The sequence below is a fragment of the Pseudopodoces humilis genome, chromosome 1 (assembly GCF_049639895.1).
Source record: "Pseudopodoces humilis isolate 2021_Gansu_Grassland_sample_001 chromosome 1, ASM4963989v1, whole genome shotgun sequence".
Taxonomy (NCBI): domain Eukaryota; kingdom Metazoa; phylum Chordata; class Aves; order Passeriformes; family Paridae; genus Pseudopodoces; species Pseudopodoces humilis.
This window is the reverse complement of record NC_142200.1, coordinates 23,408,325-23,552,503: the sequence shown is the minus strand read 5'-3', so window position 1 is coordinate 23,552,503 and position 144,179 is coordinate 23,408,325. Positions and strand designations below refer to the sequence as shown.

Genomic DNA, 144,179 nt, shown 5'->3' with positions numbered 1-144,179 from the left:
CTGAGCAGGTCCAGTGTGCCCAGGCTGTGAACAATTGTCATGTGAAAATTTAGCTGCAATATCCATCAAAATTAGAAAAAAGCAGAACTCTTAATTAAAGTATGCTTTCCATGTAATAAGAGATAGCATCATTATCTGAGAGAGAAATAAGGATATTTAAGGAATAATAATTGATTTATCATAGGAACAAATAAAACTGTAGCTAGTACTGTTGTCAATCATACACATACTCTGAAAATATCATTATGTCTATACTAGAATACATACACGAACTTCTTTTTAATCTGTAGTGACATAGTCTAATTTAATAAACCTTAAATCCATTCTGTACAGTAACAGCTACAAGTCAGTGCAAGCCTGGACTTAGAGTTACATTAATGAAGTTTTTAAAATTCAAAATTTCTTGTGGATATTCCCAATTTTTCACTGATTGGCCATTTTTATTGGAGTGCAGTTGCTGATGGGAATCCAGCAGAAGCTGACAGGGTTTTAGCTTTGGAGTAGACATTTAAATTTTATTGAGTTTCAAGTTTTTATAAAACTAACAAAATTTGTAGAATTTAAACTCCACTTCACTAAAAATCAAAAAAAAAAAAAGGGCTAGATTTTACTCTCTAGTGTCCAAGCAAATTTTCTTAGCCTTCCTGAAGGCATATCTGTTTAAATGATGAGAGGAAGACTCAGATTCCAGGTCCATGAACATGTCAACATTTGCCCTGATTCAGTGACATAGATCCCAGTGTTACTAAATAGGTTAAGAGATGACAGGCATTTGGAAATTATTTTAATTACAGAGGAAACCATATGAAGTTTTAAACTGTCAGGTTTATAATCAGAATTAAAATTCCACATTTCTATAGTCTACATGTTTACTGAAGACGCATGTCTTTGAAATCAATCTAACTCATTTTTGGCAGAAAATATTCATTGGATGATGGTTCCACAAGATGCAATCCAAACATTTAAAACCCCTAAAAATAACCCTTTTCATATTTAGCTTAATTAAGAAATAAACCAGCTGTATGTGTTTGAACCCCCATGGTTCCAAACCTGACACAACTCCACCTAACACAATTTGCCGAATTGAAATTTTGAATGTAAGTTGTTGCTATCTGGTGTGTAATTGTCATAGGTGATGGATTTGTTCCCCTGAATTTACATGGGGGTGGACCTCAAACTTCAGCTCCCCTGTTCTTCAGATCTATCACAGTCTTCCCTTCCTTGAAGCTGCAACTGAACCTCTCAAGGGACATGAAGAATAACTAGAAGGGCTTTATACAGGTATGTTAGCCAGAAAAGAAAGGTCAAAGAAGGTGCACCCCCTGATAAATAACACTAGAAAACTGGTAGCAATAGATGAGGAAGCCTCAGTCTTCTAACACCTCTCAAGTGGATGGACAGCAAAATGGGAACTAGGGAACAAAGTGCTTCCCACTGTACATACAGATCAGGTTCATGACCACCTGAGGAACATGAACAAACATAAGTCTATGAGACCCATGAGAAGCATCCCAGAGCCCTGAGGGAATTGGCTGACCTGTTGCCAAGGCACTCTCTATGATATTTGAAAAGTCATGGCATGCAAGGGAAGTCCCTACTGACTGGAAAAGGGGTAACATTGTACTCCTCTTTCAAAAGGGTTATAAGGAAGTCTGAAAATTACCAACCTGTGTGCCTCACCTCTGTGCCTATGAAGATAACAGGACAGATCCTCCTAGAAGCTGTGATAAGGCACATAGAGAGCAGGGAGGTGATTCGGGACACCCAGCATGGCTGCACCAAGAGCAAGTCCTGTTTGACCAAACTACTGGCCTTCCATTGATGCATTATTTATATCAGTAGACATGGGAAGGGCTACAGTTGTCATTTATCCAGACTTCTGTAAAGCCTTTGACACTGTCCCACAGCATCCCTCTCTAAATTGGAGAGAGACGGATATGATGAGTGGAATGCTAGGTGGGTGAGGAAATGGTTGGACAGTCACATACAAAGGGTAGTGGTCAAACTTCAATGGATATCAGTGATAAATTATGTCTCTTTGGGGCTCATACTGGGAAAAGGGTTAGTTAATACCTTCATTAATTAAATAGAAGGTATCAAGTGCAGCCTTAGCAAATTTGCAGATGACACCATGTGAGTGGTGTGGTTGACACACCTGAGGGAGCGGATGCTGTCCAGGGGGACCTGGACAAGCTCAAGAAGTGGGTCCATGGGAATCTCATGAGGATTGACAAGACCAAGTGCAAAGTGCTGCACCTGGACTGGGGTTTGGGTTGTGGTATCAACACGGGCTGGAGATGAACAGATCCAGAGCAGCCCTGCTGAGAAGGACGGGGGGTGCTGGTGGGTGAGAGGCTGGACATGACCCAGCAATGTGAACTTGCACCTCAGAAAGGCAGTTGTGTCCTGGGCTGCATCCAAAGCAGAATGGGCAGTAGAGTGAGGGACGGGGTTCTGCCCTTCTGCTCTGCTGTCTTGAAACCCCACCTTGGGTACTGCATTGGCCTCTGGAGCCCCCAGCACAGGAACCTCTTGGAGCAAGTCCACAGGAGGCCCCCAAGATGGTCAGAGGGGTGGAACACCTCTCCTATGAGGAAAGCCTGAGAGAATTGGGATTGTCTAGCCTGGAGAAGAGAAGACTTTGAGGTGACCTAATTGTGGCCTTCCAGTACTTGAAGGGAGCCTACTAGAATGATGGACATAAACTTTTTATGAGAGCATGTAGTGACATGACAATGGGGGATGGTTTAAAACTGAAAGAGAGTAGGCTTAGATGACATGTTAGGAAGATTGTTGGGGAGAAATAGTTGAGGAACTGGAAGAGGCTGTCCAGAGAAGTTACAGATGCCCAGTTCAAGGCCAGGTTGGATGGGGCTCTGAGCAACCCAGTCTAGTGGAAGGTGTCCCTGTCCATGGCCATGGGTTGAAACTAGATGATCTCTAAGGGGTCTTCCAACCCAAGGCATTCTGTGTTTCTATGATTCTCCCTCCCTTCCTTTAGACACTGCAGCAACTGCTCTTTTGAATCACTTGTAGGGATGGACCTGCAGGAAGCAGGTCCCCTCAAGTATGTCTAACTTACCCTGCATCTCTCCTCTACGGAACAAAGACAGTTTCAGGCTAGGGCCCATGCAGGTGATTCAGGAAATTTTTTTTTGTGGTAATGCAGTGCACGATCTTCAGGGATGGGGTTCATTATAACTAACTCTGGTTGCTGTCATGACTATGGGGACATAGAGTCAAGACCATGGACTCCACAAAACATTCAAGAAATAGACAGATGGCTTCACTGTAAGACCAGCCAAGTTATAGGAAGCCTCTCCAGTGTTAGCCCCAAATGACTGGCAATGTCCATATTAGTGACCAATCACACCACAAAGGCAGCTCTCTCAAATGCCTTCTGTATAGTACCTCATGCATTCCTATATTTTTCTTTCTTTTGCCTTCAGTAACAAAGGTGGGGAGGGGCGAATCAGGCCCTCAAGTGTAAGAACAAAAGAGCTGGCAAACAAATTGCATGTGCTCTAAGCCTATATGCCAGTCCATAAGCAGCAGGTCACAGATTTATTAAACTTTTTAATATGCAATACCAGAAATATAAGATAGATACCATTTTTCATGTCTTGGCCCATACTGCTATCCTATTATCAATGTACCTTTTCATAGGAGCACTTCAAAATAATCCAACACATTAAGGCAGTTGTCAATGACAGCAGCAGAAGTTTGTCACAACTGGGTGTCACAACTCAAATCTTTGAGTCAATGAGAAGCTAAGGAACTGTGCTTGTTAACTTTTGTACTCACTTTTTTTACTGTTCTCTGAGTTGCTACTATATTTAGAAAAAAAAAGCATGTCTATCTCCATTAGGTTTCTATGCAAATTTTTTGTGAAATCACATTATAAACTCGAGGCCACTGAGTCAAATAATTTATCAAGTCATTACTCAGATGCAGTACCTAATGTTAGCTGCCTTATGATACAATTTGCACTAGAAAAAATAAAAATAACAATGACCTCTATGAGGAACAAGGTGTATTTAACAACCACACAGTATTAATTTATTAAAAAAAACAGCTTTTCTATCAAGATCATGTTAGATTGGAAGACAAGGGAGAACAGCTCCAATTTGTAAAAGTTTTTGGGTTTTTTTAGAGGAGAAACAAATATTTTGACCGTGTTTTTCTGTTTGTTTTAACTGCTTCAGGGGCTTTTCCTATGCATTTTTTTGCAACACTGTTATGGTTCCTGGCAACCATTGATTTTTTTTTTGTGCATGTGTGTGTTTTCTTCAAAGGTAAAATTTACATGGCTGTTTTCATAAAACAACTTTGGTTTACCCTGCACCTTTCCTGCACAAAATTATTCTACCTCTTCAGTGCTGTAGAGCCACAGGACCAATGGAACTCCATAGAACAGGATCACTGCGTGCACAGTAAAAATAGGTATGGCCTTTTTATTGCAGCTTTTTACAGAAGACTTTTTCATCAAACACACAAGTGATTGATTGGAAAAGTTGAGGACTGATCTGCAGTGTGAAACTCCTGTTGGTTTTAACAGGAAAGCAGAATTTCAGAATTTCCTAGGCTTGGTGATAATGGTCCATACCTCACCTTGCAAGTAAAATCTATAGTTTCATTCACAAGGTCTCTTTAATAAGATGCAGCATAGTTCACTGCAGACAGTTGTTGAAGCTCCTCAGTAACTGGATTCAGGAGATCAATCTCCACCCCATTTCAGGGGTGCTGCTCAGGAGAGATCAGGTTCTGAATAAAAAGGGCCATCACAACTTACATGTGTCTCAAAGGCTTTTGGAAATCAGACAGGCTCATCAGCACAGTCCCTGTTCTGTTAAAAAAAGTCAGTGGAAATGGAATGTAAGGAAGGAAATAGAATCCCAAGCCTTATCCCAGGGATGATGTGACCCAACAACAAGAAGCATGGATTTACAAGACAGTATGTCATCTGTAAGACATCCTCAGAATCTTCAGGGTGAAAATCTCTTTGGATACTGTTACTGAACACCACATAAATAAGCATCTTAGAAACTACTTTCCCTCTACCACTTTTACCGCATTTGTCCAGATTAGCTATCTCTACATCACCTAATATGATACCCAGGTGTTTCCTTGTGTCAGTATGGTAGCTGGAATATTCTGAGATGTTTCTATTACCAACTCATAGACATTAATTCATGGGATATGAAATCAGGGCAATCATATATAACAGCCTTATCTTTAGAACAGGTTTCAGCTGAGACCTCACAAGGTCCATATCTGCTCAGCCCTGGGTTGCAGAGTGAGATCCCTGAATTATGACTTTCCCAGTTGTACAGTTCTTACTGCAAGGATTCCATTTGTTGACAGGTGAAAAAGATAGGAATCAGGCTGCCTGGTAGGTTTTTTGTTTCATATTAAATTTCAGTATCTAAATAATACCCAGATACCATGGTGAATAGGAAACTGGTGTAATAAACACAGCATGGAAACTGGAAAAGGAAGCACTGTAGTAATCTAGAATGTTATTACATACCTGAATCCATCTAAAATGGGAACACTAGTAAAAATCATCTAGTATGTCCTCATTAAATGTCTGAAGAAAATCATAAGTGGTTAGCCACAAATTCTCTCAGAAAAAGTCCAAACATAAAAAAACCAAGACATGTACACAATATTCAAAGACTGCTACAGACTTCACAGGCAGGAACTAACGGGGAGCTTCCCCTCCATTCCTTTCATCATCCTCGTGGCTCTCCTTTGGACACTCTCTAATAGTTTAATGTCTATTTTGTGCTGTGGTACCCAAAACTGTCCCCAGCACTGGAGGTGAGGCTGCCCCAGTGCAGGGCAGAGCAGGACAATCCCCTCCCTTGCCTGGCTCGTGCTACTGTGCCTGATGCCCCCAGGACACGCTTGTCCCTCTTGTCTGCCAGGGCACTGCTGGCTCATGTTCAACTTGCCACTGACCAGGACCCCCAGGTCCTTTCTGTGGCGCTGCTCTCCAGCCTCTCATTCCCCAGGCTGTCTGTACATCCAGGGTTGCCCCATCCCAGGTGCAGAACCTGGCACTTACCTTTGTTAAACTTCATATGGTTGGTGAGCCCTCTAACTTGCCTAGGTGTCTCTCCAGGGCCTCTCTGCTTTCAAGGGAGTCAACACCCCTCCCAATTTAGTATCAACAGCAAATCTACTTAGTATGCCTTCAAGTCCTGTATCCAAGTCATTTATAAAGATGTTGAACAGATTTGGCCCTATGAAACCACACAAGTGACCAGTCACCAGCCTGATGTCACTGATGTCATTCATTATAACCCTTTGTGCCCAATGCAGGAGCCAGTTACAGGAATCTCTTGGACTTGTTTGTTACAACTCTGTGATGCTTCCAGTTAATTTCCAGCCACCTGAAGTCCCCCATAAAGGACAACAGCAGTTGACTTGGAGGTGCCCCTTAGTTCCTTAAGAATAATTCATCAGCGTCCTGCCTGAGAGGTCTATAGCAAACTCCAGTGATGACATCGGAATTATTTGTTTGTCCCTTAATCCTTACCCAGAGCTTCTCAAGTGTGCCACTGCCAACTGTGAGCTCCATAGGTTCAATGCCACCCTCCTGCCTTGACTGCTCCATCTATTCAAGCAAGTTGACTTTGCATAATTTTTTTAATTTAAAACTTCAGCTAACTTAAATAACTTATTATAATAAATAAGTTATATTTCATTATAGCACATTAGAGACTTAGAGTAATTCTCAAAATTTGTGTAATACTGATTTTAAGAATATTTGCATCTGTAATTAAATAAGCATATTTAAACCTTATTGCAGTAATAGTATATTGTTAACTTACAAATTGCAAAGATTACTGACATTTATTTCATCCTCCCACATAATATTTGGATGAGTTGAACAAACATTAAAATCCTAGAAACTGTTTCCTATAACTTAACTGTCGTAAAAGCTGCTTAGATACAGACTTGCAAACTTACAAATACTTTTAGTGTAGATAATTTTAAAATATCTCACAGGTTTAGAGCCTAATTTAAACCTTAAAAAAGACATCTGATTCTGGCATTGTATAAACCTGTGTGGAATCTCTGGAGAATGAACCTATGCACTGAGTAACACATGGACTTCCAGAGTTCATAAAGAAGTCATAATTTCTCTACCAAATCATGCCCTAGTGGATTTCAAGATGCTATGGTCAAAATTATAGCATGAACATGGTGCTTGTGTAATGTGTATCTGCATTTAATAAACATCTCCTTCAGACAAATGCATTTGTGCAACACTAAAAGCAGCATGACCAAGAGAGACAATGTGTGCAATCCTGTTAAAGATTTTCTGAAAGGAGAAAGCTTTCAATGGAATGACAATTAGCCCTAAAAAAAAAAAATAATAAAAAGAAGGACAAGTGACTATAAAAATGTAATCAGTCAATCCCCAATTGAGAAATATAAATAGGAGAAAGGCCATTAGCCCGAGAGATGTCCCTCCTCTCTGTGTCCCTCCTGTCTGTGTCTGTGAAGAGGATGTGAGGGAGACACAGGATGTGAGGTAAGGGAAGAGATGCATTGAACAGGCTCACCTCCCTGTGCAAAAGTATAATGTGATACTACACCATCTGTTTCTCAGTCAATAGTAAGACTTCTTGCTCCTCAGTGCCTTGCAACACTGACTTGTAAAATGGACATTTAGTTCCACTTTCATGACTAAAGGAGCAGAAAATAAGAGTACTCAACTATTAAAGGAACAATAGGAGTTGAGGTAATTGATGAACTTGGTAGCTGAATTTCAGATCTTATCATAATCCTTTTCTTGAAGTTTTACCAACCAGCCTAGGTCCCAGTGCTCCAAACAGGAGCCCGTCAGGCTCCAAGCACACCACTGGGGCAAAGGAAGGTAGGTTTGTGTACATGCAACGGAGATCTTGGGTTTCTTTCGCACTTTTGCTGAGCAGGACAGCAGTGCCATATAGGCAGTACGTGGTCTAGCTGGGATAAAGAGGAGGAGGACATCAGGGAGAGAGACATAAGACCCTGGATGGGGTTGTCTCCAAGCCAGGCAAGCAGCTCCCCTGCTCTCCCAGCAGCAGCTTTGCAGGGCATTCCTCTGCAAAAACCTGTTCATTCATTTCTGACTGCTAAGTCTAACCACATTCCCTTCACTGTTTGTAACAGTTTTGTTCCTTTTCTAAATCTTTTCAGGATGTGTAAATGCAATATTTAATATCATGCCTTGTAAAAGCTATGCTCTGAAAATGGGCAGATGTTTCCAAGTAGGTAATGAGTAACATCTTTCTCCAGCTTTCCTGGCAGATGCAGCAGGAAACAAATACATATGCACGCATAGGTTACATTCCTCTCAGAAAAATAATGTTACTGGCAGTTTCTTTTCAGTGGCCAAGCTGGTCAAAGAAAATTATTTTTTCACTGCATTTCATACAATGTAACAGTTGGACTAGATGATCTTAATGGTCTTTTCCAACCTAACTGATCCAAGATTCTATAATTCAGTATCTAATTTTCTCTTTTAATTGTCTGAAACTCAATAACAATCCTAGCAAAAGCAGCTCAAGCCACCACCAGCTTAACGCAATAGCCATTTCAGTCTGAAGAACAGGGAATATAGATACTACTTTTCATACTGTATGTTCTGTAATACAAAGTGTATCAGTCACAGGATGTCATTCCAGTCATACAAATAAACTAACAAATACAAAAGGGGGAAAGAACCTAAAGCATGTTTATTTTTAAGTGCAGAAAAAGAAAAAAAAAAAATCAATAATCTGCCTCACATAAAAATCTAACAGGTATGACCTTTGCTGGGGAAAGGGAGCAGGTGGTCACTGCATGCTCTGTGCACATCATGAGAATAGGCAGCTTTTAAGATGGATAAAACAAAAAGTATCTCAATTGTTTTAATTAAACAATTAAAAACTTTAATTGATCAAATACCACAATAAATGTGCCAAATCTGGCACATCCAAAATCACTTGGAAGATCTTGATGTACACAGTGCTGGCTAAAATCCCCAAATTCCACATATTAACTTTCCTGATTCTTGTCTAGAAATAAGAGGTACACATGGAGATCAAGGGTGCTAAGTGATGCCCACCAGTTTCAGGATCCAAGATTTCCTCACTACATTTTATTATTATATTGACATATTCAGTTCATCCAATTCCACAGTGATTTCTTCTGAATGAAAACTTAGAACTATGGACCAAATATCTTCTCCAATATCTTTCTTCTGCTCAGGAAATTGCAGGGCAGGTCCGATATTCACAGGATTATTACTCAGAATTGTCCATGGAGCTCAGCACACCTTGTGCAGAGTTCAGCCCCTGGGTTATTCCCTTTGGCTACCTGGCTGCTCATGGTTAGGGGTGACACAGGATTGCTTTTGTCACATCATGAGCTATAGTTTCCAGATGTCTGACAAGACTTTACAAATTTAAACCTAAGTGATAGTCACAAAGGCATGCCTAGCACAAGCCTTCACACAAAAAAACCAGCAAGACCAGTGTGGCTGGATCTGACATATTGAAAGTCTGAAAAGCTAAAAAAAACACCAATGTGAGACTACCGAGAATACCATCAATACAGGTTGTAATTGTTTCAGCAGAATAACTATTTATAAACACATCTTGAAGAATCACACATGCCAACAGACAGCATTACTGTCTTTTAGAATACAAACTATGGTTTAATAGGAATAAACTTCTGCATATCCTTTCCCTCTTCCTATAGCGAAGAACTGTTGTTCACTAATGGGTGGCTTTAAAAGCTCTATATAATTGATTCATTCCTTCTATTTTTCAGTGACATTTTTGAGTTATTTCTACAGACTATTCTTGGTTTCCCTCCTACCAACTTCATCCAACACTTGCCTAAGGGGATTCTGCATTTGGAATCGACAATTGCAGAAATCTCTTTAAATTTTAGTTCTCTATCTTTATTTTTGCTCTTTTTTTACATTGTCATAACAGCAGCCTGCATTTTGCTGTAAGAAACCCACTGGGCATGATTTATTTTGTTTCCCAAAGTAGGAAAAAGTTTGAACTTTCAGGAAACTATGCTGAATTTTCGAACAACACCCAAATAACACACAACCTTACTCGCTTGCCATGTCCTTTAGAAGCCCATCAGAACACACATTTCTCAGCAAGACCTGCGGCAGATTTATTAAATACATAGAAGATGTAGCTGGTTTGTGACCACATGCCAGAGGAGATAGGGTCAGTCTTGCATCCCCAGTTGACTTGGCAGGAGGTACCTCTCCATCTTTTGCTCCAGGTCCCACAACAGACACTCTGCACCGGTACATGATTGGTGTTTACCAGTGTTGAGGGGGGTCTAAATTGATTTGTGGGCCTCAAAAATAGTACTGCTTGGATACAGAAATCAAGCTATGATATGCCTCAGGCTATGTCAGTTCTGTACAGCTCATGCTTCACATATGACCATACGAAGAGCACTGTTTTATATGGCAATATTTCAGGCCTTGCACAATTCCAGCCCATAAATTATGCAAAATTAAATATTTTTTTTTTTTTTTAAATCCCTTTAGATCACTATTTCAAGGCTATTTAAATATGAGGTGGGAAAGCTTGCCAATTACTTAACAAAGAAGTTTACAAATAAATAAAAAATAAAAACACTCTGATACATATGTTGCTCTAATCATGATTCACTGGCTCGCATTTCATCACACAAAGAGAAGTAAGGAAATAATTTTATCTATAAACAACAGGCTTTTGAAGAAAGGAAATAATCAAGAACAGATAAGGAATATATTCCAGGGGAAGCCTTAAGACGTGGGCAGCCTTGACTCCTCAGAAGGGAAGGGAGATTTGCTGCGTACCTAAGGTGCAATCCAAGACATCCGACTACATCCCAGCAGGATCACTAAGACTCTGCGTCACCTTGGGAAGCTAAACATCTCCAGTACAACCTTGGCCCTATTAAAATAAACAGGCAGAATTATTCCCATCAGACTCAACATTGCAGAGATTCTACCTTTTGTGCTTCAGCCATCCTGCAGTTTACTGACATCTGTTCCCAGGTGTCACAGGCCCTCCGGAGCACACACAAGCGTGCCAATAAATCTGGTGAGTGACATGATCCCAAATAGCATAAACCACATGGCTGACTTGCTCATCTCAATGGAAATCACAGGTGCCTCTGAAGCAACCTAGAGCATTAATTACTATAGTCCTGTTAAAGTGCCAAGTCTCTATATCTGCAGATAATGACCAAGATGAGCTTGTCATGGTACAACTTGAGACCTTGCACAGGTCAGATGTAAGGTAGGAGGAAATCATTCACTGCAGAGGCAAGCAATCAGAAAGAGATAAGCCTGGTCAGTGTGCTAAGCAGTCTCTTAGGGTAACTGCCTAATTTTGGGGGGGCATCATGTCATATGCTAATTTTAGGGAAGACTTTGAAGCTGCTTCACCAACAGTGATGGAGAGCACTGTTAGCAGAGCAAACAAGAAGGGAAGGATGCATACACCCCATTTGCTTGTAAGGACATATATCAGATCTAATGTTAATCTGCCAAAGCCCAAAACTCATCCAGAAATAATGACAGAGCATTAATACCAGCAAATAAACCTCTCTACAATATTTATTTAGCTCTGACACAGAGGTATCTACACTGATAAACAATCGATATGTTTGAGAACCTGATGTGTTGTTAGCTGTATTCTATTTATATGGAGTCCCTAAGAGAAACACATGAACTTCCAGAGTAGGTTTGAGTGCTTTGGAGGTGACTGTGATTTAAAAGAGACACTAGAAGAATAAAAGAAGACCAGGAAGATAGTGGTTAATTGACCTTTATTGTGCCTTCTGGTTCATTTAGAAATGGAAATTAAATTAACATGATAATTCAGTCCTACTGTGTTAAGACTGCTATAAACCCATTAAATTTTATGGCCACTGATTTAACATTTTTTTCTATTAACTGGGTTTAATTTTCAATATTGTTGTGCAGGTTCTGAAAAGTGGTAGCTTGAAAGAACCTAGGTGGATGAACGACTGTGTAGCTGCTTGATGCCAGTGGCTCAGTTATTGAAAAGCATGAGCCCAGACTCTCACAGGCACACGCTGATTCTGGCACCCACCCTGTGCAAAGCACAGGGAAATACCCAGTAAAATGGGGGCCTCCATCATTCCCAGAGTAAAATTAACCCTGCCTGCCAACCAATACCCTAAATTTAGCATTAAGGAAAGGTCATTCTTTTGAATGACCTTTTGAATCAAATTTGAATTAGAGCTGGTTGGAAACCTTTCAAGAACTTTCATCCTACAAGCTCAGAAGGGGAGATTGAAAACACACACCCACAGCAAGTTTAGGGAAAGCTTTTTCATGTGCACTAAATATCAGGGACAAACTTGGAAATGTAAGGGTAGTCCTCCAAAAGTGTAGTTCAGAAAAAGGTGTTATTAAAAGTTATTCCATGTAGACTTATATGGGTATTTTTTCACACCTTAAGAAGACACTGTGCAATGTGGCCATGTTTTTGACATAACAGTCTTTTTTTGGATGCTGACAGTACTCTTAAAATAATAGTTTTCTTCCAGTGAAGTAAGAGTTGAATGGAAGGAGATTGTAATTTTTATGCTTTTATTTCTGAGTACTATTTATTTCTATATGCTTCTTTGGGGGAGCACAGTGGTTTAGGGAAAAGCCTGACTCATAGCAAGGTCTAATGTGGGAGAAAGGGAGTGAAAGAGAATGGAGAAGGGAAAAAGGGGGAGAAGGGAGGGTAGGATGGGCCTGTATTCCTGAACCATTCAGGTCATCTCAATGTCCCCCTGCAGCACTGCTTACAGGAGACTGAAAAAAGAAACTTTACATCTTAACTTGGTTCACAAGATCTGTGCATGAGCTGATGTGAATTTGGGGACAGGAATGTGGTCCCAAAACTTGTGTGTTTTTCATCAGCATTATGTGAGGGGAGGGGAGGGGAGGGGAGGGGAGGGGAGGGGAGGGGAGGGGAGGGGAGGGGAGGGGAGGGGAGGGGAGGGGAGGGGAGGGGAGGGGAGGGGGGAGGGGGAGGAGAGGGGAGGGGAGGGGAGGGGAGGGGAGGAGAGGGTTTTACACGGTTTATGGCTTTAAATCAAACAATTAACAACAGAATGTGGTTTCTGTTTGTGGTTGCATTCCACCATTGATTGTGGAATTTTAGAGTGACACATTCCCTTGTCCTTGTGTATCCCAATTACTGCTGCAGATGTACATCTGAACACACAGTCAGCTTATAAAGTTCTGTTGTTCACCTGCCTAAAATTAAAGACAAAAAAACAGTCTTTAAAGTGTTTAAGATTTAAAAAAAAATCAAAATAAAAAAAATCAGGAACATAAAGGGAGGGAAAGAAACCACTGAGACAGTATTCTTTTTAAATTTAGTCCAGATTGGTGTTGCCCAAAAGTTGTTCCAAATAGCTGTACTGCTACCTTTGTGATAACAGTTGGTGGCCTCAGTCACATCATCAGCATGGTTTTTTTTCTGCAAGAAGCCTCCCTTTCACTCACAGGAAGGTCACAAGGAGCCTCACCAGGAGAGCAGGACCCTGGGCCACACAACAGCTCCACCAGGCTCTTCCACCCAACAGAGGTGCCCAAGAGAGAAGCTGGAGCTACTCCCTGATGGTAGATTGGGAGTGGATCTTTGGGTATAGGGATGGAGGATGCATGGAGGAATTCAGGTATTTGCATCCTACTCTCTGACAACTCATTCAGAGCCAAAGTCCCATGTTCTTCTGCCATGCAGGCACAGATGGGTGCTCAGACTGTGGTAACCTTCCACTTCCCTGGGCTCTCAGGCACTGTGCTTGGCCACAATGGTTGTCCAATCCATGCCATTACCTAATTTTGTGGGCCTGCAGTCATCACAGGAAGGCATGCAGCAATGTGAATGACTGAAAAGTTAATTAATATTAAAATAGTATCAAGTCATTATTTTAATTAGCTCTTCTTCTGACTGAATTTTTGTTTCAAGCTTGCACAAACAAATTATATTTCGCAAGGGAGCTCTCAAGCAAAAATGTGGCGGTGTACTTCCAGCAAATAACACAGATCAATACTCATCTTTTTCCAGACTCAGATTGATTAATATCCATGACATACTAACTGCAAAATGATCATGGTACAATTAATCCTCCCTGTGCAACAGAAATAACCCATTAACTGAGGCAAAAATACACAGTGTGTCAACACCAAGTAAAAGCTTAGCAAGATGAAAATTGCTGAACTTGGGTTTGAGTCCGACTCTCAAGCCTAAACTAATAACAGATAGCCAAGCAATCTGAACAATCCAATTGCATTGTGTAATCTCAGTGAGCCCAGCACAGTCCTGGGGCTGATTTTAGGGCTGGACTGGCAGCATTTCATCCTCATCGTGCCAAGATTTCCTTGCCTACACCAGGGAGAGACAACTTCCCTGGGAGATCTTTCTGATTCTCAATAAAGGTGTGAGAAACTCACCTTTCCCAAGGACAAACTATTGAGTGTTTGATACGGGTTAAAATATCCTGAAAGTGAAATATTGCCAGTTAAATTAGTTGTGTTGGGGTTATATTGCTGAAGGAAGGAATGTTGCTCTTCAAAGCAAGAGAATATAATAAGACTTTTGACTCCAGGGTCTCCATGCCCTAGCCTGGGAAGGAAGACTGAAAGAAAATCACAGAATCATAGAGTAACAGTGTCATAGAATCAAAAGATTGTAGAATAGTTTGGGTTGGAAGGGACCTCTAAAGGCTCTCTAGGTCAACCCTGCTGCCATGGGCAGGGAAATCTTCAACTAGATCAGGTTGCTCAGAATCCCATCCAACCTGGCCTTCAATGTTCCTGGGGCTGGGGCATCTACCACGTCTTTGGGCAAATTGTACCAGGATTCCATCATCCTCATCACAAAAAGATATAAAAAAATATCTTCCTTATATTTAGTCTGAATCTACCTTTTATAAGTTTAAAACTATTGTATCCTGTCCTATCAAAATCATATCCAGCAGGATAGACACATAAAAGAAAATTATTTTTACATTTTGCCTTCCTCTCTCAGCCAGACCACCTTAGGAAAATGTTGGTATCAGTATCCAGTGAATGATAGGGTGTTTAAGAGAATAAATTCCCCCAAGCATCCAGGCACACTGCCCAGGTCTGGCCCAGCTGCCACAGAGAGGGGCAGCTGCTGCTGCAGAGAGGTCCTGCTTGCTTCAAGAAGCTGGGTGCCCACAGGTGCCCCAATCAAAGAGATGTCATTGTCAGCTACAGACCAACAGGTAAGATTGCTGGACTCATCAATGACACAGATGTTGACAAATTGTAACAATACTACACAGTCTACACATAATGAAGATCATATAATGGCTTGGGTTGGAAAGAACCTTAAAGATTATCTAGTTCCAACCCCCCTGCTGTGGGCAGGAGCACCTTCCACTAAACCAGGTTGCTCAAAGTTCCATCCAGCCTGGCATCCACAGATTATCTAGGTCATCCATTCCAGTGTCTCACCACCCTCACAGTGAATAATTTCTTCCTAATATGTAACCTAAACCTATCCTCTTCCAGTTTAAAGCCAACTCCTTTGTCCTACCACTGCGTGCCCTTCTCAAAAGTCCATCTCCAGCCTTCTTGTAGGTCCTCTTCAAGTAATTGAATGCTGTAAGGTCTCCCTGGAGCCTTCTCTTCTCCTGGCTGAACCCCAGCTCCCCCAACCTGTCTTCACAGGAGAACTGTTTGAGCCCTTGGAGCATCCTTGTGGCCCTCCTCTGGACACACTTTAATGGGTCCACATTCTTCTCCTGTTGGGGCTCCTGTTTCAACACTGCACATGAGGCCTCACAAGGGCAGAGCAGAGGGGCAGAATCCCCTCCCTCACCCTGCTGGCCACCCTGCTTTGGACGCAGCCCAAGATGCCACTGGCTTTCTTTGTTGGGTCATGTCAAGCTTCTTCATTAACCAACACCCCCAAGTCCTTCTGATAATAATACCAGTAAAAAGTTAAAAAGTGGGATATTTTCACAAGGAAATAACAGGGAACAGATGATCACAGTTCAAGCCAGTGTGAATGAGAGTAGAAGTGCTCCCTTTTTTTGCCTGCAACCATCTTAGATTATCCGAGCTACGCTGGGAAGGACAGTGTAACTGTGGCTGACCACAGGATCCATAAGGTCTTGATAGCTGTGATGTCTCTTTTTGCAGCTCTGGCTTGCTCGATGAGGGAAGATACAAAACCTGAAGCTTAAAGACTGAAAGCTCTGAGTTCACACTGTCTGGGAGTTAAGTCCTATGCTGAGAAAGCAAAAGGATCATGGGAACGCTCTCAAGCCTGACATCAGAAGTGTGGTATTCAGCATCCCTCCCAAAACTGACTGCCAAGACTCCTAGTTTCACTCTGGTGGAGGTAGTAATCAATGGCAAAAAAATGGGGAAAGTGTCTGTGTGAGGGAAATATTAATATCTCCAGGTACTGAATTCCATTTTGCAGCTGCTTTCTGAGCCAAACACAATCTCTGCATTAGCATTTTGAACAGAACCACAAGCAAAGAATTGCAAAAACCTGGTGTAACTGTAATATAAGCAGGAAAACTGCTTCCAAACCCATAGAAGTCAGAGGGGATTTCATTCACAGTATTTCTTTTAGAAGATTAAAAGCTATTTTGACCATATTTTAATATGTTTATCAAAGAAAAGATACAAATCCAACAATAACAACCCAAATTTATCACAGATGGAAAATGGGAATCAAAGGATTTTGCATAGAAATCTGTTGAAGTCAGGTTCTGTTTAGACAGTAATTCCTGCAAAGAATCAAACTACTTTCTTCTCCACTTTTAACTTGAATTGAGCTCTAGACGTTGGAAGACATCTGTCCTTGAATATCCAATGCAAACAGAAAACAGTCCTGACTGACTTGAACCACAAATACGTGGTTATTTCAGTACATATCAACAAAAAAAAAACATTGAGGTCAAATAATCCCAAGACTATTTCACCACAGAAAGACTACACAACCAGTTAGACATTTGTAAGAGTGTGTCTGACAAAGTACAGATGCAGTTAAGATGTGAGGTTGAGTGAAAGTCATATTTTATATCAAAATTTATCAATTACTGCCCAGGAGGGTGTGCAAAGGAGCAAGGGGGGCTCCACTTCCACTCATTCAGGAATGGTTGTGATCAGTTAAGCAACAGGGACCTTGCCTTGACATCTTTTAGGCAGTGAAGCAGCAGCTGCATTAACTCAGAGAAATTGTCTGTCTGTCTTCTCAGAAAGAAGTGAGTCTGGTACAGAAAGTAACCATCCTGATCGTACAAACAAGCTAAGGAGCAAGGCCTGGAGGTGAGGGGGCAGGCACTGGCTAACAGGACCTGGGCAGACCCTGTGGCTGATCCCTGGTACCGCACACCACACCAGGGCTCACCCACAGGAGGGCTCTTCCCACACAAACCCCACAGAGGTATCACAGTTTCCCATTTTTCAACTTTACACCAATACTTCATAAAGGTTTTTTGGGAATGCTATCCATTTTTGGCTTTGTGAATATTTTATTTATGCTTAAATCGCTCAAGAGTAATTTCAAGGCAATGAAATAGAAGGAAAGGCTAAAACTCTGTACAAGTGTCCTATCTTGCCAGCACACTCCTCACAGTATCCAGAGGGAAGAAATGCAGAGCCCCACAGAGCCTGGCACTGAGATAAATGTCCTCTGATGGCCAGTGACAGCCCCATCAGGCTCGTTGGCCTGCACTAGCATGCTAGAGAGTCACTAGCACCCATTAGTTCTCCAAGGCATCGCTCACAACAATACTGTTTGAAAAACCTGTATTTTCCACAAAGAGAGAAACAGAGTTTGGCTTCATAATACTGCAAAGAACAGCATACAAGTAGAAAACAGCAAATGGTCCAAGGAACAGAAAGATTTGCAGGCCATCAAGTAGAGCAAGATAAAGTTGCTCAGTCAGAGGCAAAGCCAACAAACTGCCTGGAAGAGTCTGAACAGTCATTCTGGGTGGAGGTGAATACTGCAGCCCCCACTGCTCCAAACTGCTGCTAGGACAGAAAGAAAATATCTTGATGAGGATAATTGAAGTCTGATCCTATGGGGCCCAAGGAACCTCCAACACCACTGTCTTGAAAACAATCTTATGGGAACTCTTCATGTAGCACAAAAAGCAAAGCAAGTGATCACATGTAGATGCAGATCCCAGCTCTTTTCTTCTCTTTATCGATTATCTGCTAATAAGAAATAGGTAGGGAAAGATGTTTTTTAAATTATTTCATTTACAAGGAAACTTAATTTTTTGCCTTCAGCCATCTTCTTTTGTTTCCCAAAGGAGGTACTACAGGTACCCACAACCTAGACATACCACAATTCTGTTTTTTGTTTTCGGAATATCAGAACACATTTAACTGTGAAAATATACCTCACAAGATGAGAAGTCATCAACATTAAGTTTTCCAGTATATAACATGTAGTATATGGTCTATTATCATGTATATACAAGTGGGGATTAATGAGCTAAGCACAGCCTAACTTCTTAGAGAAACCTCCTGTCACTTACAAAGAGGTTGAGATCTTCTCTGGTAACAGGGCTCTGTCACACCTGTGCCTATCTCCCACCTTCCATTGCCCAACTAATGGCCTGTGTTACATTAAATGAAAACTGGCATTTGGATAGGAAACGTGAATATCGAACACTTTCAGAAAGCAAACAATGCAAACAACAGGAGATCATCCTTATTTTCTCACAATCCACCTGGCCAGAGCCTTGCCATGTGTGAGACACAAGGAATCAGACTCCCTGATGACAACTTGGTATCCCAGGAAGATCCAATTTAATGCTAAGCTGATATGAAACATAAATAAGTTAGGCTTGTTCAACAAACTGAAATATTGTAATTTAAAAATAAAAACAACAACTAAGTAGTTTGTTGTTGGTTTTTGTTAATCTATATTTTTTCATTAAAAATAATTTCTGAAAAGTTGCTGAATAAGATACTGGTTTTCTGGGATTTTTTGAGGGTGGAAAAAAAAGAAGAAGGAGAGAGAAAAGAGACATATTGAATATGGGGCTGGAGAGGGAAGTCATGAGAGAAAAGCATTGCTGGGAGCTGACAGATTTGCTGACACCTCTGCTAGCTTGCCAGGTGAATCAGACCACAGAATATTGAATTAGTAAGATTTATGACTGGGAATTTGAGGAAGTTACCTGAGATACAAAAGACATTGTGTGAATGAGATCTCCTGTGTTCTATCGACAGAAGGGTGTAACGAGCCAGGAGCCTGGCTCCCCTGCATTGCCTTTCTGGAGATGCTCTCTTTGACTGACAGCTGAGCTGGAGCCAGTCAGCCACAGGGAAAACAAGGGCAACACACTCCCAGAAGATACACAGCCGTCTTCTGTGTGAAACTTTCTGAAACTTAAGAAGTTGAAAAGGGAGGAGGGGAAGAAGTAAAATAAGTATAAACTTTCCTTCTCCCCTTCCATCATTAAACTGGCATATGTGCGCACACACACGTGCAGAGGAGCCTCAGAGTCATTCAAGCACCTGGGAGGGCTGGAGCAAAGTTCACAGAGTCCACATTTATTTACCCAGCATCTGCTGCAAGAAATACAAGAAAGCTCCATCAGCATCTGGCAACATGAAAAGCTAACAGGCTACTGTTTTCATAGGGGTTTACATAACACCAGAGCACCACATACTACTCCCCTCTCCCTGTGCCAGCCGGAGTGATTGGTGGCTCTAAAAAGCTAACCAAAAATGCCACCTCCCCAGGGCAATCCACAGGCAGCACGAAGGTGCCACAGCTTTCTCTACAGAGCCTTTTCCAAACCCATTTCCTCTGTGGGCAGGTGCCATGCCCAAAGCAGAGCAGGAGACTCCTCTGCCTGTCCCCGCAGCCTCACCAAAGGGAAGAGCACAAGGAGCCCATGGGGCTGTGGCTTCCGTGCCACATCCTGCACTTAGCAATAAGTGGGGCTTGGCTGATAACATACTGTGGGTTTCACCACTCAGAGCAGTTTACAGCAGTGTAATTATTATCTCCATCTTATTGACAGGGTTTTCATTGCTAGCCACAGGGACTGATCAGGGACAAAAAGCTCCATCTTGTTTGCACCAGCACTTGTGCCATCTCTAAAGTTGCAGAGGATACAGCAGGCTCTCTGAGCTCACAACTGCACATGCAGAATGCAGAGGGCTACCTGCTTGCTTTACAATGCAGTCAGGTGCTTCCACAGGTTTATAACCACATAGTTGTATTGAAAGGGTGCATGGGATCTGAAAAGACACTGGACAGCCTGCTGATACCTTTCATTTTAACTTCAACAACCTCTCCTTGCAAATGTGTGTAACTGTAAAACTGTTTTCTCAAACACTCAAGTGTTACAGCTACCAGCTAGAATGCACCTGAATGTTTCATATAAGAATAAAATAAACCAAATTTTCCCTTTGAAATTATATTTCCATTACAGAACCTTTGCAAAAAAAAAAATCTTAGCAGGTATCTGTGAAATTGTCTTTTACAATGTAACATATATAATGACACTTCTTTGTGCAATGGCACTGAGCAAATACTAACAATGCACAGATGTGAATGGTGCTGTGAATGTCAGCGCTGTCCCTTACAAAAAAAACCCACATGAAATACTGTGTCTTCATAAATCTTTTGGGTTTTATGCATTGCTGCCATTGGAAAAACAACAACATATTGAGTGGTGCATTTTGAGACAGAATGAGTTTAGTCAGTCTACCTAACTTAGCTGAACTTCACCGTATGCTGATCTGAAGGCCGGTATCTATCACCCCACTTTACAACATGCATTACTGCCAGCATAACAAGGCAGGCAAAAGGGAGGAAATGTGTTTTAACCACAAAGTGAGAGATGTTTTCCTGATTTATTAATTGTTGTGCTGCATCTAACGTATTTTTCTACAAGAAAAGTCACACGCTCTTCTTTCTTTTTAAAATAAAAAAATTGTTCCATTTTTTCTGTTGTTCCAGGAAGGTGTAAATACATCGTACCCTATTATTTTATGTTTTAAAAAGGTGACCTATACTTTCCATTTCAAATGCGGTTTCTTTAATGAAAATATTGTAATGTCAGTCCATGCAAAGCAAATGCATATTAATATGCGTTTACATCTGTCTCATATTAATATTCATGCCTGAATCCACATCCCTACACAAAGCCAATTTTCTGACCATCTGTGTGATGGCTGGTGGATGCAATGAATAAATTTTATTTGTGAGGGGAGTGATAAATCATGTATCTTCCGTTTTTCACCCACAATCTCTCCTCTTAGGTGCTAAAATGTTTTCATTGTGGTTAAGAATTGTTGAGAAACCAAACTGATTAACCCCTTAGCACATCAAGTAGCTTCATTTGTCTGGTGAAAGTCCTCAAAAATCATGCAAGGCACAATATGGCTGAGAAAGTGGAACTGCAGTTTTATGAGGTTTAATTATTTAAGTTCTTGAATTATTACTGTCTCGGAATCACACTCAGAGTTATAGTAGACACCAATTTTCTCATACTGATGCTGAGGAGTACCTTAGTCTGCAGTTGCAGGGGGCTTATCTTTGGAGTTAAACACTATTCAAAGACCATTGCAACCAGAACTTCAGCAAAAACTGTTTCACATGGCTTTCTTAGTGTTAAGTAACCGGCTGGTTACCAGCCAAAAAAACTGCTAAAGCACCAGCTCTACACCAGCTTCTGAGTTTCCAGAATACAAACTGACTCTGACTTTTTCTGCAAAAAGAAGTTTGCTGCTAAATTCCCAAAGGATAAATTTTGACCTTGGTCACACCAATGTCCACCCAGGGTAACTTTTCTGGTAGTGAGAACAGCTTTTTACCAGAGGGTTATTCTCAGGCAGTTCGTAGTGTAAATGTATGACAACTGCACAAAGCCAAGTGCAATAACACTCAGTTGTAGAGTGTAGATAAAAGAGGAATAGACTCTCAGCTAAGCTTGAGATCCAGGGAGCTGCAAGCCTGGGAAGGTGATTAAAAAGTCATGTCCCAGCCCTCTCTAACCCAGTCCACACTTTTTGGTTGATTGGCTGGTTGGTCTTTTGAACCAGACCCCTAAACACAGACATTTGCTCTTACTCAGAAGAACAAAGTCTCAACAGGCTCAGCCCTGTGTCCTGCCTAAGCACTGCCATAATTTCATAAGACGGTACAAGGGGTGCCATGGCTTCCTCTCCCTTGGGCAAACAGACCACACCTGGCACAGAGCAGCAGCAGCACTGGGTTCATCTCTGAGCACATCAGCCCTGGGTATATACACTGAAAAAATGCTGCAGTAAGTAGTGCCAACACCAGTCACCTTAGGCATGGTTAAAGTGTTTGCTTGAATAGCAAGAGATTTGTATTTTGTCTTTTTCCAGTCTACAGTGCTCAAACCATGGCTGCTATCAGCCCAAGGGAATTCCCTACCCTTCAGGCTGCTAACTAGTCTTTTCTTTTTCTTTTTCTTTTTCTTTTTCTTTTTCTTTTTCTTTTTCTTTTTCTTTTTCTTTTTCTTTTTCTTTTTCTTTTTCTTTTTCTTTTTCTTTTTCTTTTTCTTTTTCTTTTTCTTTTTCTTTTTCTTTTTCTTTTTCTTTTTCTTTTTCCGTTTTCCTTTTCCTTTTCCTTTTTCTTTTTCCTTTTAAATCAGCTCTGCTGAAGGACATATGTGCACATACGAATTTCAAATCAAAACATGTTTTTGCCAGTACTAGAGTAAACTATTTTGTCTTACATTCTGCAGTGAAGTCAGCTAACTGAAGTTATGGTGACACTATTTGGCCTGAGATACAAAATCCTTTCCTTAAGGATGGACTTAGCACATTTTTGTAAATACAGGTTACAGAACCAGCAAAAAGGGGAATTTTTTTTTCTCCTAATGTAGGTCAAATCATGTCAGCAACAAATAACCTACTTCTACCTTGACAATCCAACCGTAGGTAGTTTGAAAATTATTGTGTACTGAACTGGAATGTGAAAGAGGAATTGTGAATGAGCTTCACACTTCATCAGCATAATTGTCAAGAAATTATTTGTAGTTCAAATAAAAACATACAATTGCTAAAAAAAAGAAGCTCAAATGGTACTACAGAAAATAAGTAAGACTGTCAGTCAATCACAATTTCCACGAAATCAGGTTTGTGAGGAAGTGCTGGCTGAAAATGTATTTATGTCTAATATCCTTTTGTCTTAGTAAATGGTGTTCTATCTACAGCACAACATTAAAGGAAAAATGGGCATTTCTAGAGACTGCAAAACCCAGAGGTTTGAATCTTTATTTCTTCATTCCTTTCCATGAGACAAAGACAGGACAAAGAAGGAGGTGGCAACTTTCATCACGACCTTGCCACTCTGGGCCAGTAGTGGCCCTGAAAGATATTGCTGTTCTCATGGGCGTCGAGGGACCTATGAGAAATGAGCTAAATTTCATCAAAGTTCCCAGTGGAAAGCATCTGTATTACAGATACAGCTAGGAACTAATTGGTTTCCATGACTAATGAAATTCATATGGAAATATTGATCAAAACACTCCCCTTAGGTTTCTGTTGAAAGTGTGTAAAATAAAGATATTAATATAAATATGTCTAATATTTTATATCGATTCCAAATAAGTTTAAAGCATAAAAATCTAATGGATAGATGTATATGAGCAACCTGGTCTAGCTAAACATATCCCTGGTCATTGCTGGGATGCTGGACTAGGTGACCTTTAAAGGTCTCTTCCAACCCAAATTATACTATGGTTCTAGGATCTTTTACCCACTTGGTAAAACAAAAAACTTTTCAAAATTGATTCTCTCTTCTCTTATTAGTTTAGTTAATCACTATATCTGCTGAGACACATTTAAAATTTCTTATTCACAAAAACAGCAAGGTAATAAAACTCCTGATGTTCAAAAGGGCTATTCACTTGCCAGAAGATATGAATGTTTATAGATGCTTTATTAGGCTGTGACCTGAATTATTATTGTCACGTTTAAGATTGCAACTGGCCAGCATAAAACCTTTGTGTGCACAAAGGGTGCAGACTGAGCCATCAGAAGGAGCAAAAAAATGAACATGGCTTGCCTAGCTTTCTTTTGCTTCCCGTTTCACATCCTCCACACACTTTAACTAATGGGACGATCAGCCAGAAGTTTTAGAAAGACAGAAATCAATTCTGCAATCAGACGGCTCCCCAAATCAAGCCTAAAGGGGAATTTTCAAAGTCCCTGCAGATCCACTGTAATTGTGCTGAAAATAGATAAAAGCTGCAGAGCTGCCATGGGAAAAGCCCCTGGTACCGACATGCTCCCAGAGATCCCAGGAGTGCTCTCAGTTCCAAATGCCCTCTCTTTAGTTACCCTGCCATTCATTTTCCACAGTCCCCCCACCCAAAAAAAAAGGAAAAAATGGCAGTATCCTTGTATGTTCTAAGCTTCAAAAGACCATTTGTGTCTAAACACCAATAAAAGAATTATTTGCACGTTTCCAGGAATGCCAAAACAGGAGAGGTTTTTGCCCTCATGCTTTGGGCAAAAGGCATATGTACACTGTTATTCCCTCCAGGACCCTCTCAGCAATTCCAGCACCTCTCTGTGAGACTAATTAGAAGAGAAACAGAGAGGAAGCTGGTGTTAGATCAGAAATTCAAGCCTGAGTCAGAGAGCCCAATTTCTTTATTCCCATTCTTAGTGCAAAGATGGGACAGAGCAGGCAGCAAAGCCCTGCTTATACTCCAAACACTGTGTTTGTGTCTCCTTTGGTGCCAAGACTCACAGCAGTGTTCACAGAGGCCACGAGCTGGAGTTCCCACCACAAGGAAAGCCAGCTGGAGAGAGAGCTGGTGGCTGCCAGCTTGGTCAGCATGGTCAAGCAGCACCTCAGACCCTACAGCCCCATGGTCAGTTCCCAGCACTGGACAGTGAGCCCAGGCTGCAGCCACAGAAGAAGGAAAGGAGCATGCAACAGTAAAATAGTTTCTCTCAGACCAATTGCATTTCTTTATAGTCTTCCTCCTCCCCAGTATCCTTGTGGGCTGTTAGAGTCTCCCTGGAGAATGAATTTTAATGTTAAAAAAGCCTATAATGTATGTAATAACTCTTATATATAACTTAATTTATTATATATAACTTAAGTATAACTCTTCCCAGAGGAGCTGCTGCACTTGCAGCACTAATATCCATCCTGAAGGCTGAAATCACTGACAAGCTGAGCTAGGTGCTCTCTTCTGGCATGAGCTCCCTGCCAGCCCAATGCCACTGTCTCCTGTCCAGTGTGATCAGTATCTATGAAGCTGCCCTCGGGACTGAAAAGACAGCTGAGAAGTTCAGAAGTCAGTTAGCTGAGATAAACTGCTAATTTAATGGACTCATTCCAAGTAAACTAAGCCTACTGTGGGAAGGAGATTTTAAAGAGCAACCAGGAATTCCTGGGTTCCCACCAAACTGGTGCTGCATGAGTGAAAGACCGACTGATGGGAGGATAGGTTGAAGGGAAAACTCTCATTGCTTTTCCTAGGTTTTGAATCCAGTCTTTGCTAGGGCTGCACAGGTAGAAATCTGCAATAATTCCTCTGTAAGTCTCCAGTATAGGATGCATTTCTGTAAAATAATGTTTTAACAGCAAATTTTATGGCAAAGAAGTTGGAACACACTACTTCATCTATATTAAAAGTTTTTGTGGAGTCTGAGTATCAACAAACTTCTGCCAGAAAATCTTTTTCAGCAGCAGGATAAAATATCTAGTCAAACTGGGAGAAAGATGCTGGCTCTGCATTTGTAATGGGGATACCAGGAATTGTGCAAAACTCCAGCTTCCAGACCTGCTCTGTCTGACTAAAAAAAACACAAGGACTTAAAAGAGCCTTAGAGCTGAATTTTTCAGAAGGAAATCTCCAGGAATTGAGCATCTCTGCTTGTCTCTCTAAAGATGTTTCAATCTCTATTAAAAAGCTGAATATTCAGAAATGTGAAATGCTCCTTGAACTGATGCAGGAGGCACAGGAGGCTCTCAGCCAGCAACCTGGCACCACACATGGATGAAGGTGAGCTTCTCCCAGGCAGGTATAGTGCCCTAAACACCTTTCACAGCCACAAACATATATCTCTCCTTTCCCAGAAAGAAAAAAACTTGAAAAGTTTTTGTTGCTTCCAGAACAGAACAGAACAGAACAGCAAGCTCCTTTTATCTGCAGAGGTCTTTCAGGCCAAGACAACCAAGCAGCTCACAGGCATGGGTTTCCCTTCTCACATCCTCTCACCTCACCACCTTCTCACCAGGAGATTCTTCCTCTTGGCATCCTTGCATCTTCTCTCCGTCATGCTCTTTTCACTTCTGTGCTTCTCCTTCTTGCTGTTTGATGTTTTCATCAGCTCTAATGCACAGTAGGTGAAGGATGAGCATCACCACCTCCCCTGGGCTGCCACTGGCCAGGCCTGCTGCAGAAAGGAGCCCTCTGGCATCCTGACCCTCTGCTACAGCTCTCTCCACCTCCAAGGGACCAGAGCTGAGCAGCACCCTCATCCACCCTGCCCCAGCTCTTCCCCTCAGCCTTGGCTCACACTGGTCTCTCAGGCAGAGTGTCTCTCCTGTTTATCACATAGGTACAAGGAATATGAAGGAAGAGTGATGTTAAAATGTTGCTGCAAAGTAGAAATCACTGGTGTTACACTAGAACTATTTCCTGAAGACATACCAGCATGCAGGATTGACCTTGTTCTCACTAAGGTAGGCAAATATTAGGTCAGCACTCCTGCTCTAGTTGAACAGTGGTCAGGTAACATACAGGCTGGTGAAATTTTGTAAATAGGCAAAATTTAACTACTAAAAAAGTCATTTTAAATTAAGAAAAGGGTGAAAATTAATAACGCTTGTCTGTCCATGCTCAAGTTTTTAAAAAACACCTCCTCCTCTATCAGAAATTCTGAATTCTTAAAATGGTCATCTTGCCTCAGCCCATTTTTTTCTTCCAAACCATTGCCAATTTTCTTTTCCACCTCCTCACCACAGGGGCTCTGCAAGTGAGGACAGTGTGCCATCAGTCCAGTTTATTTGACTGTCCTTAGTGCTGTCAATTCTGAGAGCAAGCAGAAGCTTTCAGATAGAAAGTGTCACCATCAGAAAATGTAGAAAAACAGTTCACGTAGATAACAGAACTCAAAAGCCTTTCAAAACTGCTTCTTACCTGTAGGGAGATACCAAGCCTTTGTACCTAGCTATGATCTCTGCAAGATTTCCAATTTTTTAAATAAAATATTTCTATTCTTGCTCGAACAAACTCTTCATAATTTCCCAAAAGTGGGAAACACTCAAAGTCCCTCTTTCTATTCCCCAAACCAACTTAGTTATTTTTCCAGATCGTGTAATTTCTCAAAGATGGCAAACACTCAGAGTAAATCTGATCAACTAATTAACCCTTCCCTCTTTCACCAACAGTCACAGTTTCTACAGCATAAAACCCATATTTCTGTCCAGGGAATTTAATTTCACAATGCTGCATTAAATCCATGGAGACAGTTTGGAGAATCATAAACTCTTAAAACTCTAAAACCATTTAAACTCAGTCAGATACAGCCTGGGATGGGGATTCTCAGAGGTAGAGCTCCCTTTAGTTTCACTTACTTGCTGGACCAATGCCCACCTATGAGCCAGCAGAAAACCTAGTTTGTAGTTACTTCATCTCCAGATGATTATCTAAAGAAAGCCCAATCAGCAAAATAAAGCTTAATTTTTAATTCAAAAGCAGAAAGGTTTGCACTTTGAGAAGGGCTGGGTTATTCTTAGGGAGTGTCTGGAAATATAATCTTTATTTTAGATGTTCCTCATATCACTTCACTAGTTGCAAAATTGTACTAGTAAGAATCAGTTCTAGAATAAGAACACTTCATTTTTATTAGTCAGTATAAATGACCTCCTTAGTACCCTGATTCTGACAGATTTGGGGTTTTCAGCTAACAAGCACCAAAACCTGTCTCACTGGCAATGAGCAATGATGTCCTGAATAATCACAGGAACTCATTTATCATTAAAACATCATATCTCAAAATCAGCTGCCATATCACTTGGCATGAAGAAATAATTGTATTATATTTAACCCCCCAATAACTCAGCTACCTAAGTCATTTCCAAATTATACATTCCCTTCTCCTAAGCTTTCATTAGACTGACAAATACCTGTGTCGCTCTGTGAGCTACAAGTTCCTTGGAACAAGCAGTCTTCCTTGCATTGTTACTGCCAGCTGATGGCAGAAGCAGGATGAGTGATTTGTTTGCTTTGTGAGGCTGGCTTTCATTGTCCTGAATTCAACACTAACATCTTGCTAATCCTGCATTTAAATCTACAGACAATAATGCGCCCCTTTTTGGACCTCCTCACTGTAGTATCAAAGGCTTAGAAGGGCTAACAATAATTTCTCCATCTGTAGGGTTCAGAAAAAACTGAGGATTAAAATCTTTGCAGTGGATAGGTTGTAAATTATGTATTTCTCTGGACATTACTATGAGTAATTCTGCTTTACTTGGAGTGCTATGATCCCAAGTCAGAAAAAGATTAAAGGATTAATTTCCTTCTTGATTTATTATTCCATGTTTTGTTCCTTTTTTTCTTATGTTTCTACTCTGTTTATGTACTAAAAATGTTTTATTCATGGATCCTTATATAATTTTCCATGACCGTGGCATAAGACACATTCACATGCCTTGACGTTTCAAATACACATCTCATTTTATAGTTTAGGATTACACAGACCATAATTGCACGGTATTCTTTTATTCTGATGGTATGACACCAAAACAATTATAAGTACAAATTCAAATTTTGCAGCATAATACTCACTTTCATGTTACAACATATCCAGATGGAAGACTGGTTACTCTGTAAGGCCCTTTTTGGGAATGACTTCTGCCCAGAGTTTTTCATTTTTCTATCTTCCATATCTAGAAAGTTAAAAGATAGAAGTGGGAGGGGAGGAGGAGAAAATACTGTAAACCCACATCAAAATTTTCAAGGGACTGTAATACGTCTCATTAGCAACTTTTTCATCACAATGCCAATTTTGATCAACATAAAAGTTATTTGTGCCCAGGTAAGGATTTTCAGTGCAGTTGGAATGGCACAGGATTCTTCTGCAAAGCACTCCTGCAAATGTACAGACCCAGCATACAACAAACCCTCTAATTAGTTCTTGTACAATGTTGCTTTCTATTCCAGTTTGCTGGTAAAGTTAAGGGATGGTGTGTGCTTGTGTTGAATCCATTAAACACTTTGTTCTCATCAGATTCTATGCACATTTCACAGAGGAAAATACATCTGCTCCATCAGTGGTATAAAGTGGGTATTTCCTCAGGGGTGTGTAAAGTGTATATAAATCTCTGCATCTGCCTGAGATTTGCATAGATGCTGGAACACAGGTCACTTGTGCACTTAGTTTTCCCTGTGATCTGGGAGTAATGCTGGTTAGCTCTCAATGCTGCAGTGAGATCACAGGCATTTTTTGTTTACATGTGTAGAGCTTTATTCTGCTGTGCATAAGGCTCTGTGCTGCATTCCTGCTTTTTACATATTTATAATTAAAAGCTTTCTTTGTGTAGTTTTGGTGTTCATGCACTCAATTAGTTTCATGCTTTATGTTAAATTAATAATTCACATATTTTGTCTATCAATGACTCTTAACTAGTCTGTATGTTGAAAATATTTGTCACAGAAAAGCCCCCTTTTGTATAGCCTATTGTCTCACATTAACTCACTTTTTTCTCAAGGAATTCCCCCTGCAGCAATCCCCACTGTAAGCCATTAGCTGTGCACATCTGCCCACTCTAATGACCACTCTAGTGTACACATACCTGACTGCCATCTAATTTAGACATCACCCATAGGACACTAATACTAATGTCTCCTGGGCCAGCTAAGTCCTGGATTATTGACTAGCTACAGTTATCACTTCATTTGGTCTTTGGAGGTGAACCAAGTGCACCTGAGGTCGTAAACAGGTCAAATGATTATACAGCTTGTGAAGGATTCAAGTATTTTTTGTTACCCTAACAAGAACCAAAAATATACTTTCTAATTTGTTTTGACAGGGGATCCAATTGCTCTGCCTTTATGCAATGTCCCCTTTGTGTAGCTATGAAAATGCAGCCAATTAGGCATAAAATTCTTTTTTCCGTATGAGCAGCAAGTTAAACAAATTGGTGCCATTTAAAATTAACATGGAAAAAAGAAAGAAAATTGGTCGCATCAAATATCCAATAATCAATCTTTTATATTATAAAGAAAAGAAAAAGGAAGAAATCAGGGCTGCTAATTCTAATTAAGGTAGCAAATAGGGATGTGATAAACAATGAGGGTTATGATTGCTGCCTATAAATATGTTGTGAGGAGGTAAACACACAGAGAAAAAGGAGCTATTTAAGCTAAAGGAAAATGGTGGCATGAGAACAAATGAGTATAAATTGTTCCTGAACATGTAAGATTGGATTTAGAAAAACATTTTGAGCCATTGGAAGAAAGGGTTCCTGAACAGTCCTCTAATTAATATTAGAGTGGGGAAAAAAATACATAAGTGGGGTAAATTGAAGCTTATTAAATAAATTCTGTAACCTGTTTTCATCTGCGAGCAAGGGACTGCATACAGTAATCAAGGACTTCCAGCCTAAAACTGTTTGTACACTAGGCCAAATTCAGATCTGTTGCAAGAAGCATAGCTCAAGCAATATTTGTACCACTGCACATTTTTATATTGAAAGCAAATCCACTTCTGGCTAGAGAAGGAAGAAACAAACTTCTTCCCAAACCTGACAAATTGGAGTCAATACCGGTTCTGAATTTGGCCCAGTGTGGAAAAGATTCAAATGTTTGTGTTTGTAATCAAAGCTGTTCTTTGAGGGTAAATACTCAAGTAGCAAGTAAATATGGGAGAAGAGAAAATTCTGGGGTTTCTCCTTCTGTGGACACTTACGTGCATGCCAGCCCACAGGAAAGGCTGACACAGTGGGGACCACATTAGAGTGCAGCCTGGATTTTGACAGCTATAGATTTATGAGAGAAGATAAAATATGTGCTTAAGAAACAATTAATTTTTGTACAAAAAAAAATGCAGTTGTTGGACACACAAACAAGTGTGAGTTCTCATTCAAATCAGCAAATCTACTCAAGAGCTGAGTGTGCTTGATCCTAGACATCTCAAATCCCACTGCCTTCAATGTGAGGTTGGCATTTACAAACAATGTTTTTAAATAGATCCATGCCTAGATGCCTGCATTAAAAAACGTGAGTGCATGCTGTATTATAACATTTTGATAACAATGTAAAAAGGTCAAAAAAAAGTAATGTACCAGCTCTTCTGTCTGTTAATTTTTGCTTCAGGAGAAGAAGCAGATATAAGGTTTTCTTCTACCAACTTTCTACAAAAACCTATACTACAGCAAAAAAGGTCAATGCTACAAAATTAGGTGCTTTCCTTTCAAACTGTACTACTTTCACCTAATGTTATCAACTATTATATGGAGCATTGTGTAAAATCCTGGTAAAGGATAGTCATTTATACACATTTCTTTCTTAGGTGTTTTTCATTGCATGAAAAGTCATCAGCAATCTGCCTCTCACCTGCCTTTGACACTGGGTGAAAGTTGGTGACTGCTGAATTATTGTCACGAGAGGGGATGGAGGAGGCAGCTGTTCCTTGGGAGAGATGTAGTGAGACATCCAGGAGCCACTCCAAATGGGAACCTCGCTTGTTCTCATCACACACAGCCAGTATCACAACAAATGGGGAGTGATGAGTCTTTAAAAAAAAACCAAAACAAAAAGAAAGATGAAGAGGAGTAATATTGTTACAAACAGCAGCAGCATCCCCAGAGTACCACTGCAGCTCAGAGAACTGTTGTTCTGGGAATTGCTTTGCTATTAGTACTAAAAATTAAGCAGTCTCACTAGATGCTGCTAACAGTTTTTAAACTGTCAGAGTGTTTCATATACAATATCTCTGTTTCCCAATTCCATTTCCTCATTAAAAAATCCGGGGGAAAAAAAATTACTACATTAATTAGTTCTCCTTCATTTTTTTTTTTCTTCTAATTACACTGGCTCCCCTCCCCTTGCCTGTATACATCAAAAAATGTCACCACCTGCAGGGGAGAGGTTTGTGCAAGCCTTGGCTGAAGGATCAGGACCTGTGTTGGAGCAAGCACTGGTTCATTCTTTCTCCTACACAACGGAGCAGCAAAGTTTGGAACCTGTCCCTTGAGCACAGGAACACTGATTGGGCCCAATGCAATGGTTCATCCCTAACAATTTTGCACTGGTTTTGGCTGGGGTAGAGTTAATTTTCTTAACAGTGGCTGGTGTGGGGCAGTGTTTTGGGTAGGTGATGAAAAGCATTGACAACACAGGGATGTTTTAGCTGTGGCAGAGTGGGGCTTACACAGAGGCAGGGCCTTTTCTGCTTCTCTCCCCACCTCACCAGTGAGGAGCAAGGGGATGCACAAGGGGCTGGGAGGGGATGCACAAGGGGCTGGGAGGGGATACAGCTGGGACAGCTGTCCCCAGCTGACCAGAGAAAAATTCCAAACCGTATAGAATCATGCTCAGCAATAAAAGTGGGCAGAGGTGGAGGTTGGTGGAGACTGATGTTCTCTGAGCACCAACCACTTTGTGGTGCTAAATTGTTTGCTTTTGCATCATTTGTGTTTCTTGGCAGGGGAGGGGAGTAAGGGGTCCCTTCCTCTTTGTTGTTTTTTACTTCCTTTGTTTCATTGTGGGGGCAGTGGGGGTGGGGTGGTGTTAAATATTATTATTTAATAATATTGCCTTTGTCTCAATCCACAAGTTTTCTCACTTTACCCTTCCGATTCTCCCCTACATCCCACGGTGTGGGGGAGTGAGCAAGCAGCCGTGTGTTGCTTTGCTGTCTGCTGGGGTTAAGCCACAGAACCATCCCAGGATTTTGCTCCTTGCTGGTGCCCTGCTTTCTTCCCCCAGCCTTGCTCTGCTACTGCCTCAGCAATGCAAACCATTACAGGGGGAACACTGGAGCCCCAGCAGCTCCTGTTTTCCCACCCAGCTGCAGCAGCAGATGTGCATGGGCTGGTCACACACTTACCAGCACATTTTCTGCACTCAGGCTCCAGGCTTGTTAAAGCTTTTGTTAACACCAAGGTGAAATAAGGATAATTCTCCTTCATCAGTGTTTTTCTGGGTCTTATCTTCCTTTCTTTTCCTTGACCACAAAAATGATTGCTCTCCAGACACTACTTTTGACTCCAGTCACTCAGCATTTCACAGGGGAAGAGAGAGATGGAAGAAATTGTTACTATTTTACAATTATTTTTACAATGTAGTAAGCACATGCAGGGTGAAAGGCTGAGCAATGACAACAGTACAGATGCAGCTGCCGCCTGCACCTCACATCCCTTTTTCAGCCTGTCCTCACACAGCCTGCTGGCTTGACTTCCAAAAAAAAAATCCAACTTAAAAAACCTCTCACTTGCCAAAAAAAGAAAGCTCATTTGCGCTGCACAATGCTGAATGTAATTTGATTCCACCAACCTGAGCTGTTTGCTGCATTGCACAGACACCTGTGCCATGAGCCAGCCGCCTCTCTCTCGCTGACATGTACACACAATGTGCACCTGCAAATCCCCATCTCTCCTTTCAGGAGGAAATGTGTAGCATCAAAATGTAGGCATCTTCCAGAATTTTTAGAAAGGACTCAAATCCAAAAACCTAACTAATGGGATGATGCCTGGGTAGAAAAGTCTTTGGTGCTATTTCATTGTTAGTCTGGTTCTTAAGAGGGACAACATGAGCTCCAGCTTGCACTAACTTGGTAAATGATCTTAACAAGAGTGATGTCTGTGCATTCAAAACTGGATTTCATGCAAACTACAGTCCCTGAGGCCAGCCAGGCACTGGATGGTTTGATGGCTGTTTAATTGATTTGGCCACTTTTTATCTGGTAACAAAATCAGGGGTAGCTCCACATGACACTATTAGTTCTCTAAGCATCCTGTTAATTTCTCTGCTTTGCTGTCCTGTGTGTGCTCTGCCCTCCTCTCCACTCAAAAAATAAATGTCTGGAGAGCAGACAAATTGCGTTGTTTTGTGGAGTGGCAGAGGATCCAGGGACCACGGCAGAAATGCTCTCTGCCATCTTCATCTGCACATGAGGGCATTTCTTTCCTCAGCATGCACAGGGGTGTGCCCCACAGCAGCCCCTTCCAGAGCAGATGTAAGACGAGGCTTTTGCTCTGTCCCCATCGCTGCTGGGAAAGCACAGACAGCCCTGTTTAAGCCCCTGCCTCCAGATCTGCCATCTTCCCCTGTCCTTCCTCCTGCCTGCTGGGGCCTCTTGCCCTGGGAAAAGGGAGAGGAAAGGAGAAGGGTCACAAAGGACATCTTCAGGGTATGAGACAATCCTGCTAGCGTGCCTCAGCCAGAGCTGAGCTCTCCTTCCCATCCCATGCCCGGGCAGTCAGTAGTCATTCACTTCCACTTAGAGTCACTGTACACATCTTCTGCTGCCCTGCCTCCGGCTATGGTTAGCCAAGTTCTCATTCTTCAGGCAAAAGATGTGACAGAAAGAATTAGATTTCAATAGAAAAGCCTCTTGATGGAGTTTGTTGTTAAACTTTAAAAAGTTTTTGGACAAAGAGTCATGCAATTGAAAAGATGACCTCTTATAGTGCAGAATATCCTCAATTTACCATTTGCTTTGGTAATAATTTTAGATCTGAGCTTAAAAAATGCAGACCTTTCAAGAAAAATGCATGGTTTATTTTATTTTCTGTTTATGTGCCAGTTTAATTTAAACAGGATATTACAACCATACTGCTGCTTTGATATGCTAAGTACCTGTCAGCTCAGCAGTGTAAAATAGTTCAAAGAAGCATTCTTATATATGTAACAATACAATATTTTAATAGTATTTAGTTCAATCAACAACAAAAACTAAATGTAAGATAGCAATACTATTAGATTCATAAATCTGCACCTGCCATGCCCTAAGTTCCATCTCAGTGTGTTGAATTCTGCACAATCAGGGATTTATAACACCTCAAAGCAGAGCATTTTGCTCTTCAAGTTTTGATATCATAAGGAAGGCAACTGGTTTAACAAACGTGCTTGAGTTTGTTCTTGCTTGTAAAAAGAAAAATCTAGACTACCCTGAAATTAATTTCATCATCTGGAACTTTAAGTGCAACAAAAAGCAGAATGTACCTAGCTCTGCATGTGACCTTGTCTCATGATTGAGGGTTTTTTGGCATTTTTATACCATTCTGTTTTGCAAACATTCAGTTTTTATTTTTTTTTTTTGTAAAAGAAATTTGAGTAATGGAATTGTTGAACTTTCTTTTCCCATTACTACTGCTGATATCTGCAATCCACCAAAAGGAAAAAGTTTAGTCAAGGAGAGAGGACCTGAAAGTTAATTTTCCTTTTCCCCACAAAAGTAAAAACTGTTTATGAACAAGAGAAGATTACTGGGAACTAAAACCCTGACTTCCTTCCCTGGTGTGAGAACTACAAAACTCTTCAGCTATGATTAATGAGAGGTCTAGGTCAGAGCTTGTAGTGATGACAACAGGTTAGTGAACAATATGGGAATGATCTTATGAAGTACAGAAGTATTTCTCACAGTGTATTTCCCAAGATGCACAGACCACATTTAGTAAACAGCTGATCTAAGTGAGAATGTTTCAGGAAATGTTGCCTTTTTGAAGACAACACCAGGTATCTTCACACTACCTCACTCTCCATATTTGTTCAACATCATTACACCTTCACCATGACATCTAACTTTCCTCTGCCCCACCAAGCACTCTCCTGAAATTGTCTACATTCCTCACTTCGTCCATCACTTCATTCCATCACTGGCCATTCTCAATAATCCAGTCTCCAAGGTCCAATTAGCTGCCTGTGGCTCAGGTCCTGTCCACAGGTGTTTTCCAACATACTGTGTCTTTCCCAGACAGACATGGAATTTCAAGCAGCAAATACTATCCAAACAGAGAGAATTTTCTCTCTTCATGTTTCCTACTGGCTCCGGTAATGTTTGAGAGGTAAAAGATTTCTCTGGTGTCTACACTATCCTAAAGCATGGTGACAACCAAAGAGACAGATTTGTGTACAGAACCTGCTAATTTCCTTAATGGTTTTTGATATTGACAATTCGACATACATTAAAGATATTTTTAACAAAGAAATAGATATAAATAATGTTCCTGCACAACAAAGTTCCTGTTTTATCTGCATTTAAGTTCCATTAGTTGTTGCAGTTTTGTTCTCCTTTGGACAAGGGAGCCATTAACACATTTTTTTTTTGTTCTCTTGTCTGTGAACCAAGATGAAAAACAGTAGCTTAAAGAGATTAACTTCTGGTTTTGGTAACAAAATCCTGAAACAGGCCAGGATTACAAAGCAATCTATGAGTTGTTTTTTCTTTTAGTTAAATAACAACCAATGCAATTTCATGCAGACTTATTGATGTAGAATAGCCACTTTTTTCCTCCCTTGTTTTGTCTTTCCATCTTCTAACCCCCAGCCACGATAACTCCACCTTCCAGCTGATGTATTATTAAAACAACCCTGTCATTCCAAGTGTATTTCCCATTCCAAACAGATGCTTCTAGGTTTAGTGATTTGACTAACAAGATCACACTAACTGGCTGTATTGCTCCTCCTCATTTTCCTTTTAGTCACAAGGAGTATTTGGAAAAGCTGGACAATCCTAAATACTTTTGATAGCCAAATCCCCCACTTATATTGCTGCTTGATCTTTTTAAGCTTTTATGTACATCCTCTCTTATCTATTTTGCACTTAAGCAAACTCAGCAATGCTTCCCAAAACCAAACTATAATGATTCCCATTTACCTTAATAAAAAGCCTTCTTTTCTGTAACTTTGTGAGGTTTCTGAATCCCTTCAAAAATCCAGGCTGAAATTTCATTTGCTTCATTTTGTAGTAAAAATGCTAGAGCCACATTTAAAATTGTTCATGTTTTTTCCCCTTTAATTTTTTTCCTGCTCCTCTTTCATTTCTGCTTCCTTTTCTGCTTTTGAAATCAAATCGTAAAAGACTCCGATTATGTGAGTAGTGAAATAGATTGCACTCATATCAGCTTTATTTATTAGAGAAAACAGGCAACTGTAGCCAAGTTTTTTCCCTCGTCACCTCTTTTATGCATGACCTAATCAGAACTCATCACATGCACCAGAGCTACTGTCCAAAGGCCATACCAGCTGTACCAGCTAATAACAAATATCACTGCAGTCACAGTCACCTATTTGGTGTTCAGGCTCAGGAGACAAGAAATGGGTGAGTTCTACATTGCTCCTGTTATGGCAAGGTGGGATCTGTTAATTAGCATTTGTTCTGATGGACAGTGTTGAAGTCTCCCAGGCTTTGATCTGGAATGGTGTCACTAGAAGTTTTTCCAAAAAAAATTGTACTGTTCTTAGCTTCATTCTTCTAACCCTTGGTCACTGACAACCTTCCAATTACGAGTCTCTCCTGCAGCACTGTGCCACTCAGCAAGCTGTCTCTCCTCCCAGTTTTTCCCTTACTGACAATCTTCAGCCCATCACCTTCATACATCTCTCTCTGAACAAATCTACTCCTCTCTTAAATCCATCTGTGAATTCTGCTAACAGTACTCACAGAAAAAAAAAATTATATAGCAATAAACCTGGTAATCTTAAGTAGTTCTCGATATTACAAAAGCTTGCGATACATCAGTCCCATCTGCACTGTGCAGATGCCTAGACCACTCAGCACTTACATTCCAGACAGACTATCACCTTTTTCATTCCTGGCTTGCTCATTTTACTTCTTGCCTTTATAATACTTCACTTCTCCTGTATATGATGTATTTTTTACAACTCTTGCAGATATAACCTTTGTGCAGCAGCTAAACTTGTTTCTCAAAATCACCCTGATCTGCAATTGAAACATGTTTATTTTCACAGCAAAACTTAGTCACTCCAAAATGGTTTCAAGTCTCCAGCTTCAGACCAACAATAAAACCCCCTGTAATATCTGTTTTCTTCCACACTGTTACCTGAAGTCTGCAAGTTTAGAATTACATTGAATTCACTCATACTTAATGTACTACAAATACCTGTAAGATTATTCCAGGTGCTGTCTGCAGCAAAAAATCTGCAGAGTGGCACCATTTATTAATCTCTGTTTACTGATTCAGCAACAGCAGTAAGTGTTCAGATTCTTACTTCCTACATTGAAATAAATTAATAGATTTACTCTCAGCTCCACCACTTTAACACAAATCACAAAGCCTGACCTGAGTATGTAGCATCTCAAGAGAATCTATAACACTGAAAAAACAGAAGATGAGCTGGCTTTTCTCCAAGAGGAAAGAAAAGTGCCAAAAGAACAGGCAATATTACCCATATTAACATGTTTATAGCTTTTTTTTTTTAATCCTCAGCCCTGCCCAGGATCAGCTGGATGTAGCTAAGAAAAGCTGCTGCACAGAATCAGGTTTGACTCCATGACTCTGGATCTCCTTCTTCTCCACTTCTAGTTCCAGTACTGTTAAAATGACGCTTTGAGCCACTCAGATTTTATATTTGAGGTCTTAAAATATAAAGGAACATCTGCTCTTTAAGGGCAACCCCTGCACAGAAAAGCATCCTTAGGCACAGCAGACCCACATAATCCTGCAGACATTGGAAACAAAGAGCATGGTAAAACTAATTAGAAACCAGACTGGTCCAACTCCTCAGCAGAAGAGGTTGTATGTCCCTAGAGCACAGCCTCTACTCACTAATACAGCAAGCCATGCTAAACTTATTTAAAATTATGTGAATAACACCATTTATTAATTTCTTTTAATTAGTTCTGTATCATCAAAAAGTACTATTATAGTCTCTTTTATTCAAAAACTGTGTTCACAGCTTCTGAAAATGTGCTGCTATTTCATCCTCACACAGAAGTTTTACTCATTATGTAATAAAGCAAGGAGACTTTTGAAGACTCTGTAATGGTTTGGAAAAGGAGCCTTTGTATTTAAAATTCTAATTATGCCATTAGATAACTTAAGACTATTCCAGAAGACCTATTATTACCTACTGTGCACACAGCATAAAACTGGATTTCAGCTTAAAAACAAAACCATCAAATTCAGATAGAAAAGGACTGCCTGTGAGAGTGGCAGTATAAATGTACATTTAATCACAGACATCATGATAGCAACAAGACTTGAGACAATAAGTCAGTCTGTCAGCCCTCTTTTCTCCTGGACATCCCAGCAGGAGTACTAGTTAGGCAACTCTAGTCAGCATAAGACTTTGCAGGCAATGACATAAGATGATAAAATGTTCATGGGTACGTGACAACAGTAAGTTTCAGTCACCCAGAATATGGATTTGAACAGATCTGCAAACAAAGTCCTTTGTAATCCTCAAATTCTCTAAGGCACCTACATTCCCAACCACTTTTAACACAAGCATGCACTTTCACCACCTAAACTTAGTTTAGCACTGTATATCCAGTGGAAAGAAACAAGCTCTTCAAGGGGCTGATTTCTAAGGAACAACATATGAGTTCTACCAGGTCACAAGAAGAAGCATTTAGACTTTAAATGCTGTACTCCAGGCCTAAGTTGTAACTATTCAACAAAAGCTCTTACAAAAGATAGACTGCCTTTGGTGATTTGTACCCTTTGTTGCTGCTCAGTGAAGTCAGTGGGGAAATTCTGCATCCATTAAAAGCAATAAAATTTCCCTACAGCACCAACAGCCTTTCACTTGGTTAACAGTGAAACAGTTCATGATTAGAAAGTTATCCAGCCCTAAAATCTGAAAACTAGGGCTTGAGAGAGAAGCCATGTATCCATTGCTACTGCATACAATTCAATAAAACAGCCAGAGAACACATCTTTGTAAATATTTTTCCAGATAATAATAGAAAATCCTTACAAGTGATTCCAAACATTTTCATGCTTAAATGGTATAAATCTGAAGTAATTCCACTGGAATTCATGTAGTTCCAGGGCTGTAAAAACTGTAGCAGTGATCAGAGACTCAAATTTATTAATTTTTGGCATGTGTACCCACTTTTCTTTATGTATCTGACTAAACTGCTAGGTGTAATTTAACCAAGAGAATAAGCATTGTTTGAATTTATAGGCTAAATGATTTCATGTCCTGGGAAATACTTCTAGCAGGTGCACTTTCATCTGAAGCATATTTATCTGGGGCATCATTGCTAAGATTGTTGGCACCTGGCTCTTTATCGTATAATCTACTAAGAGTTATGGCAAAAGAACAAATTGGTGTTGGAGCAGACAATGTGCATTAGACTCTGGGTATCTGTAAACCCAACACATCCAGCTGCATTCTAGGCATTAAAGAGTTATATATACCCACTGGAAGTGTACCATGGTTCTGGAAGAAGTTCAAGAATCTCTGAACTTATATTACCCCCAGAAGACTTGTTTAATAACCAAAGTGGATGAAAAAAAGGGTTAGTATATCAGTCATTTTTGTTCTTATATAACAAGTCTTCTTTAAGCACTGAAACTGAATTTTCACTCTGAAAACCCTAAATTACCTTCCAAAGACAAAATTCGCAGAAAAGCCACACTGGAACTATCTCAGGGAAAAACAAATTGGTCTAAAAGGCAAAAAACAGAAAGCCAATGAGTTAAACAAAGAGAAAAATACACAGTAGTGGATATGATATAGAAGGTATTTGAGAGGGATCATAACCCCAAGAGTTATTCAGGGACTGTGAAACTGTGAATCAGACAGAAGAAAATTAAACACAATGCCATACAACAGGTAATTTTTGCATCCAATAATTCATAAATACTTTGTTGGTATAAATTGTCTATTTGCAGCAGATCAGTTGAAACAAACACATTCTGTGCTGAAAACTCATGACACTTTCAATATCCTCTTTATTTCACAGAAGTTAGAAGAACTGATACAGCACAGGTTCTAATATTAATTACTCTCCTTTGTCTTTGTATTATTCCAGAGACTCAAGTGGCTTTGAGAGCAGAATCAGCCTTTGTTGCTAAAATGGTAAATCTGCATAGCAGGCACTACACACCTGAGACAGAGACAGATTAATTTCACAAGATACCTCCACAGCTAAAATAACCCAAGCACTGTTTTGTAGCAGACCTCACCAATCTCTTACTCAAACATCCTGGGAGGCTTGGGGGCCTGGCAGCAGTCACCTGCAGGGATCTAAGTGGATTCAACTCCTTTGAGTTCAAAGTGTTCACTGATTCTTTCTTCTGGATCTTTTGACTTTGTTCCAATTTTTGTTTTTGAGGCTCGCTTTAGTGTTGCTTTTCCTTTCTCAGCTGTTACACTACTTTCTCTGTCTTTCTAGGACCATTTTCCCCCAGTTTCTTGTTCTGTGTGTTCACATGTTCCTTGTGCCACATATGCAGCACATGGCAGCACCTGTGTTTCATTTTCCGAGAGAAAAATTCTCAAGAAAAATGTTGTTACACTAACTGCAACCCATCTCAGCTACCATCTGTTTGTCCCACCTTCCCTGAAGCCCCTCCTTTAACAAATGAGACTATTATCAGCACCAAGGCCTGTGTCTATGGCATTTAAGGCTGACTGGGAGATGCCCAGTAATGCAGCCAACACTTCTTGGTGGCCAAGACAGAAGCATTTAAGACTCCAGCAACTGTGGATGACTGACCAGCCAAAGAAAACCATACCATTGAGATTCTTCCCTCTTCCAATTCATTCTGGTATCTACCACTGTGATACACATCTATCAAGGCTGTTCTGGCTGCTTCCATAGCATTTTTGATAGTTATTGAAAATCTGTGCATTCTAATATTCCTTTTACATCAAACAATTTCATATCAGTTGCATTTGGGGTTATATTTTGATGCTGTGTACAGTATTTAATGACTAATCAACCAGAAAACACAGGTGGTTTATACAAAAAAAACATTCAATAACTGCTACATTGGAGTCAGTAAACACAGTTTGATTGGAAATGTCATTAATTAAATCAGATTCACACGTTGTTCTGAAACACACACATCTTTTTCACACACATCCTTTTCATACATAAGCTAATGCTGTTTTCTTATGCTTCTGCAGAGTGATCTTAAAATGACACACCAGGCAACCATTTAACCGAGAATTTGATCCTGGATAAAAGTGCACAGTTTCCATGAAGTCAGTGCTTGCCACTCTTTATCCATAGCTGAATCCAACACAGTCCTTCTGATCTCAGTGGGGAGGACAGTCTCCATCTCAATGCATCTACTGCAAGTGTTGTTTGCAACCAAGAACAAGAGATTTTGGTTTGTGTTTTTGCTTTTACTTTCTATCCTTTCAGTACTTTCAATAACATTAGATCTTTTCATTTGTGGATTGATTTTTATTTTTTTTTCCCAGACAGACAACACATCTCCTATGAATCACTGTTCCAGTACTGTGGCTTGGCTTCTGTTCAGTTAGGAGGCCTTAGAGATCTTGTACAACACTGTAGGGGCTCCAGTATTCGTGCTACTGATCCGCCTGAGTTCCCTGTTTCCTGCTCCTCTCAGTGCCATGGCCAACAAGTAAGATCAGCCACACTTCATATATCAAGCAGCTGTGTTTAAGGTGGACAGCAAAGATGTGTCATGTAGCCTGAGTGTTAAATGTTGGACCAGTTTAAGCACACTTTTTAAAATTTTCATATTTCAAATATCTTTACATGTAGCCTTTACACCTTGACCAATATGTGCTGCTCTTTATCTGTCTTTTATTTAAATATGTCCTGGATTCCAACTCCTTTGTCAGAGTGTCTTTTCAGCTGGGAACTATTACCTTTCCTGCCAAACTTCTCACAGGTTGTTAGTTTTGTCAGGTCCATTGTGTCATCAGTGTTATACATATAACAGCAAACGGAAAATCCTAAAATCACAAATGTGAAAGTACCTCCAGTCAAACAAGGCCAGAGATGCTGTAAGATTTATCATTTTCTCTGTCCCAGTCAGGCTACATGTTGATTTTTCTGCAAAATTAAAGTCAAACCCTCAACTTCATTATCTTTTCCATGCATTTGAATTTGAAAAATATAACATGTTTCTCTGGCCTTTTGTCCCCTTTTTAGATTTAGCTAGTGGGGCTGGCCTACTTGACACTTCTAAGAAGTCTCATCCCTTGAAGTGTCAGCATGTGTTTTGTTTCCTTTGACTCTCTGTTACTCAGTCTCCAATATCTCGTTCTGCCAGGTGCAACAAGCATCCTACTTTATCCATCTTTTGAACATTTGCTTCTAATGTATGCTCGGCTACCTGGTGGTGTGTAGCTGACACTGTCTTTAACATGCCTTGAATCCATCTGTCTGTTGGGCCATATGGTTATAATTTATTTGGCAGCCACGCTCCTAATCACAAATGGAGCATCCTCAAGTCTCTCCTGTTCCAGGAGATGCAGTAGTTCCTCATTCCAGCATTAGGATTATTGGGAGATTCATTTCTCGGGCTTTCCCTTGCTGCTTTACAACCTCTTTCAGAGCCATCCTCAGCATTCAGCAGTTCTCCCTGGGGATGTCCAGCTATGCAAAGCCTTTGTGCAAACCCTAATGCCAGACACAATAATTTATAATTTTTCCTGTGACATACAGGCCCAAGTCATAGCCAGCTTCTGTCAGGAAAACATCTGTCCTTTTGTTGTCTGAGCAGCTGTGCTGGCTCTCTTCCTGTAAGTTGGAAATACTTAAATCAATTGGTGAAAATATTATATGTTTGGGATAAGAAGGGTCCATTTCACAACCTGCTCTGTAGTCTAGACATCCTCTTGTGAGTTTATTACTTTTGTATGTAACTGGTATAAATGTTATATTCCTAACACACATCACTACATCTTCACTTATCTCAGACCATCAGGCACCACTTCATAATCTTCTTAAGGTTTTATTCATTCCTGAATTTGCCTGAGGGTTAGCACATGTTAAAAACCTGAATTGTGTGTTTAGGCACTGTCAAGTTTTTACCTGATATGCTTGTGACACCATGCCACTTTCCATCCCAAACAATCCCACTAAATCAGAGAGTGTTAGATCTGGTGTTTGCAATATTATCTTGCCAAAACTCTTTGTCCTTCCTCAAGATGATGGGGCAGGCCACCTCTTAAAGACTTATGGCCTTGAATGCTGAAGCTGAAGGAGGTGTGCTATTTGCTGACTGCATGCCCTTTTCCTGCAGAGCAAGAGCTGGTGCCTCACTACACAATCTGAAACAGGCTCCTAGCAGTGGCTGATCCACCAAGGTGTCTTTTAATGCTGCTGTCTGTCAACCTGAACATAAATTAACAGCAACTTTTCCTGGATCATTTTGCTAATACTTGCAGTCCCCATCACACACAACCTGAGCGAGGTGTTTCCCCTCCATTGTGATCTGGGCCACCTACAAACCAGCCAACATACTCTCTGATTTTCTGGCTGTGTCACTTTTACAGTACCATCCAAAAAGAGTAGTTTCTGTGGTTTTGGTTTGGGCAGGAAGCCCTCACAGCTTTATATTGCTTTTTCTTCATCTACTAACAAATCAAAGACAGAGACAGTGATAGTAATAGAGATAGATCCTGACCTCCTCCACTTTGTTCAGCTGAGGCAGTGGCCACTTGGTTATCCCAGGGTTTGATGTGACTCTTATGAGCCTTTCCTGACAGCAGATGCATCACCAGGTATGTCACAGGTGCCTCTTGCATGCCATAGCTGAGGTGGGAGGCATATACATTTGAAGAGTGAATTGCTAATTCCCAGTCATTTTCAATCTACTTTATAGTAATCTATGAGGAGATAACTGCTCCTGCTCCAAACCAAAGTTATCTTGGTGCTTCCACCTTCCTTGCATTCAGAAAAGGAAACAGTAATCCTTCAAACCCCTAGTCCTGTCTGGGAGCCTATCTTTCTCACTTCACTTAACTTTCAAGCCCACCCAGAAATGCCAAATCTGATGCCAGAGTGATAAATGTGGGTAGTGGGCAATCAAGAGCTGAGATAAAAAAGTCCATCCTCTGACAGACAAGCTTTGCTGGAACATACACAGCTATGCAGAGTTAAGCAGTGATATGCAGCCTCTGTTAATAAACTCTTGCTGGTCTGTTAGCCAGATGTCCTGTGAGTCATGAGACTGGGGATGCTCTACAGCACAGATCATGCAGATTCAACTCCTTAAAGTTCAAAGCATTCACAAGTTCAAAGCGTCCACAACTCCTCTGTTCTGTTCACCTTTTACAACTTTTTTCCCAGTTCTTTGTTTAAAGCTGGTAATGCCTCATCTTACCTCAGCAGTCACTTTCCCTCCCTGAGCTCTTGCATTCCTTTCTTTATCTTTCCAAGGAGGCTTTTTTGGCTTTCCTTATCTCCTGTTTGCTTATGGAGATAATGCAGTGGCAACAGCTACTCTTGTTTCTGAGGAGAGAGGGAGGACGGGGAGTTCAACCATAAAACCATGATGTCAGCTGTTACTTGTGCTGGCTACAGGCTACTTGGCATGCAGTCTACTGACTTAAAATAAATTATAGATTAATTTGAATTTAGCTTTTAATTCTTTAAATCTAGTCACACTAACTCATCACTAAGAATACTTCATCAGTATTTCAACAGATATCAATGCCTTTTAAAATCCAAGCAAACGGTGGCTATGAATTCTGCTTATATGTTTTTCTGTTAAGTATTTAAAATATTCTTACTCTACAGATACAAGGTTTTTCTTTATATAACTGTCATTCATGCTCTGTCATATCATGTCATCTGGATGCTTTATAACTATTTATAAATATTTCGTCCAGTTTAACTACTATAAGTTTTACTGACTTTTCTAAGATTATCCTAAAATTTGCTACTATTTCATAGGGTGATGGGTTTACTCAGTTGCAGCTTCAATACAGGTCATCTGTTACTGCAGGAAGCTTTAACCATATCCTCATTACTGGGTGTCTTGGCATTTCCTGGGTGTTCCCCCAGAATCCTGGATGTATTTTGCCATTAAAAAATTGTTCCTTGTTGTCATTCCATCTTTACCTGACACAAGTAAGATCAATGTAGTGAACTCCCTGACACCTTCTGAAGAGGGAACCGATACAAAGAAATTATTCAGGTTTTTGGCAGTCTTTGCATCTGTCACAACCATTTGTTATTCTTCAAAAGCTGGCAGAAACCATCACTTCCTTTATGGGTTTGCTGTTCTTGATATACTTGAAAGCTTCTTGTTGTTTGTGCTAATGTCTCGATAGAGTGAACCACTATATCCCATTTAATTACGAGAAAAAATGAGACTTTAATTAGTATGTACTCCAGACAACACGAAGAAACAATTCAAATATGTAAATATATGTTAGAAAATATGGAAAAAAGGGACATGATTAGAAACAGTTAGCATGGATTTACCAAAGGCAAATTCTGCCTGACTAACATGGTATCTTTATATGGTAAAATGATTGGCAGAGTGGGCAAGAAGAAAGCAGTAGGATAATTTATACAATGGCTTTACCAAGGTCTTCCTCTTATGGTCATCTGTGGCCAAGTCAGTGAGATATTGGCTGGCTAAGCAGATGATGAAGAGAAAATACTCTAGATCTCCAGGTTAAAGGGGTTGTGATTGGTGGTACAAAGCCCAACCAGCGGCTCATTACCAGTGTCATCCCTTAGAGATTGATACTGATGAGCCAATACTGCTCATGAAAGACCCAGAAGGCTCTCAGTAAATGTAGATGATCAAACTGAGTGGAGCAGTTAATATGCTGCAGGTAGAGCTGCTATGCAGAGACTTCAACAGCTTTGAGAAAAGGACTGGCAGGAATCTTATGCAGTGCAGAGAAGCCAAATGCCAAATCTCTCAATGTAGATGTAACAATATTAAGCAATTGTACAATCTGGGTAAGTAAAGAACGTGATAAAGAAAAGGAAGTTTTGGGAAAAAGGACTTTTGGTGTTTTGATAAGCAGTACAATGAACACCATCAATGGTGTCTGTTCTAACAGGAGTGTAGCCAGCAGGTTGAATCAAGTGGTTCTTCTTCTGTTTGGCACTAGTAAGTCTGGAGGACTATGTCCAGGAGGTGTTGCCAGTCCAAGAAAAACATGGACATAGTGTGCAAGGCCAGTAAAGGGCACTCAGTATGGTCAGGGCTGGAGCACAAGACACACTGAGAACAGGATGAGAAACCTGACCTCAATCTGCCTGGACAAAGGCACACTGGAGCATTTTACTGCTATCTTCAGCTACTTCATGGGAGAGTACAAAGGAGATGCAGAAACTCTCTTCAGAGGTGAACAGAGAGGTGACCAAAGGCAGCAGACACAAGCTGGAACATACAAATTTCCCACTAAATATTAGAATAACCTCTTCTACTACAAGGGCAGTCAAATATTGAACTCTAAGGGTTTATGGATCCTCCATCTTTGGAGCTGTCCAAAACTTAACTAGACATTGCTAAATAAGTTGGTCTATTTGTACCTCCTTCAAGACTTCATTCAAGTCTCCATCTGTAAATATTATACCTCCAACTCAGTAAGTCTCAAGCTGTTTCCACTTTCTCTGAGATTTTTCTTTGCAATCAAAAGTTCCCAAATTATTCCTATTCCTGCAACATGAAAATTTTTTGCATTGACAGTGGTGCTAGAAATAAACTGGAAGGGCTGAGAAGTTGTTTATATCATTAATAGGATTCAACAGCTTCTGTGAATCAGATTATTCTTGAGTCAGAAGCTGGGCACTTCTCAGCAGCTGGTTGCTTATATACAACACCTATATACATGGTACCTAAGGTAAAGATGATTCAGGTATGTCTTCTCTAAAGCAATCATATTTCATAAATGATACTTAAGCTTAAGCTGCATCCTCTCCCATTATTAGTAATCAGTAGAAGGAGGGTAGTAAGATAGTGATGTAGTTTTAGGAGTTCTCCTTCCCACAGATCAGATCACATTCAGATCTCCTCTTGTTTGAATTTTTTCTCTCAGACAGCCCAGCATGACTGCTGCCTGAAAGAGTGACTGAATTTCCACTTTGGTAACTGAGAACACTGACTGTTGTGTTCCATCCATTCTCCCTCTGTTTTTATGAAAGGAGATGGCAACACTATGTAGCCCCTATTATTTACACAAGTTGGGCTGGGCATTTTTTCTTCAGAATAAATTATAGTAACACAGCACCTGTTAATTCAGCTACACTTTTGAAGGGAAAGAAGCAGATTTGCCATTTATACTTAGACATCTGCATTGTCCAAAACAAAACAAAATAAAACAAAACAAATAATTTCCTCAAGTTCCTTTCAAGTTAACATTACAATTAACTACAAAATTGTCTCCTGACTTGAAGAAGGGACAGAAGTTATCCAAATAGAGTAAACAAGCAGCTTTCTCTGCAGTGAAGCCAACAACACCCTGCTGGTTTACATCTCAAGGGGGAAGCCTTCCACTGGGATTCTTTGATGTCTTTTAAAGACAGTAAACTTCCCTTTGGCAAGGTCCTTAAAAGGGCTTTTTTCTCTACAAGGAATTCTATTTTTTCACAGAATGTTTAAGAACAGAGTGACCATAAGTCTTCTATCCCTTCATTAAATTTTGTAGAAATTGACAAATATTAAGGCATTGAAGTAGCTGTATTCATATGCCTTCACAAACATAAATCACATACATTTATATGCCACATGTTACCACATTGTCTTATTTCCTTAAGGAAGTATAATAAATATGTCTTCACAGAAAAATGAAAAAGAAAAAAGCCCTATGAAAAAACCACTCATCCTCAGTACTTTCATTATAAAAGCTTTATTTCAAGCAATAATTAAAGAGTGATTATTAATAATTCATTAGAGCAAACTACCAACCAACTGCTAACAGAGGCAGCTCACAACTATAGTATAAAACTCCAGGAAAAAAAAATTAAAAAAATAAAAAAATAAGAAGAAGAGCAAGGTAAATCACCACCTTTTATTAATGTTATTCATACTCTTCCAATTATGAAAATCCATTTCAGGGATGATGCTCTCAGCAGGATTACAAAGGGCCTGTATCAACACTTCCAGCTGTTCCAGCCCTCCCCAACATAGAATCTCATTTAAGAAATGTTCTTTACAATCACCCCCACTTTCAGCTCCCCACCTAGGTGAAGAGGACTTCAGGAAGTAATATCCTCCTACATCTCCATGACCAAGGACAATAAAGGCCAGGCCATGCCACCACCTGTGCCAGCTATCAAGCTCCTACTTCTATCTCTGCCTGGAAGGCAAGTATTAAAAATAGTTAGAAACATTGACAGGTCTAAGTCAAAAATTCATGGGAGGTTTTCTTAAGCTGGCTGTGTTTTCACTCAGTAATTTCCAGTCTTCTCTGTGCCTGTACAAAGCAGACCATCACACCCTGCCACCACCACATCCTCCCCACCACCTGCTTGCTGCCCCAACCTTTTGTCACTGGTACTGTGGGACCACCCACCTTAGTGAAGACTGTGGGTGGTGACATCCATAGGAACCTGACTTACTGCTGCTGAAACATCAGCTTCTTCTCTGTGTAGAATGGAAAACGCTGAAGGTCCTGAAGCCCATTCCAGCAGTAAAACTTAAACTGATGTACAAACCAATACAGGGGAATCACTGCAAATATGTCCTGTGGATGCTGTCAGATCTGCCTAAACCTAGGTAGCATCTCCTTGTTTGTGCTGATATCTATCAATCCAGCCCAAGATTCAGTCAATGTGAAAGGATATTTGCACGTAGACTTCCACAGTGTGACTTAAAATTGGCTTAAACTCAGGTAGGTTTTGAGCCTAGAAGAGGCATAAATTACTAGTATGATCTTTCCAACTGCCAGAGTAAAAAAATTATATATTCTAAAGAGTACTAATCATCTGAAAGAATTCTAAAATTATTCTAAGTGAAAATTATCATCTCTATGGGAGATGAAAGTTATAGAGGCAAGCTTCATTAAAATGCATAATTAGGTACAGGAAATACAAAAGACTGATCATAAAGCAGCACAAACTAAAGCCCTGAACTACAGAAAGTATTCCTGAAGGATTATCCCTGAGTCTTAAAAAGGTGTTTTGGATTCGATCAAGAGATTTTAAACCCATGAAGAGAATGAGTAAAATTTAGGCTGAAGTTATGCCAGTGGGAGCTAGGTAACTTAAGTGTTGTAAGAAATGTTCTACATTTATAATATACAGGGAAATTTGCACACTGGCATTCAGGATGAAAGAAGTATATATCCAATTTAACTTATATTTATCTGTTTTTCTGTAATTTCATAGCATGAAGACTGTTTTCTCTCCAATCTTCCTTCTATCCATCAGCTTCCTCCCTCACAAATCAATACCAAAATTTCACAAAATCACAGAATGGTCAGATGGGAAGGGACCACATTGGGTCATCTGGTCGAACCTCCCTGCTCAACAGGGAAATTCCAGAGCATATGGCACAGGATTGTGTCCAGATGGTTCTTGAATATCTCCAGTGAGGGAGACACTACCACCTCTCTGGGCAGCCTGTTCCAGTACTCAGTCACCTGCACAGTAAAGTTCTTCCTCATATTCAGATGGAACTTCCTGTGCATCATTCATACACCATTGCGTCCAGTCGTAATGCTCAGCACCACTGAGAAGAGCCTGGTCCATGCTCTTGACACCCTCCCTTTGGAGACTGAGAGATGTTGATAAGGTCCCCTCCCAGATGCCTCCTCTTGAGGCTGAACAGGCACAACTCTCTCAGCCTTTCCTCATAAGAGAGATGCACCAGTCCCCTCATCATCATTGTAGCCCTCCTCTGGAACCACTCCAGCAGCTCCATGTCTCTCTTGTACTGGGGAGCCCAGAACTGGACAGAGCATTCCAGATGTGGCCTCTCTAGGGCTGAGCAGAGGGGCAGGATCACCTCCTGGCAATGCTCTTCTTAGGGCACCCCGGGATACCTTTGGCCTTCTTGGCCACAAGGGCACTGCTGGCTTATGGATGGCTTGTTGTCCTCCAGGTTGTTCTCTGCAGGTCAGCCCCCATCCTGTACTGGCACAGGTCATTCCTCCCCAGGTGCAGCACCCTGCACTCACCTTTGTTGAATTTCAGATGGTTCCTCTCTGCCCATCTCTCCAGCCTGTCGAGGTCCTTCTGAAGGGCTGCACAACACTCTGGGGTATCAGCCACTCCTCCCAGCTTTGTGTTCTTGGGGAACTTGCTGAGGAGGCCTCTGCCCCTTCATCCAAGTTATTGGTGAAAAGTTAAAAACCGTTTTTATAAAACTACTATTTTATTAGTTTGAATTTATTAATTTAATTTCCCAGATTAACTTCTGCAGGGCATCTCAATAAGGAAAGGCTTCTTTTTAAGCAGCTAAACTCAAGTCCTTACTGTCTGTGCCACAGAAGCAGAAGTCACTTAAGAGCTCCCAGCAGTGCATGGAGAGCAATACAGGCCGACACCAGGTTACCCACAGAGCTCTTCTCTTGAGGGCATGGTGCCAGGAGGCTCTGCACATACTTGCATCACCTCAGTAACAGAGCAGGTTTTTACTTTCCCTGGACTACACATAACATATTGTACTCCAAAGCAGACTTCACTGAGTGCCATTTTGCAATCGGCTTCTCATCCACATGCACCCCAATCACGACCAAGGTGACCACCAGGTAGGACTGCAGCAGCAGCATTAGGTGGGTCAGTAGTCCTGGCACACACAATATTCTCATAAAATGTTGCATGGTCTCTGTCACAGCCTGCAAACCCTTGCAAAGGATGTGCACATCTGCACTGAGCTCTGAGTACATGCTTGGATGTTACAGGACTGCCTCCTCACAGTGTTACACTGCATAGAGAGATGCTGTATTTGATTTAATTTTTTTTCCCCTTATACTCAGCCAAGAGATGTTAACTCTGCCAGTTGTTTAATATTCTATCTTAATGAGAATATTTCTATTTTTCACTAAAAGTGAGCAATTTCAACCTGCTGCAGAGTTATACTTTTCTATTACATACATATATCAGGTCTAATTTGCAAATATATATAAAAATTCTTTGGGGAAAAAAATCATGCTTATTTTAAACTACACCATACACTTCACATACAATATTTTTCTAAGAATTGGTGTGTACTTCCCTACCCATCATTTATTAATAGGTTTGCCATCTGTATTCATCTTTAAATTCCACCAATTAATATTCTCAAGCCTGGAAACACTGTGGGTACAGCTTTCATAATGTGCAAAATCTGATATGCAATTCATTTTACACTGAGCAATTTAACCCAATACCAAAGAGATTGTAAGAACAGATTTGTTGCAAAGACTTAAAATAAATTGATTTAGTTGGATGAGACAACTTTCACAGGCATTCATTTAAACACTAAACTTCACTAGCTGCACAGAGTTAACAAATCTGCTACAAAGCTCTTCAACTCCCACACAAGCTGACTCACGCAAGATAACAAAACTATTAGTTCTTGAAAGAACTCTATATTTTTCTTTATTGTTCCAATGACTTCCCCAGTTTTGAGGGGCACAATTTCAGAAGTGTACACTATAAAGAAAGTGATGTTTGGAGATGGATGGGTGACCAGGTTATAAATGAAGGAAAATAGCCGTGATGACAAGTAGTTTATGTCACCACCCCAGCTGTAAAATTCATCCAAAACTCCGTAATTTATCCAGCAGTATCCATTATTTTTCCCACCAGCTAGCAGCACATCCAAAGCAAGCACAACCATTGCTGTTCAGTTCCTTCTTTTCACTTCATCCCTCTCATCTCATCCTTTTTTTGTTTCTGTCATTTCATCAGTTGTGCCACATGTTCTCAGTTAATTTTCCCAGAATACTCATTTATGGGTCTAAGTGCCATTTCATGCGACTAACATGCTCTTTTATAATACTTTATAATTTCTATTCCTCTGGAGTGAAGGAGCTTTTTTTTCTGATGAATCCACACAGACCTGTCAAATGTACATCTGAAGCCAATGGCTCATAAATGTCAAATATAGATCAGATATGTCTTTGTTTTCATTTTTACTTGTTTATATTTTTATTGATATTCTCAAAAAGAAGCCTTACAGTTATTTCTAGGAGCATTATTTCTTTGCTTTGTATAATACATCTGAATGTATTTTTACTAAAAGCAGTGTCTTCCAAAGCAGGTAACGTAAATGCAGCCTTGTGTTTTCTTTCTCTTTTTTGTATGAATTAGGTCCAAATATAGATAAGTCATGAAAACAAAATAACAAAATCCCTGAGTGTTCTAGTCTTTTAGGCTGTGTGCAAGCTGGGGCACCTTGGGGCACTTCCAACCTCCTTGGGCTGTAATACGCACTCCAGAAATTTGGACTTGGGCAAGAGGCAGGCACACACCAGCTCCTTCACCCTGTCATCCTGTTTTCCCTGGAGTGAAAGCCAGAACACATGAGCCAGAGCTACTCATGACCTGAACCTTCAGGGGACAGTGTCCGCAGGCATGCTGCTGTACCACATGAATCAATTCATTTACACACAGCATTAGAAAAATAAACAAAATTATTGGACCATATGAGATATTCCCCCTTGTCCTACCACTACATGTTCTTGTAAAAAGCTCCCCTCTGTCTTTCTTGTAGGCTTCCTTCAAGTACTAGAAGGCTTGAATTAGGTCAACTTGAAGCTGTCACTTATCCAGGCTGAAAAATCCCAATTCTCTCAGCCTTTCCTCATAGGAGAGGTGCTCCATCCCTCCAATCATCTTGGTGGCCTCCTGTGGACTTGCTCCAACAGATGGATGTCTTTCCTGTGCTGGGTATCCTAGAGCTGGATGCAGCACTCCAGGTGAGGTCTCACCAGCACAGAGTAGAGGGGCAGAATCCCCTCCCTCGACCTCATGCACACACCTCTTCTGCTGCAGCCCAGGACACATTTGCCTTTCTGGGCTGCAAGAACGTATTGCCAGGTAGACCCAGCCTCTCACCCACCAGCAACCCCAAGTCCTTCTCAGCAGGGCTGCTCTCCATCTGTTCATCCCCATCACCTTACTCTTAGTCTTGTTAAACTTCATGAGAGTCCCATAGGCCCACTTCTAGAGCTTGTCCAGGTCCCTCTGGACACCATCCTCCCCTTCAGGTGTGTCAACCACACCACTCAGCTTAGTGTCATCTGCCAATTTGCTGAGGCTGCACTCAATCCCTTTGTCTATATCATTAATAGTGATATTAAATAACACTTTTCCTAATATGGTCTCCTGAGGGTCACCACTTATCACTGATATCCACTGGAATTTGAGCTGTTGACCACTACCCTATGTATGTGACTCTTGGACCACTTCCTCATCACCAAATAGTCCACCCACCAAAGACATCCCTCTGCAATTTAGGGAGAAAGATGTTGTGAGGGACAGTGTCAATGGTTTTACGGAAGTCCAGATAAATGGCATCTGTAACCATCCCCTTGGCCACTGATGTAGTTACCCCATCGGTAGTTTGGTCGGGTACGACTTGTCCTTGGTGCAGCCGTGATGGATGTCTCGCATCACCTCCCTGTTCTACATGTGCCCTAGTACAGCTTCTAAGAGGATCTGTTCCATGAAAATTCATTACTGTGAATGTGGTGAGGCTGACCACAGAGAAGCTGTGGATGTGCCATCCCTGAAAGTGCTGAAGGCCAGGTTTGGGTGCTCTGAGCAACCTGGTCTAGCAGAAGGTGTCCCTGGGTTGCAACTAGATGATCTTTAAGGTCCCTTCTAACACAAACCATTCTATGAGTCTGTGGTTCTATGGATTAAGTCTTGTGCAGGTATCTCAACCAGAAAGTCAGGAACATCAAAAAGCAGTCCAGAACAAAAATTACTATAAGAGAAAGCTGTTATAAGCTGTTATAAGAGAATGCTGTTTTCATGAAAGGAAGGACAAAGAAGCTGCACAAGTAAAAGGCTGTGAGAAAAGATAAGAGAGAGGACTGGAAAGGGGGCTCCAGGAAACAGCTGGGCACTTGAAACCAAGTGCCAGTCAGGTGCAGAAAGAGCTGATGACATGTCTGAAATGTGTAAAGATGGAAAGAAGGGAAGAAAGAGAAGATTGTCTGTCTAAAGTTAGATTAAGATTAAATTTGAGTTTTAGATAGTGATGTGAATTGCTCAAGTCTAGTTATGGCGAAATTACAGAAGGGAAAGAGGAAATGCAGTAGGTTTTTTGATCCATCCTGCCATCAAGAATGGGAATTCCTGGATCAGTCTTGAAGAGGATGAAGAGAAACAAACAAAAGTCTGTGCTGATCTGTACATTGATATGTAGAAATAAGATTAACTGCAGCTACCACTTGATCTATTGATTAGATGCCACAAGATGATGAACTGCGAGATAATGGCAAGCTATTACCCAATTCAGTCTAGGAGCAGTGGAGTAAATCAATATATAGCAGATATTTGACTTTTATTGCTGGTTTGCAGGGAGGAAAACCTGTAAGTTGCTACATTCTTTTAGGTATGTACAATTCAGATATGAACCTTAGGAACTACATTTGGCTCTTAGATTTCATAGGACAATTAAATGTTTTTTCTTCAGTGGACTGACTGTACTATTATTATTGCAGCCTTAATCCCAGAAGCATCACCAGCTTCATTGTTTAAGCTACAAAATGGACTTCTACCTCAGAAGTAAAAGGAGGAAAGTCACTACAAGAGATGCAGACAAGTTCCAGTACCTGGAACTTTACCATTACTGGAATTGCCAGCTTAAGTCAATTGAGGAATTCTCATAGAAATTCTGGAATATGTGGATTTCATCCTGCTCCTTACGCAGACATTAGACCTTCCTGCCCTTTAAATTTAATGAATTTTGACAATGTTTATGATATTATTTCTAGGAGGTGGAAGAAGAATATTTTTGCAAATGTCACTTTGAATCTTTGGAGGGTTACAGCACTCTCAAGCTGAAAACCCAAATTGTAGGATCAGCAATATCAGTGACCAGATGTCATATATTTCAGTGCTGGGGATGACTATGATATAGTGTCTCTCCAGATTTAAAAACTCCTTGAAATGAGTTTTATGAAAGTTTTAAAAAGGAAGATATCAGCTCAAAATGCTATTACTTCAAATTAACACATTTCTTTGAAATAAACGATGGAAAAACATGGACACACTGCAGCAAGACCAGTGAAGAGCCATCAGTATGGTTGGGAGCTGGTATAAAGACAGGATGAGAAAGCTGAATTTGTTCTACCTGTAGAAAGAAGGCTCAGTGGAGTATGGTACTGCTGTCTTCAGCCACCTGATGGAAGAGTACTGAGAAGATGAAGTCACTCTGTTGTGATGCAACCAAAAGCAACAGACACAAGCTGAAACATGCAAAATTTCCATTAAAGATTAGAAAAATCTCTTTCACTGCAAGGGTGGTAAAGCAGAGGACCAGGTAGCCCTGAGAAGTTATGGATACTCTGTATTCGGAGTTGTTTACAATTTGAATATATATGGCTCTAAGTCATTTGATCTAATTGGACCTGATGTCCACAAACTAATCTGTTTGAGCCTGCTGACACTGTATACACAGACTTCTGTGGTAGGTAAATCCAGCATTTCCCTGTCTTTCAAGTAAAAAGAGTAATGTTTCATGTTTTAAACCAGTCCCCTCCTAGCTTCATAAAGCTCCCTATACATCTAACATCAAGAAATTTGCTAAAAAGCCATTCTGCATTCAGTTTACCCAGTATCTCCACAATTTCCAAAACCTTAATCATACCACAACCCCAACCTTCTCGTCTCCTGTTTGAAGTGCATCAGCCTTTATAGTTTCTCATAAGGAAGCCACTCCATCCTCTTAATCTTTTTAGTTGTCTTTGTACCTTCTCCACACTGCTCTTGAAACGCAGAGACCAAAATGGCATTCAGAATCCTCTACCTTATTCTGGTTACCTTTTCTGATTATTTCCAACATTCTCTCAGCTATGTTTGCAGCTTCACGTCAATAAAAATATCTATTTGGTTTAGTAATGAAATTAAAAATTATTAATCCCATTGTGCCATGCATTAGTCTTTCTGAGCTACAGTGCGAGCTTATATATGTACCTCAGCCTCAGTCACAAATTCATTGAATGGTTTGGATTGGAAAAGACCTTAAAGATCACCTAGTTCTAACCCTTCTGCCATAGGCAGGGACACCTTCCATGAGACCAGGTTACTCAGAGCTCCATCCAGCCTGGCCTTGAACACCTCCAGGGATGGGGCATCCACAACTTTTTTGAGCAACCTGTCCCAGTGCCTCACTGCCCTCACAGTGTAGAATTTCTTCCTAACACCTAATGTAAGACTACCCATTTTGAGTTTTGATACCATTACATAGTTTCACAATTTGAATAAGTTTACAAGTTTCTCATGACAATGAGCATGTCTTCTATTTTTTTATGATGTGTTCATAATACTCTTAAGCATCCTGTAGGCCTAATAGGTAGGAATAACAGATATAGTATTAAATGTAAATTACTACGCTTTGGGGATAATAATAAGAAATTTTGCTACCAGTTGGTTAACTACCCAGAGATTTAAAAAAAAATGGGTTTTTTAACTGATTATGTGGTTGATCCTAAGCAAAGGTGTCAACACTGGAGGTGATTTTGGCATGACAAATCATGCAATTTAGGATTAACTGGGTAATGGAAAAAGAGGATTGTCATTACTGCCATTGGCAGTACTGTCAACAGTAAATTCCAATTTGGAATGCTGTTCATCAGCTTGGTGACAAATTTCCACAAAAAGCTGGAATGGTCTAAAAGAACTGTTGTGGGGGTGGTGGGGTTGGGGGGAGGAGGAACAGCCAAAGAGCTCAGGTTATTAACCCAGCAAAAGAAAGACTCAGATGAGACACAATTTCTCTCTAGGAATATAAAAGGAGCAATATCAGGGCTGGAAAGAGCTATCTATATAAATCAAAGCAAAACACCAACACAAATGGCCATGAATAAATTTACATCAGAAATTGAAGACCAGAACCAGAAGAAAGAGGGCAGTGGGTTGCTACAGGAGGATTCTCAGTCTCTCCTAGATCGTGCAGACTTACTTGAATGGTTCCCAAGAGCAACCACTTTTTTCCAGCTGGGGACAGCCTAGCAGTTTGCCCCTTTATCGTAACAACCAAAACTTTACAGTGTTTAGCAACCAAACAGGTTTCTGCTGGATTTACTAGTTTCATAAAGAAGCCTCAGCAAATAATAAACCTCTAAAATTCCAGAAACTAAATAGTGGGTGGAAAACCATTCCCATAAAAGATTACACAAAGATACAAAAGATTCAAAACAAGATGAATATTTTTATCTTTAGGGCTATAGATCTATTCAGTCTGCAACTTTGCCATTGTCTGTATCTGCCCTGAACTTGTTCCTCTCTCTGTGAAAGCAATGCTATGGAATTCTATTCAGCAAGAAATCTGTTTGGTCTCAGCTGGAGAACTTTGTTTAACTGCTTTTTAATAGCTCTTGAGAGAGTTTAGAGAGAAGGCATGTGCACACATGCAGAAAGAGTGTTGGGAAGTATTCTCTTGTGAAAGGACAGGAGCAGTGGGCCTGCCCACCCTGGGGAGAGCCTCTGACATCTGCTCACAGATACTGACAGACAGGACATCATGAAGAGAGAAGCTCTCACATGGTGATACGACTCAGGCTCTTCCTTCCTAGGGAATGAGACGGTGAACTGTAGGCTATCCCTCCTCAGGAAGCTGAGAGGCCATTTACACAGGGAGAATCAAAGAGCTGGTTCTAGCAGCCCACAAACTAAAATAAAAGGTGAAGTCCTGCCTTCCTGTTACTTATTTTCATACTGCCTGCAAAGTTCACTTTTCACTCAAATATTTCATAGGTCAAATACGGAGAGGAGCATGAAGCGTGAACTATCCCTCAGCTCATGCCACAGTGCTTATTCTGGAAACCAAGTAGGGTCTTCAAATGTAACTTTTGTTCCTTAAGATCCTGATGACTTTAGAAGAAGTAACACTCTGGAATTTATGAGAAACCAGAAATTTATTTGATCCATTTTTCTCTCCTTCTTGTTAATAATCATTGCAGCAAAATAATTTCCACTGCAAAATGGCCTCATAATTTTTTCAGTCCTCTGCCTGGGTTATTACTACATACAGCAATCCTGTGGAAATGTGGGGAAGCAAATATTGACCTAGTATATCTGTTAAATTCTATGAAGTGTGAACATAAATAGATCAATCCATATTCGAAAGTCCTATCCTCAAATTTTTGTTTATTCAGTATTGCTCCATTCATTCACTTAAACAAAAGATTCCAGACAGTATGACAAATCACAATTATAGGCAGGCTAAGCGCTTCAATTGCCTCTTTCCCCATGGTCTGAGCAGGAAATAATGATCACTCATCTATGAGACATCACAAAAATCTTTCTTATTGAGAAATAAAATGGGGTTTTGGAGAATGTGCAAATGTTCCTGTGAATCAGATAATTCTGCCCCTTGGCAACTTTTCAAAAGTTACCAATATCAGGCAGAAAGTTAAAGAGTTATGAACTGGATATGGGCAAGCCCTCCCAGGGAAAGAAGACAAAAGCTTGAGGATGCATGTACGTGTCCTACAAGGAAGATTTCAGATCAAGATCCTTTCTGACTCATTTCTGGTGTCAGCTCACTGTAAGTTAATGATCACTTTGACTTTTCAAAAGAAGCCAAAATTTCTCTCGACTGATTACTAAAGCTGCACAGAGCATATTATTAACCACATAAAGGCCTGATTTTGTCACTAGTAGCAACCAGGCTTGCTGCTCTACCTGCATCTCATAAAAGCCATGGGGGTTTCCTGCAAACTTAAAAGCCTGCTTCAGACACCTCATCTCACACAGGACCTGTGTGCCTCAGTAGGATGCCCAGTCTCCAGGGAGACAAGCTTAGGTGTGGGGTCTCTGGTCACACCTTCTCACTGCTGCAAAACCATGACTGACACCAGTGATATGCCAGAAACTCAATGAAAAGCAAAACATCAACTTTCAGTCTCAAAGTTATCCTTCACCCTCTTGACTTCATAAGAGTTCCCAGGAGCTGGATGTTATTTCCCTGAATGCTTTCAGCTGTAATTTCAATCATCGGCCTTCTTTTGCCATGCAGCATGCCTGCCCTGTACTTCACCCAGGTGATGCAAATCCAGCAGCTGTCCACAAGGTCTTGAGTTCAATTTGTGCCAGCACAAATGAGACAACTATGAGACAACTTATAGCTAGTGAGATCAATATTCATAGGTGTGCCTCTCCTCTGGAAAGTCATCCATGCAGAAGCCAGTGCTCAGAAGGTGCAAGGCCTAGCCAGGGACATTGAAGGAACCAAGAGGACTCCCACAAGCTGCTGGACAAAGTTCTCCTGCTGCATCCCCTGGCCAGCTGGGGCTGCAGCCTTGTGCCACACAGCTTAATGAATCTTCTCAGAAAGGTGGTCACTGACTGGGCATGGAGCAGAAGCAAAAAAAGGAGCAACTGGTGGAAGTTTCCCGGCCTTGCACAGTGCGTGGCTCACCAAGGACCAAGCTGCTTACTGGAACTCTGCAATGCCTCCAGACCTCTACATCCAAGACTTTAACCTCACCTTCCTATCCAAGCCCCCTGCTCCATTACAGCCCAACTCACAAACACTTCATTGCACCTTCTCATCGAAGCTGCTTTCCATCCACAGACACGTATCGGTAAGTGGCCATATAGCTGCCATTTCAAAATGAAATACACTGTGCCCCCAACAAACCAAGTGTGGTGATGGAACAGGCAGTTAGTTTAATTCAAAAACTGAGTAAAGATATCTAGCTCCTACTCAGAGAGCACAAGGTTGACAGAAGAAAAAGTCCTGTTTAGTTCTGTTTGCATTTTCTCTACCAGAAGTGTAGAACCAGTGTAACAAGTGTAATTTACTATAATTTAATTATTCAGGCAAGTGTCCTCTCTACTTTTATTTGCTGTTACCCTGAAATAAGTTATTGAATTCTTAGAAGGAAAAACAACAACTTGTGAACAGAGATGCTAAAATAACACCCAACCAAATAAACCAGTATTAGCTCTTTTAAAGTATAAGGAACGATACTTCAAAGAATATATTACAAAAATATGGTTATTTTAGCATATCATTCACTTTCCTTTTAAGTATGCATTCCTGTTACTATGAAATAAAGGATAAAATTAACAATAAATGATAAAATATCATTTCACTATTTAAATTATATTTTACATTTGTAATATCGTTCACTCTCTTTTGGTTTTCTAATAATTTCTTACACCTCTTTGCATATAAAACCAAAATAAACTTAATTGAAATTTACCTTTAGCACAATCAGTCTTCAGCAAATTTCTGCAAACTGTCCAAGTATGTTTGCACCAGGAATGCAACCTCCTGCTGCCATACTAGAGAAAAGAATGACTAACTTCTAAAACAGCACCAAACGCTCAACTGAATCCCTCAGACCTGCTAGTTTTCCAGCCATGCTTATAATTTACTAAAACATCATCATTTTTTTCACCATCGCTTTCCACTTTTCCCCTTTTTTTCCATGAAGCATGCTTTATGTACAAATGCCTATGGCCAAAAATTGTCACAAGCTTTTTGTGGCAATTCACCATTCAATTAACAAATTATGTTTTAGGCTTCAGCAGACACAAACCCAAACTGTTTTAATTTTAAAAGTGTATCCATAGAAATCTTCTAGCACATTGTAAACTGCCACTGGAAATATCTCTGTGTTTTCTATATTTTCATTTTCCTGATTGAGTATAAAACTGCAGTTGTGCAGTTCATACCTAGCAGTAATTTATATGAGATAAAGAACATTTTAAGTTTCTTTCAAATGAACAATATAGAATTAACCACCTTGTGGGGACATGCTTCATTATTTTCTCATCTTCAAGGCTGACAACATTAAATCTCCCTTGTAATTTTTAAGCTCTTTGACAGACAGGATACAGTGTCTGCACACAACCTCAAGAAGAAATAATAATGTAGCTATTACATTTATTCATGTATTATGTACTACAGGAATATACAATTAGTTGAAAACAAATAACTTTTCCATTTTTCATTAGGTTGTATACACTCTTCTTCAGTATTATCTGTTACAAATGATACAATATCACGATGATGCATTATCAAAGTTCAAAGCTGGAGTCTCTTAGAGCTGGAGTCTCTCAGAGCTGGAGACACTAGTAATGGGGTATTATTAATGTCTTGAAAATAATCATGCATGCAATATGGTGGATGATTCTGCTTTAAATTGTGTAGCTAAAAGCAACATTTATGGGAAACATTTTAATATTTCCATTATTTGAGTCCAAAATAAACACATGTCCATTTCAGATGTCTCCATTTTCTCAAATGAAAAATGGATATAATATATTGTTAACAGACAGAATATCTGCTGTACTGGAATCTGTCATTTTAGCAAAGAGAGCCTTAGAAAACAACACTAATTTGTCAGTGTTACTACTCAAGCTTTGGAGGTGAGCATAATATTGTGCAGATTTTGTTCACTCTTAAGGAATTTTATTTTATAGATGTTAGGAAAAATTTCTGTGTTTTATTTGAAGCCATGCTGAAACTTTTCAGACCTGCTTTTGCCTTGTATCTGGCAATCCACTATGATTAACTGCAAAATCTCTGCATAAGCTACAGCAAGTCTGAAGAGGCACATTCCATTGTTGTCTTCACTGAACCAAGCATCCCACTTCTCCTTTCCACCTGGAAAGTGTTAAGGGTTGAACATTCAGTATCACAGCAAGAAGGTGACGTGCCAAAGTGCTCCCTAGCTGGCAACTCTGCAGCCAGGATGACAAACTCTGCAGAAAGAGCATGACCTCCAGGTGGCCAGGCCCAGTCAAAACAACCCTTGGTACTACACTTCCAAGCCTCGTGGCAAGCACTGGATGAACCTCTGTGGAAAACATCCCTACTCACAAATCTATTATCACACCCTTCCAGGGGTATTATTGAGTGCCAGCGTCTCATCTAAGTTTAAAACTGCAGAGAGGCCAGAGTTAATGCAATCTTTTAAAACACAAAAAGGATCAATGATTTACCTTTTTTCTGTGTGAACTTTATTGCAACTTTGGCTAGAGACACAAGGAAAATCTTTTATGAGATTATTTTTAGGGTATGGCATTTTCTTCTTATCTGAGTTTAGGTTTTGTTGAAAGACTTAGTTTCTTTGGGCTGCCTCTGAAACAAAGTTTAAGCAACAGTTGCCCTGCTTAGTGCAACTTTTCAAATCAACTTTTACCTTCCTTATATAAGAAACCAGAGACTGTTATACTGAGGAAGCTAAAGAAAAAAATGTAGCATGAATTCTTCCTCCAATATTACCATCTCTAGGAGAATTTGTAATGAAAACTGGTAGACCATTTTAAACAAAGTTATTTTCAATGTAATTAAGAAAAAAAAAATCTCAGTTTTCAATTACTTTCTGATTAAGTTAAAGGGTTTTCTTTTATGTGTGTGTGTCTGTGTGTCTGTGTGTCTGTGTGTACGTGAAACTCCAGCAAGTACTTGATGAGTTTATTGCAGTTCATGTTACTGTACAACAAATCTGCCTTCACATGTGCTCTGAGTGAGATATTGGATAGATTTTTAAAGAAATTCAAAGCAACAACAAAGGCTTATTTTGCTTATTTCACTACTGTCAGTCTAAGGTGGCATTTGGTTCTTTATTGGATTTTAAAGGTGATCATGTTTATTAAAATAAAAGAGCCAAATTCCTGCTTTCTGTCAGTTTTGTGCAAAAAACTGGGAATGGTTCATAACCATTTCTCAGTAGGAAAATGAAGGCACCTCTTGTGCAAAGCAGGGAGCCTGTTGCAGGAAACTCCAGGTGAGCTGCCCTGTGCACACTGCTGTGCAGAGACACCAGCTCACCTCCATCAGCCCAGAGCCAGCACACACTGTGCCTGGATGGCTCTCGGAGCCAGCACCAACCTCCCCATCCCTTGCTGCACCTCCAGCTCCAAGGGCAGCACACAGCCCTGCTGCCTCTTGTGCACACAGCACATTTATGCCCTGATATAAGGTGAGATATATACTAAGAAGGTATTGACAGCTCTAAGTCTCAACTTTTGTTATCTCAGTCCTTAACTTCCTGATTGCTTTGTGTTTGAGCTCGTGCCTGTCAAGCTGGCTGACTTGTCTTCTTCTGTATCGAAATGAAAGCATGGCTAGTTTAAAAGGGCTGACAACAAAATCCTCTAGTCTAAATGAAAGAAAACAAAACAAAACAAAAACCCTACCTCAGCATAATCATCTCTCTACAGCATGAGAATGAAAAAAGTGACAGCAATCCGCAGATTTTTAAATTATTTTTATTGATTCTTATTGATGTCGTTGCTGAAATGCGAACAAAAGATTGAGTCATTTACTGAGATCTATTCAAGACTTTTCTGATAGCTTAACCAATAATAACTCTATAAAAAACTCAGCTGGGTGGAGGCAGAGATCCTAAAGGGTATCTTTATAATAAGGGAAGAGTTACAGAGCTGCCACAGTGTACTCACCCTTGAGTACTCCAGATGCATTTCTTCATAGGCTGAAGGGTAGAGTACAAGCATGGGCATCGACTGCTGGTTCTGCCCTGCTGCTGTGTACTTGGATTGCATGGCCATAGTTTGGTGGCCAGGGACCTACAGAGGCAGCTTCTATGAGAAGCTGCTAAAAGCTTCCTCTTTGACCATCAGAGCCAATTCCTGGTAGCTCCAAAGATGCATGAGCCACTGATAAAGGCTGGGCCAATGAGATATGGTGGTAACACTTCTGCAATACCATATTTAAGAAGAAAAAGAAAAAACCCCACAAGTTATTGCACAGTTATAATTGAGGCCAGAGAAGAGCAGGGTGAGAACAGGTGAGAGGAACAACTCTGCAGACACCAAGATCACAAAAGAAGGAGGGGTAGGAGATGCTCCAGTTGCTGAAGCTGGAATTCCCCTGAAGCCCGTGGTGAAGTTGTGCCCCTGTAGCCCATGGAGGTCCATGAGGGTGCAGACATCTACCTGCAACCCATGGAGAAGACCCACACCAGAGAGGGTGGATGCCTGGAGGAGGCTGTGACCCTGTGGGAGTGTGGAGAGAGAAGCCTACACTGGAGCAGCCTGTCCTTGAAGGACTGCAGCCTAGGGGAGTGACCCAAACCGCAGCAGTCTGATGGGGACTGCTGCCCATGGGACAGACTCACATTGCAGCAGCTTTTGGAGAGCTGTTGTTCATGAGATGGAGTCACATCAGAGAAGTTTATGGAGAGCTGTCTCCCATGGGAGGGACCCCACGGTGGAGCAGGAGAAGGGCTCCTCTCCCTGAGCAGCAGGAGAAACCACAGGTCATTAACTGATGGTAAGCCCCATTCCCTGCCTCCCTGCACTGCTGTGGGGAGGAGACAGAGCTGCTACAGAGGGGAAGTTGTTTTTAAGGTCTTATTTTACTTCTCATTATCCTGCTCTGATTTTGTTAGTAATAAATTCAATTAATATCTCTAATTCCAGCCTGGTTTGCTGGAATTTGGTGAATGATCTCTTCCAGTCCTTATCTCAGCTCATGAATCCTTCATTATATTTTCTCTCCCCTGTCCAGCTGCTGAGAGAAGCTTTGGTGGGTGTCTGGAATCTGGCCAGCGTCAACCCACTACATAAGGGAAAGGCAGATATGGAAATTTATTGTTGTTAGTAGTAAGTTATGATTTGACTAGCACAAGGAACTTATTTGTTGAATTATCTTTAAATCATCACATTTCAGAGTAGAACCACACTTTAAATATGGGAAATTTTATTTGCTGCATATGTATTATGTTATTAAGCATAATTAAAGTAGAAAGCCATGAGCCACACTCAAAGCTACTTCAAGGCTATAGAACAGTTCTGTGGCCAACAAAATAAAGTACCATATGCTGGAAAAGTCAGCAGCAAGAAGTAATACACTTAGTAGCCTAAACTACAGTATTCTGTGGGCCATTATCTGTGCAAATAATTCAGAAATGAGTAATGAATAACTATTTTATTCTAAGAAACAAGAATGTGACTGCTAACATCATCATTTCTAGATATGCAAATTGCCAAAAATGAAACCTAAACTTTGGAGAACAAAACCTCTCTTTTTTACGGGTACAAAATTCTACAGCGCCCTGTTTGAGGCATCTCAAAGATATCATATCTCGCTAAAGTATTTCACCTCTTGACTTTTCTAGAAGCCTTGCTGTGATTTTTTCAGGCACTAAGTCACACAGAATATTCTATGTTTCCTTTGTACCCTCAGAAGTAGACAACAAAAGCTTTTTTTTTCCTTTTTGCTATGTTTTATTCATAACCATTGAAAAGAAAAATCGAAACTCTGGTGTGAGTCACTCTTTAGACTTTTCTATTAGAAAATTGAATCAGAACTGTAAATGGTTTCAGACACAGATACCCAAGACCAGCACTGGAAACAGAGCAAAAACTAAGGCAGACCTGGAAAAGGCAGTTTTAGTGCAATGTTTTAAAATGCAACTGAAATGAGATTTGCACCAGGATTACCACCAGAATAATTCACTAGTGAAAGAAGTAAGGGCTATCTCTGAGACAAAAAATAATAGCTGGAGGCTTCATCAGACTCCAGAAGAGAAGTGTTTTACTGCACGCATCCTCCTGCCACAGCTCTGGACTCTGAGCACCCTCAAGCTAATCAGCCCTCCCCAGAAAGGTCACCACTGGCAAGAGCGGTGCAAACACAATCCACGGTGAGTCTCCCTCAGCCAGAGGCATCCGATCTAATGCTCTGGGATGTTTCTCAGCTGAAAGAGAGTTTCTCCATCTCTGTTGGAACAATCAAGAAAGGGTTCTTGACCTGCACAGCACTGAAATGATGACAGCCAGAGCCTGATTCTGACACACTGCTATTTCTGATATCTGGTACTTGGTAAAAATGCCCTCTAGGCTAGAGGATATACAACCCATGTTCCCAGCCAACAACACAGTTTGCATTAGCAGAATGTACTGAACTGTGGCTGGCTTCAGTCTTCTACATTCATAGGTAGTCATGAGGAATAAATTGCACATTAGAGAAGCTCAACAGTTTCATCAGCTTATATCTGGAGCCAGGTTGTCCCTAGGTATGTGGAGCACAAAACTTCAGCTCATTCTAAGTAAAGAGCCAAAGAGATAATGAATCAAAGCAGGATCTCTAAAGAAGTTGCTATCTGACCTGTTCCCATTCCTCTAGCTCTGCACAAATGCAACTAATGAAATTTTGAGAAGAAATTGTGTATTTTTTCTGGAAAAAAGAAAAAGGAAGGGGAAGAGATCCTGGGGGCTACAAAGTTAGAACAGCTTCTGTGGAAATAAATCACTGACTGAGAAAAATATAGTAGTTATGAGATGTTTAGTCAATTTGTCACTATTTAGATTACACTACATTGGTATAAGCTTTTGTGAATGCTCCAGGGCTGTGATAAGGAGGGCTATAGAAAAACCTGTGCTGTGTAAACCTATGCAAATAAGAGTGAAATATTTAAAATAAATCTTTTACTTACAATATTTATTTCTTTATTTATATCTTTATTTATTTTTATATATATATTTATATTTATATATTTATATCTTTAATTTATATTTTTATTTATTTATTTTATTATTTATTTTATTATTTTATTATTTTTATTTATTATTTTATTTATTTTATTTATTTATATTTTATATTTATATTTATACATATATATATTATATTTATATCTTTATTGTATTAAGCAACACTTGTGAATTTATCAGTGGTGGGTTTTTTTCCAAAAGAAGGGGCACCCCCCACTGTTCTCTACCATGTGTGGACAGAGCAAAAAAATCATTCACATTCCTTTAAATACCACAAAACAAAACAGATAAAAGTCCCTATGAGCTCATCTTTATATAACTACTATTACATTTGTGTCAAGTACTTTTTATATCCCATGAACTATAGCCTTAGAATGTTAATAAAAACCATAATGTTTGGGTCCTTAGTTCATAGCTTAAAAAACTTACCATTGATAACAGGAGTTGAATGTATTTTCTGAACACTATTTATCCACTTAAAAAGTGGGGGTGGGAAGAAAGCAAGGAAAGCACCAGGGGCCTGATCCTACTCCCATGAAAGACAGTGGGAAGTTTTCCTATTGGCTACAAGATGCTGGATTGTGCCTTTGGTTTTGCAAGCAGAACTGTATGTGACTTTTTGTTTCTCTTGTGGCTAAAACACAGTCATTTGCTGCCCTCTAGAAGCAAACTGACACATAAACTTTAATTTACATCAATACAGGCCTTCTCACTGTAATTTTAAAAATGCACCTAACAACACCTAACAATGACGAGCAATTTCAAAGGACTAGAGGGATGTGAGGAACTGCAAGGCACTGAGAATTTTGAAGTGTTCTCTAAATTCAGTTATTTGATATCACCAGTTATTCTGTTTGAAACATGTTATAGTGTCATGTATTGCTCCTGGGATTATCAAACTTTCAAGAAGAAATTAATTCAAATGATTGCTTTATTCTGCTTAATAAAACTGAAAATTAACAGGACAGAATCATGAGTGCTTTTAAATAAAGCTCAACCCTTACCACACTGATACAGGACACTGAGAGGAATGGGGAATTCACCAGGTTAGGATGAAAGAATCATAAAATAAAGTCAGTGAGTTTCAATTGATAGTTAAATCTTTTATTGCCTCCAAAAGTAGTAGCAAACTCATCTATTAATAATGATTATTTACCAAGTGTTTAGAATTTTTTTCAATTTCATTTTGATTTTATTAGTAGTGGGGAACAAAAGGCAAAAAACCACTGGGGAAGTGCTTGATTTCCATAAACTCCCCAATGAATGAAAATTAGGAATTAAATTTATCTTTAAAAAAATTAAAAAAAAAAAAAGTAGATAACCCCCAAACCTTCTAACTTCAGCTCCAAGAGGTTAAAGAATCCAAGCATGAAAGCAATGAATGAATAGCACTCAAATGGCAAGATACCATTTAATTATCATTGTGTAATGCAATTAGATTACAAGTTACAAGTATACAGTTTTCTTAGATTTTTATTTATTCATTTATTCATTATTTTATTTCCATCACAAGTGGATTTTATGTGTGAAATGTGTGAAAATAGAAATATTGTTCTATGAGTCCAAAAACAGCCAAATGTTGTTAAGTTATACCTCACACCATGCTCATTGCTGTATTATGTTCCCTGAAGTGACAAAGGACTTGCAGACCAAGTCTTGAACAGCTGAAAAGTTCTTGATTCTCCTTACATCTGACTAAAAGAAAAAATGCCCATTTAAGGAAATATGCATTAACCAACCAAAAATCAATTCATAATTAGCAGCCATTTTAAAAAAAATTGTCTTAGAATCACCAAACTGTTTACATTGGAAAAGCAACATGGCAAGTCCAACCATTAACCCTGTGTTTTCTTCTCTTCTCAGTACTTTGACAACAAATACAAGCAGGACAGGCTTGCAACTTTAAATCTGAGGTTAGGTACTCATAAGATGCAAACTGAATGTGATATTGTGCTATATGTCATTTCAGAGACAGAGAAAGACCTTCATATTAAGATTTTGGTAGGTGAAATATATTTCTGATGTCTCATTTAAATGTCAACATTTAGGTAAAGTGAATCTGTAGTTGCTTATATCTCCTAATAAGCATTCCTTAGTAATGCCAATGTTTTACACTTTACATAATGAGTCTGGATATCTCTCCCTTGAAGTGTAAATCAAAGATTCAAGAAGTCTTTCTAAGTACACTCTCCCCTTAACCAGACCACTATTTTTGCTTCTAATTGACTTGTCTAAAATCAAACATTATTTTAAACTCAGGTAAGGTAAGCATCAAGGTCAAGACCAAGGGTCCAAGAGCTTAAGCGTGTTTCTTGTGAATTAAAAATAGTTGAACAGTCTTCCAATGGCAGTGAGATAGAGTTTGATCACTTTGATTATTTGAGTCAACTGCAAGGTAAATAAATGTGTATATTCCCACACTAAAATATAAACAGAAGGTGGGTCATGCATGTCAGGCCCTGACCAATCCAGACCAGTGTAAGGTTAACTATTTTAAACACCCTTAAGGAGTGAATGTCAAGCCAGGCACTCCCAAAGTTTTCTCAGATTGCTGGCTGTGGACTTCTCAGCTAACTAAAGTGTGGTGTGGATGCCACCAAGTGGTAGCTGTTATCACATACCAATGTCTTCAGCATGGCCTCACTCTAAGTTAACACTTTAGTTGCAGAAAATACTCCTGGTACAGGCATTTGCCAAGAATGGAATATTACTATTTCAAAAAGAGGAAAAAAATTCTCTATATAAAAATTTTGATTCCTACTGCTAATAACAGAACTGCCATGGACTTAAATGAAACCAAGTCCAACTTCCTTTTGAAATCATATAAAATACTTATAATCTTCTAAGAGCAAATTCAAACTTGATCAAAAGACCAGATCTGCAATTCAGATTTACAGGAGACCTGCAGAGAGATCCCAGGTGTACCTGGAAGAGACCCTGTGTGTATAACTGATTCTTTGGGTATATATAAACTGTCATAGGGTCATGAGAATCCAAGTATTGCTTAATTGTCTTATCACTACCCTGTTTTTGTCAGCTGCAAATTGCTCTCTCTCAGACAAAGTATAAGCATAGTGCTGGGAATAATTTCCTCCAGGGAATGATCACAAAAGCCTGTTGGCTGAAATAGCTCTGGTTTTGCCATGCCCATTTGCTCTGCGATTAACTCCCTGTGCTCTCTACTATCCTTCAACATGACTTCAGCAAGGATTGCAAATATCTCATAAACCACATCTCAGGACATATATAGCCTCAGTTCCATGCTATAAGAGCACTCGTGAGGGCTATTTCATGCCTTTGCATTATTTCAGCCACAGTGGCTTGGCAAGAGGCCCACAGGATCCATGCAAGCACACAGCACAGGGGTGGGCAGACTCTACCCCTACTGAGCCAAGAATTACAGCAAGGGTATAAGACAACCCCTGACACTTGTTGAGATTTCTGGGAAGAAGTTGCTTATGTGAGAAGCAATTTAGAAACACGCCCTGCCTATGATCTCATTCTTGAAGAACATTATAGACATCCTTCAGGAATTCTGCCATGACTACCATGTAAGTCTGACGTAGAAGACATGAAGAACCTTCCATCAAAGGCATTGCTCCTGGTACGTGTTGGAGGTACCTGGTTCAAATACATGGGCTCCATCCATACCATCACTCTTCCAACCTCACTCACTTCAGTTGTGAAAGGCCTAGGAGAAATTCCCTGGCTGCTGAATGGGGCAATCAAAGAACTCTGTACTCTCTGCTCTACTTTTCAGGCAGCCAAGTGACTTGCCACCAGTTTTGTAGTTTAATAAATACCAAATTGAAAGTGAATAATTCTGACTTGCTTGTTCTTGTTGATTCATACTCATCATTTCAATAATAAAGTATGTCTGGAAAAAAACCTATTTACTAATTAAAATTATGTACTATGTTAATAATAACAGTGTCTATTTAATTAATGTGTTTATTAACACAGTTATCTGAAAACAAAAGGCAGATTAGATTGCTTCTGGCACTAGCCTGAGGGGAATGGCAAAACAGCCTGGCTCCACTGCCTACCTTCATCAATCAGAGCCCTGGAAAGCTGAGCAGGCTGTGACAGTGCTACTGCCACTGAAGAAAGGAGAGACGCTACTGCAGAAAGAGTAGCAGACCCACTATCCAAAACTTCTTTTCCTCACCATCTATATATTATGTTCAAATAAATACTTTGCTTTTTACTAAGGACTTCCACGGAAATGTGTAGTAAGAGTGTCTTTCCAAAAGTCCTCTCTGCCCTGTCTTTCCAAGAACAGAAGCAGATTGGCATAGGCCCTTTGTCTCCAGAAATGTTCACAATGCACCCACACAGCTCAGGAACCATGAGCAAGCTTCGGGTGAAGCATTCTGACAGCCTAATCTTGAATTTCTGCAGCGCAACCAACAAAAACTGGAGCACCATTTGTTGATACTAATGAATAAGAACATTCAGAATCACATAAACAATGAATCCAGGAAGCAGATATTTTCCAATTCCTTCCCTGGAATAGTAATCAGTACTCACCAAACATTACTGAGATCATGGTCTGCATCACAACAAATACAATGACCTGAAATAGAGTATCTAACATCATAAACCAGTGTCAACAAAGAACATCTTCATCTGTCCATATTTGAGCAGTAGGTCTTAATGATAAACAAGAAAAAACATGGATTAATCAGGCTGGGGCAGCAAGCCAAGGACTCAGCGTCCTACTACATAAATAAGAGTGAGGGAAACAAGTCTGAAAGTTTACATGGTAGAAAAAAAGTGGGAGCAACACTGAACAAAACCTTACTGTCTTGACAAATCACTGAAAACAAGACTCATTAAAAAAAACTGTACAGCAGCATGTTCCAGACATATTTTGGATTTCAACTTTGAACTCAGTTTTCATAAAGAGAAGCACAGAAGCAGAAATACTTACACAGAGGTAAACAAGGAACCAAACAAAAGAACTCCTCTTTGTTTATAAAAAAACTAGCACCTTAAAAACATGGGTGCCTGTGCTGAACAAAGACCCTGTTAGCCCAGCATCCTGCTTCTGACAGCGGCTAAAGCTCTATTGCAGAAGTAAAGAAGCAACAGGCAAAAAGCATAAATCATCAAGAGGCTGCTATGCTTTCACCAATACTGACAAAATGGATGACAGAAGGTTATACCAGCCTGCGGGTATTAGCCTGAGGAAACAATGTTTTACTGTTTTTCTAATTATGTTGACAATTTTTTCTCTAACAAAGCAACTGATTTTTAATTAAGATATCAGAAACTTGGTGTTGGAGACTTGTGCATCAGAGAAGGATGTTTCCCAAAAGCTGCTTCTTGTTCCTGGGAAAACACAGAGCTAGGAATAAGAGGTGGTCTAGTTCCTGCAATTAAGGGAGCTGCAGACCCAAAGAAGTGAAATAGCACGAAGAGGGAAACGGTTGCAGAAGGAGAAAACACTTCAAATTATTATATCTAAATAATGCCCAATCTGCTAGGAGCTAAATTTTTCTGCTAAAATAATGTTGTTTGACATTCAAGGTCTACAGTGATTGCATTTCAATGTATACAATGACTTGATAGCATAGATGAACAGGAAAATGGAACATCATATAAAAAGTTTAAAGATTGCAAAAAAAAATTCTAAAGTTATAAACATACTATGAGAAAAGAAGTAGTAACATGAATATATAGACAGCTCATCAACTACATACAGATTTATCAACCACAGTGCACAGATGAACCTCTGGACCTCCATGGATCACTCTGTAATTACTATACCATATAAATTAACATCAATTAAAAAAACAAAAGCTGACTGAACACTCTGTTGGTATTTTACATATATCTAGAACACACTCATGGATGAAATTCCAACCCAGAAATATGGTTTTATCTTACTAATGGCTAAGGCATTCCCTAAATATGATGGAAGAAATTCTATCCCAATTAGGGTTTACTGAAGTTTCCACAGAATTATGCACACCTTGTTTTTCTATACAGTAATGACAGGCAATTCTTTACTGCTGCTGAACACTGCTGGAGTTACATACTGTTGTTCAATAAACCAGTACAGAGAATTTACTCAAGCTGATTTAAGTCAGGAGGAGTCTGTTGCTTATCCTCTGGAGGAATATTGGAAAACATTGTCAACTGGATATTTCAGAGCTTTCTTATCTGCAGAATTTGTCATTTAGAAGATGTCATCATCTTTAGTATGTTATTCTGGAAACTTACTTAGAGGTAATGAGCAGGAAATTTGGCATTACTTTCAACATAATTCTCCATAATTATTTCTAAATCATAGTACAAAAATATTTTTCCACTCCATGATTTATGCAGCTTGTGCTCTTGTACACTCTGATGACTCAAAATTTCAACAGGCCCTTATGACATTATTTTCAACTTTCTATGTGCAGCTGGAATGGGTGGTGGGCCATATATTCCAGGACTATCTACAGCATCATATTAAGAACTATTAATTCAAACCATGTGTGAAGTCAGCATATACAAAAAAAGTTTTTTAATGTCTATTCCAAGTACCATACTTCAGGACTGAAGCAGAATAGCTTGCAATAACTGAAGATGAACTGTCATTCCTCTCTCATGTCTTACTCCAATGACAAATACTTCTTGAACTTTAATCGCAAGTAACTTTTCCTTATTTTCAGTCTTTTAGCCTCTCATTAAGTGGCAGTCTCTGTTTCTCATTAACCCATAATTTGAAGCAAATAGAACTGTACTTCTTTTTACTGTTTGTATAGCACCATTCTGCTGTTTATTAAGAATTTCTGGGTATTCTGGAACTTGCTTTGCTTGACCGTTCCCGGGTGATGAAGTCCAAACATGCCCTAAGTAGCAGAATAGATGTTTTCAACTTTTGGAGCTCTTAAAATTTGTGAGTGACAGGTCCTGCTGGAGTACAGGTCCTTGTGAAGAGACAAGGCTACCTCAGGAGACCAGGAGATTGTCCAAAGAACATGTCAAAGGCAATGACTTGTAATTAAGCACTTGAGAGCAGGATGCTATCTGAGCACAAAAATAGTGGGGAAAAAATAAATGAACAGGATAAGCCTTGCTCTGGTATGTCAATTGTCTGCATATAGGGTAAAGTGCTCAAATGTAAATGGTGTTAGGTGAAGGAAGGAATAAAATGGAATGGTATGTCTCAGAAAGTGTGTCATATAAACAACACACAGACAGTAGAAACTACATAACTGAACGAGAATTTGGGGAAAAAAATCTCCCTCAAGAAATCCATCCAGAGACAGATTGTACTGCACCCTGGTAACAAGCAGCATGATGCAGTCAAGAGAGGGGTGATAGAGTTGTAATTCAGTGGTAGCTGTGTGTAATGAATAAGATCCAAGAGAGATAAACTTGAATCTTGCTACAGTGTGGGGAACTACAAGATTGCACAGTAATAATAATGGCATCATTATTTGCTAGGTCATTTAGCTGCTTTATTAGGTTATTTATAGTGGGTAGATTCAACAATAAACATTGAAGCCTCTCCTCTCAGGCCTGCAGTTGAGAAATTAAGACTTCCAGGTAAAAGCTGCCCTCTCACTCTTGCATCCTCTGAAAGACGTTTTCCATTTAGACATATTGTCTGCCAAGTCCTTAAGGGCTACAAACCTTTGGAGTCTTACCACTGATTTCACAAACTTGCCTTAAGAAAAATTGACAACATTTTGTTTTAGCTTAAGTTGGTGAAAACCACTAATTAGATCCTCATTATTTGAAGAATATTTTGTTTCATGTGAATTAAAGTTTTCACTGAAGTGATCTGAATTACCTACTTTGAAGAGAAAAACCAAGATGAAAAGTTAATAAACAAATTTTAACTAAATCAGTTTCTATTCACATGCTTATGCAAGCCTCTAAAATTCTTTTCATACATGTGTGGTAGTAGCACTCACCTTCTCCCTGGATGACACATGGGGACATATCTTTCACGACCCAAGGTAGGAATGGAAAGAGGCAGAACCCCTTGGTCCACAGACAGGGTCCACAGCCAACTGAGACATTTCTGCACCATGACCTCCATCCAAGGAGACTGCCCCAGACTGAGTGCCCCTCACCACTCTCACCCATGGCAGTGACTATTTTCATACTGGATATCCCTGAGTGAACCTTTGACTCTTAGTCTGGGTACCCTTGAGTGAGATGTCTCTGTGTGTATGTGTGTGCACATGTACATTTAATGTAGTAACATAATCCCAATGGGTACACCAAACCTGTAACCTTGGGAGCCAAACCTGTAACTTGCCTTGAAAGCATCCCATTACCCACCTTGTTCATTACTTTTGGCCTTTGGTTTTAGTTGCAAATTAAAGTTTGTTATCTGTGTTAAGTTGTTGCCAATACTTCTGTGCCAGCATGCCGACAGTTGTCCGAGTCCTTAGATCTCATGGGCCACTGTGATATCAGATGGGTTTGCATTGGACACAGCACAATTCCCACTCTCCTCCTTTAAGAGTCTATTCTGCATTAGTCTCATACAGGATATGCAGGGACTCTGACAGGATCATGGCCACACAGTCCTGAAGCCACATTCCCAATCCATTACCACTGCAAAGAGGGGGTTAGGGGATTTTTTATGTTCTCAGTTTTGCTTGCTTTTGTTTTGTTCTTTATTTTTTTAAGATATTTCCTGGTGCTCCACAGGATTCTTATTTTTCTCATGGCTGCCCAAACTTGACAGCTCTCCCTGAGGTAAAGACAAGTTGGTCTCTTTTTTTTTCTCTTTTTTTTCTTTTTTTTTTTTTTTTGTAATGGGAGAGGCTCAAGCTTTCTGGCTTTCTGCCCCTGTGCAAGCCCAGGCCTTGATGCTGCACTCATCTGTGAAAAGACCCTGCCCCTGCCCTTGGGTGGGCTCATGTGTGGGAAGCACCAGGCACGACTTGTGTACCCCAGAGGTTATCATTGGTCCCAGTCCTAGTCAGTATCTTTATTGATGATCTGGATGAGGGAATCGAATGCACCCTTAATAAATTTGTGGATGACAGGAAGCTGGGCAGGAGGGTTGAAAGGATCTGCAGAGGGACCTGGACAGGCTGGATCAATGGGCCAAGACTAACCATATGAGGTTCAACAAGGCAAAATGCCAGGTCCTGTGCTTGGGTCATAACAACTCCCTGCAGTGCTACAGGTTGGGGGAAGAGTGGCTGGAAAGCTGCCCCGTGGCAATGGATCTGGGGCTGGTTGACAGTGGCTGAACATGAGCCACCATGTGCCCAGGTGGCCAAGAAGGCCAGTGGCATCCTGGCCTGGCTCAGCAATAGTGTGGCCAGCAGGAGCAGGGCAGGGATTGTCCCCCTGTACTGGCACTGCTGAGGCCACAGCTCGAGTGCTGTGTCCAGTTCTGGGCCCCTCAGTACAAGAAGGACATTGAGGGGCTGGAGCGTGTCCAGAGGAGGGAAATGGAGCTGGTGAGGGGTCTGGAGCACAAACCCTGTGAGGAGCGGCTGAGGGAGCTGGGGGTGCTTAGCCTGGAGAAAAGGAGGCTCACACGGCACCTTACCGCTCTGGTCAGCTCCCTGAAGGGAGGCTGTAGCTAGGCAAGGGTCGGCCTCTTAGAGTAACAAGTGAAAGAACAAGACATAGTTTTAAGATGCACCAGAGGAGGCTCAGGTTGGACATAAGGAGGAATTTATTCACAGAAGGGGTGAATGGGCTGCCCAGGGAGGTGGTGGAGTAACCGTGGCTGAAGGTATTTAAGGAAAGACTGGACGCGGCACTCAGCGCCATGTTCCAGGTGACACGCTGGTGTTCGCTCAGAGGTTGGACCCGATGATGTCAGCGCTTCTTTCCAGCCGCACCGATCCCGGTTTTCTGGGCTTGTGCGCTCCCCCCAAGCGGCGCCTCCCGGCCGCGGAGCTGCCGCAGCCGGTCCCGCAGGCCGCGGGGCGGAGCCGGGCCGGGTGTCCATGGGAACCGAGCGCACGCGGAGCGCCGCCCTCCTTCCCTGCTTCCCGCCGGCCGCCGCCGCAACGCCACCATGATGCTGCTGGGCCGCGGGCCGGACGCCAGGTACGGGGGCGCGGGGCGCCGGGGGAGCCCCGGGCGAGCCCCGGGCTGCTCGGGGAAGGAGGCCCCGCTCCGAGCAGCGTGCCCGGGGGTGGCGCGGGGGCCGGGGAGCCATGCGGGCCAGGTCCTTCTTAGCGCATCTGCCTCCCTAGGAGATGGGGGCCGCCTCTGCCTTCCTCCGGTGAAGGCCGCAGAACTTTTCCAGCCTAGTGTGCTGTGCAGAGATGGAGTAAAGATGTGCTGCTGATATTTATTTGGCCCTCTCGCGAATAAATCTGAGGACAAGTCTAAGCGGTCGCGATAATGAGGGGGGAATAAAAACTTTTATACCCCCATGTAAGAAAACGTAGTGTTCCGCATCCCAAAATAAAATACTAGTTGAATAGGCATGCTGTAAGATCTGAATTGTAAAGTTTATGTGATTACGTCTTCCTCCTGGAGGGAAACACTTTCTGACATGAAGATCTTTCAAGAAAATAGGAAATATATACCTTTTAATGAAGCTCTTACTAGGTACTATAATTTTGAAAAACAGCTTTATGAGTACTTAATGAAATTCTTACTTGCCTACTCACCTGGTGAAACCGTCCCTGTTCAAGTGGTTCTGTGCTCCAGCTTGTCTTGGGGGACTGAATAACGTCCTTGGGGTTTTTTTAACCTTAACGGCATCTCTTTTGAACAGTCTTCCAAACAGCTTGCCATGAAGCAACCCAACTGGGGTTTTGCCCAAGGCAAAACTTGGGCATGAAATACTTTTTTCTGAAGTAAAGGTGTTTCTCATTTGAATTGATTACATTGTTGTTTACTCTCAAAGTACTAAATTTCTTGGAATTTTTCCAATCATCATGTATCCTGATAAAAAGTCAGTATTTATTTACTGGTCAGCAGTATTGGGATAGCTTAAGGATATAAAGGAAGTTTTTGTTTCTGTCCCTTACAAAGGTAGTGGTAAGAGTGAATTCTTTTGCACAGAATTCTAGTACTTAACATCAATAACTTTGTGTTAGACACAGTATCTGGCAGGTACTGTTAGCTGAATTGTCTTACAGCTGATTCACTCAGATCAACAACTGGCATGAGTTCACATAACCATCAAATAATATAGGAATATGAAAGCAAAATACAAAGTGAAATATGTGAGTTACTGGAATGACTTGTCTACATCATTAATAATGAAACATAAAGGATTTGGATCAAATAAATTCATTAGATTTATGTAGTTTAAAGGAAAGTAATTTATTAGTGTGATGAAATGTCCTTTCAGTGGTTTTAGAGTTTTCACCTCTTGTGTCCATTCACTTTTCTTCTTTAATTCTCGGTGGTATTTTATCCTCTGTAGTGCAGTTTGGTAACTGTTTGCAATTTAAAGAACATTTAGTATCTGTACCAGTTTGTCCTCTACTGCCTAATTTCTCCAGCCATTGCCTTGTCTGTTTAGAGGGCAGGCTGTTGCAGGAAGGGATGGCCTGGCAGAAGTCTTGTTTGAGTCTGCAGGTGTAACCTCTCCATTAGTAACTAATACCATTAGTAAGTGAGCTTCTCTTAAATGCAGGAGGAAAACTTCCAAGCAGATTTTTGTGATTTAGGTTTTCATCTGTTGGATCTTTAAGTGTAAATCTGCTTTTTTTGTTTGTTTTTCATTCATAAATAAGCACATATTACATCAGTTACAACATTTTCTTTCTCAGAATAAATTTCTGCTTTGCACTGAAATGAGATATTCAAATTATTAGTAATACAGTTATATTGTTTTCCTTCTGTATGTGTTGTAAATATTTCTGCCCTTCATATTTTTCACTTATTTTTCTTTGGTATCCAGGGACAATCAGACTAGACAAATACAAGATGCTCTTTCAAATGTGGAAAAACATTTTGGTGAATTGTGCCAAATATTTGCTGGATATGTACGTAAAACTGCCAGACTACGAGACAAAGCAGATCTTCTAGTAAATGAAATATATGCATATGCAGCTACAGAGACACCAAACTTAAAAGTTGGACTGAAAAACTTTGCAGATGAATTTTCCAGACTTCAGGATTATCGCCAGGCAGAGGTACAAAATTAAAGCTGTACATGTTGTGTTTGCCATCTGAACTTTTCAGTTACTTATCTGTGATTAAAAGGGAAATCATATATTCTGCAGTTGGAAAAGAAACAGGAGAAAATATGTCTAAATATAGTAATGTCTGAGCAGGGTAGGCTGCCAAGCATTCATCATTTACCCTTCTAATCACTTCAAGGAAAACTGCCTAAAGTTAGTCCTGTTGAAGTCATCAAAACTGTCCCTATGAACACTTAAAGTATTTGACAAAGTTTTTTTTATTTGTCTTAGACTTTAGATTATGATTTATAGTTAATAAAGTGTTCTTTTTCAGTTGTGTGAGTTGTGTTGTCTGGCAGCAGTCTAGGTCTGAGGCAAAATCAGTCATTTTCCTTTTGCTAAGCATTATCAGAAATAGTACTGAAGAGGTACTGTCAGAGACGGCTGTAGATTTCATAAGTTTGTAGTTCAGTGTTAAAAGTACAAACTTGATTTGGACCATATGTAACTATATAGCCACATTTCTGCTAGATGAGTGAGAGTGTAAAGAAAGGTGTTTATGCCACTTACACATTCATGTGTGGTGCCAGGCAAACTGTAACTTATGATGCAGAATTCCAAATACTGAGATAAAAAACAATTCATTCACACGTACTCAAACTAGTGTTTGGAGTATGTATCTATTCTTTTAGTAGAACATAGAAAATTCCCATTTATATTTTTGAACAGCTAAGACCCACTATAATTCAAAAGAGTCTACTACAAATGTTGGCATTCTTTATGTCTTCAGATAGGACTTTTTTATTTTGGGAAGCATTGCAAATCCTCTCTTCATAATAACAAAGTGGAAAAATAAAACCTTTTAAAAGTAGTCAATATGGGAAAGAGAGAGTTTGAAATACAAGGAATATGTGTGGATCTTTAACAATCTATTTAGGGAGGGATCTTTAAGATGTAATAAGAAACCTTAGGGTGTGTGCGATTTTTATTTTTCCATAAGCTCTTATACATCTGGCTCCAGCTGAGCCCCACATAGGTCCTTATGCTGTTATTAAATTTATATTGTGGCCAAAGATGAATGTGAACTCAGACTGCATGTTCTCTCTCTTTCTGTCATTAAACTATGAACCTGTAATTTTGAGGTACATATGTAGCGACTTGAATTTTGCTTTTGTTGATTTTAAATGTTTTTAAAAACTGACATTTGGCCTACATCTTCCTGCCATGCCTGTCTGTAAATCAATATTGCCCTGTGAAAAAAAAAAAAGCAGAAGCAGCAAAGGAAAAGAGAAGCTTTTAGTCTTTAAATCAAGTTCTCATTTTTTCCTGAAAACAAAATATTTTATCTCAGCTTTGATTTTTCTTGGCATCAAGCCACTTAACAGTTTTCCTGTGTGCTGACAAAGTGGGCAAAGGAGAATTAGCTTATAAGGATTATCAATTTCTGGTCTTCAGCTGCAGTGCTAGATATATAAATACTGAGGTGTGAGGTACCACAACATGTGATAGGTAAGTAAGATGGACAGGTTATTTGGTACGTCTGTAACACATGTGTTGTTTAGAGCCTTACTGCCCTATTCCTTTCTATTCTATTGGCAGTTCAAGTGAAATTTTTTGACAGTGCACTGGTAGATGGTATCAAGGAGAAATGTTTGCTCAGCTGGCATAGATTTTGGCTGCCAGTATAGAGGGAACTGTCCCTTCCCAGTAGAGGTATGCACCTTGTCCTAATCTGGATGTAACAGCGATGGGCCACAGGATTCACTCATGGTCCCTAAATCATTGGCAGATTATGCTGGGCCACTCAGACAATTTTGTCAGATTTGAAAAGCAGGTCTTATCCTGCTGCCTGTCTGACCATATGTAGCTGTTTTTCTGACTAGGACAATTGAAACAAAAATTCAGAACCACTCATCTGTGAGAGCATTTATGCATTTTACATACCCTGTTACTGGTGTTTTTAGTGCACTTAGTACCAGTGATTGATGTTATCATTATTTTTAAGAAGTGTTTCATTTTGTACAATATATTTGATAAAAAAGATTGCTTAGTCTGTAACCTATCAGTAAGTGTAGATCAAATACACTGATCTTTAGATAGAAAGCTACAGAACTCAAAAATGCAATGTTGGATGTATTTAGTACTCAGTTTAATGTATTCAGAATTTTCTCTGTTTCATTTATCCTGATCTAATTAAGAAAAAAGGAATTCCACTAGAAATCAGCTTGAGCTCTTCAGAAAACAAATTCCTTCTTGGTTAATGTACTTGACTGTAGTTTTTACAAAATTTTTTAAAACTCTTATCCTAATATTTTTTCAGCATACACAGATTTAATTTGTAATAAGATGAGTCACTATTGAATTAATTGTTTCCATTTCTGCACATCATGGATGACTTTACCAATCTTGTGATTTCTTTCTGTAGGTTGACAGGCTGGAAGCCAAGGTTGTTGAACCTCTGAAATGTTACGGGAGCATAGTGAAACTTAAAAGGGTAGGTTAAACGTGTTTTCTCACAAGGTACATTTCAGTGTCCTGGTCACTCAGTTGAAAACTTTTTGTTTATGGGAAAATGGTTCTGATTTTTCATATTTCAATAATCAATTTAACTTAATTATGTAGTTACACATCTGAACTGAAGCTGTATATATGTTGGAGGAAAGAGCTGTGATGTGAGGACAAGGATATTCAGGCTCTTTGAGCATAAGCAAATGTTCAGAAAAGGTATCAGTATGAAATTTCCTGGATAGTGTAAATTCAGGACTTTTTATTTATAAATAATGTCATTTGTTATTGTTTGATTTCGATGATGGTGGTGATGATACTACTACTACTGCTATTATTATAATTATAACTATGGTTATTATTGAGGGTTTTTGTTTTTTTTTTTATTTTCAAATTGTGAAGAACCAAGTAGTGTTTGAAACTTACTGCACAGTTACCTTACTTGGTGGTTAGAGAAATGATTGTGAAGGAAATGCATCTGGCATTTGAGTAGGACCACCCACAGTAGTCCTTAGCAGAGCTGTAGACTATAGAGCCTAAAACCTGGTATCCTAATGGTCACCCTGAAACCCAGTTTGTGAGGTCTAGAACTGGTTATTGCAGGGTGTAAATGTTGAGGGTGGAAGACAAGTTTCATGTGTTTGTGGATATAGGGTTATTGAGGAGACGAAACATTACAGCAGTGCCTGGGGCTTCCACAGCATTGAAGAGACTGCCTTGAGGTGCACTGCCACTGATAGCCAGTAATGCTGAGGACAGAAGCAATTGAATCCAGATCATTGCTTGCAACAGTGAATTGAATTTCCTGTGGTCTTTGCCTTTCAGAATGCCAGAAAGCATTGCATAATATTTATTTTAGCTGCATTGGGGAGTACAAGAGCATTTTTAAACTGTAGATGGGATCAACTATTTTACCAGTTTACCTTTGAACTAAGATAGAGTTCACTAAAGATGTAGGTTACTAAATGGTTATTTTTTTTCCCACTGCACATTGACCATGAACCTTGGTTAAAACTTCAACTACCTGGTCTTCAGTTATCATCTATGATCACTGGAACATATTTAGTGACAAAGGAAATTTTGTCACTCATGTAAATCTGGCACAAGCTGCTAGTTCTAGGACTGCTTTAGCTGTAACTACATTAGCTGACTAATACTCGGGCTGAGTATGTCATTATAGCAACTTTCTGTAAAGGGGGTGTTCCCACTGCTGCTTACTTACTGGATCTGTTCCAGGAAGTACACAGCAGTATTTCTGTGCTTTATCTAAAAACAACTGTTGCTTTTCTGTGATGTAAGACATCAGTGTCCTGTGCTACTAAATGCTTTAAAGAGACACAGGTCAATCAGAGTAATGTTCTCCTTTATTTGTTAGTGCAGTAAAATTGTTTCATTCACTTGTTCTGGTTTGCTATGCTGAATAGCTTCAGTGGAAGCTAAAAGCATGTTCTTGTCCTGTAAAACAGGTTAACAATAGGATATGAGGATTTCTTTCTGTTTCATTGATCTATATATCAATCATCACTTTTCTGCTTTTTGGCAACTCTCTTCCCGGTTCCTTTTCTTCGTGTAAAACAGGACATCATAAAACCAAGGTGATCCACGTGCAGAAGAAGGGATTGATTTGCTTTAATAACTTCAGTGACTAAAGCAGGTAACAGTACAGTGATGAGGCTCTGCCAGCTCATTGTCTGGTGGATGAACTGTAGCTGTACTTCTGTATAATTTGAAAATAGATGCGTGACCAGAGTTCTTATGTGTGACTTGAATTCATAGTTAAAACTTAGAGGGACTATGAATAATTTTATATTCTTTGTACTTTTTATCTCATTGCCTATTCCATTCCACTTTTCCTTGAGTGTAACTCAAGTATATTTTCCAAAAACATGTCAAAGCTTGGTCTAAAGACACTGGAGGTGAATGTAGGACTGTTGGTGGTTAGTTGATGTTTGTGGTGTTTTCTTTTAAATGAAAGACTTCAGCTAATCTTTGGTTCTTGTTATATGCTCCACTGAGATGAAAGAGCTCTGTAATGCTCTGGGTTTTTTTCTGGATGAAGGTATTTAGATGCTAATAAAACAAATTTTTCATATTTTTTTGTTAGGTAATGTACACCTTAATTCTTTCACCATAAGTTGTATTTTCCCCAGCTTTTTAATATTTTTATTGGGTTTTTTCTGAACCCTTTTCTTGGACAAAATATGTATGTAACTGAGCCCTACTTTTGCACATCCAAAACTTGTACACAGCTTCACTACTATGGCCATAGTAGCACTAATTCTTTGTCGCACTTTGGCTAGAAGAGAAGTATGTTTCATGGTGGCTGTTGGTACAGAAGACAGAGGTAGAGGGGGGAACAGTTCAGTCCCTGTAGGTATTTCCAAAGTCACTACATGCTAGAAAGAAAATACGGAATTTAATAATGGTAACTCTAGAACTTTGCATCCTCAAGTACACTTTGCATGAAAGTCAGAACCCTTTCAAGCTATAGTGTTCGATCTGGCTGACTGTTGTAAATGGGCCTAGAAAATCAGTGCTGTTAATAGGGCTCAGTCATTAAATAGCACTAAACATGAAACACTGTGACCATTAGATAGAAAACTTTGTTATTTTAAAAATAAATATCTTCTTTTCTCTTTCTCTACCTTTAAAATTTAAAACTAGAAAAAACAATTTAAAAAATATATTATTGCTTTTCTTGTAGTCACATGGTTTTCATAAAAGCAAAAGGCCTTCAGTAATCTTTGACCTAAGAGGTGGTACAAATTTCCTTCTGAAAGAACAGCAATAAAATCAGCTTTGATGGGCTGAAGTAGATTTTATTATCAGAAGCCAGTTCTGTGTCCCTAGAAATTAAGCAAAATGACAGTTATTTACAAGGACATACAGACAGTAAGGACCGAAACAAGGAAGAAACTGCATGTTTTGACCCCGACCTCTTGTGCAGCCTCATTATTGAAGTGGAACACACAGCACTGTTAAACCTGGCAATCTTGTGCTTGTCACTGAGTAGTGATCTGCTCACAGGATCACAAAACTTGCTGAAAGACACATTCATAGTTGCATATCCTTCTGTGTGACAGAGACATACAAGCATTAAAATTGTTAAATCCAAGGAAGGAACACTGACAACTTCCCAATATGATAGTTTCTAATAGCTCTAACTTCATTTTGGAGTAGTAAATAAATAGGAAGTCATATTTTTAGAGTAAAAGGTCATTTGAAGTGCATGCCCAGTTCTGCCTCAGACTTTGTTAGACCTTACATTGTATTTCTGCTTATTCTAAACTACTGCTCCTTTAAACCAGAACCATCAAGATTAATGACCTTTTCCATACTGGCATAAGTGGAGTGATAAATATTTGACTGATAATTTTACAGTTCATGAATGTCTAACAGTTTGCAAAACACAGTTTTATAACATGAACAAAAATTTGAGAAAACCGGTAGATGAACATTCTTAAATTGTCATAGGTCTTCTTAGAAGTACATACTACTTCTCCTTTGGACATGGAGCAAAAATGGTTATCAACAGTTTCTTCCTTTTCTAGATCAGTCAAGTTTTATCTTCTCCAGCTACATCATTACTAGGATGTATTTCATTTCAAATGAATTTAAACACTTTACTAAATGTATATATATAAATATGCAGCCATATTAACCCTTTCAGTCATAGAATTCCTATAGTCCTTGTAGCACAGAATTGTTTAGGTTGAAAAAGACCTCTGTGATCATTGAGTCCAACCATTAGCCCAGCATCACTATGTTCACTAGTTAAACTATGTCTCAACACCTTTTTTGAACACTTCTGGAATGGTCATTCCATCAGTTCCCCAGGCCTTACCATCCCTCCAGTGGAAAAAAATTTCCTCATATTTCATCTAAACCTCCCCTGGTGCAGCTTATATGTCCTCATCCTGTCACTGGTTGCGTGGGAGAAGAGACTGACCCCCACCTGGCTACAGCCTCCTTCCAGGTAGAGTGATAAGGTTTCCCCTGAGCCTCCTCCAGGCTAAACACACTAAACACTCCCAGCTTCCTCAGCCACTCATGAGACTTCTGCTCCAGCCCCTTCAGCAGTTCCACTGCCAGCAGTGACAGCAGTGGACAGTTGACAGCAGTTATATTTTCTTCATAACTTTGCCTTGGTACTGACTGCTGCCTGCTTTGGTTTTTGTTTTTTTTAATGATGCCACTTTATTTGATACTGCTTTTTATTTCTAATTACCACATATATTCTATTGCTAAGTCAGGAATGAGTCTGCCTTCTTAATGCTTTGGGGATCTCAGCTTGTGACCATCTGCTATACTTTACATGTAAAGCTGTGAGTATCTTTTTCTTCCGCACATTTTCAATTATAGTGTGTGCTATAGGGGTTTGCACAAGGTGCTAAACTCTCTCAGTCTTTACTGACTTCCCTTTCAGAGGATCAGTTAACACATCACTGAAGTCTGTTTTTATTCAAAGCAGAAGTTTTGTCTGTGTTTTCTAGGTAGTGCATGTATGAAGGAGAGCATATTTTGTATTATCCTAGATGTATTTCATGTATGTCTAAAACATTTTATTTCCAGGATGATCTTAAAGCAACTTTAACAGCAAAGAACAGAGAAGCCAAGCAATTATCTCAACTGGAAAAGACACGTCAGAGGAATCCATCAGATCTACACGTTATTGTATCCTGCATTTCTAGTCACTATGAGAAATATTTTTAAAATTTCTTGGGAATTAAACTGTTACATTTAGAAAATTGTAGTAACAATAATGCTCCTTAGAGGGACTGTTTCCAATATTCAATCTTTTCTTAAACTTCATGAAAAATTACAGCTGCTACAGAATAAGCTACTTAAGTACTTAAGTAGTTACTTTTGAATTGAAGAGAGACTATGAATTATTTATGCAAGAGAGGTAGGCATAGGTTACACCTAGGAATTTGGAAGTTTTTGAAAGTAAGTGAAATCAGACAATTTCTTTTTTATTTCGGTGTATTTATTGTTTTATTGTTTTTCTCCCTGCCATTTTGGTAATTGTGCTTCCTTGTACCTAGATGAGATACAAGTTTCCTCCAGCTGCAAGAAAGGATAAGTTGTTATTCTGTTAGTAGAATACTCAGCTAGACTACTCTTCCTTTCCAAGGACCAGTCACCCTCCCCAGTGTATTATTCTGTATCTCAGTGGGAAAAATTAAGCCTCCATCAAACTGAACTGGAATTTCCATTAAAATCTCATAAAAGTTTCAGATTTTGAAGCAATCAGAATCTAGGGAATGCCAAAATAAATGTGATCAAGGCAATCCTAGTTCAGTCCCTTTACACTTAAGTATTATGATCCAGGATCTAGGTTCATGATGTGCTGTTTAATTTTTATTATATTTCAGTGTTGGACTTGGGAATTAAGCAGTCTTATTCATTGTTGGATTTTGTTAACTCTGTTTCAGAATCTCTAGGATCTTTCTAGTGACTGGGGCATGAGCCTGTAGAAAGAGTGAAAATGACTGTGTTGGTTAAACAGAACACAGGAGAACTACATTTTATTTTTGTCTTTGCCAGATCATTTCCATTTAATATTAATCAAATAATTAATCAGTTAAAACAAGTCATGACTAATTAGAATTCCTCATGAAATCAAGGCAGATGTGTGTCAGCCACAGGGTTAGAATTTGAGCCGTGTTGCAAAATTCTCTTGTTGGAATTAAGGGAGTGAATTATAACAATAAGCTGTTTTCCCCAAAGGGAGACTGGTCCCATTTTTCTCCCTTGAGCTAATTCCCATTTCATTTCATGGGTATGTCAGTGGCAATTAGTTAATTTCTTCTTGTTTCTTTTCTAAGCTTTTCCCAAATACTCTTCTGTGACTTAGGTTCTTGTTTATCTGTTTTCTGTACTTAAGGCTTTGCCTGAACAGTTATAAAATCTCAGTATAGTCGGATTCTGCATATGGCAAAGGCACCAAATGCTGCCTATTTGCATTTTAAAATGATTGACACAAAATGCATAAAAAGGTATTAGGAGCAGGAATGTGTTCATTTGCGTTTGAGGAGCACTTTGAAGTGCTGGTCAGCTTTCAGGTCTGAGAGAGGCTTTACCACATTAGAACCCATCAGCTGGGCACCTGCTGGGGTTCTCTTATTCTTGAGCAACTGTGATGTTTCAGTAGTAAACAACTTTGGCCACAGATAGCAGAGGATCTTTATTCACTCCCATCTTACAAATGGGGTGTTAGCACAGCTTTGAAAAGAAATCATTAACAGGTTTTTAAAAATACACTTCTGTAAATCAAAATAGATTATTTTTTCTGAAGAAGTCTGCTAAACTGTAGGTTGCCTGCTTTTTATTTTTTTCTTTTAAAAATAAATAACCAAACCCTCAGTCCAAAACAGCTCAATTCAATTTCAGCTCAAACAATTTCAGCTGTCCTGAAATGTTCTAGCCTGGATACTTGAATTCTAGCAAAGCTCTAACAAACCGTACGTCTTACAGCCAGAAACTTCAGACAACATAATAACAGAACTAAATATATAGACATTTTGAAATAAATAAGGTAAATAGTTCACAGTATATTAAAAGTAGAAGTGAATATGAACATGTCCATGAATATTGATTGCCACATTGCCATTTTTTCCTTTACTAATATTTCCAGTCACAGGTGAGTGTTCAGAGGAGAAAATACCAAGCTGCTGTTGTCCAAACTATGCAGGCTCTGTGACTTTAGACACTTCACTCTAAAACAACCAGAATTCCTCTCAAAAGGATCTGTGCACAAATTATGTCCAATCTAAGATGTATTGTGGATTGATTATCATAGAAATAACATACTGTATTATGTGTAAGGGCTGCGTATGTATAATAGCTGCCATCACTTACAGAGTGATGACTGAAGTAATTGAAAATACACAAAATGTCTTTTCTTCCCTCCTGTGGTTTGGGCAAAATCAAGAGAGAGAGATGGACATTTGACCTGATGTACTACTAAAGAACATTATCAATTTTGTTTGCCCCTTAATGGCAGATTATTGTCTATGTTTTTGAAAGGGGATTGTTTCAAATTGATAATCCTGTAAAGTAAGATTAGTAGATTAGTCAAAGAAGTGAATAGAGCATGCCTTATGCCTTAGGTTTCTATATATGGAACACTAAAAGCTAGATCACAAGAACTGGTGGTTCTTGTGGTGTCTTTTTTGCACTAGAAAAAAATCCTCTCTTAAGTTGCAGTTTTGTAGAAATGGGAAGAACCTTACAATTTGATCATAGAATACAGTACTTGATCCATTTACTACTTTCAAATCCCATGACAAAATAGATTTGTGATAATACTTACTGACTGAGCCTGAGTAAGTATCATAGTGTATGATGTTTGACCAATTATTTATGGAAAATAACAGAAGTTTAGACCCAAATCTTACAGATTACAAGTGCAAGCTGTTACAACTGTACATTGTTAATTTATAATAGTACACAGTTCTCAGACTTGATTTAATCAGAACAGTTTCAATATATTTCATTAAACGGTAGTGAACTTTCTATAAAGTTCATAATTATATCTAATTAAAATAGCTATCTAAAATGCTTTTTGTAGTAACAAAATAAGAAAAATAAGAAAAAAAGGAAAATAAGAACGTGTTAAGAATTGGTTGATGTTTCCCCTTCCCAGTGCCATGTTGAAGATGTTTTTTATAAGATAATTTAATAATACAAAAATATTAAAAACATAAATACTTGAAATGCATTTGAATCTAAAAATTACAATAACTCTAGCCTGCAGGAACATTGGTTCCAGCTGCTGCTATAATTGTCAATTGAATAATATGTAAAAACTTACTAAGACAAGGTTCAGCACACTATACTGGAAAAGATTTTCTGTACCCAGCAGGTTGATCTGCAGTAGAAAACAAGGGGTGATCTTTCCTGCTCCCCCCCTGCACTGGCATGTGCTGGGTTAAGTACCTAAACCCAGTCACTGTGTTGTCAATGGCTCAGTAAAACTATTCCATGATTATTACAGAAAGCTAATCAGGGCAGAGGAACTTTCCTGACTGGCTGCAGCTGGTCATTTTTCATGTTTCACATCAAGGTCACAAGAGTGCAGAAGGCATCTTTATATGTTCATTAAGCTACAGATTTAAAATACTGTAACACAGATACGTATTGTTTTGTAAACTCAGACTTAAATGTTTTCATGGCAATTACAGCAAGTAGCTTTGTATCAAATGCAGGACTAATTTCACCTTTCTTTTACTTTACCAGGCTGAAAATGAACTGCAGAGAGCGACACTGGATGCTACTCGAACAACTCGGCATTTAGAAGAAACCATTGATCATTTTGAGAAACAGAAGATAAGGGACATCAAAGTATGTATGCTCACATTTCATCTTGCACAATAAAATTACTATAGTTAGTCAGGGGCAAGATTAGCAACATTCAGTATTCACTGAAATGCAAATCTCATAGTATTCATGAATATTTCACAGAATAGTAAATTATAGATATGTATAGAATCTACAGATAACTTACCCTCAACCTGATATAAAAGAGTATCTTCAAAATAGCAAAATTTCTGACTGACATCTTGTGAATACATTTTGGAGATTATCAAGTGACTTTCAGTAAGACATGTTATTCCTAATAACATTCTCTCTTTACTTTTGAAGTATTTATTTATAATTTATTATTAAATAATAACTGCATAAGTGATAGCCCAGCCAGCATTTATGTTTAATTTCTAAAATTCAGGTCTGACTACTTAAAAGTACCAAGTATTATGCAGTTACTTATATGATATAAATACCAAACACAGAATACAGTAATTTTTTGAAGTGAAAATGTACTTTACTGCATTAAGAAAACCTTTATTTTCATTTGCTTTCAGAACATATTTTCTGAATTTATAACCATTGAAATGTTGTTCCATGGGAAGGCTTTAGAGATACTTACTGCTGCCTACCAGAATATCCAAAATATTGATGAAAATGAAGATTTGGAGGTAAGAGTGATTGAGATTTGCTTTTCCATTTACTTCCTGTATAAATACAGTTTTCACAGTTGGGCTAGACTTGTCCCACACAGAAAAATGCAACAAATATTTCAGGTTCCCAGAACAAACTCATGTATACCAAGCATCTTTTTTGCACTTCTTCAGCAAAAGCATGCAGGTTTATAATCTCAAAGAACACAAACAGAGAGAAATTGCAGTGGCAATCTGATCTTTCCCACAAATCTCAGAAAAGAGACTCATAAAATTACCTGCCACTCCAAACTCAGCTAAACATAGTTTTTCAAGAACACTTCTGCAGTGAGCCTTGCTCTAAAGATGCACATAGAAAAAAATCTTACCCTGCTATGATAAAATGATGTAAAGACTAAGTACTGCATTAAAGATCTCCCTCTAACCTGAATTTTGTTTGCTTGTTTTCATCTTTTAATCATTTTTATTACGCTGTTCTAGAATTAAGAGACATTTGTTATTTACTACACTGGTTCTTTTGCCTCGTGGCAGTAACCAGATTCAAGTCACCCTTTCTTTTCTATTTGAATTATAGTCTCTCTTTGCCAAGATATGCTTTTCAGTCCTTTTTTCATTCTTGCAGTTCTTCTGAATGTTTGGGCTTTAAACTTAATATCATTGAAATGTGTGTTGTGTATATATGTTAGGTTTGTCAAAAAAGTTGCATCAATTTCAGTACTTTTTTGTAAGTCCTATCAGTCATAATTTTATTTTTTTCTATGACATAGCTCAGAACCAAGTTAGCACAAGACTTAACATGTTTCTTCAGTGACAGTCATGTTTGAGACTACCTGGTAATTTTACTTCATGGCATGATTTAAATAGCAATTTTGTACTATTTTAGTTTCACAATTATAATGTCACATGGCACCAATTAAGAAATCTCCTTTAAGTCAGTACTTTGGCTTTCACAACCAAATTTTTAATCTCATTTTAAATTTCCTGTTAATTGGACAATTACTTTTCATAAAAATACTGACCATAATATACCATCTCCTTGACCTAAAGTCTTACAGAAATAGCTGTACTGGTTATTGAAATAACTTAAAAATATAATGGATGTTACAGTCTCCCCTGTATTCTAAGAGGTTTCCCAAATTTTTCTTGAGTTGTACATCTCCTGTACATTGCAAGTAACATTTTTCTGACAGGCAGCAGGGATTTGCTTGTGAAGGGGCTGAGTTCATCTTTGCAAGAAGTGGAGAGCCTGAAGGAGTTCATATGTCTAGCTTAGCCTGAAACTCAACTACATAAGGTGGTGGGAAACCAGTAGTTTTCCCTGTGTAAATGCCCCCAAACCTCTGAAGAATGTTTACCTTGACCACATAAGTATGTTGATGCATCTAGGTTAAGTTGATGCAGGTTTCATTGTCCAGTGCTGCATTTCTGCAAGCTTCAGTCTTGGATTCTTAGCTTGCTAGCATCTAAGTCACAGATTTCTCCATCTGCTTAGGTTTTTCGGAGCTCGCTTTATCCACCAGACTGTCAGTCTCGCTTAGACATAGTTCGTGCAAATTCCAAGTCCCCCCTGCAAAGAACTGGCTCCTTGAAATCTTCTCTGAGAACAGCACAGGTAAGAAAAAAAATTACATACTAAATCACTGTATTAAAGCTCTACTTAAGATAATGCACATGGATCCCCTGTCTTTACTCAGTTTAGGACCATCAGAAATATAAAGAAACTTTTCAATGACATAAATATCATATTAAGCTCTTGATAATGCAGCTTTTTCATTGAGGGAAAAAACCCTCAGCTTTTAAAACTGTGTTGCTTACTTTTGACAGATGCCATTTCCAGCAATACTTGGTCTTCGATCAACTGGCATCTTGCAGAGATCTAGGAGCTTGTTTGAAAGAGCAGTGACATTCTTTAAATACTTGCATATTTTAGTATTCAGATTGTAGAGCGTGGCCCACCAGGTCCTAATCCAGACTAGTGATGCCTTCTAGCAGCAGAGCAAACCCATGACCATCAGATGTCTCCTTTTATACTCTCAAAGTTCACAGCAGGTGAAGAAAAGGATGATAAAAATTAGTGAAACAGTTGAAGACAGTGCTGCTCTTTTTGGGCCAGCTACTTTGCAAAAATATCTTTGCCGTTTGTTTGCAGCAGTAAACTTGCAGACATTGTAAAATGCCTGAATTATTTTTAACTTATTGCAACTATAATCCTGTAACTGCAATGATTCTTACCAGAGTTTCAGTTAAAGACAAAGCCACATATAAAATGTATGTATCTTACTTTTCTTCTTTGAATAGAATCATGTATTGATATTGTAGCAAGGAAAATTTTTCTTGACTTCGTACACACTTTACACCTTCTTTGCTCTCAACACAGAACAGATCAATTATTACAGGTGAGCTGTTCTGTTGTTGAAATTGTGTCATCTGAAGAGATACAGCCTAGTGATTCAGTGCATGAAGTACTACCTTGATTGAGTAACTTGCCAGTCCTCTCTTATCATTCAAGCAAATTTCATGTTCAAGCTACTTCAGGAAATGTAAGAGAGAAAAAACACAAAACAAGAGAAAACTAAGAGTGCATACACTGATTTCTCCCAGAGGTGGAGTGGAACTCTATTTTGACTAACTAAAGTTAACCTATTTCATTTCCTAGACTGCTGTCTTAATTATAACTTTGGGTGTTAATGTTCTCATAACCTCTCACTTACCTGAAAAAAACATGAACTCATCTAGACCTAGAGGGAAACTGCAATGCAATTCAAAATAAGGTCATCTTAGTTGGCTGTACAGTGCATCTGCAGAGGGGAATCATGACACAGAAAAGGAGTGGAACACCCTACTAATCCAGTCACCATAGGACAGTGAAGAAAGGGCAGCCCTCTTCCTGATTCTTAAATAACATGGTGCTGGATTACACTAAGGGCACTAATCTTTGGAACCACCAAACATTTCATGAGGGAAGAAAAATGCTGTATTGAGAAAAACCTTCAGGCGACTTACCTTTTCTGTGGATCTTCCACTCTGAGATTTTTGACAAATCTAGTTTCCTGCTACACAGTAATCCTTTACTGTCTGTAATGCAGTACTTTGCAATTTCCAATGTAAAGCAGTATAAATTATGTGGGAAGCAGTTCATGGAATCACACAGCCCAAGTCTGTGGGGCAGGGGAGGACAGACAAACACACACAAACACTAACCTGTAGGTGGGGGACAGTGTGGGAAGTCACTGCATACAAGATGGAATAAAGTGTGCCAGTAACACAATTCAGATCTTTTCAGAGGATATAACACGCACTATCATTGAATTTATTTCTGGCTGTGTGGACTAACTTTCTGTATTATCTGTATGTTAAAAATCTAAAGTACTCCTTGAGCTTGATTCATTTTCTCACAAGGAGCTATGTCCTTCATTTTACAACACTTCATTTCGCAATTGATCCTGTTTTGGTTTACCAGTTCAGGTTGGTATATCTTATAGTTCTAAAATATAGCAAAACAGAATGATTTTCAATCAAACTTAAGTACACAAGTTTTATCTACATGCATTAAATGTAACTGACTTTCACACTTGACACTGTAGGACAGCAAAGTATTATTTTAACCATTACTGTAAAGAATGCATCTGAATGTTCCAACACTACGACGTGGAGAGAATTGCCTTGCTTTTGTAGTAACATCTGCAATGAAACGTGGAGCTGAACCGTTTAACCAAGGACAATCATCACCTACATGCAACTCACGGAATTAATTTTTACATAAAATTATTTATGGTCAACAAATTATCATATTTTTCTTTTTTGCATTAAGTTATGAAAAATTAAATCTCATTACTGGTATGTTTTAGTTCTTTGCCACAACAACTTGGATTTAAACTGCGTAATTTCTTTACTCACTTTCCTTCCCTGATCCAGTTTGGTTCTTAGGGACAGCCACATTAGCACCACCAGTGATAATATTTAATATACTATTTAGTTAATTGCTGCATGGGCAGAGGTATTTGACTAGTGAGCAGAAAAAAAGCCATAAAGCCAGAACACTTCTTACTTCAGGAAAGGGGAAAGGGGGGAACTTTTCTTCAGAAATACAATGCAAGATCTGCTGAAGAATTTCAGATGCTCTGAACTAGAAAAAAAAACTTAGAAAATTATTCTATCACTATTATTCCAGTGAAATTCATTTCACCTTAACAGGCTCAATCTGCAACATTCCTTAAACTCCAATTACAAAACACTGCCACTGTCTTTTTCTGCTTTCACAGAATGAGAATAATGCTGCCTTAGACATTGCAACTCAAGTTAACTCAGCTTCACCCAATGATTAACTCTATTTTCTGTTGTATTTAGGAATTTTAAGCAAGTATTTGCTTTGAGCTAAATTACGTACTTTATGAGCATCAATACTCAGGATTTTTCTGCTTTCAGAAGTTCAATGACTACAGTTTGCTTTATGTGCACAGAAAAAACTTAAGTTACATAGACAGCTGTATGAATTATAACATCTCAGAAGTCAATAATGAGCATTTAAGGACTTTTAAAATAGGGGGCTGCTTAAAAAAAGGCAAGCTCTGTCTTCAGTACAGAAGTTTTTATTATATCATTATGTAAGAAGACAGAAAATATAACCAAAATTAGAGCTGCAGACACCCTTAGAGACCCACTGAACCTGAAAAAAATTTTCAAAAGTATTTCAGAAGACTTGGATAACTGTCTTCAATGTTCTCTTTCTCAGGGGGAAAGAAAAACAACTCATATATCCTTCTTTATATTGTAAATGTTGCATTGTCTGTGAAGAATCTATCTTCAATAGGAATTAGATTGAGCCCTTATTAAAATAAAGTACAGACTGCAGAATCTGTCAAATGACATGAAAGCGTGGCAGCTGGCATTTGTTTTTAATGTTTGATGAACCAAAAAGAGGAGTCACTCTGAAGGCAAGCATTGATGGGCACAGAAAAAAGTTCATCTATGAATCAAGACTCTTGCCAAGTTTGTCTAATTCATTCTTGAAAGAAAAAAAAACTTAAAAAGCTTAGAGCAGCATAGTTTTGAGCTTTTAATTGAAGAGGTCTAATGTCTTCAAGATAAGATTAGGCCCTAATACTCATCTTCAGCCTGCTGTTAAAACTGCAAACCCAGGAAAAAACTGATTTGCATCTTGTTGATTTTTAGCATTAATTAGGTAAAAAGACCATTTTCCCTATCCTGTAATAGTTGTCAAGGACTATATGGAATTTTTTAACTTTTAAAAATCATTATAGTATTTTTATTCTGTGTCAAGTATCATTCCATTGGTGTGCATGTTATGAAAAGTTAATAAATAAACAATTTAGCCCCTCCCCCAAATGAAAACCCTACAAACATTTAGACAGAAAATGTCAGTGGAGAATTATTTTTTGTTTGCAGAGAACAAACAGTTGATATCCGTTTGTTGGATTTTTGTTTTAGCTGATTTCCCGCAGAATGCTAAGAAAAGATGAAGAAGAGGACGAGGAGGAAGATGAAGATGATGAAGAGGAGGATGAGGAGGACGAATTTGATGCTACTAAGGAAGTGAGATAACAAAGCTGTTCTAAGAAGGGTTTTTTTATTAAGGGGGGGGGAAAAAGCCCTTTACCTAAAGGCTTTTGTATGCTGGATCTAGAATTTCACTGGGGTTATATATTTAGAATTCAAGCAGGAGCAAGAATCAGTACGGATTCTAGAGTGCCAGACTATAAATGACTGGTTTCAAAGAATGGAAGAAAATCCACTGAAAGTGGACAGTTTCAGTAGCTAGAAAATTAAATATTTAAATTGATGCCTGTATTATATTTGCATAAATGTTATACTGTAATCACATTTGCTCAAACTTATGTAATGAACAGTGTCCAAAAACTGCACTAAGCTTTCAAGCAGTTACGAACATAGTTTTCTCATTACTTTGCCAAGATATTACCTCTCTATTTATACACCTCTTGAATTTATTAAGTACTCTAGCTGTAACTGTTATAATTGGGTTTATACATCCTAAAGTAATGTAGTAATTAAGAAACTGTTTGCAGCAACAACCTGTTAAGATTTCATTCTGCTATCCACTCTGGATGGCCGAAGGCAGGATGAGGTGTACTGTTTTTCTTTTCATTTTCCTCAGGCTTTCATGAGGTTCAGATGACTTTTGATTCCTTTACACATACAGAATGAAGTCGTAAATAAGGACCTGGCCCAGTATCTTATGTTCAATGCTGCTTTGCTTTTAAATAAAAGTGCCTTCATGATAAAACTAGTGGATATTTTATGTAGTTGTTTATTATATTAGTTGACATGCTACACATAGTTCAAATTTCATGTGTTTAGCTACATGATTCAGTTACTGGTTCCGTCAAACATACAAGAAATTACACATTTTGAGTGTAATTTCTTACCCTGTTTGGATATAGAGGTTATATGTGTTAATTTTTTAACACAGTATAGTTGTCTGCCAGAAAGCTGTTACTACACTGCTCACCTCCAGTATCTGCTAAAGAACAAATGCAGAAGAATTTAAACTTGCCATTGGGAAAGCAATTTTAAGTTGTAACAAAATCTTTCAGTTGCAGAAATAAACCAGGAAGTGCATTTATAGTATTGATGCTACTTTTGTCCACTGATGGAAAGAATGCAATGCATACCTGCTTTGGCATGCCAAAAATTAATGTGATGGAAATAAGTGAAAAGTTCACAATACAGGATTCTGTTTAAAACCCAGAAAATAATTTTACACCAGCATTACATACCAATGTCAATTGACATTGAATTACTGCTGTAATTGCCAGCAGTAAATGCCAACGAGCAAAACTTTTAAAAGCATCTACATAATTATTTCCCATCTATTTCAGCAAATAAGACACTTCAATAAATAGTTGTATCACGTCAGAATTATGGTGATCACTACTTTACCATTTCACACGCAATGAAGTAGTTCATCTCCAAAACAGATGGCTAACTTCATAACAATTTCAGGTTTTCATATAACATACATAGATACAGATAGCAAGTATTTGTGTACTATGCCTTGAGAAAGCAATTCTGAAAAAAAGGCAGTTTTGTTTACATTAATTTCCCTCTAAAAGATGATGCAGTTCACAAACATAAACTTTGTTCTTCCTAAGTCACAAAGAAAAGTCAATTTCAGGAATCACAGAAAAATTTCCAGAAAAAAAGTACAGTGTTGGGTAACTTTGTCCTGCATGCATGATGTCTTAACTTTGCATGTTGCACAGAAATTGTGACTTCAAAACTACAGATGAAAAGTCCCTGGTTAAAATACTTCACAGCCAGAATAACAAGTTAGGTTGTTAGTAAAGAATTAAGACACTTCCACAAAGAATGTTTCTCATGGTACGAGTGCATACTGCAAGACTGACTTGCAGTTATTCCATTCACTCATTTGTATTTTTTATAACTGGCACCTACACGATGCAGAAATGTATCCATTCTTGCCTGGACTATTTTGCCTCTCTGTTGAACACACTGACACATTCCTTTGGGATTAGGGGTGCTCCTCAGACTGTCCTGTTAGATCTTCCTTCAATGTCTCAAGCTGCTTTCATAGGTTATCACTGTTTCTAGTTTTTGACAACAGAAGCTCTTTCACATCAGAATTTCTGGACAATGGTAGCAACAGCAACTTCAGAGACGGCATAACTAAGGAAACTTGCTGCGTTTTAGATAAACATCACCAACTGTAGCATTTCATTTGTTACTCACTATATGGGTGGTACTTAAAAAGGAAGAACAGTATTTCAAGCCACATAATTATAGACAGTTTCTGATTTGTCCTTTGTACTGGAAATACAATGCCTCCAAACCACTAAACATCTGATGTTATAAAATCCTATTATCAGGAAATGCTGTCATCACATCATGCACCTCTACTATCTATGCAGAATCAGAATATAATGCCATGGGGCATTATAGAGGCAGGGGGAACAGAGGAAGATGGACACAGACCCAAAACACCAACCAGATAACAGCTATAAACTAAGAACCAACTGTCCTATCATTATTTAACTGATGTACTTACTGGCATCCCTTCCCAAGTTTCCTGTGCTTCAGTGCATCTGTACATACTTTGATATACAGCTCTTTATAGACCTTGGAAAAATAAATTTTTTTGGTCTATCAATCAAACATTTCAGGTTAGCCTAAACTAGTCATAAACTCTAATCTGGCTTTAAATTAAATACAAATCCGCTACAGGGCAAACAAAAGACCATCTTGTAATGCCTTAATTATGACCTCTGCCATTACAAGCTTTTTGATACTTTTTATATGTTCACTAAGGGGGAAAAAGAGTCTGCTATCTGAAAAACTAATGGTATCTTATCAGCAATTACTCTTAACCTTTTCTGAAAACAGACAATTTTTTTTCTGGAAGATAATCTCACACTTTACTGGCAAAGCATTCTACTAAACCTTCTTACCTTTCCAGCCTCCAAGTTTGAAATCTCCTATTGTCTAATAAGTAGAAGTGCTTTAAAAATATACAAACCATCTAAAACTGATTAACTGGAGAAGTTTGTTGTATTCACATTTTCAACACAGCTTAGTAGTAAAGACACTAGCTAACAAAAACAGTGACAATGAAGTTTCCCACATGATGGTCAGGGAAGTTTACTTTGAGGATTCTCACGTCTTTATTTTCCGTGCATCTTCTGGCTCCTTGATCTCTTTTACAGTAGCTATTAAATAAAGCACAAAATTGTTGGGTTTTAATTCCTTTTAAGTTCAGAGGACGATTCAAAACTGAATGATTCTGAAGCTAATTCCTAAAGCAAGTATCAGTATGCTAAGTGTTAAGAATTTGAAAACTTGGCCATTACAGTTCTTTGCTCAGAGTAATCTACATATACAGACCTTGCATTATCATTCAAAAAGCTTCTTCCTTGGCACTTAAAACATAGAACAAATAATATGCAGGATAAAGCTACACTAACCTTTTAAATATTACAGAACAAAAAATTTCATTCATTTTGTTTGCTTGTACCAAACAGTTGGCATGGAAGTTCTGCAATCATGATGATGACTTCACACAAAGTAATTATGGTCTGACCACCAGTGACAGGGGATCATTCACTGGAAAGGCTGACCAGACAGCTCTGTCCTTAAAGCTATTAAAGATGCAACAGACAAGGCCTTGAGTAGCCCATTCTAGCTGAAACTTGCTTTGAGGAGGGAATTGGAATAGAGACCTCCCTACTTCATGAATTTAGGAATTTTGGGTATTGAACAACCAAAGTTAAGTTTTCACTGCTAAGTTGCAACTTTGTTGTCTCAGTTTGAGGGGACTGAGACTTAATCCTTTAGTACTACAGATACTATCTTGCAGTTGCAATGTCAAGGAAAGTCCTTGCCCACACAAAGTTTCCTACTAAGCCTTAATTCTGAAGACACAGCTTTTCCAAGCTACCTTTTTTCTTGCTAAAATTTAAATATGCTGGTAACAAACCAGTGAAAACAACACATTCTAAATGCTGACATAAGCATTTATTACATTAGAAAATAACACACTTGGTTGTCAGCTTGGTTGCCAGTGACAGATGCTAGTTAAAATTAATCAGAGATTGACCTGGAATGCATCCAGACATCATTAGCCAGTTAGTATTCATATTATGCAGCATGTGAAGATAAAACAAAACCTGAAGTCAGAATTCTTGATCTAATTCCAACATTCATTTTCTGCCTCAAGGTACTACAGTGAGTGAGAAAAAAGTCTTAACTGATGAATAGAGCCTCTGCAATCTCTATAAACTACCCATCCTCTGCTTTGCCATCTGTTGACAAACTACCAGTTCACTCTTTCCAGAGGAAGCAGCAAGCAGCATTCTCAACAAGACCCAGATCTCATCACCATAATAGCTGACATCATTAACTATACACGTTTTAAATATAAGACACACATTTAAATGGCAGTTTCCTTTTTATTTTAAGAAAGTTGCACAGCCAGCTAATAAGAACAGGAAGCTTTTTAAACAGGAATGCCTGCAAACACATGAAACCGAATAAAACCTGAAAAATTTACACAAAAAGGAAACAAAAAAAATAAGTATTTTTTAAAATTTTATTAAACTAACCTCATTAAGTGTCATTTATTAATGCAGGTAGCACTGAAAATCTTCTATTTGAACCGTTTGTGTGGTCAGTCAACCAGCACTTATGTTTTTATTTGATGCAAAGACATGACTGGAATTAATCTAAAAGAAAAAAAAAATAAACAACAACCCAAACCTTTGTAACTCCATCCCTTTATACCTTGATGTAAGACATTCAATGTCCTACAGGTATTTCAACCAAGAGCTAAACAACTGAACTGGGTATTATTTACAACAGCTGATGGAAACCGTTATGCATCTTCCAGTAATTAAAAAAAATAACTGTCAATACTGTCAAACCTAGAATGTGTTATTAAAGCATCTTTTCCTCCTTTACAGCAAACTCAACTTAACTTTCCGTGGACCAATGGGCCTATCATTTAGTTCATTAATAGCAGCCATAGCTTCCTCATAGTTTGTCATAGCAACGATGGCATCACCAGAAGGTAATCCTTGTTCATTGTACTGCACAGAAACCGACTCCGGTATCACTCTGTAGCCATAGAAAAAATCCAGAATCTCATTAGGAGTAGCTTTAAAAGGTAAGTTTTTCAATAGAATAGGAACAACACGTTCAGAACCACCACTGAAATTTGGATCTGGCATAAATCTTCCTTCAGGAAAATTTCCCATTTTATTATTCCCAAACTCCATTCTGCCAAAAGGTTCACTGTCACCACCAAAATCCATGAGGGGTGGTGGACCCCTAAAATCCTTAGGAGGGCACATGAAGTCCTCAGGGGGATGTCTAAATTCAGAATGATGCCTGAAGTTCCCAGGGGGACCAAATGAATGCATGGGTGGCCCTTGTGGTGGCCCAGATGGTGAACCAACTGGACGGGAGAGTTCAGCTCTGTCATACAGATGTGAATGACTGTGCATTTCATTTGGTGCAGATAATGGTGCAGCTACACCAAACTTCTCCATCTGATCTTGAGATATTAGTCTTATTAATACTTCTGTTCCCAAAAAAGTTTGACGATTTAAATTTTCTGCTTTCATAGCTTGTTCTTCAGATTTAAACTTCACTAGTGCTTCTCCCAGTCCAACTCCTTTTTCATCATAGAGCAAGTAAATATCATCTTCATCAATATCAAATCTTGCAAAGAACTTTTGCACTTCAATTTTTGACACATCAAATGGAAAATTCCTTACATAAACACAAGTCTTAGGGCTGGAATGACCTTCCCGGTAACTTTTTTCTGATATGGCCTGTCCAAAATGATCTCTGTCTGGTGATCTTTTCCTCTCACAAGAGTCAATTATTTTCAACATTGACTTTCTTGAAATTGGAAAAATGTACACAGGACGATTGAGAAGAACCTTTCTATGACATTCCAAAGCAGCCTGATATTCTCTCTCATTCCTTAATACCACAAAAGCATCTCTAGTCCTTTTCTGATGCTTATCTGTTAAAATCTTGATCTGTTTGCTGTGTATATCCAAATCAGGGAAAAAATCTCTCAGATCTCTCTTTTCTACATTAAAAGATAGATTTCTTAGGTGTATGTAATATTCCTGGCTAGGAGATGAACGAGAATGTGTTCTTTGTCTCCTTGGTGATCTTGAACGAGAATGCTTCCTTGAATGCATGTAGCCTGAACTTCTTGGAGAATGGTCTTCACACAAAAAGTCATCCATTTCATCTGGCATGTCTATCCTTCCACCACATTCAATCCACCGTTCCTCTGTAGTTGGGCTAATTTCTATAAACCTCTGACCCATGTATTGTCTATGACGTTTAAGTCCTTCTAAGGCATCACCAGGTGTAGCACATTTTACCAAGCAATCACCATTGTTTAAACCATTGCGGTGCTTTATCAGAATCACTCCATCCACATGTATCCCCGAAAGGAAAGTACGTACTTCAACTTCTGTTGCAGAGTAAGGTATACCCCGTAGAAATAAGTAACGATCATCTGGGTTAAACGGGTGAGAATCCTTTCTTAACTGATAGTTTGACTTAGGTATACCCATATCACCATATCTTGTGCCGTTAGTATGGAAACCAGCCTCCAGGCGATTTGCTGGCCCATAACTAGGTTTTCTTATTACTTTTGGAGAAGCTGTAACTAAATGTGGTATATCTCCAATACTTGATGTACTAGAACCATTAGTACCTGTTCTTCTAGAGCCAGACATACTTTCTCGTCCCCCACGGTCAAATCGTTTCCGACTCATTTCTATGGTACTCTGCATCTCTGCCTTGCTGCTGAGAAAGAGCTCTATGCGCGAGTCCTTGATAAACCTTCCTGAACAGCTCATGGCACGCCGTGCATCTTCATCTGTTGCAAATATAATAAAAGCCTCCCCAATCTCTCCTCCAATAATATGCACACCTCCATCAGGAATATTCAATCCCAAGAAGAAACGACGAATATCTGGAGGACCCGCAACAACAGGAAGCCCCTGTAAACGGATGACTACAGCCATGCTGAGCTCAACCCACAGCAAAAATCACCTGCAGACAAAAAGGTACACATGATAGCACGTCTTTAGTACTCAGCTATTACAGTAACTTATCACTTAAGAAGCTAGAGCCTTTTTAATGAATGCCCTCATCTCATCAAGAGAGAAGGTATCAACCCACAAGTTCACGAGAACAAGATTGAAACACAATTCACTGAAAGTGGATTAGACAGAACAATTAGCTACTCCACTGGCACGCATGCACAAATCTATCAATATTCCCTACCCTAAGGGCAACAAAATCCACCTAAGTCACTCCTCACCATCCACAATACCTAAAGAACACCTCAAGTCTTTCACAGCTTAGTTACTATATGCCAGAGATCTCTGCCCACTCCTAAAGAACAAAAAAATCCAGTTTACTTTTGAATAGGACACTAGCTGATAAAAGGAGAAAGGAAAAAGAATAACTACGTCACTGCAAAATGAAGTACTTCACAAACAGTACAGGCTTTACTGCTTTGACAAGTTGCTCTACCCAGTGATCAGTTCTGTTCAATAATGTATGTTTTCTCAGCATTCAAAAATGTTGTCTCTTTGGCGTAGTCAGAGTATTAACTGCAGCGGCCACAAGCATATCCTAGTTGCCAGCCACAAGTCTGTGAGGAAAAAAGGCTGTGTATGATCTTGTCACAATACTCAGTGAGAAGTGTTAAGCTTTTGGCAGCTTACCTGTTTCTGCTTTGGAGACCTGATAAATTCTGTAAAATCAACTTAACTGTGGAAAGAAAACGAAACATAATTAATGGCTGATACCTGTACTTTGCTTTACACACTGTGCTACACTGCTGCAGCCCATCCATAGCAGTGGCTAATACTAAAGCCAAGCATGTTATGAACCCATGTGAAGAACTCCTTCCATGTTCCAAGATGCCATGCACTGCATCTTTCTGTTTCCATTTTAGAAGCAAAAGAAATTCAGAGTTTAAGTTGACTTCTGGAAACGATGAAAATATGATGAGATTACTTGGTCATCAATTGTGCCACACTGAACTGTTGCAATGAAACAGACTGACAGTGTATCAAGGGAACAATTCTCAATTGAGTTCTTGAAAGGTGCTTAGGTCCATTTTAGGATTAAAAGACATGTCCATTCTTCTGAAATCCACCTGGTTTCAAATTTCACAACAAGAGTACGCTGCTCACCAGTCCAGCACTGCACTTAACGTACACCGTGAAGACCATCAAATGAAAGACCAAAAATATCCAACAAGGTGAAACTTCAGGAAGCACCTGAATTTACAAAGCCAACTTCAGTATTTTCCCTATATCCTTACTCTACTGCCTTTCAAACATAAGAAGAAGAAAAGCTTGAATACACCAACTGAACACACCCTGATTTTCAACATTTTCTAACATCACACAGTAAATAGCACAATATTCTCAGAACAAACACAAGCCTCTGTAGCAAATTACTGCATCACTTTAAAACAACCACAACCCAGTGCTCTGACCATTTGAGAACACTCCTCCTACAAACCTTGCTCTATAAAGCACTAGATCCTGATGACAAGTTATTTATCAATAACCATAACTGTCACTCCACTTGAACTTAGCAAAACAACAGCAAAGCCCAAATTCTGTCACTAATGGACTCCACATCACTTCTGCACCAGTACATAAGCACAACAAACCGAAAACAACTGCCCATTTAGAAAGTTCACTAAAGACCATCTGTCCTCTGTACTTTTGTGGTGAGTCGACCCCAGCCAGCAGCCAAGCACCCACACAGCTGATTGTTCACTCCTCATCCCCATCAGTGGGATGGGAAAGAACAAAGTCAAGAAAACGTGTGTGTCAAGATAAAGACAGTTTCATCAGCAGAAAGAAAAACACAAAAAGGAAATCACCACCTCACGCAGGCTGACTGATGTCCAGCCTTCTTCCAATCCTCCCAAAGAAACCAAAACCAACAAAATACTTCTTCCTCTACCTCAGTTTTTGTTGCCCAGCACGATGTTACATGTCACAGAATATCCCTTTGGTGAGTTTGAGTCAGCCCTCCCAGCTCCTCACCTACTCTGTGCACACTCACTGGAGGAACAGAGTAGGGAAAATAGGTACAGCCTTGATACTGTGCAAGTGCTGTTCAGCCACAGCCAAAACATCGATGTGTTGTCAACATTCTTTCAGCCACAAATCCAAACTGAACTGTATAGGCTGCTGTGAAGAACGTTAACTCCATCCCAGCCAGACCCAGAACACTTTACAACGTGTCTTCTCAACAGATGCAATGGCAGTGCCAAAAAGCATGGAGAATTCAAGGGCAGAATTTTCATACAGCACCTTCGTGTCTTGAAAAAGCAAATCCGCTGCCCTGCTACTTCATGATGTATTTAATCTGTAGTATTTCTGGATTCACAACTCCGCTTTCTTATCCCAATTTTTAAACATCATTCACAACAGCTCTCCTCCATAATTCTTCGGTGATAAACTGCAAGTTCTCCACGATGCACCAGGGATACCATACAATACACAACCTTCCGTGGTGAAAACCAGACACAGTGATTCCAGATCATAATGTGATCTCTAAGAAGTCCATAAACAAATGCAAGTTCAAATAATAGCTCTTACTGACTGTAAACAATCACACATGAGTAGAAAGCAGAGACAAGCCATCCAACAATTTAAAGTGCATAACCCAAGAGAGTTGACTTGTCATGAAAAGTAAGAGCAATTCATTAACTGAACGACTTCAGAGAGCAAGGATTTGGAGAATAAATAAACAACTTCATGCCACTACTTAAAAGCACAGAAGTGTACAGTTTTATGAAATTTTATATATAAGCAAAATTGTCTAGAAAACAGTACAATACCTATTCTTCCACAGCCTCGGAAAATTCCAAACATTAAAGACATTAAAATAATACACAACTTGTAAACACAGTAGGAAACTAAGTCTGCACTAGACTAGTATTTTTATCATAACACTGGAAGATTACACAGACTGCAAGCTAGAAAGAACCCACAGAAACACCCCGACTACGATACTGGACCAGTGTAGAATAACCAGCGAAACAGGGGAAGGTTTCTTATTCTATTCTTCAAAATGAGCCTTAATAGAGGAAGCAGACTGCTGCGAATAGCAGTTTTTACAGTGCTGAAGGAAAACATGAGTGAGCTCTGCAGCTGGGCCCACTACACAGTCGAGTGTAGCACGGAACCGCTTCCAAGCAAGTCGCTCCGCCGGCGCCGCGGGCGGCAGGGCAGGGGACGGGTGAGGGGGACGGGGCGAGGGGTCCGGTGCTCCACCGCCACGAAGGAGCCCCTCTGTTTCCCAACACCGGGACAGGGCTGAGGGAGGCAGCGGGAACGGGGAAGGGGGATGTGAAGCCCAGGGACATGAGGAGGCCGGGGCAGACGGAGCGGCTGCGCAGCGGTTCCGCAGCGGTTCCGAGAAGGTCGGGCAACCGAGAAACAGCAAATTCCGCGCCGCCCTCGGCCACACGCCGCACCCCGGGGAGGCGTGCTCTGTCCCTCACGCCATTCATCCACGCACCCACCGGACACGCCGCTCGGACGGGGCCCGCAGCTCCCGGCACGGCTCCGCCAAGATGGCGCCGCCTCCGCTGGCCCCCCTCAACGCTGAGGGGAAGCTGCGCTGCGCGAGCGCTTCCGGCCAGCGAGAGCGGGCCTGCGCGCGCACCCTCCGGGCGGGGCGCAAAACGCCGCGGCCCTGTGACCCCGTCCCCGCGCTGCAGCCACGCGTGCGCGGACCGCGCGCCCCCGTCTGCGCGCGGGCGGGAGCCGCTCCTCAGGCAGTGCGCATGCGCTCTTTGCCCTGCAGGCGGATGTACAGTCTCCGTCTGTAGGTCTGAGGGAGCTGTGTAATAATAATTTGTATGATAATAGATATGCATAGTGATATACCTGTGCGGTGATAGACCTGCATCTAGAGATCGGTCGCACGGTGACGGAGCGCCGCTGCCGCGCTGTGCGCTGTCCTCAGGCTCATTCCCGTCGGTGCTGGTGCGTGCCGAGCCTCAGGCACCACTCACCGCTGCTTTTCCAATGCCTAGACACGATTTCTAAGGCAGCTCGGGGCTGGCTCAAGCCCGGGTTGTGAGAGGAAGGGAAGGCTGGGGTTGGAGGAATGGAAGAGAAGGAGGAAATGTTCAAGATTAAGTAAAGTGAAGGGCAGATACAGAGTACTTAGGCTGTGCAAGTGAAGTATATTTGTTCTAAAGTTTATCCTAACTACCTTCCCTGTCTTTATGTGTTCTCCCCTGTCTTTCTATGCATATCCAGTATACTTATCTGCTCCGACTTACCTGTCGGAGGAAAAACCTGTACTATTCATGGTAGATTCAGCTATCAGTGTTGCCGACTTTACGAGCTCTCTCAACACAGAATCTTGTTTAGAAAAATACCATTGTTTATTCTGGGTACAAGATGGAGGTTTCGACAAATCAAGCACATCGGTAAAAAGTTACATCTTTACACAGTCAAATTTACATGAACTTGAGTCTGGGGACAGATAATTTGACTTGAAAACATCAACTCAACCTTTTAACACTTGTTGAGCCAACAAAATAAATACAATAAGAAATAAAACGTGCTAATATCGAAAATCATAATAGGCAATCAGCACATAGGAGAGGGACAATGAGAAATAACTAAAATCCAGGACACGGTGTCTTGCAAAGTTTTGGTAACATCTGAGGGAATGAGATAAAAGGCAAGAGGCAGAAACATGCACAGAAAGTTCCACCTGAGCATGGAGAACTTTACTCTGTGGTTTCACTGGAACAGGCTGCCCAGAGAGGCTGTGGTGTCTCCCTCACTATAGATATTCAAGAACTCCCTGGTCGCAATGCTGTGCCATGAGCTCTGGGATAATCCTGCTTGAGCAGGGAGACTGGACCAGATGACCCACAGTGCTCCCTTCCAACCGGACTCATTCTGTGAACAAGAGTGTGGCAAAGGTGTAAAGAGGAGTAACTTTGGCTGAGCATCCATTGCTCTAGGCATTTTGTGTTTTCACCTTGTTACCACTTTCCTCTCTGGGGAGAAATTACAAACGCGTGTTACATATGTATATACACAAATGTACATTGTGTACGAGTTCTAGGGACAAGGTACCGGAAAGTGCAACCCGGGCTTCGGCATCCTCTCATTTTTCGCTCCTGACCTCGCACAAAACGAACAGAACTCCCTGTGGACCAAATACCTAAACTAGGGCTTCTGCTCCCTCCCCCGGCCCGCTTCGCGTGCTGCGGCGGCAGGCCCCCGGCGCTCGCCGTACCGCGCGGCCCTGGCCAATCGGCGCGCGCGGGCGGGGCGCGCGGTGGCCATGGCGACGCGGGGCCGCGGGGCCGGCGCCGCCGCGCTGCTCATGGCGATGTCGACGGCGCTGCCCCTCGCCCGCGGCTTCTCCGTCCCGCTCCAGCGCCCCGCCGACTGCGGCGCCGACCGCTACTTCGACAGCTCCCGCCTTGCCTGCGCGCCCTGCGGGGCCCACCAGCGGCAGAGTGCCGGCGGTGAGCGATGGGGGAGGCGGGGCTCGGGTGGCTCCGCGCTGAATCCGCCCCCAGAGCGGGAGATGCGGAGCCGGGGCTCAGGTTGTGGCGGTAAAACAGCCCCCCTCGAACAGGTCTGGGGAAGGAGCGAAAGAGCCAGGGTCCTGCAGAGACCTAAGAGGCCCTGGCACAGCTGTGATGTATCTGAGATACAGCTCAGAGAAATTACTTTCAGCCTCTTTCTAATAACCTTTATTTCCTCAAGCATTATATTGTACTTGCATTTTCATCTGTAAAATTCCACAGGACCCTGAATTTATGTTCTAGAACACTTCTGTGACTTGAAACTCCTTGTCAAAGTTGGATGTCTGAGATACCAAGTGTGAGATTCTCAGGTTGTGCCTATGTTAGTCTGAGTCCCACGCGAGAACTTGGAGCACATACAACACAACCTGACAGTACTAAATGGAAAATACAGATAGTTGGCTGCTGTCTTTAAGGCATAAGGAGGTATTGAAGTGTCCATCTTTTATACACAGTCCAACAAGATTGGGAGTTCCTTCTTGTGTGTACAAGTCTGAGACTAAGACCCAACAGCATCTCTCTTCAGAACTGCTACTTCAGTCGGAAGCAGTGATGTGGATCACTGTGTTCACAGCTGCTGCATGAAAGCTGCTCACCTTTTCCACCACCAGCACCAGGGTCCTCTAAAGACCAATCCCATAGTTCACTTATTGGAAAAAAGTACTCTATTTGTTTTCAGATCCCCTGATAACATGGGTGTCTAGATCCATAACTCTCTTTTAGGCTGAATCTTTCCCTAAATAAAGGGCTTCAGGGAGAGGAAAATTCCAAGGGGGGGGGGTCAAGGGTTTATTTTTTCCTGCAGATCTGACTGGAGCAGTGTAGGTAGGTGCCACTCAGTGCTGTTTGCATCTTGATTGAATTCCACTTGTGATTGCCCATACACTCCCTGGTTAGCTCATCAGTCTGGATTCTGCCTTCAGGTGACATGCCTAAAAACCTTGGTATTGTCACTGTGAGTGTCACAACTCGAACTTTTCATTGATCTAATCCAATTGGACTTCAGAATTAAGTATAAATGGTTGATCACTTTGACAAATGTTTCTGTACAGCTGGTCTCATCAGAATGTACTTTAAGGTTATAAAATTTTCCACAGAACTTGACATTATTTTTGCCTGCACAGTTCAAAACAACCTTAAATAATAAAAACAGTTTATTAGTACATATAATCAATTTTGGTTTGTGATATTTGTTTAAAAGTACAGAGGGAAGTTCATGACACTGAGACAGGAAAAGTTTCTAAAAAAATATTGTGGAGCACTAGCAGATGGGCATTATATGTGCCATAAAAATAGTGTTTAATTTCATACAAAATGTTAAGTTTATTCTGTTCACTCACTGAAAACCATTCAATCTAAACCTTGATCCCCATGGACAATTTTGACAGCCTTGAGTTTAAAACAGCTTTTAAAACAGTTTTATATTGGAAAACCTTTTCATACAAACACATTTTGGTTTTAGGACTGACTTCAAATTGAAAAAATAAAACCTTTATACAAACATATAATGCTGGTGTCAGTCAGCCTTGTAACAGTCTCTTAAAACGTCTGTGTGCAAACTGTAACGTGGGCATTTTTTAAAAGCATGGTGATTTTCATTCACATCTCACCCAAATGTTTTATGTTCCTGTCTAATAATCCATTTTGATCTCTTGAGAGCAACAGTAGTTGTTTTTAGTATTCTGTTACAACCAGACAGTTTTATATAGATTAAATGTGCATTTGTTTTGTTTTCTTCAGGTAGTTCCTGTGTATGTGAGCCAGGATACAGGATGGTCTCTAGTAATGGTGGGTTCTCTGTTACTTGTGAAAAATGCCCAGAAAATATGGTAGGTATTGAATGTTTCATGTTTGCCATAATGATAAAATACTAATCATAACCATTATGGGGTTTTAAATTTTAAATTTTATTCTGATTGCAAGTTATTTTTCATTAATTTAAAATATTTTTGCATAATAGTCCTTGATTGGGAATTTTTAAGACCATGGTTATACATAGTATTTTTGTTCAATTTAGAATTGTCTATTTCTATTATTTTGCACACTTTTTTTCATTACAAATTTAACCCCACAGACAAAATAAGAATTTTCTCAAGTGTTTAAGTTCCTTCCACTGCTTTTCTTATCTGCTTTGTCCTTGCCCAGAGAGCACAACTGTATACAATGTTAAAGATGCTTTTTCAGGTCATAGGTATCTTAACTGATTATTTATGTACATACTATTATTGTAATATTTAGGCTGTAACTTTATAATCTGCAATCTTTCATCATTACTTCAAAATAAGCTGCTCCTACTATGTTACTTTACTTATAATTATAGTTTGATCAGTTCTTCTGACCTTCCTTGGCAAATTAAGCTATAATTTTGTGTCATAATCTCAGCATTGGTCCAGAGACACCAGGCTTAACCAGATTTTCCCCATTATAGTAAGCAAAGAAATGTATTTTTCCAGCAAATCAACTTTTGAGGGTGAAGCCTTCCCGAATACTTCTTTCCCTTCACTAACTATAGAAGAACTCTCAAGAGAGCAGCTTACCTGCCTGAGTTAGGTGTTCAATGGCTAATGGGCTGTGTAGGTAATTTCCCTTTTCTTTCCATCTTCTTGCTGTGTTAGACAGCACTTTGGCACATATCCTTTCGTGTTGTGATCTTTTGCCTTTTCTTTGTGTTTCCTGCAATGGTGGCATTTGCCTTTGATCTACTGCCAAGGCTTTTGCAAAGAGAAAATGATGGTAGCGGAGAGGGGAGTAACATCAGTAGCACTTGAGGAGAAGCAGTTATCTTCGTTTTCCTCCGTGGTTTTTATCTGTAGTGAAGTTACTTCATAGTATGAAATAGGTGTGGATGTGAACTGTCTGGGTAGGTACAAAATTCCAAACAATTATATAAACTGCTTCACGTAGAACTCTTCTATTTCCATTACTTCTGTATGTTTATATGCAATTGCAATATGCAATTTATATGCAAAATGTCTGTGTATGCATTATTATGCTTATTCAGTGTATCTCTTTTTAACATTCTACTTTTAATTTTCCCTGAAGGATTTAAGTTAACAGGTTTGGAAGAGCTTAACTTTTTTGTGTGTCTGCTAGAAATTACTTTTGCCAGATTGTTTAGCCTTTTTTTATCTTTAAAAGCTTCATGAATGTTATTGATGTTTTATCTGAACACATTTTCTATTAGCTAATGGCTGGATAAGGCATTCTTCACAGATACTGGGTGATGTCCATATTTTTGATAATTCTAATAGTTTTATGTTTTATTTTAGAGTGGAGTTACTCAAGATGGATGGAATTGTATTACTTGCCCCAAAGGCCTGACTTCAAAAGGAAATTGTAAATGCCTCTATAATGAAATACTAGGTAAAAAATATGTGCCAATTATGAGATGATAGCACTTGTTTATTGATATTTGAGTTTACTAAGATAAGCTTTTCTGTTAAATAAGAAAGAAAATTTTACATATGTTTTCATATCTAATGTAAAAATTCAGCACTGCTCTTGGTATTAATCATCATTTCTGAAAGAGAACAGATAAATCTGTACAATTGCTCATTGCAATTAAAACTGTTATGCAAACATTCCATAAATGAATACTAGTGTATTACTTCCTTCAAGCTCTTTCAAAATAGATGGAGTCATTAAAGTTGGAATAAAAACAATGTCAGTATAGACTATAAAAGCATTACAATGTTTTGAAGTGTAAAGAACAGTAAAGGAATTGTACCTAGATGAGTAGGTGGAAGAGAACAGGCTGAGCAAACCAAGCAAATGACTGTGCATTACTATTAGTGGATTTCATGCCACGCTGAGGCACCTGTACCTGTGACTTTCTGAGATGTGCTTCCCTATATCTGTGCTTCTTACTTGATGCTCTCTAGTAGTTGCAGATGATTTTCTGTAGATAGAAAAATAATGTTAAATTTAGTGTTTGTTTTAAATGGATTTTTGTTTATTTTGCGTAGTAGAAATGTAACAAAGTACTTTTCATCAGTGGTGTAAAACATAAAAGCTCTTGGGACCTCTAGTTTTCCTTAGTTTCAAAGACATGGAATGCCTATAATTCCCGGATTAAATATTACAGATTTCTGCTTTGGTTACATTTCCAACAGAGTATATTGCAGAATCACTGTTTTCTAGATCAATAAGTTTAAATTTTCCTAGGAAACTGGAAAACACTGAATACCAGTATTCTAACTTAGACTTTGTGAGAGTTACAAAGGTCCCATGCTTTTGGGCCTTTGTGGTAAAATATTGAGAGCAAACCTGATTCTGTAATTTGACATGCAGGAAGAACATTAGTACAGTATTTTTTTTATTCTCTTTGGTTTGGATGGTTTTTTTAACAATTAGATTTGAAATCTCTTGCCACATGATTTAGTTGGTGGAAAATGCAGTTTTGAAACTTGGGAATTGTGACACATCCATGAATCATTTCAGATGAAATGTAATTTTTTTTTTCTAGTAATTTGCGAACTTGTTTTAATTTTTTGCTTTGCAGTGAGAAATCTTTGTTTGAAATCTTATTCAGAATAAATAACAGAGGAGTAGCCAAAGTAGACATGAAATGTTTTATTTCTCGTTTAAAACTAAGCTGCTTGTACACAGCTGTAAGCAGTGCACACATACACACGTACATGAATGTGCATTTATAGTGGATGTTATTTGCATGTTGTGCTCTTCATTTTTTCAAAATAAACACTTTGAATTAATTTTAGATCTGTGCAGATACTGAATTCTTTTGCACATATCTTAACCAGTGTGATACTTTGCATCAGGCAGTTTTATCACAGTTGCTTTTCTTTTCTACTTAGTGGAAAGAAGCATCGATGGCATTTTGCTTAATGAGGCATTGTGCGTACATTGTAATGGAAGTGAGCAGTCCTTCTCTGCCTCAGATGCATCAGGAAACAGGTGGGTGCTCTTTGCCTTTTGTGATGATAAATTTGAACGGGTCATGCTAGTTTAAATGGAATTTTCCTGAGGAACAGACTGTATCTTTGGGATGACAGTTTTGAAGGCAGGGAATTGGAAATCCTTAACCCTGTACCAAATGCACTGTGTTTTGTGCTCGCTGAAGTCCTTATATGGCCAGCAGCTTGGGTTGTTTGTTGTTTTGATAGTAGAAACAAATCAGTAATAACTTTTGAATTTCAGTTCAACTGATGCTGTTCCCAGGCATGCTACGTAATCAACTTTCACTGAGGACTAAATATCTTACTTATCTACATTTTAAGTGCATTCTTCGTGTTTATGATCCATAGGTGTGTAAGATGTGAAAAGACATTCATCCAAGTAAGCAAGTCTTGTGACTGCAACAGCCCAAACATTCTAGTAAGTAGAAGAATGTTTATTGTATTGAAGTTCAGAAGAAGAAAAGTTATTTTGACAAGTGTATAAATATCAACATTTTTTTATTCTTTTATTTCTTTCAGACTGGGGGATTGTGTTTCTTGGCTCATGAAGGCTTACCACCAAAGGGAGTTGCAGCTGTTCGTTTTGCACAGCTAGTAAGTGTATTCTAAAACACTTTTAAGCTTTCTCATTTCTTATTTTCAGTAAGTATTTCAAATTCCTGTTCTTTGAAAACAAAGGTGGTAGTTTTTCCGTCTGATCCCAATGATTGTAAGGTCATTTGTAGAGTGTAGGTATGTACACCTAGTAAGCATTGTTCTAATGCAATAAGCTTTTAAAAATTCATGCCCTCTTGGAAACTGTGAAAGGGAAGTAATTTACATGACTTTAGTATCAGGACAAGTGGCCTGTGGCCTTTTGTATTAATGGTGTGCATTCAAACCATACTCTTGCATCACAAAAGCATGCTAAAGAGTCCATGAGCCTCTGGACTTTATTACTATATAAAATTTGTATTTGTGTAAAACATTTGAAAAAAGATATAAGGCTTTAGTTTAGTGTTTGATCTTAGAGCTTATAGAAAAAAATGGGCACCTATAAAGTTTGAGATTGTGTATGAAATTGCTGAACTCCTTGAATTGGCTAATGAATGAAAATATGTTCTGTTGAAAAGATTGAAGGGGTTTTCATTGTTTTATCTAATGAACTTTCATTAACTGTGAAATCTGCTCAAAGTTAGGACCATTTTCCAAGTAGTTCTGAATTCAAGAAATGATATGTGGCTAAGAAAGGTATTTTGCTCCTAAATGGATGATGTTAAAAGCTACCACTTGAAAGAAAGTAAAAAGTAGTCTTCAGTTTTTCTGATCTCAAACATTGGTTTGCTCCCTGAAAATGCCATCTTCTAAGTAATATTTTATTGAAAATATGTCTTTTCGGCTGCTTACAGTATATTTGAATGCTATGTGTAGTTCAAATGTGAGCAGTTATAAAAAGGAGGTTGTGAAGTAATTAATTTGGCAAATTTGGTCCTGAGTTAGATTTTCCATCAAGTCAACATCTTGCCCTTGGAATTGTTAGTACTTCCCTTGTGTGGTAAAGAATGTTCAAAGATTAAATATTTCAGCTCTTGTCCTGTGTAGTTTGTCTAGTTTAGTGAAGTGAAAGAAATTATTGCATTATGGTTGTGTTTTGAACTGATATTGTTAGACAGAGATATTTGCAAAGGACAGAAAGCTCTTAGAAAAAAATAACTACCATCTTCTAGCCAACATAGTTTTCCAGACTCTTACATTATGGATGAGTTGTTGTGAACAAACACAGTGAAAAAGTTCCTTATTTACAGGGTATAACACTGACATCAGCATGGTTTCTGAAAAACCTGCAGTCCTCAGCCCTTGCCTGTTGGGTAAGTTTCATTAATGTTTGCAGTTTGCTTTTTTATGCAGAATGGTACTCTATAAAAGCATGTCATTTTTATTTTTGGAAGTTACTTTGCTTATTTTTAAAGAATTTTTTTTTTGAGATGAGAATAGAACAGAAATAATTATATACATAGAATGCTTAGAAATATTGAGGGCTAGTCAATGTTAATGCAAGTCTACAGCATTGGAATTTTCACAAAATGAATAGCGTTAAAGAAAAAATCCTTCAATATTCCGTATTATGTGACCTATTGTCCATGTATTTGGATATAAATGAGCATATCCAGTAAGGGATCACTCAGAAAATTAACTTCTTACATATCCAGTATTTACTGGCACCTGCTCTTTACCTCCTAGTTGATTTTTAGTTATTCATAACCATGGAACCACCCCTTTCAGCTTTGCTTTACTTTCTGTATGTAAGTGTTACATACCTTTATGTTGCTCTGGGTGACAGTAACCATGGGTGAAAGAGTGGCTGCGGCAGCAGAATCACAGACACTTGTAAAGAGCATGTGCCTCCGCCTCCCTTTTACCAACTCTGTTATCACACATTCTCATTTTCCTTCTGTATTGCTCTCCTGAAGATCGAATTTTAACTTCTCAGGTTCTGAGATTTTCTTTATTGAAATACATTTTAATATTATGAGTTGCTACAAAACGATCACTAGGAAAGGAGCACATGCACTTATGATGAGTTACCCATATGTGTGTGTATTATTCCAAATACTACCAGTACAGTACTCCAGAAACCACTCCCAGGATTGGGGCCTCAAAACTGATGACAGATGAAGTTTCACTTCAAAGATGATAGACATTGCAGAATCTGGAGGCAGTCTCTCTCTGGAGGCATCCCTCGCCACAGACTGGTAACTTGCCTAGGAGACCTCATAGAAAAGTTTGTGTAGGGGACCTTCTCTGTGTGAAAAGATTGAGAGAGAGATGAGAGGCAGGAATAGATTCACTCTCCATTTTGGGTAAAAAGTAATTTTTATACCAGAGAGACATAAGGTAGCGTAGGGCAGCACCACCTGGACCAGCCACTAGATGACAATGTTTTATATGTCAGGCTAGTTTATGTTTTTTCCGGACTGTTTTTCTACTCTTTCATGTACAACTATCAATAGCAGATACCTATTCCTACTCTTTTGGAATGTTTTCCCTCCTCTAAACCCTAACCTTCTTCTAGAGTCTTCTTCATCTTTCCAGATGATAGGTTGCTGTTGCAATTCCTTGGGTTTGTGCTTACTGATGGTATCTCAGGAGGTCTCTGAAGTTCAGGTACCCAGCTGCACTTCTCAAGGATGTTTCAGACTCCCAAGCCATGTTCCCAGCCTGGCAGGTGTTCTCTGAGTCAGTATTTCAGCAGACTTAGGTTCAGGATTTTCCTAGATCACCTTTGTGGCTGCTCCTATCACCACCTCATATGCACAGCTCTGAGATGTATTCTCCCACTGGTCCCATTCTTTATCACTGACATCAGTTTATCCTGTTTGTCTCCCTCACCCTGCTCAGCCATTCAAAGATGCTGCCTGAATGTGATGAGCAGCTGCTAGTCTGACCCACACAAATGGGGGTAAGGAGGTGACAAGGTAATACCAGTGCAGTGACCCCTGCACACAGATGCCAGGTGCCACCTCTGCATATCACTTGGCACTGGTGTGTTTACCAAAATTGAAAAGGTACATAAAACTGAAGAGAAAGTAATTAAACTACATGTATCTATATTTATCAGTCTAAGGTCTTTGAAGGAGTCATCTTTGCCATATACTCTAAGTGGTATTAAACATTTTGATTCTTACTTTGTTTTGTAAGTGCAGATTTTGACATTTCTGTCACATTTTAACGTTTAGCAGATGCAACTAAAATAAGCTGAAAAAGTGAGAGTATTGATTTCATGCTGCCATCTGCAGATCTATAAAAATATGGCACCTGAATACCTGGGAGAAAATACTAGGTGTTGACAAAATCAAATTACTTTCAAGTGAAACAAAGGTTTAGGAGTGGCTTCTTACGAATAACATTAATTTATTACTGCCTCACAAAAGGGAGGAGAAATTAAATACCTTTTTTCTGTGTTCTTGTGTTTCTCCACTGCAGTTGTACTCTAATCTAACAGCATGCCAAGCGCTTGGAAATATGTGTGTGATGAATATGAACTCACTGAGTTCTTCAAGGACTGATGCCTGTGGTTTGTTTCAGTATATTTTTGTCAGTACAGCAAGGGTAGGCGTCACTCATTCAATACCCTACTGGTAAGTTGTCTTTTCCATATCTTTTGGTTTTTAACAGCTTTGTATGGAAATGATTATTCTAAATGTTCTCTGATGAAAAATATTGTATTTCTTTAAAGAAAACATTGCAATTTTTTTTCAGGAGGCATAATCTTCCATGGCTGTATTATGGCGACCAACCAGGATTAGCATCCCAAGTGCTTGAGAAAAATAATTTTCCTACAAGTTTCACTTTTAAGGGAACAGATAAGGTAGGTGTTGGGTAGTAGACATAGGGAAGCATACATTAGGAAGAGGACATAATCACATAAAATTGTAGATTTATTATAGATGTGACTCTACTAAAGGTAAATTTTAGGCAATTAATGTAACAACTCAGTGTGAGATCTTATGGAAGAGGAAGGGGATATTTATGTAAAATAATGTCTAGTCACTTCCTTTGCTTATACTTTCATACCCACATTGTCATAAAGCCAAGACATGCTTGCCTGTGTGGTCTGACCAGGGCATGAGGAACAAAGGATACCAGCTTTTAAGTGTTCATTGTGTCTCCAAGGATCTGGATTGGCAGTGGTAAACTAGTAATTAGACAAACCTTTTAGACACCTTAGGAGTTCGTGGTTGTTTTGACACTGTGTTTTGCTTCAGAGTCTTGTTTACTTCCATCTTCATAAATCTGAGGCAAAGTTGGTCTTATATACTTTTGTCAGATCTCATGGTGATCTAATGTGAAAAAGAGGGATAAGTGTGATGTGCTGTATCTTTACTTCCACCCTCCTGGTGTTCCAAAGTTCAGGGTCTTTTGCTGACAAGCTGTCTGTGCCAGTTTTTATCACAACCCTTTTATCAGCTCTGTAGCTGGGAACAGTGTTCTTCATCACTGTTATGTGGTGTTTAACACTTTCAGTTGCTTACATACACATTTCTCCCCTTGCTTGATTTCTTTGTAATTTTTCTGTTACAAATCTCTACAAGCTGATTGTATCAGAGATGGATTCAGTGTGTTACTCCAGCCTTTTCCTCTTACTGCAGTGAATTAGGGGAAAAAAAAAAGGAGGTGAGAAAAATAATTCTAATGTTAACAGAGCCAAATATCCATCCCTGTGAGGGATGGACTGCTTAAGTAGTTTGTTAATTGGCATGTTTTTATGAAGAAATCAGATAGTAAATCAAACAGTAAAGTGATTTATTTTTCCAAATTAATTCTAAAAATAGAATAACTGAAGTAGGTTATTCAAGTTCAGCTAATCACAGAAAATAGTACTAGTGATAACCAGTTTGTCAGTTATACTGCCAACTTTATCTAGAGTTTTCTTATTGACTCAAAAATAAAATAATTGACTTTCAGCCGTATTCTACAAGGCTATGTTTTAAGATAAACAATGTTGCAATATTGTTCTAATAACTAAAATACTTGTTATTCCTCCTAACACTGAAGATCGTGGAAGCCCTCTAGATTCCAGCATAGTGTATGTTAGAAATCTGTATAGAATTCTGATTAGTATAGGGCATGTCTATGTGTGTAGAAGTTTCTTAAGAATTTTTTCCATGTCATCAGTGAAGCTGTAGAAGAATGGTATGTCTTTTTTTAAAAAAGTAAACTACCAAATCCAAGATTAAAAGAAAAAAATCAAACGGGGAAAAAAAATGAAGGATTGTGCTGAAAGTTCTAGGAAACATCAAACAATTAGACAGCAGTCTCTAAAATGTGTATGTCAACTTCAGGGCAGTTTCATTGGTCTTTATCTTTTTTTCATCAACAGGATGTAAAGCTGAAATTTATTGCAGCCTCATTTGATGCAGCAGGAAACTTTCTGAAGTGGCAAAGTTTGGAAGGAGGTATCTTACAGGTATGTTTGATTTTAGTATCTTTTCTTGATAACACAACATTCTAAGTGCCTTTAGCCAAATTAAGACAAAAGCCAAGATTTTGATTATTACAGTAATGACAGTTCTAACTGTAGAGCTAGGTTAGGGAAAATAGCCCTTTATTTTTGCTCAACAATGATCTCTACAAAATCAGAAGTATAAATTCATCAACACTGCCTTCATCCTTTGGACTAGTATAAATTTGGCATATTGGAAAGTTCTGAAAAATAGTGTTAGTCATTTAGAACCATCTCTGTCTTCCATTCAGCATAGTTGCTCATGTGTGTAGTTTCTTATCAAACCTCTTTTTCTTGTTGAGAAAAGTGTATTCTTTAGCTCTTTGTCCACATGTGTCTATAGATAATGCTGTGTGATGCTGTCTCCTATTTGCACACATCATGGGGGTGACAATCAAATCAGTGGTTATGTCACTGTCAAGGGAGGTGGGAAAACTGATCTGCACCATTTTCATAGCATTGTCTTGGGATTTTTTTGCTTGCTTATTTCTTTTGGTTTTAAATACAAAATGTACACTATGACCAGCATGTGCCTTTTTCATAACAGAAAGTTATAAATAGGTGGTGGAAGACTTTACATATAAAGGGGGAATACTGGTTGGAAGTACCCTTGGACACTACACCCTCAGATTTCAGGGACACAGGCATTCTATTTTAGCAGTACCACGCTGTGTAGTTAGGCTGTGAAAAATGCAAGTAAGCAGCAATTAGTGCAATAGTAATTAGTCTATCTGAGAGAACAATTGACAGTTGCAAAATGTTATAGAATAGAATTTGTTTAGCAGTCCAGTGGTGGTCTAGGCACTCTCAGTATTTCCCTAGGCAGACAACAATAGGAACACTAGCAAGAACAATTGGGAACTGTTGGTTCCTTTTATGTTGGAGCATGGCATTTCAAATATTTCAGTGTCTGCAGAAGAGCAGCTGACATTCAGGATTGATTTTGTTGTTGCCTCAGGATATGCCATGTGTCTGTGTCTCCAGTTTTAAGGAAAAGTAGTGTTTAAGAGAACAGGTTACTAAGGCAGTTAATATGCATAGAAAATTATATGTTCTGACATATAAGTTTAGGTTTATTGGGGCACATTTCTTTTCTAGAGCAAAGCTTTTAACAGCTATCAAGAGCCAATGGGAAAGGAATAGCTTTTCCATTCAAAGACTTCTTAAATGTAATAGATTGGTGATAGCATGATGATAAGACATCACAGTGCTAAAGTCGTCTCATGAATGCATAATTATAGCAATTCCCAGAATTTCGGTTTCACACTAATAGAATTGTGCTTTATGCAAATTTAGACTTGATTCTCATTTTGGGAAAATGACTCTGCCCTCCACTAAATGCTATACTCATTTAGTTAGACTTTGGTCTAATTTTTTTCTGTATTCAACTGAATCTGCTGTTCTTTGCTGAAAATATAAGTGTTGTATTAAAAAAAAGAAAAAGAATCTGTTACTTGCTATAACTTTGATTCAATGAGAATGCCATCTTAAGAGAAACAGGGCTGTATGAATGTGGACTTCTTATGAGATTCTTGAATTTAGCAAAAGACACTGATTGAGCTTAAGGCAGCACAGTGCATTGAACATTCAGTCCCCAGAAAGATTATTCTTGGCTGTTTGTATGCTGCTGTCCACAGATTTCAGTGATGGAAGTGAAAAATACTATGCCTGTATGAATAAGCTAAACCATAATTTTAAGAATATCAATATTAGTGAAATAAATAATTGTGTTTACTCCAAAATAAATCCTTTTTAAAAAATAGAAAATACCTTTTGTGAGAACTCTGAATACATAAGTGCCTGTAAATATTTTTCACATGAGAAGATGATACCTTTGAATTAACTTAATTATAACTATGTTTTATTCAGCTTTGTCCTGATACCCAAACTAAATTGAATGCAGCTTATGTTTTTGGAACAACTTACCAGCAAAGTGTAAGTAAGATATAAAATGCTATTTCAAATTTTGAATTAAGCTGCCTTATATGTCATTAGTTATTCAGTGCATATTGAAGAACATTTGGAGTTTAGGCATAAGGTTAAGTTCTTGGGAAATTGAGTGAAATAAGTTTGGGGTATTTAAAATTATTTAACTGCATCACAAAACTTGTTTACTACATAGCATAATCAAAAGAAATTAAATTGGCATTTGTATTTGTGAGGTTGTTGACTTGGCAGTGGAAGAGCACAGTGCCTGAATTATGATAGCCATATGCTTTGTATCCCATCTCCTAATTTTCCTACCACTATCTTTGGCCAGTTTTCATATGGAAAGAAGGCAAATCCAGTCATGCCATGCCAGAATATTGTTCCCATTACTCTTTATTGTATGCCCTGATTTTAGTGAACACAGTAAAGAGATTGAAAACATATATTAATTGAACAGATGACTCATCAGAGGAAAGACATTCTTTAGCTCTCTTAACTATGAAAAAAAACCTGTTGGGGTTTTTACACTTTACTAAACACCAGGAAACGAAGAGGGAATAGAACACTAAATTATGTCAGCCACAGAAATGGTTCTTCCAGTGATAACACTTCATTAATTTTTGTCACTTAATATGTTAAATGGGAAGGTGTTAGTCTCTTTGGCAAGGGAGTGGAGAAAGAAACAGCTTTATAAAGCTCCATATATGTGCACAGCATCTCATTCCTATATATTAATATTGCTTATTAACTCATCTAACATTGGAAACCATGCCCCGCATTATGTGTTGAAGTGTAAAAATACAAAACTCTGGCTGCAGTTTAGGTGGTGTGAAAGTCTTGGAAGGTAATAGCTGTCAAAGCTTAGTCTGGGAAATTTAAAGTGTTTACCAAATAACATAGACAAATCTTTGTTAAATATTTTTACTCTTCCATATTGTTTAATGTTGTTTTATCCATATTTCAATATTTCAGACAGAATGAAAACATGTTGTATTTAGGATCATTGAACTAGTTGATTATGGGGCTTTTTTTCTTTTTAAAATCTTGAGTATTTGATACTGAGTCTGTGTTTCCTGTTGTTAAGTATTAATAGCAGTTAATATTGTTGGGTTTGAATAGATACCTCAGTAACTTACTGAGTATTTTTTTATATAATTTTCATCCATTGTATGCATTACTTTTTTTTTTTTTCCATGTGGCTTTGGAGGAAACATGGCTGACAAATTATATGAGTATTTAAAGATGCATGGTTGTTCATATTTGCAAAAAGTTACCTGCTTTCACATAAATTTCTTCACACAATCACAGAGTAGTCAGGGACCTCAGGGAAGCTGTCTTGTCCACAAGACAAGCAGGCTCATGTAGAGCAGGTTGCCCAGGGCCACACCCACATGGGTTTTTATCTCCAGGGAGTGAGACCAGAGCTGCCCTGGACAACCTGTGTCAGTGAAAACTTGTCTTCTGATGCTCAGAGGGAACCTCCTGTTTCAATTTATGCCTGTTGTCTCTGGTCTTCTTACTGGGCACTGCTGAAAAGAGCCTGGCTCTGTCTCATACACCCTCCCTTGTACAGTATTTCATAAAATCATTAGTACCTTTGTAATTGCTTGCAGGTAGCTGGAATACCATGTCTACCAGTACTTCAGTAAAGCATTTGACACTGTTTCACACAGCATTCTCAAGAAACTCTCTGCTCATGGCTTGCACAGGTGCACTCTTCATGGGGTGAAAAATTATCTGGATGTCAGGCCCAGAGAGCAGTGAATGGAGATAAATCCAGCTGGTCACTGGTGGAGTTCCCCAGGGCTCAGTACTGAGACTGGTCCTGTTTAACATCTTTATCAATGATCTCGACAAGGGGATCAAGAGCACCCCTCAGCAGATTTGCAGATGACACCAGACTGGGTGGGAGTGTTGATCTGCTGGAGGGCATGAAGCATCTGCAGGGGGATCCAGACAGGCCTGATCGATGGGGCGAGGCCAGTTGTGGGAGGTAACAAGGCCAAGTGCCAGGTCCTGAACTTGGGTCACAACCACCTCATGCAGTGCTCAGACTTGGGGAAGAGTGGCTGGAAAGCTGCCCAGGAGAAGACCTGGGGTTTCTGGTCAACAGCCAGACAGTCAAACATGAACCAATATGTGCCAAGGTGGCTAAAAAGGCCAGTGGCATATTGGCCTGGCTCAGCAATAGTGTGGCCAGCAGGAGCAGGGCAGGGATTGTCCCCCTGTACTGGCACTGCTGAGGCCACAGCTCGAGTGCTGTGTCCAGTTTTGGTCCTCTCACTTAGAAAGGGCATTGAGATGCTGGGGCATGCAGAGAAGGGCAACAGAGCTGGTGAGGGGTCTGGAACATAAGTCCTGTGAGGAGCAGCTGAGGGAGCTGGGAGTGTTTAGCCTGGAGAAAAGGAGGCTCAATGCAGGACCTTGATGATTCTGTGATTCTCTCTTTTGTGAAGAAGTGGGATTCCACAATAATTTTGTAGGGAAGGAATCCACAGCTTGACAAAATAACTGAATGGTTAAAGTGATCTTTTTATTTTCACTTTTTTTCTTGTAGTGCAAAATTTCAGTTTCAAAAATTTTATTGGATTTTGCTAATCCAGTCTTTTATGACTTGTTCCTTGAATATAATGATGGCAATGGACAGCAACATCTTTGGGCCGTGCCAGTTTTAAATTTGAATCTTCAATACAATGAAAAGCTTGTTAATCAAGGTAAGATGGTGATAGTAACATCTCTGAATTTTAACAATCTGAAAACTTCAAATATAAATAATCTATATTAATTACTGTTACTATGTTGTGTTTAAAGATACCACAACACACCACAGCTTGTTTCTATTCTAAAAATTTAGTATTTGTGGTCATGTTCTTATAGTTTAGGTGCAAGCTTTGCTTGCATGCACCATTCTAATCAGTAATATGCACAAATAAAATAATCTCATTTCATTATATATTTGTATAAATTGAAAATAAACAATTTTATATCCTCATTAGTTACTATGTGTTATACAATTGTATGTGTTGTTTCTAATACATTTCATTCTTTGTGCATTGAATAATGTGTGTATGAAACCATCATGTTTTCTCCTAGGCAGTAATATGAACAACTGGCTTTTGACCCGTCGATTTTTTTTGGTGGATGCACTTAGTGGAAAAGAGAATGACTTGGAAAAACCACCAAGTGTAGTTCGGATTGCTAGCAAAATAACAATAAGGTGATTAACTCATACAATATATAGTATATAGAAAATAAAAACAATGTTGTACAGTCTGCATTTTATTGTCTTAAAGTTGTTTCGTTTTGTATCTTCTAATATATCTAATATGTAATATGTGCTGCTTTTTCCATTGCATATTTGGAAATGGCATGAATTTACATAGCTTGTTCTGATGAGTGAAAGAAAACAATATTGACTTGTGGGAATTTAAATCACCATGATTCCCTTCCAGGTACAAGGATCAGACCATGTTTGCCTAATGCAAGTTAGCAGGTATTCAGTCGCCTTTTAGAAGCAGGTGTTGTCTGGAAAGACCTAAAAACTCCTCTGTTAATTCTTTTTCAATGTTTGTGTTGCTGACTATATCAGAGTTATTTCATACTCCCTATTATTTTTTGCAGTATGTTTACAACCCATTGCCTGTTCCGTTATACAATCCAGAATAGGCTTGTAGTCATTTAACTAAAATTGTGAGACTGCCTGTTAGAGCCATTACTGATTGCTCATTTCAGCTGGAATATATTTTGGAGGAAACTTTTCTTCTCCTTCTTTATGTGATGTCCTGTAAGATGCAGACAGGTAAAGGTTGATTCAGGTATTTTCTTACAAGTAAACAATCCTTCCCATGATTTTTTTATATATATTTCTGTACATGCCTTCGTACACTCCAGTTGCTTTTAAAATGTGAAGTGCCATGTCACTGGGTTAGAAATTCACATTTTATTGATCAGGTTGTTCTGTTCATTTAGTAATTTCTTTTAAGTACAGGTTTCAATGATTGCTTTCCAAGCATTCATCCGTGGGTTTTTTTGGGTTTTTTTTGTATTAAAAATCATACTCTCTATTTCAGTATTCGTCTGGTAACCCATACACAGAGAGGAACTATCTACCCTCCTCTAATTACTGTTGCTTACACAGATGTGCTTATCCAAAACCCTGAAACCCAGAGTGTGATGGTGAGATCTTTGTGCTACCTTAATTATACTTTTAGTTCTACTGGAATTCTGGTTTTTGGTAGTGGGTTATAAAAATCTAATAAACAGTTTCTAGTTCTGATCAGTTTTAAAGTTACAAGTTTTCACTAAAGCCTTTTAAAACAAATCAGTTAAAAGTATTCTCTTTTCAATTTATCTTCATTCTTTTTTAACTTAGAACACTTAAAATTTGAAGTTGATTTTGTAATGCTAAATTAGGCTACAGTTCAAATAAAATTATACTCACATAAGATAACAGATAATGGACTCTATGCAGCACTGTAAGCAAGGAATTAGTGCTTTAATTTAGAACAATGCATTAAGAGGAGGTTGTTGTGACACAAACATTTCAGGTTGCCTGTAGTTTAAGTTAAAATATTGGTAATATATTTAAAACATCCTTTAGTGTTTCATCTTTCTGTACTGAACACCACCAAATTCTGCTGTGGCAGATGCAGAAGGGGCATTTCCTACTTGCCCTTTTGCCTGCCTTCATGGTAACAGCTCTGATGTCCCATTCTTCTGTCTTGTGTGTTAGATCACAATGCATAAAAAAGTAAAAATGTTGATCTTAGGGTGGTAGAATAAAAAAAAATAATATGTATTTTAAAAAAATTTATATAGCATTTTCTGCTTGTCAGCCTTCAATTGTTCAGAGTTCCAGTACAAATAGACATCTAGCTTGAAGAAATCTGTGGTGCTAGGAGCATTCCTTAAGTTCTATATTAGTTGCATGAAAGCAAGAGAATTAGAAAGATAGAAAAATCAAGACATTTCTTTCCTGCCTAAGTGATATCTATATTTAACCAGTGAGATAGCACTGTTATCTGGAAAGTAATTAATCCAAATAGTGATGCTAGGAATAATCGTTTTCAGTTCCTCAATTTTCTGTCATATTATTTCATCCTTGCATCTGTGTGAGATCTATTTAGGTATTGCAAATTTTGGATGTCTTGTTGCATTTAAAAATTTTTTTGCAACTAAAAAGATACATTGAATTTTGTTTCCAGTTTCTGTAAACTGAACTTATAATAACTGAGGATATTAAGACTTAAATCCAAGTGCAGTGATAAAAGGAGCTCTGATAGGAACAAATGTTTGGGGAAGACAAGGTGTAGGGAAGGAGAGAATGTTTTGGGAGGGGGATGTTACTTCTTTTAAACTTAATTAAAAATTATATTTATTATCATGCTTGTGTTAAATTTACCTGTGCAGTGACAAAGACTCAGGCCAGAATATTATAAAACCAAGCCAAACATTTTCTCTCCCATATACAGATCTTTCAGACAAAAGTCAAAAGAGGTCTTAGGTTAAATTTAAGCTAGAGGGAATAATTTTGGTCCTGCATGACAGTTTTTATTTCATTCAAGCTGAAAAAAACCCAGTATCTGAGCTGTGCAAGCTTCCCATGTGATTTTGCATGTTGGTATAGTACCTCAAGGTTACCTTTAATCGCAGATAAAAAGGAAAGTATCAAACATTCAGCGACTCCTTTCAGGAGGAAAAAAATCATGCTTGTTTGAAAGAATTACAAATAGGTATAGCTGGTAACCTGCAGATGACAGGCACCCATCCCCTAGCATTGCTGCTGGTAAATTATGCAGTAAGAGTAGCATAGTACATGCTGGTACTGAGCCTGGCACCAGAGCACACCAGGTCATATGCAGTAAAATAAATGTATCTGGTACTTGTATACTAGCCCTAGATGGGAATTCCCACCAGCTAAAACTGAAAACTACCACTGTCTGTAATGGTTGTAGCACTTCAGAATTTCTATGTATGTTTACGTTCTGTATTTTAATATTCAGGTTTCTTTCGCAGTCAGCTATGAGATGAATCAGTCAGAGGCTCAGATTCAGACTGATGTAAGTTGCAATTCCCCTTAATTTGTTGATATAATTATTTACTTATATTTTTTGTGTTTTAAAAATATCTGCAAACAATTTTTCATTATTTTCAGATCGCACTGGGTGTGTTGGGTGGACTGGCAGTGTTATGGTCTCTTCTCAAGACAGCAGGATGGAAGAGGCGGACAGGAAGCTCTATAATTGACTTGCAGGTATGAACAGCCGGCAAACTGAAATGAGACAGCTCTTCCTCTCTTTAAGGGCACCTTTGCTGTATTCCCTGTGATTATAACGATTCATTTTCTTAAGGTAACTGAAATAATTTCTAGCCTAGCTGCATAGAACTGTGAGTGTAGCCACAGAGTGAGGCTAACTCGAGGATGTAGGTTTTTTGCATTTTTTTTGGTTCTGATATTGTCATTTGGGAAATGCTGCTCTGAAAATAAAGGCATTTACAGGGCTATTCTGATCAGTTGAGTGGACGTGGTTTTCAGATTAATTCTTCTTTGAACAAAGACCAGCATGCAGGAGTTTCAGCTAGTAAATACACCATAAATATATAACCACAGTGGAAAGTTTTTGTTCAGGGCTCTTTTTCAGTACTAGAGTTTCTTATGTGAGCTACATAACATTTTATATTAATGCATTATGAACATATGCATTACTTATTAGCTTTACAGATGTCTACAGCATGTTCTTATAATTGCAGACAGTTTTCAGGTTCTTACTGTTCTATGCTGGAGACCTTGCCAACGTTTTCTTTATCGTCACAGTGGGCACAGGGATTTACTGGCTTGTATTCTTCAAAGTAAGTGTTTTTCCAGATTTGGATGTATGAAAACCTAGTGATATTAAATATATTTTTACATGGACATTAATTTTCTTTTTTCTTCTTTTTTTTTTCTTTTTTTTGTCAGACTGTTGAGGCAAGTTCTATATAATACTATGTTTTGTGTGCTTAAATTTTGTGTTCACCTGTTTCTTTTTCTTAGGATTTTTTTTTACTTGCAGTCTGCTCAATAGTCACTTAAAATATTTTACATATTCTTTGATCTTTTTCTTGAAAAGTTTATTCACACTTAAGCATTTATTATGTTGTCATGTATGCCAGGTGTACTGTTTCAATGTAACTTCTCGATTATAGGCTCAGCAGTTTGTATCTGTCCTTTTACCTCTTCCATCTCAAGAAGAAGATTTTGTTACATACATAGCATGTGCGTTTAGCTTAAAGGTAAATAAATTTTTCCTCACCATAAAATACATGTCAGCATACTTCTATATGTTTTCAATAGGCTTGTTTTTAAATATCTTCTACAGTTACTAGTTATTAGTGTGTAGATGTGTCCTAATAGTTGTGTTCTTCTAAGAATTAAGTAATTTTTTTCCATAGAAATTTATTTTGTGGAGTCTTTATAGGAAAATAAATGTCTCAAGAAGGTCACAAAAGAAAGACTGAAAAATCATTCTTTCAAGGATAAAGGTATAAAGAAACCCAAATAAAATAGCATCATATCAAGAAAGCAAGTACTTCCACTTAAAGCAGAATCTAAGTGCTGTGAGTTTCTGATTAGAAAGAAGACAGATCCAAGTAATTGTGTTCAAATATGTAGAATTCTGAGTTCACTGTTCTGTCTTCATGGCACATACAAATATTGTATAAATAGTGGGTATTATATTGAGTTGGAATTCATAGTGCAGGTTAGTATGTCATGGGGAAATAGTCAGGTTTTTTAATTTGTTACTTTGCTGTAATTTCTTCATAATTTTGGACATCATCACATGACTTACCATTATTCCAAGCTTTTAAACAAACAAAAAATTATCAAAAGTTGGTAATAAAGTTACAAAAAAATCAAGATATTGCTTGTTATGTTTAATGAATAATCCATTCAATGACTATTCCTCCATCTTTGTGTATATGCTGTTTCTGTCCTTGCTTTTCTCTCTTAGGCTCTGCAGTTTTTACACTTGCTGGTTTCACAACTTGCTATTGATATTTTCTTTATTGACTGGGAAAGACCTAAGGGCAAAGTTCTTAAAGCAGTTGAAGGTAATTCAAACTATGTTCGTTTGTATAAGCAGCTTTGGTGAAATTCAGATATTACTCTCAGATATTAAATTTTAGACCTTAACTGTATATATTCTTTTTAGGTGAAGGTGTTATTAAAAGTGCTGCTGCACCTGTGAGCATATGGAGGACATACTTTATAGCAAATGAATGGAATGAAATTCAGACAGTGAGGAAAATAAATCCACTCTTTCAAGTGCTTGCAGTTCTTTTTTTTCTGGAGGTAGTACTACTATATTATTATTGTTGCTATTATTATTATTATTATTATTATTGTTGTTGTTGTTGTTGTTGTTGTTGTTATTATCATCATCATCATTTATAATTCACAATCAGAGTGTAACATAAGGGTCTGATGTTTAATTCTTGCATTCTGTGTGGTAATAGTGAATCACCTTTAAATTCACTTTAAATCATGTAACTTAGTAAAACAATTATTTTAATGCATTTTAAAATTTGTCTGTATGTATAGGTCATTGCAATATTTCATTAAGGAATACTTAATAAAAAATCCAACCTTTAATTACCTTAGAGATCTTTGTTAGTTTTGTTTGGGGGTTTTTTAAGGTAATGAGTTACCTTAAAGGGCTTGAGAGACTGATAAATCTGTGTACACACTTGATTCTTTATTTGCCTACTAGCACCCTCCTGCCACAGTCTACAGCTTTATTACTGATTTCATATTTGTCTGAACTGAGCTTCCTTCCTGCTAATTTGCTGCAGCTCCCTTTTATATTGCAGGAAATAAAATGTGCCAGTGCTGTTTCTGATGGCAGTATGCCTTCAGTTACAGCTTCTGGATATGTGAGAAACTGTGCTTTAGCTTTTAAAAAATAGTTGGGCTTGTTTCTTTTGTAGTTTAGTATTTTTTTCTATTTTGGGAAGTATTCTTAAACTGTGAACCATGTAGTTGTTTTGTGAGGTTCTTATACCTATTTTAATACTTTCATTCAATTCTATAGTCCTTTTTAATTTTTTCCTTTAAATTAAATAATGAAAGTCCTGAAACTTTCTTCATTCACTATGTGAGTATTTTTGCTGTTGGTAAATACAGGCCAGGACCAACTTAGGTGCAATGTTACAAGACAGGGAGAAAAGAAAGCACCTATTCTTCTGCACTCTGCAGCTACCTGAAAGGAGAGTGTAGTGAGGTGGGTGTCTCTTCTCCCAAGTAACAAGCACTAGGATATGAGGAAATGGTCAACACACCACAAGAATATTTTGGTGAAACTTCTGTTCTGAAAGATTTTCATTAATTTTTCACATCTTAACTGTTTCAATACATATTGTTCCTGTTATTTTTTTTATTTTTGGAGCTCTTTCTAGATTTTTTTGTTTAAAATAGATTCAGCTGTACAGATGGTGGAGGAAAATATATATCTATTCAATAAAAACAAAAGAAATCAATCTTGTAAGAGTTGCAAAACACATTAAAATTTGCTTTAACGCTGGAATATATAGGACCAAAGAGCTGAAATTTAGCAGAAGTTATATCCTTACGCAGTACAGCAGTAGAATCTTTTGGAGTTTTTCAGTAAAAGCCAATATTGACTTTTTGTGAGATTTAGCTGCATGTTTTTCATTTATGTATCAACCCATATATGTACAGGTTATGTTTTAATTATGTTTCTCAGTAACAACACTGGATCACACACTTGAGTTCCATCATAGTGAACAGGCTACTATTCCCAGGTCCATTTTTCATTATTTTTTCTTACTTCCTCTTATGATGGAAACAACAGGATCCTAATTAATACTATTCATTCTCACCTGTTGTTATGTTGACCTTCCTATCTCTTCAGGTGGTGGGATTTTCAAACCTGGCTTTAATGGATGCTTCTTCCAGTCTTACAAGAAGCAGTGAGAGCTACGTAGCTCCTTGGAGCCGTATTTTAAGATTTGGCGTGTCTGCTGCACTCTGGGTAGCCATTGCCATCCTACAGGTACGTAAAACAAGTGACATCCTGAGTTACCATTTTCAGGCTGGTTCTTGGAAGTTAGAATAAATTACTAGACTGTCCAAACTGCTTATCATAGCATGGGATATGTTCTTAACTATTTAGTTGCTTTAGCATAGTACACCTTTGGGACTCAAAATTAATCTTCTGAGATATGAGATATCTGACTTTGGAATGAGAATTTTAATCCTCTCAAAGGTGTGAATTTATGAAAGTACACTGTTTTATTTTAAACAACTTTGAAGCATCTGACAAGTTCAAAATAAAAAGCAGATTCTTACTACTTTACTTATTATAGGAAGTAGTATGTCAATCCTGTTTCATTAAGTCCAATGCAGTGGTGGCCACAACATAAATCTGTTAATGGTGGGTGTTAAGTGGTGAAATTCATTGCTTAATAATGTCAAACATGATGAACTAATTAAAGAAAATTTGGTTGATTTATTTCAGGTTATATTTTTTGCTGTGATTTATGAAAGATTTGTTGAAGATAAGATAAGCCAGTTTGTTGATTTGTGTTGTGTGAGCAATGTAAGTATTTCTTTCTCTCATTTGCAGTGGCATTTTAAGTAGAATAGTATATAAGATAGCTTTAATAATATTGAATAATATTTATTAATTTAATTTAGATTACTAGCTAACATCAGCCAAAGCTGATGTTTCCTTCAGCTCATTTTACGGGAGAACCCTGCAAGGTTTCAGTTAAACTTTCAGTGGAAAAATATTTCAGAAGCAGAGGTATCAATATGTTCTTTTAGACATCTGAATTTTTTAGGTTTTTTGGTTGTTTTTCTTGTTTTTAGTTTAAATTGGTTGCATGTGCTGATACAGAATTCAAAAATCACAAGTTATAACAGAAATTAGGTGTGGAACCATTTACTGTCATTCTGTATACTGGTTTGTGTTTTAGTCCTTCTGACTTGCAAGTTGTCTTGGTTTTATTTAATACAGTATATGTCCAGTTTCTGCTCCTGTCTTGTGCTTGTCCCTCAACTGCAGAACTTCATTTTGTCCCTCTTAACAGTTACCACCTTTTAGATACATTTTCTCTTACACACATCTGAACTTTCTCTTCTTCACATATGGGTTTTGAAGCTTTGTACTGCAGGAATTCCCTTTTAATGAAAGAAGAGTACAGTCAGAACAGATTGGATTACCTCATTTGTCCAGAACTTCTCTAAAAATACCAATTTACCTCTTTTATCAATCTTTCCAGCTGTGGTTATTGCTCTTCTATGAAACACCCATGTAGAACCTGGGTTGTAGAAAAGAATTAGTTTTGGAGTTTATGTCATAGATAAGCATTGTATCATACTAAATGAAGTTCTGTTAAAAACAGTCTTCTAGGGGTTCAGCTGGAATCATGCATATGTGTTACGCTGTATTAGCACAGAAATAACTTTTGAATCAAAATAAAATCTAATAGCTTTAATTTCTTGACTCTGTGGAATTAAGCAGCAGCACTTCTTGCTGTTGATAAACTAAACTTGAAGCTGATATGTGTTTCTAGTTACATATAGATAAAACTAATCAGTAAAAGAGTTGCTAAATATTTTTCTCACATATTTTTTCTGTACTTGCCTACATTGTATTTGTAGCAGGTCTCACTGGTTTGACTGATCTTCACTATGAATTCAGAAGATCAAAAATAAAAGGATAATTGTTGATTAAAGTGTTCTCTCTTCCCCCATCTCTTAGATTTCAGTGTTTCTCTTGTCACACAATTGCTTTGGTTATTATATCCATGGTCGCTCAGTGCATGGACATGCAGATACCAATATGGAAGAAATGAATATGAACCTGAAGAGAGAAGCAGTAAGTAAAAGTATTCAAGTTTACATCTGCTCAATTATTTATTTTATATAAAGACCACACACCTTGCATTATGGATCTGCAATTGCGCGCTACATTGAACCATGTTACTTAATGATAGAAGCTGTTAGTATGTAAATATATGACTCAGTAGTTCTTTTAACTAGCTCTTCATCTTCTTTTTTCTTCACATTTCAAGGATATAAAATTCCTGTTTCTCGAAAAAGTTTTTTATGTATTTCAGAACCTTCTTTTAAATATTTAAGCTTTTTATAAGGTCATAACCACATTCAAAAAGGTGCATACCAAAAACCTTTAGTAAAGAGACAGTTCTGAAATACTAATACAGAAACTTGCAATCTGGAAATCAATTTTATTATTCCATCTCTTCTGCTATGGTGATACAACTCATTCTTTATAGAAATTAATTTGCATAAGTATTTTTTCTAGTTTGACATATGTTTTATCTTTGCTGCAAGATCAGGCAAATACAAAATGTCTAATACAAGATCAGAGACTGCATTAAATTTCATGATATCTTGTATCTTTTTATGGACAACGAAGAAAGTACCTTAAATAAGGATACTACTATTTCAATGTTAAGTGGACAGAAAAAAATATAACCATGTGAAAATTAAATCTCAAACACTGAAATACAGAGGAATCTTATTGATAATGTTTTTGACTTAAGTGTTCCTACAATTTTTTTTTTCTTAATTGCTTATTTTAATCTAATTTTGGGAAAAAACGGGGGGTTTTCTTCATGAAGATGTCAAATTTTTTATTTTCTTGGGGTTTCTGAGATTTATTAAATGTGACCTGAAGAACATACAGAAAAAGTCCAGAATCCAAAACAAAGAAATAGAAAAAAAAGTGAGACAAGTATAGAAAAAATGATAGACCTAAAAGAAAGGTCTTCAGAATAAATATCAAAATATGTATTATTGGAAGGTATTGAACCACAGGTGAAAAGAGAAATATGACTTTGTGACAGCAGGGGTCAGGATTTCATGTCCTAAGGAAATCTTGCTGCAATAGAACAAGAGTGCAGTGAATTCAAATATTTAGAGATATTAACTATTATCTATATATGAAAGAGAGGAAATTAAAAGCTTTTGACTATTTTTGGGTCTATGAATGACATTAATAATGTTAATTTACAATTGCTTTAATTGTATAGGAAAATTTGTGTAGTCAGAGAGGTTTGTTACCAAACACAGATGGCCAGACATTTCAGATTTCCATTTCAAGAAAAATGCGACTGCACTATGACTGGATTCATGAAACCTTAACAAGAGTAAGTGAGATATTGTTATTCTTTAAATATTATTTAAAATATGAAATTTTTCTGTTAAAGTCTTGGTCCTGTTATATTTCAGAAACGTGGTCCTGCCAGGCTTTTGGACTCATCTGCAAATACTTTTGAACAAAGCACAAGGGCCTACAATGCCATGAACAAATTTCTCAGTTCTTTTATTGATCACGTATGTATATTGACATTACTATATTAAGGAAAATATTCTAAGTACAAACTAAAAATTGTAAATCTAAAGGACTGTAATTCCTCTTTAATCATATGTGTTTCAAGATTTGTTGTTAAAGATTTTATGGCATCCAGAACAGTGCTTCATTCAAAAAAAAAAAAAAAACCAAAACAATTGCAGTGCTATCCAGCAGTGCAGACTGCACTTAAAAATGACAAATCCTTTTTTGTTATGTACTTACTTTTGTCTTGGAATAGACCAGTGGTTTTTGTTTCATTAATAAGGGTGTAAGTAGCTGTACTTCACTTTGTATCAAGTTTGAAATCATAAAACAAGAAGTGTTGTTTTTCTTTTCCCTGCAGGTTCATAAAGAAACAGATTATATTGTTAAAGATAAATTGCTGCTTGAACGAATTCTTGGCATGGAGTTCATGGAACCAATAGAGAAAAGTATTTTTTATAATGGTAAAAAGATGTGTGGCATTTGTACTATTTTAAGTATCCTGGTTTCTGTTTAATTTTCTTTCCCAGGATTTACAATATAAAATGGACTTTACAGCAGGAGGGATCATTGAATGACTGCTTGTGAGGGAAGTATTTAAGAGAAGTTCTTTAAGTTACAGAGATCCTGTTTATAATTTGTCATTTGACTGTGATGTCTTTTATTTAAAGCAGCTGAAAGTAACAGATGTGCACATGTTTATGAAATTCATAATCATAAACTTTGATAGAAATACATTGTTTGATAGTCTGCTATGGTTCACAGAAGTTTCGATACAAGTCAGTGTTTCATGGCACTGAAATACACAATTTATAATGAAAATACACTGTTTCCAATTAAACTTGTACTGGACATTTTTTGAAAAAGTAGGAAGTGGGAAAAGAATATGTTTCCTGCAATTGTTTACATATTCCTTTCTCTTATAGAAGTGGTGCTTTTTGATAAAATAAAGTAGATAAATGGTCTAGAGTACTTTGGCTATGAAAAAGGTACTTTCACCTTAAAAGACCTGTTTTCTGGGGAGCCATTAAACAATAATAATGCTAAGATCTGAACCTCCTCCTAAATAAGGCATTAAGCATATGATTTTATGATTTTGTTGAGTTGGGGCCAGAGCTAATGGTTACTAAAAATTTCAGTGACAAGGAAGTTATATCTGCTTCTTCGTTTAAAACAACTTTTTAAAATAATCTGATTGAGATCTCAGGAATAAATAGAGTTGTGTGTGATACTGTGTTCATCAGTGTGATGCCATTTTCTAAGTGAAGTCTGTGTTATTTTTCAGCAGAATGGCAGGACTATCTCTGTGTTGCCACAGAATGTCATAAATTGCTCTATCTCTGATTTTCCTTTCTTTCACCAGCTTCCTGAGCACAGACTGATGAACTCCACAAACTTGCAACTCACAGAAACACTAATTTTTTTTAAAATGTTCTCTTTCCATAGATGAAGGACACTCTTTCAGTGATGTTCTCTATTATGGCAATGAAACAACACTGCTCATCTTTGATATCCTGTTTTTCTCGGTTGTGGATTTAGCTTCCCAAAGTTTTGTTTTAGCATCAATTCTAACATACCTGCAACAAGAGGTAAATTTCAATTAAAGAACAAAGTAATATTTTTTAAATTGGAGTCAGTATGGGAGTTTAAATAGTTAACTAGATAATAAATGCAGTGAGAGAAGATTATATTGAGACCTTATAAAATAGTTTTATTTATTTTGTCAAATAAACTTGTGAGAAATTAATTTTGTTCACATGGTGATCCTGAATGAAAAGGTTACAAATAATTTTAAATAGAAAACACAGATACCTGTTGAAATTAATCTCACGTAATTCTATCATAATTTAGGGTGGAAAGGCAGTGGAAAATGTTTTAAAAATGCTAAAGGAAATTAAGCATCTAATTGATATTATTTGCAATTTAAAAATAATCTGATGTTACTATTTTATGTTAGATACATACTAGTGTAATTATTTCTTCATTAATACATGTTTTCCAAAATGTTCTTAGATATTTAGGTTTATTCGTAATACACTTGGGCAGAAGAATTTGGCATCCAAAACCTTGGTGGATCAAAGATTTCTCATTTAATTAAGAAGATGAAATACTGTTAAGGATTTAATCATGGAAAATTAGAACATGATCAAAGTGTCTCTGACCTGCAGATTAATTGTAGTGCGCTTTTCAACAATAACAATGTAATGGGTTTGAAACTTGTCATTTTTTATATTGTGTGCTATTAAGATTTATTTTTCTGCATTTATAGGGATTTTTTTTTTAAATTGTAAAAAACAATAGGCCTTTAAAAGGAAAGGTACATGCAAATAAGACTGAAGTAAACTTAACTGTTGTTATTATTAGAATAAGATAAAAATTATTTTATGGCTTTTGATAAAATATGGACCACTGACTTTGAGGCAACAATTTGAGTATCTGATTGACAGGAGAGGTTGCCAACTCTTAAATTCTCTGAAAATACCTTTAAATCTTGTTTATTTTTTTAAAGTTATTTTGAGGTGTTATGTTTAGCAAATACATGTCGAGTTTTACACAGCACAAGATTTTTTCTTAATTAAGTTAGTATTTCAGGGTGAATTTTTAAAAATCACTTATTTGCAGTGAATCCCACTTGAAATTTTAACACTTCTGTCTTGTGTCATACAGTACTGTATAATTCTGTCTCTTCTGTTGGAGTTTATAATTGTTTCTTTCATGTGTGGCCTACACATGACATTCCAAACATGTATTTGAGGTACAGTGGTGTTACAGTAATGTAGAGAAAGAGGCTATGGTAGAGCAAAGGAGATGGTCATCAATATTTGGGATTTGTTCTTGATCTTCTGTCTTGTGATGCAAGATATTCAGGGAAACAACAGTAATTATTCTGTCCACTTTTTCCACACAACTGAAATGGAAGCAATTTTTTTAAATCTTTTTAGAATTGTTTTCACAGGTGCTCATGGTCTCCTAATTTCCAGATTTTATTATCTTTAGATATAACAGAGACCATAATAATTTTACCATCATCATATTTTTGGAATTTAGACAAGTTAATAATTACTCAAGTGCCAAAGGAGTTTGTAAATGGCCTTCAAATCACCTTAAACTGAGGTGTCTACCTCCCATTTTTATCACTGAAAAGTCTCCCTGCCTTTTTATACTTAATGTTTTTTCAATAAATGGTTAAATATGAATAGTGTTTGCTGGCTTTATAGCTCTTACTTATCTTTAGATGATTCAATAAGGGACTTTGATGAGCAAAAATACCAGAAAAATATCAGTTAACATCATCTCATGTTTATTCTGAAACAGAGACTGAGGACATGATTCATTGAACTTAGCAGATTTCCAGTGCAGACATGCTTGTCTGAGTTGAAGCAGCATTGCATTTCAGATGGTTTTTGGCTTCATAAAGAGGAACATGTTCTCATGTCGGTACCCTGTCATATCATACTAAACTGAGAATAACGTGGACATAAATCTCACAATCACTATTGCTCCACTGCATTTGCTTTTGGTGTTGCAGAGCCTGTGTCAGTTGCTAGTCCAATACAGTTGTATTGAGTGATAGAATGTGCCTGCCAGTAAGGCTGTGACCAGAGAGATAACTGAAAAGTTGATTTGCAGTGGGACATTCATTTATTAATGTGCAGTTTAGCATGGGTATTTCCATTTCATGCTTTCCTTGCTTCTGTCTGCTTATGGACACAATTCTTAGTTTGTTGGTGCATACTATGCCTCAGAAAAGGTGTGCATACAAAATTTCGAATGGAGTGAAGTGTTCAGGATAAATAAAATTAAGGTTGCTGCATTTATGGTGAATGTAGTAATTAAAGTGTCCATTAGGTTCTGGATCTGTTTAAACAGCCAAAAATTTTATTTTCACTGGGAACCATGACTGTATGACCTCATTAGTTATGAGGTTTCTTGTCAGTGATCTACCAAGAGTCAAAACTAAGCTAAGGAGCCATCTGAAAAAGAGTCTGCAACAGGACATTCACAAGGCAAAGAGCCTCACCTGGTGTCCATGTATTTCTTTGGTGGATGTCTTTGCAAATCTGAACTAAACTTAAGTCCTTACAAGTTCTACTGCAAAGTCAGTGCATGAGAGGAAATAAAATCTTTGTCATGTGACCATATTGACCCAAGTTAACAGATGTGACTGAAGGGGTGTAAGGAGTTGCTGTAGTCCATTAATGAGCGAGGGTGACCTTGGTGAAGTGCCCTAATACTGGTCTTTAGACCAGTAGAACTGTGAATAGAGCTGTGCATTACTGTCAATTGTCACAGGCACAGGCTTGTTCTCTCTGAATTCTGGTGATATGTTCGTGATCATGAAGTTTTTCCAGGGGACAGAACCACACTTCAACCATACTTCCTCCAGAATGGTCAGATTTATGACCAGCTACAGCCAGAATATCTAAACTAACTAGACTTGGGTGAATCAGAGAATGTCTGAAAGCAGAATGAAGATGTGGTTGTGTCATCTGTAGACGTGTGGAGTTAATTAGTTTGGTATTTATCAGTTCAGTACCAGCAGAAATGGAGACGTTTCAGCACGTGAGCTCTCACTCTGTACCTTGTTCTCAATGCTTCTGCTAACCAGGTACACCTCTCCATACAAAATTCCTGCTTTGAGTTTGCTTTAGATATACCTTTAATTATCTCCTGTACAGCAGGGCACGTGAAAGCTTTAATGATCTTGCATTTTGCAACTACTGCTAAAAGCAACTCTTAACAGATAAATGATAAATTAATCTAAAAACATCCTGTCAAAACAGTTCAGTCACTTGGCCCTCTCCTTCTCCTCAGTGTACACACTACTCTGTTTTGTTTTATTTTTCCAGATCATTTGTCTAAAATGTTAATATAGCTAACATAGGCACTCTACATGATTTAGGAAATAACTACAGGAGTCAAAAGCTACAGGAATTCATAGAATCTCTTCTTCACTCTTGTTGTTCAGTGAACACTTGGAACGGGTTGACTGAGCTTTGTTCCCCTATTCCTTGATTTGTTCAGGAAATATCAACTATGATATTTTTTTAAGAAATATCCCTTGTGATTGTATTTCCAGCTTAATGGTTTTTATTTTTTTAAAATTAATACACATCTACAATGTGTTGTTCATGTGATGAGTGTCTTTCAGGTTTCTAAATGCTCTGTTTGCCCACATGGTATTTTCAGTCTCTCCTGTATGTTTCTCTGTTTCTCAATAAAAAAAAAGTAAAAGATTTGAGACAGGTTTTTTTTCCACGCGTTAGAGTTGACCCAAACCTACAACATGTTTCTTCTTTCATGCACATGAGAGTAGGGCTGCTGCTGGCTCTACAGTCCAGAGAAGCTCTGTCAGAACAAGTGTGAGAAAGGGGTTTTGCAGTCCGTGCAACAATGGTTTTGGATAGCTAAAACTAATGGACTGAGATGGTTATTTTTTGCCAAGTTAGATACCAAACAAATTATTTCTACAAACAATTAAAATTTGTATATACAGACAAGGTACAGTAACTTCAAAAATATGTTAAAATATACAGGTTTCATTTACTGGTGAGGACTTGTCATTTTACTACAACATTCATTTGCATGGTAGGGGCAGGTGTATGACTGAGGTAAACCCTACCAGAGGTGAAAAGTGGGGCTGGCAGGGTGCTCAGCTTCCACCCTCCTATCAGCTGCAGCATGGGCAGCACAGTGATGTCAAGCCCAGCTCGAGGGGTTTTGGTTTGTTTTCAGGCTCAGCAAGAGTGTTTGAGCAGTGGGTGAAGGGGACAGTGACATTGTGACACACTCTTAAGAAAGTAAATGGATGGTGGAAGGAGGTAACTAGCAAACCTCTCAAAACTAGTCTCCCTCAACATTACCTACTTTCCCCTAACTTTTTTTCTCTACCCAGTGACACCCATTTCTCCTGTACCTTATCACTAATTAAAAGCACTGTTCAACTTTCCTGGGCCCCAAGCCACTGCCTTCAGGCAGTGCCTGTCATAACCTCCTCCATCATGCCATCACTGTCAACTGAGATGCAGATCCTGCAGGTCTGGCACCCAGGCTCTACCGGGGCAACTGCTGCCTTTCTCCACTTCCCTGGGCAAATGAGGAGAGATGTGGCCTCAGCAGGAGAGTGCTGCCAAGCTGAGCAGCACTGTGTGCCAAGGTGTGCCTCAGGGGTGCAGCATAGGTTCTTTGGTGAGAAGAATGAAAATCCAAACATAGCCTTAAAAGTCAGTTTTAAAGTCCCAGCTTCCTTGTATGTCTAAAAGAAGGAATGAAACCAAGATGCCTCAAAAAACCCTTGCTCTTTGAGCACTGGCTTCCTCCAGCTTTGCCTCTTCTATTGCCTACATACCATCTCCATCTCAGAACACTACCTTCCTTCCCAGCCTCTTACCATGGCACAGCAGACAGATGACCCCTGTGAGAAAGTCACAGGCCTTGCTGGCCCACCAGTGGCTGCCAAAGGGAGTAGGGTTGTAGATGATGCCCTGCAGGCAGGGTGGCCAAGCTCTGCCAGCCTCCATGGGCACAGGTATGCGGGCAGGTCTGGGCTCCAGTGCCCATGGGAAGCACATGGATCCACATGTTGGGCTGGGGATCCTGGAGCCTGTGGGACAATCCCCAGGGAACTCCATGGGAGACGCATTTGCCTCTCTGCAAGCTGTTACATTTTACCCTGGTAGAGCTTCAGTAAACTGTGATGGTCCAGAGGCCTGACCAGCTGTATCCCTCTCTGTTCCAGACTGCTTTACCAACCTACTGATGCTACTTGAGACTTGTCACCCTTTTAGTTTTCCCCCATGACTTCAGTCACAGCAGAAGTAGCTCCAAGCCGGGGAGCTGGGGAGAGATGAGGCACCCCTTGGGGTTAATGAGGAAATATTTGATGTCCAGAGCTCATATATGGAATGGCTCTGCAGAGGTCAGGAGGCAGCACTGCATTAGCTGGCATGAAGAAATTCCCTTTGAATGTTCAGAATTATTCTTTTGTTAACCTGTGAAAGCTGAGCCAACACCTGTCAATCTCCTCACAATCCGTGGTGTTCATGGAATCAAACCAGAGGCTGAATCTGAGCAGAGAGAAGGAAATGTACTTGCCATAGCATTAAAGCAGTTATTCCTAGAAAACCTGCAGCAATTAAGAGAGATCTAGATGGTTTCTTTCAGTGGTTGGGTTTTTTACATTTTATTACAGAATTTTCAAATTTCCATTTTACAGCTCTGTGTGTCAGGGTAGCAGAAAGGCTCATGCAGTATGAAGGAAAGGGGAATGGATAAAATGGCCTATAACCCCATGGTTGCCATAATCTTCTCACCCTGGTTTACAGCTGCAGGAAAATAATCCCCTTCAAATCATACAATAAATAAGTCTCCAGTTCTTCCTGCAAATGTTGAATGGAGATATTTGCTTTTGGCTTTGCCTGATCTCTGGGACAAGAGTTGCACCAACTGACCTCCCTAGCAAACAGCTCAGTACCTCCCAGAGCCTGATTCCCCTTCCTACCCCTTCCTATTCATGTTCTGCAACTGGCAGCCAATCTGGGATGAATAAATTGTGCACTTACATGTGCTACAGTTCCCCCTGAATCCTCTACACACTCCATGAAGCTGTTGGGGCAGCATTCCCCCTCCACAGCCTCTTGGAGGATGGATCTGGGCACTGGTTTTGGCAAACATCCCCAGGCTGCTGCCCCACCTGCACCAGCCCTTCTCACCTCTTCCTTTTGAGGCTCACCTGGGCCTGCAGAGAGCCAAGCCCCAAAAACATTGTCAATGGGATTGCAGGAGTTAAGCTGAAATCTTTGTTTAATAACAGCTGTGCTGAAAGCTCGGTATTTATCACACTATCCTGGAAGGTCAGAGCAGCAATGAGGCTGGGAGAGGGACCCCTCAGGTGTTCATTTCTCCTAAAAGTATACAGTCAGAAACCAGTTTCTGGTTTTCTGACAGTTTGAAACAGGGAAGGAAAAGGCTGCATTTCCCATTTGCAGTATTTTCCTCTTTTTTCATGTGTGTGGGTATTAAGAGTTGAGCTTCACTGTTGAAAAGACCAAAATTACCCTCCTGTACCTTGCAGTGCAAGTTATTTTCTCTAAAAACACTGGAAAATATTACTACATGGCAGGACTTGCAGATTGCTTTCTGTGGAGATTACAATGCAGCGAGTGTTGTGACATAGGGCACCCAAAAGCTCAGTGCAGAACTTGATGAGACTCTGGGTTCTCCCTACATCATCTTAAATCCACAGGGACATGGAGGTAGACCTTTTCATAAGGATGTAGGCAAAGCCTGACAAATTCATCTGTGTAGACATGATTAAAGTTATAAATAAATAAGTAAATAAATAAATAAAATAAAATAAAATAAAATAAAAAATAAAAGAGAGAGTATACGGATGCCTGGCTTGCACAGGCAGCTGCAGCTCACTGGTGGCTAACTGATCTTACTGCATATTATTTCTGTTAGGTGACACCCTATCTTTGCAATTGCAGAAACAGTGCCGTTTGGAAGACAACACAATTGAATTCCTTTGAAGGCTGTAGATGCTGTGGTAAGTCTCAGGGATTTGTGAGCATGGTGATGAGAAAGTGCTGGGTCTGAGACCTGTGGATCAGGACCATCTGGTCTGCCAACAGGAAGAGCAGGATCCTACAGCGATGCTGTCTGGTTTGCAGCTGCAGATGTGCAGCTGTGACACCCCTGCTATACAGGTTGTAAGGAAAGGCTGGTTGCTGTCACTGTGGAAGTTTTGCTTCCTCGCCCCACATAATGTGAGCAAACCACAATTTCCTCAATCTCTTTAGCTGTTTAGATCTAGCATGCTCTCCAGTG

General features: G+C 38.8%; 3 protein-coding genes across 7 annotated transcripts; 2 read left to right on the top strand and 1 right to left on the bottom strand.

Moving 5' to 3' along the window:
* Positions 1-77,422: 77,422 nt before the first annotated feature.
* CIBAR1 (CBY1 interacting BAR domain containing 1) lies at positions 77,423-97,299 on the top strand. 3 transcript variants are annotated; one of them, XM_088056183.1, is made up of 8 exons: positions 77,423-77,530; positions 79,347-79,581; positions 81,995-82,063; positions 90,316-90,420; positions 90,939-91,052; positions 92,527-92,646; positions 96,483-96,587; positions 97,168-97,299. In XM_088056183.1, the coding sequence occupies exons 1-8, from the start codon at positions 77,499-77,501 to the stop codon at positions 97,186-97,188; spliced, it is 801 nt and encodes a 266-aa protein (XP_087912309.1). In that variant the 5' UTR covers positions 77,423-77,498; the 3' UTR covers positions 97,189-97,299. The 3 variants fall into 3 exon arrangements, with proteins under 3 accessions (XP_087912309.1, XP_087912316.1, XP_014113143.1); XM_088056190.1 differs by adding an exon at positions 86,647-86,748 and having other exon boundaries at positions 96,483-97,299; XM_014257668.2 differs by having other exon boundaries at positions 96,483-97,299.
* A 3,656-nt stretch (positions 97,300-100,955) lies between these two features.
* Positions 100,956-107,240, bottom strand: RBM12B (RNA binding motif protein 12B). 3 transcript variants are annotated; one of them, XM_005517026.3, is made up of 3 exons: positions 107,119-107,226; positions 104,288-104,333; positions 100,956-103,607 (listed from the first exon to the last, which is right to left on the bottom strand). In XM_005517026.3, exon 3 carries the CDS (start codon positions 103,577-103,579, stop codon positions 101,480-101,482), a length of 2,100 nt encoding a protein of 699 aa, XP_005517083.1. In that variant the 5' UTR covers positions 103,580-103,607; positions 104,288-104,333; positions 107,119-107,226; the 3' UTR covers positions 100,956-101,479. The 3 variants fall into 3 exon arrangements, with proteins under 3 accessions (XP_005517083.1, XP_014111324.1, XP_087912300.1); XM_014255849.2 differs by having other exon boundaries at positions 107,115-107,199; XM_088056174.1 differs by lacking the exon at positions 104,288-104,333 and having other exon boundaries at positions 107,119-107,240.
* Positions 107,241-108,908: 1,668 nt separating this feature from the next.
* Positions 108,909-140,518, top strand: TMEM67 (transmembrane protein 67). Its single transcript, XM_014253236.2, has 28 exons — positions 108,909-109,095; positions 110,899-110,987; positions 112,428-112,521; positions 113,973-114,072; positions 114,423-114,492; positions 114,594-114,668; positions 115,859-115,921; positions 118,038-118,192; positions 118,314-118,422; positions 119,935-120,021; positions 121,927-121,992; positions 124,544-124,700; positions 125,080-125,203; positions 126,057-126,162; positions 127,989-128,045; positions 128,141-128,239; positions 128,737-128,835; positions 129,172-129,258; positions 129,978-130,077; positions 130,179-130,318; positions 131,898-132,038; positions 132,504-132,584; positions 133,752-133,868; positions 135,046-135,162; positions 135,245-135,349; positions 135,712-135,814; positions 136,797-136,939; positions 137,364-140,518. Exons 1-28 carry the CDS (start codon positions 108,909-108,911, stop codon positions 137,442-137,444), a joined length of 2,952 nt encoding a protein of 983 aa, XP_014108711.2. The 3' UTR covers positions 137,445-140,518.
* Positions 140,519-144,179: the final 3,661 nt, after the last annotated feature.

Excerpts from the sequence above, each read along its gene's own strand:
- CIBAR1 (XM_088056190.1), top strand. The coding sequence starts at position 77,499 with ATGATGCTGCTGGGCCGCGGGCCGGACGCCAG. Across the intron at positions 77,531-79,346 it reads GGCCGCGGGCCGGACGCCAG|GGACAATCAGACTAGACAAA; the intron begins GTACGGGGGCGC and ends TTTGGTATCCAG. Across the intron at positions 86,749-90,315 it reads CATCAGATCTACACGTTATT|GCTGAAAATGAACTGCAGAG; the intron begins GTATCCTGCATT and ends TTACTTTACCAG.
- RBM12B (XM_088056174.1), bottom strand. The coding sequence starts at position 103,579 with ATGGCTGTAGTCATCCGTTTACAGGGGCTTCCTGTTGTTGCGGGTCCT.
- TMEM67 (XM_014253236.2), top strand. The coding sequence starts at position 108,909 with ATGGCGACGCGGGGCCGCGGGGCCGGCGCCGCCGCGCTGCTCATGGCG. Across the intron at positions 109,096-110,898 it reads CCAGCGGCAGAGTGCCGGCG|GTAGTTCCTGTGTATGTGAG; the intron begins GTGAGCGATGGG and ends TGTTTTCTTCAG. Across the intron at positions 130,078-130,178 it reads AGTTCTTAAAGCAGTTGAAG|GTGAAGGTGTTATTAAAAGT; the intron begins GTAATTCAAACT and ends TATTCTTTTTAG.